Source organism: Primulina tabacum, chromosome 1 (assembly GCF_025594145.1).
Source record: "Primulina tabacum isolate GXHZ01 chromosome 1, ASM2559414v2, whole genome shotgun sequence".
Taxonomy (NCBI): Eukaryota; Viridiplantae; Streptophyta; class Magnoliopsida; order Lamiales; family Gesneriaceae; genus Primulina; species Primulina tabacum.
The window spans coordinates 3,005,575-3,118,259 of record NC_134550.1 but is presented as its reverse complement, the minus strand read 5'-3'; the positions used below and the strand labels follow the sequence as shown (position 1 = coordinate 3,118,259).

At 33.9% G+C, this 112,685-nt stretch overlaps 10 protein-coding genes, 1 long non-coding RNA gene, 1 other non-coding gene and 1 pseudogene across 17 annotated transcripts; 7 read left to right on the top strand and 6 right to left on the bottom strand.

Moving 5' to 3' along the window:
- Positions 1 to 10,242: 10,242 nt before the first annotated feature.
- LOC142520024 (sugar transporter ERD6-like 4) lies at positions 10,243 to 12,795 on the top strand (annotated as a pseudogene).
- A 4,202-nt stretch (positions 12,796 to 16,997) lies between these two features.
- Positions 16,998 to 20,209, bottom strand: LOC142517754 (uncharacterized). The gene is made up of 2 exons (XM_075620197.1): positions 18,901 to 20,209; positions 16,998 to 17,406 (listed from the first exon to the last, which is right to left on the bottom strand). Exons 1-2 carry the CDS (start codon positions 20,088 to 20,090, stop codon positions 17,385 to 17,387), a joined length of 1,212 nt encoding a protein of 403 aa, XP_075476312.1. The 5' UTR covers positions 20,091 to 20,209; the 3' UTR covers positions 16,998 to 17,384.
- A 19,995-nt stretch (positions 20,210 to 40,204) lies between these two features.
- LOC142516116 (GATA transcription factor 19-like) lies at positions 40,205 to 42,010 on the top strand. Its single transcript, XM_075619837.1, has 2 exons — positions 40,205 to 41,119; positions 41,416 to 42,010. The coding sequence occupies exons 1-2, from the start codon at positions 40,682 to 40,684 to the stop codon at positions 41,686 to 41,688; spliced, it is 711 nt and encodes a 236-aa protein (XP_075475952.1). The 5' UTR covers positions 40,205 to 40,681; the 3' UTR covers positions 41,689 to 42,010.
- Positions 42,011 to 44,023: 2,013 nt separating this feature from the next.
- On the top strand, positions 44,024 to 53,757 carry LOC142517636 (vacuolar sorting protein 39-like). Of its 2 annotated transcripts, none has more exons than XM_075620006.1 (12): positions 44,024 to 44,564; positions 45,240 to 45,451; positions 45,695 to 45,826; positions 45,910 to 46,053; positions 46,531 to 46,643; positions 48,695 to 49,130; positions 49,437 to 49,766; positions 50,511 to 50,732; positions 51,053 to 51,295; positions 52,093 to 52,539; positions 52,690 to 52,788; positions 53,159 to 53,757. In XM_075620006.1, the coding sequence occupies exons 1-12, from the start codon at positions 44,111 to 44,113 to the stop codon at positions 53,357 to 53,359; spliced, it is 3,033 nt and encodes a 1,010-aa protein (XP_075476121.1). In that variant the 5' UTR covers positions 44,024 to 44,110; the 3' UTR covers positions 53,360 to 53,757. The 2 variants fall into 2 exon arrangements, with proteins under 2 accessions (XP_075476121.1, XP_075476199.1); XM_075620084.1 differs by having other exon boundaries at positions 44,410 to 44,542.
- Positions 53,758 to 55,220: 1,463 nt separating this feature from the next.
- On the top strand, positions 55,221 to 60,562 carry LOC142517506 (type 2 DNA topoisomerase 6 subunit B-like). The gene is made up of 12 exons (XM_075619924.1): positions 55,221 to 55,351; positions 55,426 to 55,522; positions 55,909 to 55,992; positions 56,459 to 56,485; positions 56,810 to 56,918; positions 57,003 to 57,078; positions 57,184 to 57,204; positions 57,687 to 57,883; positions 58,258 to 58,405; positions 59,017 to 59,211; positions 59,332 to 59,454; positions 59,992 to 60,562. Exons 1-12 carry the CDS (start codon positions 55,298 to 55,300, stop codon positions 60,295 to 60,297), a joined length of 1,437 nt encoding a protein of 478 aa, XP_075476039.1. The 5' UTR covers positions 55,221 to 55,297; the 3' UTR covers positions 60,298 to 60,562.
- Positions 60,563 to 62,056: 1,494 nt separating this feature from the next.
- LOC142517344 (SCARECROW-LIKE protein 7-like) lies at positions 62,057 to 64,413 on the bottom strand. Its single transcript, XM_075619916.1, has one exon. It carries the CDS (start codon positions 64,247 to 64,249, stop codon positions 62,465 to 62,467), a length of 1,785 nt encoding a protein of 594 aa, XP_075476031.1. The 5' UTR covers positions 64,250 to 64,413; the 3' UTR covers positions 62,057 to 62,464.
- A 6,682-nt stretch (positions 64,414 to 71,095) lies between these two features.
- Positions 71,096 to 73,531, bottom strand: LOC142517236 (uncharacterized). The gene is made up of 2 exons (XR_012813043.1): positions 72,850 to 73,531; positions 71,096 to 71,892 (listed from the first exon to the last, which is right to left on the bottom strand). It is a non-coding gene; the product is annotated as an uncharacterized LOC142517236 (long non-coding RNA).
- TRNAE-UUC (transfer RNA glutamic acid (anticodon UUC)) lies at positions 73,255 to 73,326 on the top strand. The gene has a single exon. It is a non-coding gene; the product is annotated as a tRNA-Glu (tRNA).
- Positions 73,532 to 74,020: 489 nt separating the features above from the next.
- LOC142517076 (U1 small nuclear ribonucleoprotein 70 kDa-like) lies at positions 74,021 to 79,776 on the bottom strand. Its single transcript, XM_075619903.1, has 10 exons — positions 79,574 to 79,776; positions 79,031 to 79,145; positions 78,868 to 78,947; positions 78,556 to 78,631; positions 78,293 to 78,357; positions 78,143 to 78,205; positions 76,629 to 76,710; positions 76,385 to 76,547; positions 75,146 to 75,211; positions 74,021 to 74,895 (listed from the first exon to the last, which is right to left on the bottom strand). The coding sequence occupies exons 1-10, from the start codon at positions 79,670 to 79,672 to the stop codon at positions 74,271 to 74,273; spliced, it is 1,434 nt and encodes a 477-aa protein (XP_075476018.1). The 5' UTR covers positions 79,673 to 79,776; the 3' UTR covers positions 74,021 to 74,270.
- Positions 79,777 to 80,535: 759 nt separating this feature from the next.
- On the bottom strand, positions 80,536 to 83,959 carry LOC142516916 (proline-rich receptor-like protein kinase PERK15). Its single transcript, XM_075619894.1, has 8 exons — positions 83,895 to 83,959; positions 82,669 to 83,499; positions 82,021 to 82,578; positions 81,852 to 81,938; positions 81,699 to 81,769; positions 81,400 to 81,615; positions 81,080 to 81,241; positions 80,536 to 80,988 (listed from the first exon to the last, which is right to left on the bottom strand). Exons 2-8 carry the CDS (start codon positions 83,402 to 83,404, stop codon positions 80,707 to 80,709), a joined length of 2,112 nt encoding a protein of 703 aa, XP_075476009.1. The 5' UTR covers positions 83,405 to 83,499; positions 83,895 to 83,959; the 3' UTR covers positions 80,536 to 80,706.
- Positions 83,960 to 90,413: 6,454 nt separating this feature from the next.
- On the bottom strand, positions 90,414 to 93,547 carry LOC142516440 (F-box protein At5g07610-like). 4 transcript variants are annotated; one of them, XM_075619884.1, is made up of 3 exons: positions 93,399 to 93,541; positions 92,518 to 92,585; positions 90,414 to 91,765 (listed from the first exon to the last, which is right to left on the bottom strand). In XM_075619884.1, exon 3 carries the CDS (start codon positions 91,741 to 91,743, stop codon positions 90,667 to 90,669), a length of 1,077 nt encoding a protein of 358 aa, XP_075475999.1. In that variant the 5' UTR covers positions 91,744 to 91,765; positions 92,518 to 92,585; positions 93,399 to 93,541; the 3' UTR covers positions 90,414 to 90,666. The 4 variants fall into 4 exon arrangements, with proteins under 4 accessions (XP_075475999.1, XP_075475977.1, XP_075475984.1 ...); XM_075619862.1 differs by having other exon boundaries at positions 90,414 to 91,743; XM_075619869.1 differs by lacking the exon at positions 92,518 to 92,585 and having other exon boundaries at positions 93,399 to 93,547.
- Positions 93,548 to 97,658: 4,111 nt separating this feature from the next.
- LOC142516174 (uncharacterized) lies at positions 97,659 to 102,061 on the top strand. 2 transcript variants are annotated; one of them, XM_075619845.1, is made up of 5 exons: positions 97,660 to 98,147; positions 98,961 to 99,368; positions 99,614 to 99,706; positions 100,490 to 100,629; positions 101,406 to 102,061. In XM_075619845.1, exons 1-5 carry the CDS (start codon positions 97,704 to 97,706, stop codon positions 101,845 to 101,847), a joined length of 1,527 nt encoding a protein of 508 aa, XP_075475960.1. In that variant the 5' UTR covers positions 97,660 to 97,703; the 3' UTR covers positions 101,848 to 102,061. The 2 variants fall into 2 exon arrangements, with proteins under 2 accessions (XP_075475966.1, XP_075475960.1); XM_075619851.1 differs by lacking the exon at positions 99,614 to 99,706 and having other exon boundaries at positions 97,659 to 98,147.
- Positions 102,062 to 107,670: 5,609 nt separating this feature from the next.
- Positions 107,671 to 110,446, top strand: LOC142516016 (uncharacterized). Its single transcript, XM_075619833.1, has 3 exons — positions 107,671 to 108,117; positions 108,215 to 108,439; positions 110,119 to 110,446. Exons 1-3 carry the CDS (start codon positions 107,845 to 107,847, stop codon positions 110,164 to 110,166), a joined length of 546 nt encoding a protein of 181 aa, XP_075475948.1. The 5' UTR covers positions 107,671 to 107,844; the 3' UTR covers positions 110,167 to 110,446.
- The last annotated feature ends 2,239 nt before the right edge of the window (positions 110,447 to 112,685 follow it).

The window sequence follows — 112,685 nt, the reverse complement described above, 5'->3', positions numbered from 1 at the left end:
TGAGGGTTTATAAGATAATCACAATATTTGATATTATGTTTTGGTCAGAGCAGAAGATCCAAATCTCCGCACAACTGCCAAAACATCATTTCAACACTTTATAGTCCTGATTAATTCAAGAAAATGGATAGTTACATTAATTGAAAAAACTGAATACAGACAACACGCGAGAGAGGGAGAGAATACTCGACAAGTTTTGAAAGAAGATTGCTTGTCTCCCAACAGCCATCCAAGGATTCTAAGCCACAAAAAACTCCCACCTCCATTCAAGAAAAGCAGACGGGGAGGGGGGCACTGTTCTCTTTGTGTGTATTTGGGTGTTTTCTGTTAGTGCGCAGGTGCTCGTAATTTTTATAGGTGATAAAGTTGCTACCCAGTGTGTAAGATTGTGATGACACACACGAACTTTACTCCGCGAAAACAACCGGCAACTTCATGTTGGTTATCTTCCACAGCCTGCACACCGGTCCAGTCTTCCATTATTGCCTCCCAGTATGTGCAACGTATATTTTTTAAAAAGTTGATTCAATCAAACCCTATACGCGATATGCCTCCAAAAACATTTGCAGGTCTATATTCGGGAAAATAAATTTTTTGATCCATAGTTTGTCTCGTTTTGGATTTTATTGTTAGTCTATCAGTTTGTTAAACTTCAATCCAAGAAAACTAACTTTTAATTAGTCGAAATTTGGGTTCAATTGTTACATAACGTCAACATTTTCCGGCGTCGCTACCAACGTTGTCCGATACCAACATTTTCCAGACGCTTTTTTTCTTGTCATCAAAGAAGCTAAGTTTTTAGTTGTTTCCTGGTACACGTAAAATGACACTCTCTCTTTAGATTTCTAATATTTTAACGTACGAATATTTAACTAAAAATGCAAAGTTTTAGCCCAAAAAAACTCAGTTGGGTTCAATAATTGTTATTTTTTGGTAGAGGGATCGAACTCTGGTACTTGAGTTATTGTGCGGTTTAAAAGATTTGTGTTGCACTATTACCACCGGCTATAATTTTTGGTAAAGCGGTAAGCTATCTGTCATACTCTTAGTATCAGAGCCAAGGTCACGGGTTCGATTTCTATTGATTGTAAGAGTTCAATTATTGGGAGGGAGATTGTTGAGTGCAATAATTGTCCATGCTTGGTAGAGCGATCGAACTATGGTGTTTGAGCTGTTGTGCAATTTAAAACATTTAAGTTGCATCATTACCACCAGCTATAACTTTTGGTAAAATGGTAAGTATTCGATCTTACAAACTCCTTAATTAATTAAATAAAGGATTGAGAAATATTTGGTCTTGTAACTTGTAATTATTTCATTTTTGGCAGTTGACTAATTCACCATTTTTTGTAGTTGCTAATTAAATTTTTTATATTTAATCATTTTTAATAGAGTGGTGAGGTGAAATCGAACAGTTCAATAATATTCAATGTCACATCAGCATCTTTCAGTATTATATCGTCTTTTTGGGTATCAAATCATCATATTTCAGGCCAATCAATACTCTGATCAAAAAATACAAATTATTGTACTAAAATTGTGATTTATTCGATAACAGATAAAACTTGTCATTAAGTTGTAAATATATTATAAATATAAACGTGATTTTATTTTCATATAAATTTTAATGTATTTGAAATATCTACAAAAATCTTTATACAATTGATGTTACAAAGGGGAACACGTTTTTTTAGCAGTGTTACAGTACCATAGCTAAATAAAGGAAAACCACAAATTTTAAAGGATTTTTTGATGATTTTAGAAATGGGTCAAAAAACAAAACTCCTCCTCATTTTGCCACAAGTTGAGTTCCTGATTGTGTTTTCTTGCTTCATAGGTTTAAATAGTTCACATTTATTGATTCATTAATTATGTACATTTAATCGTCTTATAAACACTTTTCCTAATTCTTTATTTCATAACATCAGCATATAAATATGGTCGTAGTTTTAATTAATGAGGAAGTTAAATTCGAAAAATTAAAAAAAAATTAGTGTGTTTTATCTTTTCTTTATTTTTTCTATTTTTTATGTGAACCAGCAATTTAATTGTCTTCTTCTTATAATTATTTTTGGTATACGTCAATCAATCAAACCATCTTTATTTACCATTGCTAATACAAACTTGTGCATATATTATAATGCTTTATCTTATAATCAAAATTAACACTCGTGAAGTATACTTTTGTGTACTTTTGACCCAGTAAAAGTGTATGTATTGAAGTTCATCGTTATTCCAATAGTTTGATTCAAGTTCAACTCAGACATTTATTTTAAAATCTTCATTATTGTAAGATACAAAACTTCTAAGGCAATGTTTGGTTGGAGGGATTAGGTGTGTTTATGATTTTTTAACCTACTTAATCTCATGTTTGGTAGGATTTTTATTTAACCAAGTCAATCTCTCCTATGAATGATTAGGTTATATTAACTGTGATAAAATAATCACTCCTCACCTCCTAGGATTATTTATCTCACTCTTAATACATCTTATTTTTCAATTTTACCCTTATCCTAAATCCAAACTCACCATCACTTCCCTCTACTGACCGCCCCCGATGCCGACCAACCCCTCCTCCCGCCCGCCGGTCGACCACCACCCACCGCCGTCTCCGCCGCCGACCACCCTCCCGCCGGCCGTCGGCCGACCACCACCGTCGCGACGGTCGCCGCAAAAGTGAAAGGGCAATTTTGTCAATTCATCAAAAGATTATTAATTATCTCATTCTTAAAAATCATACCGAACATAATATTATTTTATTAATAATATTATTTTATCATTATATATTATATTTCTACTTCAATCATTATTTTTATCATTTATCTCTTAATTATTTCATAATTTTATACTCCAACCAACTGTAGCCTAAATGAAATCCACTAAAGAGATAATATTGACAGAGAATCAAAATTATAATACAAAACTTTACTTTCGAGTATTAAATTATTTCAGGAATTTATAAAAAAAACACTGGTTTTAAAAATTAAATTATTTCTCTATACCCGGTCAGCTATGTCATTGTTTACGGGAGGCCCTATACTCTAGGTACAGCCCCCTCCTCTTAAATGGCCTATGTTGAGAATTTCATCGAATCAATATTGTAGGGTTCGGATTAGATCATATTAAATAGTATAATTCAATCCGAAAACAAAACCGATGAAATAAAACATAATTTGAATCAAAGTAATAAAATATATTATTGGGCCGAATGGTTCTGAATTCGTTTTCGAGTAAACCTAATTCAATGCAATGTTGACAACGGATTCACTTCAATGATAAACCGATTAAATCGATTCTGAATTCAACAAGATTAAATAGGACCGGTTCGGAATTGATCATTCCAGAAGCATCCTCGGATTCATCCCATGCAACGACTATACATACTATATCCTTTTTGTTTCTTATCAAATTGAAAAATTTAAGTTTCGAGATCATTTGATTTTTACTTCAAAAGGGAACTGAATAAAGTTTGTAATCAAGTTATGATGCAAAAGTTTAAATTTTGCACTTGAAATGGAGACAACATTAGGGTTTACTCCCTATAAATTATGGATCAAAGCTCCAACCGTAATGGTTCCAGTAATATATATATAAACTGAAATGTCAATGATTAAATTAAATTTAAAAGAGGTGTTATATATAATTAATACACGTGGTAAAAACTCGGCTAGATCAATTCCGCCCCATCATTTCCAACTAACATAACCGCAAAAACTTCGAAATCGAACCATGCAATGTAAGAAAATATGACACATATTAAAAGAGGCGTAGCGTGTAGGAATTGACGACGGCCAAGAAGCCCACCATTTTTGACGAACAGCACATGCAGCCTCAAATTTTAGAAAATTGAGACGTGCACGCACCTCTTCCTTTGACGATTAAGCTCCCACAATAAACTCGTTGATGGTATGAGATGCCTATAAATAGCAGCGATTGAGGTCCCTAAACATACAATCTCATGCAGAATAATACACCATCTATAGAGAGATTGGAATGTTTAGAAGGCTTCAATCGGAGGAAAATCAGAATACTTAAAAATGATTCAATGGCTGGAGGTAACGCTCGATTTAGGTTCTGCATATTATATATCATGTTTATATATACGTAGAAACATGATTTTGAGAAAAATATCTAACATTTGGTATCAGAGCTGTGATATCTCTGCCTTGAAAATTTGAAAATTTTCTTTTTGAAATTTGCGTATAAAGCTTGAAGATCGGATATCATGAACTTTAAGAAATTGATTTCTGAAAGTTTACGTAAAAATGAAATTTTTGAATTTCTGAAAGTTTACGTAAAAATGAAAGATCAGATAAAACAATATTAAGAAACCTGTTGTGGGGACCCGGACGCTAATTATGTTCTTAATCATAATTGAGACTAATTAATCAATTATAAAACATGGTCTAAATTTTTTTTTTAAAATGCGGAACGTAGTGAAATAAAACATATATACATCTCAGTATAAAAGTACAAGTCCTGTACTATATACATTTATTCAACTAAGGTTTAACAGCTAATATCAAGTGTCCAACCCTATCTCTAATCCAAATCCGGAGCCTCCACTCTAATCACGATCTCTCTTCATCTTCTCAACCCTGAACCTGTCCCACCTGTTGTCATGCACACATACAAAACAAGACAACAGCCGGATAACTCCGGTGAGAATAAATCCCAGTATAAACAATGTAAACATGCAATCATATAAAAACATATACAAAAGCATATAACAAATAACATTCACATGTAGCGAATCAACAAACATGTATAATATCAAAACTGTAAATCAACTAGTCATCGCAGACTCGACTCAAACAACGCGTCGTCTCAGACTCGACTCAACTCTAACCTAGGGATCCCAATGTCTGGATATTGATACTTATATCGAATCTCAGTCGATAGGAATGAATCAACCCTAAACGGTATCGATATAATTCATATATCCAGTGTCTGGGCGAAATAGCCACAGAATTGACGAATCAGTCAAGAATTAAGCGAATCAGCCAATAATTAGACGAATCAGTCAGTAATTAAGCGAATCAGCCAAAGTTTAGACGAATCAGTCGATAACTAGACGAATCAGCCAATAACCAGACGAATCAGCCGGTGACTAGGCGAATCAGCCAATGACTAAACGAATCAATAGTCAATACATGCAGTGGCTATAAATCAATAGACTATAAACATCAATCTCATCAATTACAAATATCAATGTAATAAACTAAGTATGTGATTTAGGAAGACTCGAGTCAAATCTCACTCGAGTTGTGCAATCCCAACTCAACATTAATTTATACCTTTCTTTCTGATACTCTGACTCTATCGAAGTCTCGAACTCAAAGCCTGTCAATACTCAATCTGACAATAACAATATCGAGGGTACGGTATCAATACACCACTCAAAAAATACTGGATATAATCAGAATTCAATCAAATTCTGTTTCAACAACACAACGTCATAGTCTAAATATACCCAGCAATATCATCTCAGTCAGATATCAATTCTAACATCTCATATTTGATAACAATTCAATTCTGATATCAAATCGATTCCAAAATAACTCCGAAATCATAACAATTCCATATGGTATTTATTCTTCAGTCCGGTTTCGTTTATACGATGTCTAACATGACCAGAACATCATATAAGAATCGTATCAGATTCTGACAATACCATAATTTCAAATCATATTAAAACGTAGCAAAACTTACGTCCAGTTGTAGCCTACGTCGATAGGAACTCAATACCGAAGTCGGATTCAAAATCGGATAAACGGATTTCTCACAAAAGGCGTAAGGATTTCTTTCCCAATCCTTCGACTCTTTCTCTCTGAATTCCCGAGGATAATTGCAATTCATATATATATATATATATATATATATACATACCCGTACATGCAGCAAGGCAAATGGCACATCCTTCAAGCAACACGTCTCGCGTATATGCGCGACATCAACCAGCGCATATGCGCGAGACTTTAAGTCTCGGCGCGTGTCTTCCCAACTGGTGGCGCATATGCGCGACACATTTCCGCGCATATGCGCCCAACTCTCTGGACTCGGCATTCCTGAATACACCTGCTCGCGCATATGCGCGAGACTTACTGTCTCGGCAATCACCCCAAAAACTTGCCTCGCGCATATGCGCGAGGTGTTCTGTCCTCGCGAAGGATCTTTCGCGCATATGCGCGCCTTTCTCCGCGCATGTGCGTGATGCCTACTGGTTTTCAACCTTTGTTCATGCTATCCCATGTCCTCTTCCATGTCATATCATTTTCAATTCATAATTCAATCTTCTTTTCGGATATCCTAATCTGATCCGTTTCGTCTATACTCTCACAAATTAATTAACGAATCATTTTAGATTAACAACACCTCAAATCTCGGGCATTACACTTACTTTATAATTTTGTTCTCGATTGAAATCTTGAAAATCAAAGAAGGTTTCTGAAATTTTATACATGAGAGAAATTGCCGAAGGTTGAAGACGAATTATGTATGAAATGCATATGAATTCAATTATATCGTGCAAGAGGAATTATTGCAAATGGAGCCTACACGTTTAAATTGTCTTTCAATTATATATAGATATAAATTCAATATATCGTGAATCAGAAATTATTGCAAGCGGAATACTAATGATAATAAATAATAATAATTAATGCGGGACTCACAATTAATGTTGCTGGACCCATAACATTTGATAATTTAAAAATTGTCGTAAAGTTTTATTATTATTATTATTATTATTATTATTATTATTATTATTATGATTAATGTGTTATTTAGTTATATATATAATTCGGTATACATATAGCATTTAGTTAAATAATTTGTACACATTAAAATAATTTCAAGTTCGATGTAATTTTTAATACATGTTTAGAAATTATTTTTGCATGTTAGATATAATGTCAAATATTATGGATAAGTGTTTGATGTGTACATGCAAATTTAAAATTATGTTTGCATTTATTTTTGAAGGTTTTTTTTTAAATGCAAATTATATTGAAAATATATTTTGGTACATCAATATTCACATTGTGTTCATATTAAATTATATTGAGTTGTTTATAATTTGAAATTAACATATCAAGTAAGATGTGAATATAATATTATAAAATATTTCAAATGTTCACAAATGAACAAATAATCTCCACTTTATCACTACTCTGATAAAAGAGAAAAAGTGATGAGGAGCCCACATTTTCACGTAAATGTGATCCTCACTTTATCACTACTCTGATTGAAGAGAAAAACTGATGGGAATGTATTTGTTCATATCAAGTAAAAATGTGAATATAAAGTTATTTGATGAAATTTTTTGGCTTATAAAGATTCACATAAATGTGGATAATTAAATTGAATAATAATTATAAGGTGACATGAGAAAACATGATATGGGGGAGTTCTTCATAAATCGGTTTAAATTGCCTGGACTAGCCACTGCTCTGACTAGGAGTTAGTTATTTAAAGGGCCTTAGCACTACCTATCTTTCCTGGGAGCACTCTTGGAAAGTATTGATTGTGTTACTAAATATTATTATATAAAGATTTAAGTAAAGCCAAAATTTTTGTCTAGTGATCAGTATAATTTTAAATAATTAAGGTTTAGTCACAGTACCCTTAATTATGAGAAATTATACATTAAGTCAGATTTGGATCACATTAAGGGCATTTATTAAGTATAAAAATTAAAAATAAATAAATAAAATTGTCCAGTGATCCGTATAATTTTAAATAATTAAGGTTTAGCCACAACACCCTTAATTATGAGAAATTATACATTAAATCGGTTAAAGATCACATAAATGACATTTATAAAATCAAAATGTATGTCTAGTGAACCGTCTAATTTTAAATAATTAAAGTTTGGCCACAACACCCTTAATTATGCAAAATTATACATTAAGTGGGCTGAGGATCACAGGAAAGACATTTATTAAGAGCATAAATATTTTAAATTTTTTGATTTAATGTCTTAGTGATTCGTATAATTTTAATTTAGTAAAGAATATCTATAGCATCTTTAATTGAATTAAAATTATACATTAATTTTTAATCACATTTAGTTATAACAGACATAAATTACATAAAATTATTCATCATTTTGATAATACTTTGAGATGAATAATTATGAAGAATAAATTTTTATGCATAAAGAATTTAATAGCCTCGTGATTCGTATGATTTTAATTAATCGAAGAGTAGCCACAGTATCTTTGATGGAATTAAAATTATACATAAATTAAAGGATCACATTTGGTTATAACGGATATAAATTGTAATTAATTATATTTGAGCATTGAAATTTATCCCACAAGAAATTTCGTTATGTTAAATATAATTAATCAAGATACAATATTGAATTATTTTCTTAATTTATCCACATGGATTAAGAATTGAATATAATTCAATAGTTATATCATTAAGTTGTATGAATCTAATTGAATTAAAAATTCAGTCCACAGACAATTTTTATGTCAGTGATTCATATGTAGATCATGATTTACATGAGTAAAACATGATATATGGTTTATTGCTTCATTTAATAACATTAGCATGTATTCATTAATTTTGCAACATATTTCTATTACTCTAATTTTAATTTCTTGAAAATGACTTGATTAGTGGGAGCGATCAAATTCAGAATATTGATCATTATGATGCTCATCCACACAAGTTATACGTATTGATTGCTATTCACAACATCCTTCATTTAAAAAGTGTGTTGTGAAACCAATCATATAAATTCCATAAAAAGTTGGTTCAATTGCCATTAATTTTTAGATGAGTCTTCAAAACAAATAAAGTCTCATTAGGCAACATCTAACAACATAAAGAATTCTTCTCTAGTGATGATGAATATTTAATATTTCAAGATTAAGAAAACGATATGGATTGAAACATGTCTCACATTAGTGGTATTTCAGGTTTTACAATGTTATCTCTTCATTAAATTTTGTTGAGAATATAGTTGGCCATTATGAATACCAGAAGGTTAGTGTGAGCTTAATTATTATCAGAGTAATATAAATATTTGACCATTAAAAAGCTGCAAAATGTTTTGGGATACCTTTATGGTATTAAAGTTTTACATGCTTATGTGAGACGAATTGACAATTTGGAAAGTGATTTGCTACTTCCACTATTGAGTCAAAATTCGTCATTGAAGTACTATTGTGTGGTGTATTTTAAGGAATTTTATTATGGGCTTAGAATTATGGATTCTATGTCTAAGCCATTAAGATTATATTACTGCAATTCAGTTATGGCCTTTGTGACTAAAGCGGTGGTCGAATTAAGTATATCGACATAATGTATTTTAAACCGTTGGAGAACGTGTTAATAAAGTGGTCATTGAACATGTTAGCACTGAATTGATGATCTTTTAACATAAAGGCAGTGCAAATTTCAGATGTTAAAGGATCATATGGTAATTACTGATGGATTTGATTCCATAATAAATTTATGTTATATAAATTTGGTTTTGATAATGAAACGCATTCAGTTATGATATTTCTCATATTCAGTTATGTACATATTCAGTTATTTTGAGAAAAAATATCAATAAAATTGGACCTCGAATAAACATTGGATTTATTCATTAAGTTATACGGATTTGAGAGACATAATGCATTGTGATACATGGAAGATCATACTCGCTTTTGGAGAACCGGTCGCCATGATTCATGAAAATATGACACATATTAAAAGAGGCGTAGCGTGTAGGAATTGGCGACGGCCAAGAAGCCTACCATTTTTACGAACAGCACATGCAGCCTCAAATTTTAGAAAATTGAGACGTGCACGCAACTCTTCCTTTGACAATTAAGCTCCCACAATAAACTCGTTGATGGTATCAGATGTCTATAAATAGCAGCGATTGAGGTCCCTAAATATACAATCTCATGCAGAATAATACATCATCTATAGAGAGATTGGAGTGTTTAGAAGGCTTCAATCGGAGGAAAATCAGAATATTTAAATATGATTCAATGACTGGAGGTAACGCTCGATTTAGCTTCCGCATATTATATTCATGTTTATATATACGTAGAAACGTGATTTTGAGAAAAATATTAACATGCAATTCCAGCTTCTTTCCATTTTCTTGTCTAGGGAAAAAAAACCGGAAATTTTCTCATTTTATCGAGATCATTTCAAAGGGAATTCTCATCGTAATAAGTATCCCAGGAGGAGTGTAGTGATAATCTGTGTTGACATACATATTTACTGAGCATGAGTTCAGAAATCGCCGCCGAGGATGGGCCAGTATACATAGCCGAGATAGCGCCTCAAATATGAGAGGAAGTCTTGGAGCTGTAAATTAGGTTGGCTTCGTTATAAATTTGCTAAAGCAACAGTTTACCTGAGCTAATTGTTGGATTTTCGAGGTTTATGGAAATTTGAAGTTATTTGATGACTTGCAACGCAGCTTTCAGTAACAATTGGAATAATGTTTTCTTTCAGCAATTTTTACCTAATTGAGTCTCGTTGGTACTTAACTGTTGACACTTTGACTGTTGTTTTGATATATTATTTTAACTGCTTTTAACTGTTGTTTTGATCATTGTATTGATTAAACAAAAAATTATTTTTTCTTTTTCTTGCTATTGGATCTTGTAGAAAATAATGTGGGATTTCATGTATTATGCAGTAAAGTGATAGATGATACAAGTTTTGTTTGCAGGAACTCTACCATATCTAATCTTGATGCCTGGACTCTTTTTTATACCAGAGTCTCCTCGTTGGTTGGTATGAGACCTAAACTCGAGTAGTACGTTTTATCATGTTTTCGATTTATTTCTTCTGACTTGTTTTTAATTTTAAAAAAAGTATAGCGGCATGAATGAAGATTTTGAAACTTCTCTGCAAGTTTTACGTGGATTTGAAACAGATATCTCTATTGAAGTAAATGAGATCAAGGTATCAATTTTAATCTTTCTGACTCTTTTCATAGGTGAGATTGTTTGTCAGTAAGTTTATGCATTGTTATTATCTTCAGAGATCTGTGGCTTCATCAAGCAAGAGAACAGCTGCTATCAAGTTTTCGGAGTTCAAAAGAAAACGCTATTGGTATCCTTTGATAGTACATTTTAATCACGTTAAATTGTGTGTTTAACTACTCTATGAATGATTATATTTGTAATACTTTCCTCAGTAAAGAACTTTGTTTATTTGTTCCCAGGTGGGAATTGGATTACTAATGTTTCAGCAACTCAGTGGCATAAACGGTGTGATCCTTTTCTATTCAAGTAGCATATTTCTATCTGCAAGTTAACCCTATGCTATTTTCTTTGTGAGCATATAAAGTTAATCATCATAGTTCCATTGACTTTCATTTTATTCTGAGTTAACTATTAGAATTCGAACAGGAATTTCATCTAGGCAAAACTGCAACATTTGGTATCGGAACCATTCAGGTAAATATCATCAAGTTATAGACCTGGAAAAAAGTTGAAATTTTATGTTTCCTTGGATGATAAATGAATACCATCTTGATGTAGGTTATTGTCATGACCGGAATTGCAACTACTTTAGTTGACAAAGCTGGTCGCCGAATTCTTCTTCTCTTGCGTATCTCAACTCCTTCACTTGAAACATGTTTTGATTTACTTGAGTACGGTTAGGGAAAAAAATATCTAACATACGTCGACAGATATCCTCGTCGCTAATGACTGCCAGTAGCCTCCTAGTTGCGGTTGCATTCTTTTTAAAGATGTGTATTGTTTTTATTCTTTACATTTTCATCATCACGAGTATTGAAGAAATGTTATTATTTTCATGGAGAGCAGGATATTTTACCACAAAATTCTCATTCAGTGTTAGAAGTATTAGCACTAGTCGGGCTCGTGGTATGTCTGAACTCTTTTACATATATGAAAATATGTTTATTCTTCACATTTTCTGGCAGAATTTCCAAATGAACTAACTGGGATTTTTTCACTTTCTCTGTAGGACTTGGAGCTATACCGTGAGTTACAATGTCCGAGGTACGGTGAATTGTTTATATGAGTGACTACGTTTCTTCCCCATGTTTGTGGGATTCTAATTTTGATTGTTGCAGATTCTTCCGGTCAGCATTAAAAGTATGGCCGGTACCGTAGGAAAGCTGGCTAATTGGATGTCAGCTACGATTATAATAACACTGATAGCTAACTTGCTGTTAACTTGGAGCAGTGGAGGTTCTCTCTTGCCCTCTCTCGGTGTTTTTTTATACGCCATGAGTTTTTTAGTGCAGTTTTCTTCGCTCGAAAGTTCATCAATAGGCCACATTCTGAAAAAATATAAGGCTTTCGGTTTTGAGTTAACAATAGCACAACTGTCAACTGAATACTCTTCTAAATAACAAAACGTTCCACAAACTACAGAAACTTATTATGAAATTACGTGTTCGATTAACTTTGGAATTGATAATAGCGTGCGTGCGAACATTTTGCAGGGACTTTCACCACTTATGCATTGATGTCGGCTTTCACCGTGGCACTCATTGCTCTGTGGGTTCCGGAAACCAAAGGGAAAACTCTAGAAGAAATTCAATGGTCCTTCAGATGATGCCGGACACAATGTGATTTCAGACAATATTTGCAAGCATATTGCTTTCTCACCAATTTTTCAATGCATGGGGAGAAGATGTATACATCAATGGGTTTTCTACTCGTTCTTCTTTGACGGAACCGGGTGCGTTACGCGTACTACTATTATAAAAACCGAAAAACAAACATCCAAGGAAGGATGGCTTTTCTACTTGTATATATAGATGGCGTGCAACGAAGGAAGATATCATTTTAGAGAGAGGAGTTTGTTGCATTCAAAGAATCTTTTCTCCTCATTCTCAACTTGTGGAGCATTTTATGAATTAGTAGGTGTCTTGTGAGACGGTCTCATGAATCTTTATCTGTGATACGGGTAAACCCTACCGATATTCACAATAAAAGTCGTACTCTTAGCATAAAAAATAATAATTTTTCATGAATGAGCCAAATAAGAGATATGTCTCACAAAATACGACATGTGAGACCGTCTCACACAAGTTTTTGCATACAATTTGTTACAATATCCGGTGGCATTAAACGAATCATATATTTGACACTGTTCATGTTATTAGTTCTAAATATCATATAGTATATCATTCATTGTAACAATGGCCGAGTTTGATCAAAATTTATCCTATAGCATCATCCAGTCTATGGTTATCGCATAGCATAAATAATTGAAAATTTTGCAAATTTTGGCTATTCATGTTTGTCTTTTTATATTTTGATCATCTATATTATCGAATTTTTATTTTAGTCTATTAATTTATTAGTATCATTGTTGTTGTTGTTATTATTTCACTCTTTTTATACATATGCGGCTCTAATGTGTAATGTGTCATGTAATGTAAAGTTGACTAAAATTGCAATACAAATTACCAAAATTTGTCAAAAGAAAAAAAGGAACAGTAATAACTAAAAATCAATTATGTAAATATTACGGAGAAAAATCGCAAAACATAAAATATAGAGGTAAAAGAGAACTTAAAAATATAATTTTCCCAAATTCATTTTGTGGTCTATGTATCATTCAATCTATGGTTATGTTACTCATGAACCACATATAAAAAATTGTATATTATAAAATTTCCATCAAAATTATAGTTCATGCCAAAAATGCATTAATTAATGTGGGGATCCCGGACGCTAATCATCTTCTTAATCGTCATTGGGACTAATGTAATCAATTATAATAAACATGGTCTAAATTTTTTTTTTTTAACATGCGGAACGTAGTGAAATAAAACATATATATACATCTCAGTATTAAAAGTACAAGTCTTGCATTATATACAATCAGTCTCAACTAAGGGTTAACAACTATAGAGCAAGTGTTTAAACCCTATCTCTAGTCCAAGTCCGTAGCCACCACTCTAATCTCGATCTTTCTTCACCTCTGTGACCCTGAACATGTCCCACCCTGTTGCCATGCACACATACAAACACGACAACAGCCGGACAACTCCGGTGAGAATAAAATCCCAGTATAAACAATGTATCAATGCAATCATATAACACATATATAAAAGCATAAACAAACATTAACACATGTATCTAATCTGACTACATGAATCAATACCAATCTGTATTTAAATCAATGACTTATTATCTTATCTCAACTTATTTCTAACCTAGGGATCCCGATCTAATTTAGACTTTGGTATGCTGTATCGAATGTCTACAATAGACGTCGATCTACATCTAAGCTCATCGATACACCGTAAGTCTAGAGTCTTAGCTGTTCTGTCAAAGACTCGGCAGTTCTACCCTAGCTAGGCTGATCTGCCCTAGACTCGGACTCTTGCTCTGCTATAAATTCAATAGACTAAACATATCAATCTGATAATTTGCAAATATCAATGCAATAAAATAAAGTATGTGATTTTGAGAAACTCAAGTCGAACCTAACTCGAGTTGTGCAATCCCGAATCAACATTTATTTATACCTTTCTTTCTGTCGCTCTGATACAATCGAAGTCTCGACTCAAAGTCTGTCAATGTTCAATCTGGCAATGACAACATCAATATACTGTATCAATATTCTATTCAAATCAAGACATCTCTGTCTTATTAAATTCTGACGGTACAACAGTATAATTCTGCGATACCGGTGATACCACACCAGTATATACTAATTCCAATAACTTATAATCAACCACCGTACGAATCTGATATCACATCTCAGTCAATTTAACTCTGAAATTCATAACAATTCCATAATCAATCTGTTTCTTAATCTGACTTCGATTCTATGAAGTCTACTATGTCAAGAACACTATATATGAATCGTATCTGATTCTGGACATAGCATAATTTCAAATCTTAACAAAACGTAACAAAACTTACGTCCTGTAGTAGCTGTCGTTGCTATGAACTCGGTGTCGTACTCGGATTCAAATTTGGACAAGCGGATCGTTCGTAAATCGAATTGTGAAATTGAAAGCTAATTTTCTTCGGAGCTTCGCTTTTCCTTTCCTTTTTGCTGAAGACTCTCGGTTGTATATATATATATATATATATACATATACACACATGCAAATGGACGAGTGGCTCAATCTTTGTAGCACACGTCTCGCGCATATGCGCGACCCCAATCGACGCATATGCGCGAGACACTCGGTCTCCTCGCGTATCATGCACATCGCCTCGCGCATATGCGCGACTCATCTCCGCGCATATGCGCGAGACTCTCTGGAGTTCCTCGCATAGCTTCGCGCATATGCGCGACATCTTCCGCGCATATGCGCGAGGTCTTATGCCTGTTTGGCGCAATGTGCGCGCATCCGGTCGTGCATGTGCGCCGATGCTACTGTCCTCGCACATCAATTTTCACACGCGATCTCATTTCGTGTCCCGGTTAGTCCCTTTCATAATTATCTCGATTAAAAATCAATAATCGTAATTTAACACGGTATAAAATCTCGGGCATTACAATTAATGTTCGCAAGAACAGAAAAGCATGATATGGCAACATTAGACCATAATACTTAAGAAGTAGAATTTCTTGACAGAACATTAGATAATAGATGAATTCAAGCAACGCTCACTTTCCTATAATTTGTTTGTCATTCGTCAATAATACTCGGAAGTATTCTCGATATAATGATGGATATGCACTCTTTGCTCTCTTTTTTTTCCATCTCACATATATTTCTCCATTAAGATTAAAAAAAAATTTCTCATAAAAATAATATTTTCATGAATTGAGTCGGATTGCAAGTTCGTTTTAAATTAAATCGTGACAAAATTAACTTGTAAGACTGTCTCACATGAATTTTTGTGTAAACTAGAGACGATGTAATAAAAATCCCTAACATTCTAAAAATACAATATCAAGACACGCATACTCGTACAATTTTTCTGACTACATCGATAATTACATGGTCATGACTTTCATACATGAACACTTAAATTGAGCATGGTGCATATTAGAATGATTCATCACCCAATAAGGGGAATTGAATAATTACTTTAAAAAAGGAATATAATTTTTATCCAAGGTGATGCGTTTTGAGGGATATTTGAGAGAATAAGTTTGGTCAGACTTCAATTGTAAAAAATGGCTATCTGATACTTGATTGGTCACGCCGCCGTGTTATAAAACTCAGGCTAGACGGCCACCTAGGCGCCGCTTGACCGCATCGAAAAAGTTATAGGCGGCCAGCCTATGCGGCAAAGGTGCCGAGTCAAGACGGGCCTAAATGTTTAAAGTTTTTTTGACAAATTTTTTTCGGGCTTTTAATTTTTGAAAGCCGAATTAAAATAAAACATGACATAAAGAAAGAATTATAGACTTGTGCTTTTAATTTTTTGAGATTGAAAGCTCAATTAAAACCACGATTTGTTGGCTTGAACTTGCCCTAACACGTCACTCTCATATTTTTTTGTCTGTTTACTTCTGCACATACATGAAAATCGAACCAGAGCCTAAAAGTAATTTTTTTTTATTTATTTTGATTTCTTTTGCATTACTTATTAGTCTGATCATCTTTAAGAGGAAGAGGCACGAAAAATGAACCAGATGTCAATTGGATTTTAACAAAATTTGGGCTGAAATTTAGTCTAAAAATAATTACAATTCTCTTGATATCGTGGAATACGCCTAACGACGCCTAATCCCCGCCTAGGCTCTAGGCGCTAGTCTGACGACCGACTAGCACCTAGCGAATTTTAGAATCATGTATCGGAGTAAAGATAAAGAGGGAAAGTGACGAGTTTCTTTTGTGCAGAAGACTAGACCTCCTTATAGGAGACAATTGGAGTTTAAAGTAACCTTTATAAATACACAAAAGCTCAATCTCCAGCTCGACCAAGCACATCCAAAGCCACAGTTTCGTGGATATATCTGTCCCACGGCATAAAACTTGATCTTACATCTTAATGCCAAAATGAGTTTTCCGGTTCCAAAAATAAAAAACAAATTATACCGTGTAAGATGATTAAAGATGACAAAAAAAGTTGATCAAATCTGAGTCTTTTAGCAACTGTTCATCATAAAAACTGGAAAGTACGTCTGCAAATGCTTTACATTGGTTACGGAATGACATAAGATCTGAAACGCTATTCGTTCCGTTAAGACGAAAAGGGAGGAAGGAAAGAAAGAAAGAATCCTTAAATTCTACTAAAGCCATGGGAATACTCAGCTTATACCAAACCAAAAACACTTGCTGCTCCTAAGCACAAAAGCTAGTTGTTAATAAGTTAAAATACACAGTGCGGAACTACCTTGTATTTAGTAACATCAGGAACTCTTTGAGCAGGATTAATAGAAAATCTGAATTCAGGAAGAGAAACCAAAAAAGTATTTCTCTAATCATAAGTTAGCAGCAGGCTGTTATTTCCCAGTCATTGGTTCCAAATACACGCCCTGCATACAAGGAAAAAAATATCGATGTTTAGTTAGCTTAAGATAAGTATCACATCTGGTGGGTCAGAAAATCCTGGAAATACGGATATTTAATCAAAGAATATGGGGAAAGAGATGAGAAGGAAACAAATGGGAAGCAACAAAATATTAAAAACTTATACTTCAAATCCAGCGAAGACAACAGAAACATTAGCTTGGGCACATAATGCGTGTGCATTGTTTGAAAGGGCGTTGTGGACTAAAAGCTTTAATGTGTCCATTTCCACTGGTAAAAAAGACACATGAACTTAAGCAAGAAAATTCGAGTAGCTCAAATTAGTAGTAGTGCAATTCTAGATTTTATAATAACACTTTTTTTCTATCAAAGAATAAGATCGATGCTTTGATTAGTACGGAGAATTGGATTACCAGGCCACTGATGGGGAAGATTCATACAAACCCAATAACTAGAAAGACAAGCATAGAAAAACCAATATACGCTCTCCAAGAGTCATTTATCCATTCACTCTATCAGCAGATAATGCTTTGAGAATAAAAGGAGGATATTGAAGTAGATAAGTAATGTATATGATCTTTTCGTCACGGTTCAATCTGTATTATGAACTGTTTCATGTCCTCGTGCTTTCAGATAGTGACTCAGATCTGAGGACCAATATAGCTATTTCACTTTCCGCTTGTGTTTTAGAGGCTGGCCAGTAATTGCTGAACTTTAATATTGAGTTTGAAAAGAAGCCGTTAAGAGTGATTAAAGAGAGTAAATCTGTTCAAAGTAATACTGGTCGCTCATTTTTAAAAGGACAACGCAGGTTGAAATGTTCACCCATTTATTACCAACCATCCCCTTGATATGTTATCAATGCCAATCACTCAATTCTTTTGAGTGATGTATCAGTGGGAAACAGGGAAACAACTTTCTTGCGCTTGATTATTCCTTTGTGGTCAAACTGGTATGCAGCAAATGGAAGACAAATACATGAAGCAGTTTAAACTCATTCCCCCTTGTAACTCTGCACCACTTCTCGAGCCTCAGTCTACCTCTCCAAAAATTTATCTCACTTAATGGTCCACCTAATCAGAAGCAGGTTTATTCAATTTTATCTATCTATTTGGAACGAGTGACGTATTAAGGTTCTGAGTGAACAATTAGTTATTTAATACATCAGTTCAGCCGCTTCCGTATTTCTAGCTTATTGATATCTATTGCAAGCATCCTCGCCAGGCACCTTATGCAATCTATCTGAAAACTCGCAAGCATACTCATTGATGCTCTAACTTTACCTTATTTAGGCTGACATCTCCTGCTAAGGATGAAAACTAGTTAAACGAAGTTTAGAAATTCAAAGAATTATCAAAATCTCTTTCAGAGTTACCAAATATTATTAGACATAACATGCAATAAAAACAAATCTAGAATTACGAGCCTTCTGAAGCAAGGAAACTAACTTCATGCAACAATGAGTAAATTAAATAGTCGAAATATTTCCAGGATCCTACCCAAGATTTCCAATTCCATTATGTGGTTCAACATACTGCAGCTGAAGCTGATGTCCATAATGCGGGAGCCCAACTTGTTGCAGTGGTTGCACAACATTCTCCTCTAAAAACACTGCTGAACCAGCAGCTGGGGCACCTTTCCCATCCAAGAGCCTCCACATGTACCACGCCCCAATTGACCTATAAGGCCTCCACTTATCACACAATTGTTCTATCCTGGAAGGCCTAGGTAGCTCCTCCAAACCATACAGCAATTGCACACCTTTCCTAACACCTAAGTCACTTACGGGTAAAACATCGGGCCTATGCAGGGAGAATATCATAAACATATGAACTGACCATGAGCCTATTCCCTTCACCATTGAGAGCATCGTGAATAAAGACCTATCATCCATTTTCACAATTGTCTCATCAGACAAAATCCCTGATTTATACTTATTTGCAAGGTCATATAAATAACTGGCCTTCCGGCTGGACACCCCAATTTGCTTAAGTTGTTGGGGAGAAAGTGCACAGACAGAATCCGGGAAAACAGCATCCTCACCACCACAAAGGGAGACAAATCGGGTATATATAGAGGTTCCAGCTTTAAAAGCAAGCTGCTGGTATAGGATGCTCTTTGTGAGGGCGAGGAATGGGAGGTGGTGGGACTCAAACTGCGGCGGCTGGTGAATATCGATAAGGGAGGCAAGCAGGGGGTCTGCCACACGGAGGTGGCGGAGGCCTAATTCAATCTCTCCATCGGCAGATAAGGGTTTGATGATCTGTGGCAGAGCCCTGGAAGCTTGGGAGGCGCTCCGCCGCCTGCTTTTAACATTATTTGCATTAGTAGGTGGGATAGTCGTTGTTGAGATAGCTGCAGAGGAGCTAGAGTAAGAATCTTCCCCAGTGGTTTGAGGCGGCGACGTTTGGTCTTCCGCGGTGGCAGACGCGGAAAGTTTACGGATTTTGGGGGGCCGAATCGGAATTTTGGAAGGGTTTTGTGAATTTTGAGGGATTTCAGCGGGAGGGGAATGTGGAGATTCAGCCGCAGAGCTGGATTGAGGCGGAGGAAGAGGAATTTGAGAATTAGAGTCAACAGGTGTAAGGTACACAGGCTGATAAATACAGTCTGGTCGAGTTTCAGGGGTTTGGGATTCTGGTTTGGGATCGGACAGGGCTTTGATTTGCGTGAGCTTCTGCTCCGCCATGTGAACTCAACGCGAAGAACAAAAACTAACTCCGGGGGTGTCGGTGGCTGCTGCGGCGGCGGATATTAGGGATTTGTGAGCGGAGGGGGGGAATCGGGAGATACTGGTGGGCTTAGCTAAAGGGTAAAGTTCAAGTCAATGGACAACCCTTGGGCCCAATTCATTGGTTATTTTTCAATATATTTTAATTTTTGTTTTAAGATTTTATATATTATTAAGTATTTTAAAATAAAAAAAATTAAAATTTCATTATCCTTTCAAAAATAATTAAAATAACATATTCAAATTAAAAAATCATATATGCATACTATAGTATATTATAAAGATGAGTAGGTCTCTTGTGATATGGTCTCACGAATTTTTATCTGTGAGACAGGTCAATCCCTACCGATATTCACAATAAAAAGTAATACTTTTAGTATAAAAGTAATTTTTTTCATTGATGGCCCAAATAAGAGATCTGTCTCACAAAATATGACATGTGAGACCGTCTCACACAAGTTTTTGCATATGAAGATTTTCGGCCTCTTTGCTATGATTTTTTTTTTTTTACAAATATTATTTACACTCCACATTTTGTTAAATGCACTACATCTTAAATTTTTTAATCATAATTTTACGATAATACATTTTCTTTTTTTGTAAATTCATTAATAATGGTTTCAATTGCTAAAATAAGTTTTCAAAAACTTTAATTGCTAACATATTATTTATAGCTGAGTTTTTCTATATCCCAAAATATAGAAAATCGTAGAAAGAAAATATTGAACATTTTGTTCATCAAAACAATTGTTTCTTTAACTTTCATCTTAGACGTGTTTTTAATTCAATCTCCGAATCAAGTTATGTTTCAAATTTTATATTTTTAATATATTTTATTCAATATCATCTTGCTTTTTATATGATTTTATAAGATATTTTTTCAAAATTAATCACAGCACTTCATACAGAAGAAACAAATACTAAAAAAAATTTATTTTACAAAAAAATATTATTTATCAAATTTTTAGTTAATACATTTTGTTTATAAAGATTCTTCAAAATAAAAATAAGATCGAAATAAATTAATTTAATATTTAGTGTCTGCCTATATAAAAATAAATAAACTTCAAAATAATAATTTTATGTTATAAAACTGTGCAATTAATCAATATAGGATATATTATATTTTTAAAAAAAATAATATAAAATAACAGGAAAGTCTTACTTTTAAATATCGAATTTTAGTTTTATTGTTTTGTTATCTTGTATTTTATCGTAGCGTCTTTAGAAAAATTATGGTAAATCGAAAGCATTTTCTTAAAATTAGTCAAATTATTGGGAAATTTGTGTAAGGACCGTGTACCGTCTTATCGTAAATTTTATGTGATTATCGATAATTCATTAAATTGCCATGTGATTATGTATATGATGTATATCATGACAATGAAAATGAGAAAATAAGTGTTGATAATGAAATATCGTACTAGATATTGATTAACTAACAGAATTGAAGTTGTAAGAGCTCGAGTGGAGAAGCCGGATGCCAATATAATACAAAATCAATATTTTGGACAGAACATCTGGCGCCCGAGCGGTAGAAAATGACCGTCCGAGCGCCAGTGTACCAAAAGTTGGGTAATTGTACAGAACGTGTGGCGCCCGAGCGGTAGAAGATGACCGCCCGAGCGCTAGTGTAGAATATGTTAGTGCTCGGACAGAACATTCCGTGCCCGAGCGGTAGTTTTTGACCGCCCGAGCGCGGTGCAAGTGACACTCGGGGACAGAATGTCTCGCGCTCGGGCGCGAGAATTCTACCGCCCGAGCGCTTGAGCGCGATAACGGTGGAGATAAGAATAAGTTTTTCTTCTTTCCTTCTTCACTTCCTTTTCAGCAACTTCGAGAGAAAAGTTGGAAATTCAATTTCTTTCGTCCGAATCGACTTCGAAACGTTGTCCAAACGCGAAACAAATTATATATTCGGAATCTTCGCGTCGAAAGCTTCCTTTTGAGGTAAATTTCTTCTAGTTTCAGCAGCTCTAAATATGAAAGTACTGGAATAACATGTAATTGAAGTCGAGATTCCTATATGTGGTAGAATAACCGACAAGAAACTCATATTCGAAGTCGGAATTGAATTATTTTATGATTTCGATTTGATATGAATTTTCAAATATTCAAAATATATTTGAAACTTATATTGATGATTTTGAATGATGTTATTGATTGGAATGAATATGTTATTGATGTAGATAGATTATTATACTGATATCTTCAAGCTACATCAACTGGAACGAAGAATTGAGGTATATTGCTATCGAGTAACATATGACAGGTATCTGTATCATATGATATATGTTTGATTGAATTGATTGGAAAGATGTGTCTATATGCCTTATGTGATGACTTGATGTGGCATACATGACATTGTGATTGGAATATCGATGTATAAAATAAATATTTTGTTAGCACGCATCGTTTGATGCATACATCGATACATGACATGTACGTTGAGCTATGATCCTTGGATACCCTGATATGATTTGATTGGATTCTGGGGTTTGTGAACACAATGTTATGTTTGGTATTATATGACCCTTAAAGCATAGTCATTTGTGGCCCCGACGATTAATTCTGATTTGGGATTTGATGGCGCTTTGTCGACGCTATCATACGAGTATCCCTGATTGAGGCCGGTGTGCCAGCTCGAGCATTGATTTGATAGTGATTCGTTTGATTCTGACATGTGCTCAGTGGATGAGCATTTGACCTGATACCTCCACAACATATATGCATTGCATATCATATATCATCGTTTAGATATCTGTTGTATATATGATGGTTGTTTCATACGGAGCTTTGTTCACCCCCAATGGGGGCTGTTGTTGTCTTTGTGTATGGACAATGGCAGGTACTCCAGGATATCAGGAGGCCGGAGAGGTTACTTCTGGAGGGAGTCACAGTTTGAGCTGAGGTTTTATGCTTTGTTTCCCAGTAAATATGTATATGTATCTATATACCGGGGCATGTCCCGAGGATATGAGTTGTTTGTTTGTAGTTGGTCTTGATTACGTGTGGGCATGTTTTATGATGTGAGATGAAATACTATTTTTAGTATTCAAATAAGATGTTTTGGGCTCATCATAAAGAAAATTTAAACTCGTTTTCCGCTGTAATTATTTAACCCTAATCAAATTGCATTGTAATAACGATTAGGAGCTAAGGGACCCCACAATTTGACATTCAATTTTTTTTAAAATAAAATTATATACAATAAGCGGGGATGAAATAAAGAGTAATTTATTTAATTCAATACGTCATCTGATTGAGTTCAAGTTACCATAACTCTTAATCTAATTACTCATATTTTATCATATTAGCACTATGAACATTAATATTACCCAATGTGAGATATAGATCTTTAGACATATGATTGTCGTACTATCCTAAGGGTAACATCTCATTAACCTCCAATATCGATGACTTAATTTTTAATTATATTTATTTTAAAATTGTTGTAATGCTTCAAGTAAATATTTTTTATATTTTAAATTATTGTAAAGACGAAATACTAAAAATCAACAAAAATAATTTGAAAAGAACGAAACGTGCCACAAACTACAGAAAATTCTTATGAAATCACATGTTCGGTATTCTTTCTTTCAATTTGTTACAGTTTCATTCACGAATTATATATTTGACACTGTTCGTGATTAGGTATAATTATCATATAGTATCATTCATTGTAACCATGGTTGAGTTTGATCAAAATTTATCGTATAGCATATTTCGTTAAGAAAATTACAAATTTGATCATTTATTTTTGTCTTCTTGCGATTTTTGTCATCTTTATTATCGAATTTCAGTTTTAATCGATTTTTTTGGTTACGTGCTTTTTTACCGCAGGTATACTGTATACAGTGTCAAGTTTTAACACTTGAATAAGTATGAATATCATCTCTAGAAAATGAACAATTTAATATTAAACTAAGTAATATAATTAAATTAATCTTAATTTTATTTCGAAAATCATGTGCGAGATTTATAGTGTAAAATAAAATTGCATTAAATGAATGAATGATTAACAAGATTATAATGAGAAAATTCAACAGAGACAGATATTAGATATTCGGTTTCACTTCACTTTCCGAGATGTATAATTTTTATCAATATATATTATAAATTTTTCTGGTTTCTCGATCTTTTCTACTTATTTTCCTAAATGACAAGTAGAAATTTATTACTAATATCAATTCAAATATTCATATTAAAAATCAAATATCAAATAACATAAACAACACAATAATTCTTGTAACGACTTCAATGAAGTTATATGACTTTCGAATTCTATAAACACCAAAGATATATTTTTCTACGATCTTATTTAAATTATCCTTTCTCTAATGTCATATTTCTAACAAATATAATGATTCAATTCAATTGGTTGAATGCAATCAATTCAGAAAAACAAAAATAATCTGACAAAGATCCCAAATATCACTACAAGAATTTTGACATACAACAACACACCTACGACAACTATTATTCACTAAAACCGTTGTCGTATATTTTTTAACAACGGTTTTAGTGAAAAAACTGTTGTCTTATACTTTTTAACAACGATTTTAGTGAAAATCGTTGTGTTAGATGTGTTTTTTTAAGCAAAATACAACGATTTTCTAAAAATAATTGTCTTTTGGCGTTTTTTTTGGGGTTCAAAGACAACGGTTTTTGTTGTCTTTGAATGTTTTTTTAGGGTCAAAGACAACAGTTTTATAAATCATTGTCTTTATTAGCATGTTTTTTTGGACATTCGACAACGATTTTAGAAAATCGTTGTGGATTAGCGTGTTTTTTGGATAAACCACAACGGTTTTTGTAAACTGTTGCTATATTTAGCGACGATTTGCTATATTTAGCGACGATTTTGACACAACCGTCGCTAAATATAACGACGGTTTCATCAAAACCGTCGCATGTTTAAATTAGCGACGGTTTTAACAATAATCGTCGCTAGATTTAGCGACGGTTTTTAATGTTAAAATTGTCGCTAATTTAAAAATTGTCACGGCTTTAGCTTAACCATCGCTAACACCGACAGTTAAATATAGCGACGGTTTAATCAAAAACCGTCACAAATTGTCTATAAATATCCACAACCTCGGTCCAGTTTCTTCCCACCATAAATTTTTCTCTCTTAGACGATTTTAAATTCGAAATGAAATAAGTTTTTTCGCTTCAAATCTTGATAAATTTATAAGTGTTGGTTAAGATAATGAATATTATTATTTTAGTCAGATTGTAAGTTTTTTTTGGCAGAGTTATTAAATTATAAAAGTAATTTTTGTTTACGTAAAAAATTCACGACGGATTTAGTTAAAAACTGTCGCTAATTAGCGACGAGTTAATCAAAACTAGTCGCTAATTCGCGACAGTTTAATCATAACATGTCGCTAATTAGCGATGGTTTGGTAAAAAAAACCGTCGCTAATTTTAGCAACAATTTTTGACTAAATCCGTCGCTAAATCATATCATAAACCTGTCGCTAATTAGCAACGATTTTTCAAAAAAAAGCGTCGCAATATGATATATAGCTGCGACGATAGATGATGTTTCTCTGTCCCCGGATGTCGCTTCGCCCTTCCTTGATTCAAGTTTGTTCGCTCTTCAATCTATGTCGCACGTCTCTCAGTCGTCCTCTCTTGTTGCTCTAGAAAATCTGCCAAAAGTACCACAAAAACGAATAAAGTTTGTCTTTTAAACTTCTAGAGTCTGAAGTCTCCTTGTCATGTACTTCTTTCAGGCGCCGAGTCACCGGTGATAGGCGCTTAGGCACCTGATTAAAAGTTCCAAAAAATAATTTATGCAAGGCTTGGGCACTGAGGCGCCGGTGACAGGTGCTTAGGCGTCTTTGCTCTTGAAACAATGGCGCTGACCATAAATAAGGGTCGAGGCGCTCGTCTCTCGAATTTCAATCTTCTCTCGGCGTCAGTCGCTGAGGTGCCTGAAGGTAGGCGATTAGGCACCTAGCTCTTAAAAATATATTCCTTCACCGATTGCTCTTCATTCCATTCTTGTTCAATTTCACTTTTTTTGTTACCTGAAAATTGCATGTCACTTTGATTCTTGAACTACACAACAACAAATATGAAATGCATAATTCTGCTAAAAAAAACTAACGCGAGTCTAATTTTAAAATAGCGGAAATCAAAATGTAAAATCACACTTATTATTTTTTAAAATGTCAATCTTTTTCTACTTGTGCGGCTCTAATGTGTCACATGTCACGTAAAAAGTTTCATGTGAAAATGACTAAAATTGCAAAACAAATTACTAAAATTTGCCCCAAAAAAAAAAAGAAAAATTAATGAATAAAATTCAGTTATGATCAATATTCTAAAAGTCATCATCTAGGTGCTAGACGTTCGTACACCGCCCCGATTTTAGAAAGACGATGCTTCTGACCAGTATTTAAAAAATCGATCATCTAGATTGCCTAAGCGATTGCCTAATTTAATATATAGTTTTTTTAAAAAAAAATCAAAAAGATTGTTTGACACATTTTTCAATTTATATCAAATAAAGATGATGAATATGTAATTGATTTTTGAGTTTGAATCTTATATATAAGTATTACTTGATCAGAAATATGAAGATGAACATGAAGAACTAAATATTTAGTTAAAATAGAAAAATATCTTAAGTAGTGGGTGGCCACATGCCTATAGCTTAGTGTATTTAGAACACTGATCATGATAATATCGTAGATCAAAATCACATAACGTCAAATATAGAGAACACATAGAACTGAAAAAAATAATTTTTCCCGAATTCGTTCTATGGTGCATGCAAGTATAATTCAATCTATGATTATGTTACTTATGAACCACATTAATAAAAATTGATATATTATAAAATTTCAATCAAAATTATAAATCTCATTCCAAAAATGCATTAATTAATATGTTCGCAAGACACTAAAAAGGCATAATATGGCAACATTAAACCTTAATACTTGGAAGTACAATTTCTTGATAGAACATTAGATAATAGATCAATTTAAGCAACGGTCACTTTCCTATAATTTTGTTTGTCATGCATCAATAATACTTGGAAGTATTCTCGATATAATAATGGATATGCAACCCCCTTTTTTTTGTATCTTAAAGGATATTTCCCCAAGTGTCAAATACATTGAACAGATGTATTGTGAGTCGGTCTCACGAATCTATTTCTTTGAGACAGATCAATTCAATCCATAATTAATATAAAAATTAATATTTTTAGCATAAAAATAATTTTTTTCATTAATTAAGTGTGGTTTGAGATTCAGATCAAATTTCACCAGTGAGACCGTCTCACATAATTTTTTTATAAACGAGATAGAGTGCAATAAAAATCCCAACATTCTACGGATTCAATATCAAGACACACATATACTCGTAACATTTTTCGGATTACATCTATAATTACATGATCATGACTTTCATATATAAACACTTAAATAGAGCATGTAGCATATTAGAATGATCTATCACCCAATATGGGGAATTTTACACCACCTTCAAAAAAATGGAATATAATTTTGGTCCAAGTCCAAGTTGATATGTTTGAACAAAATGGAGCATGCTAAGTATAGCTTAGGTGACCTAAAAATACTTGAGATAATTGATTGGTCATTGAGAAAAGATAAAGAGGGAAAGTGGTGAGTTTCCTTTAGGCAGAAGACTAGACCTCCTTCTAGGAGACAATTGGAGTTTACAGTTACACCTTTATATGTCAATTATTATTTCAATTTTTTGACTCTTTTTTTTATCCTCCCCAATTCATGAACTTATAATCACATTATATTCAAAAAAAAATTTAAAAAAAAAAACCCACAATAACATATATATATATATATATAATATTTGTAATGTAATTATTTCAACCGAATCATATATTTTTTATATTTTGTAATGATAATATTTTTAAATTTTTATGTATTTAGTTTCTTTATCTTTACTCCATTCCCAAAACCCCTCAAAGGCATCAATTCTTTGACATTATACACTGCCAAAAGTAGATCCTGTCAACAACGACGTTACTTCAGCTGTAAACAATGTAGACCAATTCCAATCTCAAATTCTCCACTTCACCTCACATTATTATTCTCTTTTAATTCATTTTAAAATGACATTTTTAAAAAATATATATTTATATATGAATAAAAATATACCATTTCATTTGAAAATAGATCTTACAAAATCCGAGTCTCCCAAATACAAATTTATTTTTTTAAAAAAAATATTTTTCATCAAATTCAAGAAAAAAGAAAATATATTTGTGTGTGTGCGCCATATTATAAATTCAATTCAAATAAATACAAATATATAATAATTGAAAGGACAAAGAAAAGTTGGGAAGTGTGAATGAGTAATAATTCCCAGTCGTATCTCTCTCGCTCGTTGCTTTTGAGGAATGTTTTTTTTAGCAGTCCAACACAGTTTTGTTCTTGACTTGTAGTAGAAATCTAACATGTTTCTTTAGTAATGGCCACTGCACTCTCTTTTTGGTGCCTACTATAGAATTTTTTTAAAAAAACCATTACATCCCCATCCTAAGCTTTTTAATTCTAGACATTTAATCAAATTTAAAATGTATGTGTATATACTATATATTACTGTGTGCAACTTTATGTTTTTGCTGAAAAAATAATAAGAGAACGATTACATATGTTTTGTTGCCCGTTTGATACATGATATGAGATAGTTCAAAACGATAACATAAGACATTTTATAGTCGTGTTATGCTTATACATGCATAGTTGATTTCATAGTATGTACCAAACGATGTTTGTTTATGTACACACAGTTTACTCGTCCAAGATATTATTATTAACACATAGTCGATTATGTTGCGCGTGATGTTGTTGCTTGTAATAAATTATAAACTACAATAAAACAAAATTTCGAGTTCAAAACACGAGCATGTTTCTTAATTAATTTAATATTAAACAAAAAAATAGAGTATTTTGTGGATATGTTACTAATTAATATATATATGGGGAAATTATGTGACTCAGCATGCATGCATAGATTAGCCACGTGGTACGTGGGTTAATAACAATGATTAGGGACTTTTGGGGGATGAGAAGATTTGGTGTAATTATATCGCAATATTTGGAAGTTGGGCACATCTGTGGGCCCCAAAGAATCCTGCATGACGTCATCATCACCACCTGCATGATTCCAAGGAAATCCCCTCAAACCCCGGGAAGAAAACATTAATGGCGTCCGTGTGGAGTTTTGTGTCATTTCCTAAATACAACCAAATTTACATTGGTTAGCAAGCATAGCATAATATAATGGAGAGTTGTTCTCCTCTTTTATACGATTTTTCGGATTTATATTTGTGAATGAGTTGATGGTGTGGTGTTTTATGTTCCAAATATATGAGTCAATATCTATATTTAACATGAGTAGGTTTATTCTGAAACGGTCTCACGAATCTTTATCTGAGAGACATGTCAATCCTATTGATATTCACAATAAAAAAATAATACTCTTACCGTAAAAAATAATAAGTTTTCATAGATGACCCAAATAAAAGACCCGTGATAACGTCTCACACAAATTTTTGTTATTTAATATAATATTCTCTACTATTTTATTGGTCAACCTTTATTCATTAACTGTGTTAGTTACTTCCAACAATATCTTACATCATCTTAAAAATATTTATTAAATAAATGTAAAATGAAAAATTTTATTTGGAAATTTTTTTTCAAAATAAATTTCTTAATATGTGTACAAACATAAATAGATCTATGTATACGGAAAGAAATAAATATTATATTAATAATTTGGAATAAATGTTATGTTGTTTGTATTTAAAGTTTACATTATTATTCCGTATAAATTATTATATAAAATGTATATTTTTTAAAAAAAATCGCTTCGTTTTGTTTTTATAATTTAATCTAAAACGAAGAGGTTTTGTGTTTTCATTCTTTTTTTGAAAGTGAAGTTTACTTTTCTGTGTTTTAAATATTTATTTTTTGTTGTTTTCGAGATACTATTTTTGAGAATTAATTTCTTGCCAATTTGGTGATATTCATCCCATCATTATGACTCGTGAGATTAGCACAGTGACGAATACTTCGTAATTCGTATTTTCAAATTTTTGACAAAGGGAGTAATTAAGGACTTTAGAGATTATTTTTTTCTTATTTAAAATTTAATTATATATATATGGTGTATTAATTGTTTCAATACTTAATGAGGGTATTCCCTTTATATCGGTCACCAAAATTTGAGACTTTGATATCATATGAGTTATATAACAATCGAGAAATTGTAGAAAATTTAATAGAACTATTTGGTATTAGAGTAGGTCTCTTGTGAGACGGTCTTATGAATCTTTATCTGTGAGACGGGTCAACCATATCGATATTTACGATGCAAAATAATACTTTAGCATAAAAAGTAATATTTTTTCATTGATGACCCAAATAAGAGATCCGTCTCACAAAATACGACTCGTGAGACCGTCTCACACAAGTTTTTGCCTTGGTACTAATATAATAATTATTCTTATTTTCGGGAAATTTCAGAATTATTTTTTCCTTCCCAAGAAATATTTCTCTTATAAAATATAATAAAATGTGAAGAAATAGTAAAAAAACTGTTGTACTGTTAAAAACGAAATTTTATTTCTAAAATATATATCAGGTATTTAGAATAAAATTGGAAAATTTATATTAATAAATATGAGAATAAATTCGTTAATTATCCTACATTTTTCAGTTACTATAACGATAACATTTACAAAAGTTTTATGACATAGAGTGGATTCAAAGTCTTCTCCAAATTCTTTGAATATCTTTTTTGAAGAGATCTATTAGAGCCAAGTACAGTATATTTCATTTTATTACGAGTATTTTTGAATGAATTATACAAATTTGTTAATGTTAATTACTATATTCAAAGAGTCCCAAGAATAGATGGATCCCTATTTTTGTAAATTTGGGCAGCATTTCTAAATAAAATATCACACATTAAATGTAAAAGAGAGAGAAGTAAATCGCCTTGCAAACTGTATTATTTGAACCGAGTCGGTTTGTGAGACAGATTTTCATCGTGAGCATATCAATAAAAAATAATAATTTTTTTGAAATATGAACCGAATCAGTCAGTCTCATGAAAATAGATCCGTGAGACCCTCTCACATAAGACTTATTCTCAAGATATTGAAGCCATGTTTCTAAATTCATGATTTTAAGTCTATTTAATTCAATCAGTTTCATGAAAATAAATATGTGAGACCGACTCACATAAGACTTATTATTAAGATACTGAAACCATGTTTCTAAATTCATGATTTTAAGTCCATTTACTTCTTTGTTCGATATATTAATATTATGATTTCATGTTCAGATCGTCGAGAAATATTATATCTTTTGTAAAACGGTCTTACAGATTTATATATATAAGACAAGTCGATCTAATTTATAAATATCACGAAAAAAATACTTTTGATATAAAAAACTACAGTTTTTCATGATTTGGGTATGTTCACAAATCCGTCTCACAAAATACTTTTTTTGTGGCAAAAAAATTGTTGATAAACGTATAAAATTCATAAATCAGTTTTATCAGCAATCTGCCCAAATAATGACGAAAGATGTAATTATCCTACCACTACTCCTTTTTTGTTATATATATACACAATTATCGATTCCGCAAATATAAATAAATAATATAATGATAATCAATTAATGTCAGGTAGATTATATACTCGACCTTTGGTGTAGAAAGGGAAGCTGAAAAATCAAAGTTAAACCAAGGAAAACACATATAATTTATGATTAACAGTAAAACGGCATTGGATAATAAAATAATTAATTGTGAATAGTTTGAAAAAAGAGAATATATCGGAAAGTGGTGTTTGTCGAAGGGAGGGGACTCCAATCTCAAGACGATCCGATTCTCAATTTGTCTCTCTTTTTCTTTTGTTTTGTGCTGTTTACGTATTTGAATCTTTGGATCGATATTCCAGAGGCATTTGTTCCGCCTTCCCTATCATTACTCTATGTGCTCCCCCTCGCCTTTTCTTCTTTTATCCTTTCCTTTTAATTTGTCCCCATTTCGAACTCATCAAAATCTAAAACATTTTGACCCATTTTAATTATGGAATTCACGAGCAACTAAATTTTTTGAACAAAAAACGAAAACAAAGAAGAATCGGTACTTTCTTGGCGAATCGAAGTTGATCGTTAAGACATCGAATTCGAATATATTTATAATTAAAGTACTTAATCGATTTGGTCGAATTAGTTTATACCATTCGATGCTTATCCAGCATGTCTCAAGTGGGATTACTTCATAATGAACACCAACCAACACAAGCTTTGTTCACTTTTTGCATGTTTCCTTGCATCTTTGGGTCAAAGATTTCTCTAAACCCACAAAGCTTTGATGATTGCAGAGTATCTCTTTCACTTTTTCCTATTGTCCCCCCCAAAAAATAAGATAACTATCTAGGAATACATGTAGATTTGAGGAAAACTTTTTGAATTTATTATTTTAAAATATATTCTCAATTAAATACTATATCTTTTTAAAAAATAACAATAAAAATAAAATAAAATAAAATAAAATAAAATTCTTCTGTATTCGGGCATGAGGAGGGTATGATTGAGGAGACGACCAAATGGATTGTTTCCTTCCTCTTCACGTGATTCCTGGGGGCGCACCTACTGATTGTAATAGTAAGATTTAAGAATATCAAATATAAATTTATATTTTATTTATTATTAAAATTGGATTTTTATGATAAATTATTTTTCGGGAAATTAACTTCTTTTTCTTTTTCTTTTTTTATGGTTTTTGTATGCATAATTTCTAGGATCTTATTTATCAATAGTTATTATTAGAATTAAAAGTAATATATCATATTCCAATAAAATTTTAAAAATTGATTATTGTTGATAATAATTATATTAGAGTAATGAATTTATTACAATAATTATTTTTTTATAGTATTATATTTAAGCGTATACAATATTGTAACACAACGTATGTATTTTAAATATAGAATTTTTATGGAAAACATGGCTTTAGTTGGACGCGAGTTTTTTTTTAAAAAAATTATTATTATTTTAAGGATTACAATGTCCATCAATCATATCCTGTGTAGTCCGGCAATGGGATTGACGGACGGATTAGACAGTCTATAACAACAAATGGATGATGGTACTTGTTACAATGATAATTACCAAGTTGAATTCAAAACAAAGATAAAATTTCTGTTTTTATCATGATTTCATAAAACGATCCGATTCAACCGGTCTATTTTAAAAAAGATATTCAACCGGATTATCAAATCAGAATAACGTAATATCATATAAAATGATAATATGAAATAGTAAATAATATATTTAAAATTTGAAGATCTTAAATATGTATATAAATAATAATAATAATAATATATATTTATCAAAATTTAAAATTTTAAAAACATACATATAATCTAATATAATTTTATTTATATTTTTTGGCAAAAAATAATCAACAAAAATAATAATAAATTCAAAAGAAGAACCGATTGGATCGATTTTTAACTGGTTCATCGGTTCTGCATGATCGGTCAAACCAATGTTTTGACAATAAAAATGATTATTTAACTTGGTCCGAACTGGATCGATTCTCTGTTGAACTTGTCGGCAGGAACAAGAGTTTTCAAATGGGGCCAGTCAAAACATGTAATAAATGTGGGCATGCGGAAATTTCCAATGGCGGAAATTTCGTGGAAAGATGGAAGACGCGTTTTATACGCGTCCTCACACGGACAGGGGGCTCTATAAATAGAGCTCCCCCTTTCATTTTGAAATCATCACTTCTTCGAGTTTTCTCTCATCTTATAAGCATTTGAGTGCTTAGTTCTATAATATTTGTGAGGTGTTTTGTTCTCCTGTATTAAGAGAGTTTGTGTTCTCTTTGGAAACACAGTGATTGAGTTGTACACCACAAAATATTATAGTGGAAATCTTTTCATCTTGTCCGTAGTTTTTACCCTAATAATTTTTAGGGGTTTTCCACGTAAATCTCGGTGTCCATTTTATTCTTTATTTTCGGGTTTTATTATCTCAAATTCCGCACGTGGGACCAACAAGTGGTATCAGAGCCTTGGTTTAAAATTTCTTAAAATTCTGAGTATGCTCTGTGATTGCAGCCTAGACTGATCTTCCACATCAGAAAAGATTTTTTGAGATTTTTTATTTAAGGCGGGATTAATTTTATCGAGTCTACTAAATTGTTGTAGACATAATGGCGGGAAAGTATGAGATAACAAAGTTCAACGGAAGCAATTTTATGCTGTGGAAAATAAAGATACAAGCAGTTTTAAGAAATAAGAATTGCTTGGCGGCTATTGGAGATAGACCGATGGAGATTACAGATGATGGAAAGTGGAACGAGATGAATGATAATGCTGTTGCCAATTTACACTTGGCTATAGCCGACGAAGTTTTGTCAAGTATCTCTGAGATAAAAACAGCAAAAGTTATCTGGGATACTCTGACAAAGATGTACGAGGTCAAGTCGCTACACAACATGATTTTCCTAAAGAGAAGACTTTATACTCTTCGGATGGCGGAATCTTCATTGATGATCGATCATATCAACACACTCAATACTCTATTTGCCCAACTCACTTCCATGGGGCATAAAATAGGGGAAAATGAACGTGCGGAGCTTCTACTTCAAAGTCTACCAGATTCATATGATCAACTTATCATCAACATAACCAACAATATTCTTATGGGCTTTCTAAGATTCGACGATGTCTTAACTGCGGTTCTCGAAGAAGAAAGCTGGCGCAAGAATAAAGAAGATAGGTTGGTAACCTCGAAGCAGGCAGAGGCGTTACCGATGATAAGAGAAAGATTTATGGACCGTGATTCCAGTGGGAGTCAAAGGCGAGGTAGGTCAAAGTCGAGAAGTAAGAAGAAAAATATTTACTGCTTTAAATGTGGCGGTAAAGGGCACTTCAAGAAAGAGTGTACGAGTATCGATAAAAGCTCTCAAGGAAATGTGGCCAGTACTTCAGGCAGTAGTGAAATATTATTCAGCGAAGCGGCAACTGTTGCGGAAGGCAGACACAAATTTTGTGACACATGGATTATGGATTCAGGAGCGACGTGGCACATGACGTCTCGGAGAGAATGATTTGATCATTATGAACCAGTCTCAGGAGGATCTGTATTCATGGGAAATGATCATGCCTTGGAAATCGCTGGGGTCGGTACTATCAAAATTAAATTGTTTGATGGCACCATTCGCACCATACAGGAGGTACGGCATGTGAAAGGACTGACGAAAAATCTTTTGTCCTTGGGGCAATTGGATGATATCGGGTGCAAAACTCGGATCGAGAATGAGATCATGAAAATTGTGAAGGGAGCGCTTGTGGTTATGAAGGCGGAAAAAGTTGCTGCAAATCTGTATGTACTTTTGGGAGAAACACACAAAGAGGCAGAACTAGCTGTTGCATCAATTGGTTCAGGAGAAGAATTAACAGTGTTATGGCATAGAAAGCTCGGGCATATGTCAGAACGGGGGTTGAAAATTCTCTCAAAACGGAAGCTGCTGTCGGGACTTACAAAAGTGTCATTACCCTTTTGTGAGCACTGTGTTACCAGTAAACAACACAGATTAAAGTTTGGTACTTCTACTGCCAGGAGCAAAAGCATATTGGAGCTTATTCATTCGGATGTTTGGCAAGCACCGGTTGTATCCCTAGGAGGAGCGAGATACTTTGTCTCGTTCATTGATGATTTCTCTAGGAGATGTTGGGTGTATCCAATCAAGAAGAAATAAGATGTTTTCCAAATCTTCAAAGATTTCAAAGCGCGGGTTGAACTTGATTTTGAAAAGAAAATCAAGTGTCTGAGGACTGACAATGGAGGAGAATATACCAGTGACGAGTTTGATGCATTTTGTCAACATGAGGGCATCAAGAGACATTTCACGGCGGCTTACACACCTCAACAGAATGGAGTGGCGGAGCGGATGAACAGGACCTTGTTGGACAGAACAAGAGCTATGTTGAGGACTACGGATCTAGAAAAGTCATTTTGGGCGGAAGCAGTCAAAACCGCTTGTTATATTATCAATTGTTCTCCTTTAGTGGCGATTGATCTGAAGACTCCGATGGAAATGTGGACCGGGAAGCCGACATATTATTCTCATTTGCATACATTTGAAAGTCCTGTGTACGTTCTGTACAATGAGCAAGAAAGATCGAAGTTGGATTCGAAATCCAGAAAATGTATCTTCTTGGGTTATGCTGATGGAGTAAAAGGGTTTCGCTTGTGGGATCCTACTGTTCACAAGCTTGTCATCAGCAGATATGTTATCTTCGAGGAAGATAAAGTAAAGGGAGACAAAGGCACACCGAATTCAGAAACTACTATTTTTCAGGTGGAAAATAAGACGGACGAAGGTCAAGTTTTTTGTGAAGCAGTACCAGAGCACGAAGAACAAGAACATGTTGAGTCTGAGGTTTCCAATGTGAGGCAGTCAACTCGAGACAGAAGACCACAGGTTGTCTTTCAGATTATGTCACTGAAAGTAATATTGCATATTGTCTACTATCAGAGGATGGTGAGCCATCGAGTTTCCACGAGGCTACTCAAAGCTCGGATGTATCCTTGTGGATGATAGCAATGCAAGAAGAGTTGGAGGCATTAGACAGAAATAAAACTTGGGATCTTGTTACACTACCACGAGGGAGGAAAGCCATTGGAAACAGATGGGTCTATAAGATCAAGCGTGATGACAATAACCAAGTGGAACGATATCGTGCTAGATTGGTGGTAAAAGGGTATGCTCAAAAAGAAGGCATTGACTTCAATGAGATATTTTCTCCCGTGGTTCGACTTACAACAGTCAGAGTAGTGTTGGCATTGTGTGCGGTGTTTGACCTACATCTAGAACAGCTAGATGTGAAAACTGGCGTTTCTTCATGGAGATCTTGAAGAAGAAATCTATATGCTTCAGCCATAAGGTTTTGCTGAAAAAGGCAAAGAGAACTTGGTTTGCAGGTTGAAGAAATCTCTGTACGGTCTCAAACAGGCGCCGAGGTGTTGGTGCAAGAGATTTGATTCCCATATCATGAGCCTTGGATACAACAGACTGAGTGCAGACCCTTGTACGTATTTCAAGAGGTCTGGTGATGATTATATTATTTTGTTGTTGTATGTGGACGACATGTTGGTAGCAGGCCCCAAAAAAAAGATCAGGTCCAAGGATTGAAGGCACAGTTGGCTAGGGAATTTGATATGAAGGACTTGGGACCAGCAAACAAGATTCTAGGGATGCAACCGAGACAGAAGTAACAGAAAGATTTGGCTTTTCCAGAAAAATTATTTGAAGAAAGTCTTGCAACGCTTTAACATGCAAGATAGTAAGCCAATTTCGACCCCTCTTCCTGTTAACTTCAAGTTATCCTTCGAGATGTGTCCTAGCAGTGAAGCAGAGAGGATGGAGATGTCTCGAGTACCGTATGCATCAGCAGTGGGAAGTTTGATGTTCGCCATGATATGTACAAGACCGGACATTGCTCAAGCAGTTGGAGCAGTTAGTCGGTATATGGCGAATCCTGGACGAGAGCATTGGAGCACTGTTAAGAGGATCCTTAGCTACATTAAGGGTACCTCGAATGCTGCATTATGTTATGGAGGATCGGATTTTACACTCAGGGGCTTTGTCGATTCAGATTATGCAGGTGATCCTGATAAGAGAAAATCTACTACTGCTTATGTGTTTACACTTGCAGGAGGAGCAGTAAGCTGGGTTTCAAAACTGCAGACAGTTGTGGCGTTATCTACAACAGAGGCAGAATACATGGCAGCTACTCAAGCTTGCAAGGAAGCAATATGGACTAAAAGGTTATTGGAGGAGATTGGGCACAAACAAGAGAATGTTCCTTTGTTTTGTGACAGTCAGAGTGCCTTGCACATCACAAGAAATCCAGCCTTTCATTCCAGGACGAAACACATTGGAGTACAATTTCACTTTGTGCGGGAAGTAGTAGAAGAAGGAAGCGTGGATATGCAGAAGATCCATACGAAGGATAACATAGCTGATTTTCTGACCAAGCCAATGAACACTGATAAGTTTGAGTGGTGTAGATCCTCAAGTGGTCTAGCGGAAACATAAGCAGCAGGAAATGACAAGATTGAAAGGATGTGTGGAAATGTGTTTGATTCTCAATCAAATCTCCAAGTGGGAGAAATGTCGGCAGGAACAAGAGTTTTCAAATGGGGCTAGTCAAAACATGTAATAAATGTGGGCAGGCGGAAATTTCCAATGGCGGAAATTTCGTGGAGGTGTTTTGTTCTCCTGTATTAAGAGAGTGTGTGTTCTTTTTGGAAACACAGTGAGTGAGTTGTACACCACAAAATATTATAGTGGAAATCTTTTCATCTTACCCGTGGTTTTTACCCTAATAATTTTTAGGGGTTTTCCACGTAAATCTCGGTGTCCATTTTATTCTTTATTTTCGAATTTTATTATCTCAAATTCCGCACGTGGGACCAACAGAACTGAGTTTTTTTCGTTTTTGTTTTTTTATCGTAATATTGACTTGACGTCAGATAATGATATGACGATATTGAAATTTGATGATTTGATATTAAAAATCGATATGAAGAACCGTGATGATTTGCTTAAATCACTGATCTAGGGAAGTAAATTACTTTAATTCAAAACAGTCGAGTTCGTCTAGTAAAGTGTAAACTCATGTCGTATAGAAAACACAATATCGTCCAAACTTGCTAAAAAGACTTAAAAAAAATCATTTAAATAATATAGAATTAAGCCGGATCAAGGCACTTAGTCCCCAATTAAGTTATTCACAACACGACATCCTAAATACTATGTAGAGAAATGAAATCAAATATTACTTTATTTTTCTCAAATTTCAGGGTAACCTATTGTCACTTACTGAAACTTAGAAAAGTGGGACTTATTGACCAGTTATCATCCTTTTGTCACTTACGGTGAGGGCAGTGTGAGTTGAAAATAAATAATCTGTACGTTTTCGTCTCATATATTTAGATTTGAAAAATTAGTCTTCACCACACGACCTTATAGTTATGTGTGTGAGTTTTTCTCGTGATCTATATCTGTATCTGTGAGGTGAAATAATTTTGACATAAAAATATTAATTTCAATGAGTCGAGTCGAGTATGATATTAATATAATACGATTGACTCGTAAGATAGTTTCATATGAGTTTTTGTGAATACTAATAGTCATATTTCAATAGCATAACACATCATTAAATACGTCGGTGTTTTGTTTTTGTTACGAATCATTATGTGTCCCAAAATTAGCATTAAACTACAATAACTGAAATTTTATTAGACATGATTTCTTTCACAGAAAATTCAACCAATAAATTTCTTTTTATTTTACAAACCACCAGTGAATATGATATTTTACCAATATTTTATTAAAATTTTGATCAACTCAAGCACATAAATATAAGATCGACGACAAAATATAATACCAAAATCATATAAAAACAAAAGTAGGTTTCTTTTGAGACGGTTTCACGAATCTTTATCTTTGAAACGTGTCAACCCTACCGATATTCACAATAAAAAGTAATATTTTTTCATGAATGACACAAATAAGAGATCCGTCTCACAAAAAGACATACTCTTGTTTTTATATGATTTTGGTGTTCTATATTGTCGTCGATCTTATATTTACGACAATATAAAAGACCAAAATCATATAGAAACAAATAAAAAAACAAAAATTACAATTTTTGTTGTATATTTTATTAAGATTGATTAAAAATTTTCGAGCAAATTCAATTTTCTTGGGGGAGTAGCAATGCCAGTGGAGAGATTCGTATGCGGACACAAGTTTGATGTATTGGGTTTGAGACTACTGCCTCGTGATCGGAGAAGGCAGATCCATGGAAGACTGTTCCCGCTAGTCACGTGGGCTCTTTTGACTGCCCAATGACCACACCCACCCCCCACCCCCTCTCCTTGTATCTATATGTGTACGTACATACCAGCTGAGCTCTATAAATACTCACACAATAACCCTTCAATCTCCATAGCTTAACCCCATTTCGTGCATCATTCTTGAATCATACACACTGCACAGTGTAATCTTTGTTCTTTTCTCTGCAAACGTAGTTTTTTCTGATATTACTATTAGTATTAGTTCTGCTTATGTATCCAAACGTCACTTATTGGCGATCAAACTGAACATGGATCCTGCAGATGATTACTGATATTTCGCCATTTTAATAGCTCTGTGTAGCTAACGGACAACGCTGATCCCTGCTATTTCGTACACTCAAAGAACAGCTCTCTTTCCCGAGTGGTAGTTGTTCAAATTAATATTTTATTATTGTCATTACAAGTCGCTGTCAGATAACTATTTGCTCCCACCTCTTTTGTTCTCTCTCTGTCAAATTTATGTTCTTTGTCCCCTTCACCAGCATCTGCCCTAGTCTTGATCAATTTTTTCAATATTATTGGAGTTTAGAAGAGAACCCTTTTGTTAAAAGATTGGATTTTTGAGTGTGGAAATCTCGAAGAATGATGCACAGATGCAGTAGCTCGAACATGGTGGGGGGTTGCACCTGTGGGATGTACCACACGCAGAGCTGTAATTCGTTTTCAATGCTTTTCTCAATGAACAATGGGTATAGAGGATACGAAGAAGGAGGGGAGATGTACTCTTTCTCGAATTCTCCTTCGTCTTCTGTGGATTGCACGCTTTCTTTGGGCACGCCTTCCACTCGTCTGACGAGTGACGACGGCAATCATGGTGAGAAGAAACGTTCTTCTCGTATATCTGCTTTTGGGTGGAACATCCTGCCTTCGAAGCAGACGCCGGCGCCGCCGTCCAGCTCCAAAAGCCACCGTGGAGGAAGTAGTGGGAACTCCGGCGGCGACCCTCTCCTCGCCCGCCGCTGTGCTAATTGCGACACCACCTCCACTCCATTGTGGAGGAACGGTCCAAGGGGTCCTAAGGTCAGTCTTAATTAATCAACAAGTTTCATTTACTTTACAAGGATTTTCCCCACAAATTTTACCCAAAAATACATTAAATTGTGGTTGATTTTGAGTCTAATTTCTCACAAATTTCATTTAAATAAATTTAAAGAGTGTCCATCTACTAGATTCTTGGGTCCCTTTAGCAATGGATGGCATCTGGAATATAGCCTTCAAACTTAAATTTGTTACCTTCCTGAAAAGATATACACACAACAAAAACGTAACATTTCAAGAAAAGAGTCCTAATCTGGAAATCAAATGAATTGCTGCAGTCACTGTGCAATGCATGTGGGATTCGCTTCAAGAAAGAAGAGAGACGGGCCACAGCCGCCGCCGCCGCCACCAGCAACGGCGGAGGCGGCAGCCACGGAGACATGGAAGCTCAACAGATGATGAACAACAACACATGGGCAGCATCTCAATCCCACAAAACACCCTATTACTACGGGAACGAGTACCAGTTCCTGCAAGAAGACAACCACCTCAATTCATGGCGCTTCAACGTCACAGACAGGCCAAGCTTCGTCCACGATTTCACCAGATGATCATCAATCAAATTAATTCCCAGAAAAAGGAAAAAAAGAAGAAAAGAATCCCATTAATCATTTGTCATCTGGAATCAATATAATTCATTCATTAATCAATCAGAATCTGAAAAAGCTACACATAATATTCTCTCTGCGCAGTTCGATGGCGATGGTAGTCTGATAGCTCAGTGTCACAGAGGAAATCTGATGTTTTCACATAGGTGGAGTGAAAAATGAGTTAATTCGATGTCACTTAGATCGCTTTTGGTTTTTTCATGTCTTCTTTTCTTTTTTTTGTAAGAGCTTTCGCTTTTTCTTAAATACTAATGGTCCCTTTTTCTGTTGGTCTGTTTCATACACTTTTCTTTAATTTGACAAGTTTGAAACAAGCAGCTTTGCTTTATAAGCATATTATATTTGTTGTTTTCTATGTAAACAGATGTTCCTTTCTGTACTATCTATTTTGTATATTTTGAATTTTTTTATACATCTTGTTCAGTTGTTCAACTGGTACATATAATAGTATATTATATATATGTATATATATATGTATATATGTATCTGTCTGCGTGTGAGTGTGATCTGATTATAAATTTATGATGATGATAAACAATACACAAATTTTAACTGAGAAAATGTGATGATCAGTAGATAACTTAGCAATTGTTCTTGCTTGAAAAATATTCATCTTATGAAACTTTTTATGGAAATTTGCAAAACTATGTTACTCAATATGTATTTGTTAAAACTCTTGTATTAATATCAGATAAATATATTAATATATGTAAATGGTTTTCTTAAAACAAAAAACACATATTCTTTGATAAATTATGATTTAGTAATGGTGTAATTTCAACCTGACAATACCTGCTGTGTTCATAATTTATTCAAATAAAAATGTATCTATGATATGGTGAAAATTGGAAGTAATAGTCAGTGATTGAAAAAAATATTTGAGTGAAAATTAATTATTATTTGAAGAAAATGGATCATATATAGTAAAGACACGCAGGGGGATACATCTATAAATTTAAAAAAATTCAAGGACTGTGTTTTTACAGAGATATAAATACAAGTCGTCCTAATAAACACAATAGCCATTCCCTTTGTATCAATATTTGTTAGTGCATAAAGTAAAAATGGTTGGAAGAATTTGACATACGGGAAAATTTGCATTTTTTGTTTTTATAATTTTATCATTTTGTGATTTTGGTAATCTATTTTATGAAATTTTAGTTTTATTTACAAGTATTTGGATTTTCGGTAATATCAGTCATTTTTTTATGTGGAGTACTGATATATCACTACGCACATCATCATGACATCAACGCTGCATAGATGCCACAACAACGTCACGTAAAAAATGACTAAAATAGCAAAAAAAGAAGAAAAATGATGACATGCTAATATTGAAATTTGACAATATATGAAACTAAAATATCAAAGAGACAAATATAGAGAGGAGAAAAACCACAATCCACTCTAAGCAAATTCGTGTTTAAAAGATGATCTCCCTATTTTTGTCCCACAGTTGAGACTATCTTCTTATATCTAACTTTCTTAGATTTAAATATTATTTCATGATTTTTGTGAATGAGGGAATCATGATTTTGTTGGAATATTTTTTGTTATGGATTGATCGATTGATATCCTCTTCACACTGTTGCGAAATTACTCAGCTTATTGGCAGGTATTGGGTCAAGGAGGTCAGCGAAGAACAGTACCGAAGTAATTTAAGTGGGCCCATTGAATGAGCCCAAATTGTCACCCATAAATTAAGGCCAATAAACGGCCCATTTCAGCCCATGCCCATCCTTCCCCTAGGCATTGTTTTACAACTATTTTTCTAGAAAAGTTCGAAAATTATATCTTGTCTTGAGTATAAATTTCAAAATTTACCGTATAGCATAAAAAATGAATTGGATAGATGGTATTTTCTTGAAGAAAGTAGGAGAACATGAATGATTATACAAACTTATGCGATCCCGTTAATTGATCTCTGTTTGTTTTTGTATCAAGCTCGATCTACATACGAAAAAAGATAGCTCACTTCTAATTCTTAGATTTTCAACAATATATCCTAATTTCTTGATTTTTTCATCGTATATCATTACAGAATCCGTAAAGATATGTTACTTAACTATTATTCATGTAAAATAATAATAAAAAAATTCATATCACAATTATTATTATTAATAATTAACAATAAAATGTGGACAAATCACACACAAGTAGTGTTGTGTTTAAACCCCAAACGACCCGACCAAAATAGAAAGTTAAAAAGCGCGGGATGAGGTCTCCCATCAGACCACTGTAACAACTGTCCCCCAAATAAAGCATCCATTGTACGACGTCGTTTCGCCGATCCCACCCTTTACAGATAAAAAAAAAAAGCATTTGAAAAAAGACAGCTCCAGCAAGAGAAATTGATTCCAGAAAAATGGTGCACAGCGCCTACGATTCATTCCAGCTAATCCCAAATTCCGCATCAAGAATCGACGCCATCGAGTCTTGCGGCTCCACCCTCATCCTCTCCTGCTCCGACGGCTCCCTCCGTATCTACGGCCCCGAGTCCTCTGCTGGGGAGGATCGATCCCCGCTGTCTACCGTTTCCGAATTCTATCATCACACGCTAGAGCTGAAAAAGGAGCCCTATGTGCTCGAGCGGACGATTAATGGCTTCTCCAAGAAGCCGATGCTCGCGATGGAAGTTATTAAGTCGAGGGAGCTCCTGCTCTCGCTCTCGGAGTCGATCGCCTTCCATAGGCTGCCCAATTTGGAGACTTTGGCTGTGATTACGAAGGCGAAGGGAGCGAACGCTTATTCTTGGGATGAGAAGAGGGGGTTCCTCTGCTTCGCGCGGCAGAAGAGGGTCTGTATTTTTAGGCACGACGGTAATTAATTGCTCGTGCTTTTTTAGATGAGTTATAGTTTTTTGTTGGAATTTTTTTTATCTTCTGTTTTGAGAATTGAACTATAATGTTTTGCTGACGGTATGATGGGGTAAAAGCAAGAATAGTCACGAGGATAATACTATTTGGCTGTTTCTTCATTGAGTTTTAATGATTGAATTTATGCCTGAGGCTTGATGGTAAACACTGCCTTATATACGAAAGTTACTTGGCTTTGTAGTTATTTTTTCAGTTTGATTTAGGTTCTGGGATGCTGTTACATTGCCATTAGTATCTAGGAAGGCTTAAACTTTAGATTGCCAAAATAACTATGTCGTCTTTTGATTCTCCAGAAATCATGAAATCTGCGTTACAAATTAAACTAATCATCATGCATCTGTTTTAGTACATAATTAGGAAATAAAAGTGAATTTGGTATTATTTTGGTCCGTCGATCATCGGAAGCAATTTTCACCTAATTGTTTTATTTGTTTACTTCTCACATTCATAGCCTTCCTGACTTGATGCTACTTCTTGCTTATAGTGGGAGTTCTTTCACTTTTTGGGCCATGGTATTCATTGACTTGGCATGATAAAATATTAATTCTCTCGATTAGGCATCTCAACATGCTTTACCTTGGAAGTCCATAGTATGATTTATGATTTATGATTTCTTAGGCGGGCGTGGTTTTGTGGAGGTGAAAGAATTTGGTGTTCCAGACCATGTGAAGTCAATGTCATGGTGTGGTGAAAATATATGTTTGGGGATTCGAAGAGAATATGTCATACTGAATTCAACAAATGGTGCATTGTCAGAGGTTTTTCCTTCAGGGAGAACTGCCCCGCCATTGGTTGTGTCTCTTCCGTCTGGAGAGCTTCTTCTGGGAAAGGTAACATATTTCTTATTTATCATTGTCTACGTGATGCCAGCAACCATGTTTTACACCAATAGGTATGTTTAAATGGTGATTAGGTCTATCAATTACTCGTGTCCCAAAGTTTACGGATTAAAGTACAAATTTTGAGCAAGTCTTACATAAGCCCTATTCAAGCTTGACGCATAATGCAATTATGTCTTGTTGCCTAAGTTTCTAGATGTATTATGTGATGAAATTTACCTGTGTTTTCTCCAGGATAATATTGGAGTATTTGTCGATCAAAATGGTAAACTTCTTCAGGAAGGTAGGATTTGCTGGTCGGAGGCTCCCACATCAGTTGTTATTGAGATGCCATATGCAGTAGGTCTTTTACCAAGACATATTGAGGTATTTGACATAAACTACCTCTCACCTGAATAGAGAATGGTCTTGGGAAATTTTGCAATTAACAATTCTTTTTGGATACACAGATACGGTCTCTTCGAAATCCTTATCCACTGATTCAAACTGTTGTTCTTCGTAATGCTCGCCGGCTCCTTCAGAGCACCCATGCTATGATTGTAGCACTAGAGACTTCTGTTTATGGGTTTTTTCCAGTTCCCCTTGGTGCTCAGGTGCATTTCTTTTTTTCCCCCACAATCTCTGGCTCTTCCATTTGATTATGACTTTGTTAATTGTGCCTGTACCAAAAAATAATTGTAAACCGTACATCTCTTATGGGTTAGTCTTGTTAATATTGGCCATTCTTTCGTCCTAACATTAATTATATGGTATAGTACCTGTTGGATTCAAGAAGTTGTACGCCTGTTCAATTATATGGAGTCATAAACTCGTAATGTATTCATATAGAGCAAGGGATAAAATTATGCTTTGATTTTCTTCGTGACATTTTATTATTATTATTTTACTTACTGCTGATTTAATATTTATGTGGATTTTGTGATGAAAAACTTAATTGCGGTGAGAAAGTTGATGTTAGAATTACTAAAAGAAGGCTCCAACGGTCATGTTTAACTTGAATTTTTACCCAACGGAAAAGATCACCACGACCTTATAAAATTCAATGTATATGTTGTATTCCATTTATCCAGATTGTTCAGCTAACAGCTTCAGGCAATTTTGAGGAAGCACTGGCTTTGTGCAAGTTACTTCCGCCAGAAGATTCAAGTCTTCGAGCCACTAGGGAGCAGTCAATTCATATAAGGTGGTTATTTTTCTTTGTTCTTAGTGTGTTTTGTTAGGTTTTATTTTAGCTCATTTCGTAAAAAGAAAACAGAAAGAAGACAAGGTCGGAGTTATTCTACTGATACAAGGAAGATGCTCACAACCAAACTCTTAAACTATAAAAACTTCTTATCTAGTTTATTGGAGTCAACTTTAATCGACTCTCCATATCTTTGAATGGTTATGTTTAATCAGCATACATGTAAATTAATATTTATTTGTGCATAATCATGTTATCTTTTTTTTATCCTCAACTTTTATAACCGCTTTATACTTTTTAAATCTCACAGTCCAATTATTCGTAACTGAATTTAATTAGATTTAACCGCATTAAATCACTATAGAACTTCGGTTTTTCAACCTGAAGTCGCATTGAGAAATCGAATCTATTATTAGTCAGTTTAACTATATGTTAATTGATATAGTGAAGCAAATATTAATATATCGTTTTCCGATTTTTTAATAACCAACATCAATTTAATTGGCTATATTAAAAGCACACGTGATAAACGACACCGGACAATGAGTCAAAATAAACAAATGAAATCAAATTGAAAAACATAAAAATAACTTGTCTCGGCTCTATCGTGGTGTTGATCTACAAACATCTACTCCATAAACTCAAAACAAAAACAAAACTCGTGTTCAAATTCATAGGGGAAAACATGATAAAAAAGATTGAAAGAAATATCAGCACTTTAGGCACGTTTTATTGAGAATATTGAAATCTTCCTCTCAACTTTTCAACCCTAGCCTTCCTTCTTCTCAGAGAAAACTTTATGCCTCCTCTGATGTTCTGTTGAGTAAAACTCCTTGTCAAAATCTTCTTCTCTCTCCAATTTGTATATCCTGTTAATGGGTCTAAGAGAGGTGATAAGTCTCAATCTTTTAAAATTCCAAAATTCCCTTATCTCACGAGGTGAACTCCACGTGGATGTGGTAAGATTTTCCCAAATTATCTTTATAAATTGAAAATCCCACCTGAATGGGAAGGAGTTTTATTTTCTTCTTTTATTTACTTATTATTAAAAATCATCTTGGAAAATAAGACAAAACTTTCCATCAATTATTTCCTTAATTATCGAGATATCACAGTGTTTTCTACTTCCATCTTTCTCTGGGTTTTTCCTACATGACATTAAATTGTTTGACTTTATCTCCAAAATTAAGCTTTTTTCACATTTTGGTCAAATCTATAAATGATATAAAATTAAATAAAATAAACATAAAATATGGAATAAAATGTCAGAAAAGCATGAATATGACAAAATAAAATCCCTTATCTATAAGATTTTGGCTTATCAAGGTGCTTTTAGGTGTTCAACATAGTTTGTCCTAGAAATTTTTTCCACAACTGATAATTTTGTAAATCCGTCTATAAGACATGAACAAGAGATGGTTAATACCAGAGATTTGGGAAGCAGAAAGAGAGAAAATAATCTTTTGAAGTTGGATCTATAACTCATTTCCTTTTGAAATGAAGGGATTACAACTTATAAATGGGAACAAGGAGCACATAACTTGATTTGTATCTTGTTATAAGTTATTGACTGACTAAAATTGTTAAAAGCATCATAGTCCCGAGCTAAAACTCAAGGAAATCTGATGAAATTTTTAATTCCGAGTATAAGATACTTGAGTCGACATTGGATATCCCTCCATTGAAATTTGGCTCATAGTATATTTAGAGAAGGAGTCTGTCTGGTCATCTTTCTTATCTGTTTTGATTTCCAATCATGATGCCATGGCCACAGCTGGGCTATTTATGAATTAAATTTCAACCGGTCCAACTTCAATTTGCTGTAACATTGTTAAATATACACATTCAAAGTCATGTTTTTTTTTAGAAAAAATATGATTTACTATTGCATTGCAATATTAGTGACTATAACTGGTAAAATGAAAATAATTTGATCAAAAGTTTCACAGTCAAAATGATGTTTGATTTAACAATCCAACATGCGGTATGTAATGGCATGAGTTACTCTTACATGCGGAAAATTGTGATGTCAAACCTGTACATGGATGCAGATATGCTCACTATTTGTTTGAAAACGGTAACTATGAGGAGGCCATGGAACATTTTTGGGCATCTCAGGTGGAAATCACTTACGTGCTTTCCCTGTACCCATCAATCATTCTTCCCAAATCATCTGTTGTACCTGAACCCGAGAAATATATGGATAGCAGTGGAGATGCTCTAGATCTCTCAAGAGGTTCCTCGAGCTTGTCAGATGATATGGAATCTTCAATTCATCCTCATGCATTGGATTCTGATGAGAGAGTAGATCTTGAATCCAGGAAGATGAACCACAATACTCTGATGGCCCTGATTAAGTTCTTGCAGAGAAAGAGATTCAATATTGTTGAAAAAGCTGCCGCTGAAGGAACTGACGAAGCTGTTTCAGATGCTGTCGGAAATAGTTTTGTTTCATATGGATACAATCGGCCCAAGAAACCAATTAAGGTGAGGTTTTTGCTATCTTTCACAGTTGTAAATTTAGATATGCCAAATTCTTGTTTTATAGATAAAGGTCTCAACTGTAACAGAATTTAAGCTTGCGTTCATCATGGTTAACTGTAGCAGAATTCAAGCTTGCCTTCATTGTGGTGACTCGTGACAATAAGTATTGTTTACCTTAAATAAATTTTTTGATTTGTCACCGTTGATTATCATTAGATTCCATTTCATGCCTAGTAGCACCTGTTGGACTGATTATTGTTTTATGTATTTCATTTTTGTGTGATTGTAATCTTTTTTGGGTTCTCATAGGGTCGAGCAAATGCGCCCATCAACTCTGTTGCTCGTGAAATTGCTGCTATACTTGACACAGCGTTACTTCAGGCCCTTCTATTGACTGGACAACCTTCAGCTGCTCTGGAACTATTAAAGGGTCTTAATTATTGTAGTGTAAAAATATGTGAAGAGTTTTTGCAGGAAAGAAATCAGCATGTTTGCCTGTTGGAACTTTATAAATGTAATGCAATGCACCGTGAGGCACTCAAGCTGCTTCATAAATTAGTTGAAGAGTCAAACTCAAACAATCCACCAGCCGAGCTCTCCCAGAAGTTCAAACCTGAAATGATTATCGAGTATCTGAAAGTAGGTATCTTTTACCATTGTGACACTATACTTGATTCACAAAGAAATACTTTGGCATTTATTTAAGCTGAAAGTGTTTCCCTGGGTCAGCAGAATCTATCATAATGCAAGTACACTTTCATACATTATAGACAACTGTCCGATTTACTTAAAAACAAAGGACACTAGGAAAAGTTTACTTACTGTTCTAGCTTTTGTTATACTTTTATTAATTGCTTTTCCTTTCGATTATTTCTCAATTGTGTATTTATCAGCAAGTTTTCTCTTACCAAAGCATATTGAGTGCACAAATATAAACAGTTTTGTGTAGATGGTGTATTGTTCGAATGCATCTAATTCATTATATCAATGAATGTAAAAGATTGCAAGTTCCGAACAACTTGAAACTCCAAATTAATTGGTCCAGCATCCAGATAACCCTGAATCATCTCCAGCCTCGACTGTTTTAGGGAATTTGCCAGAAATACATTGATTGCAAATGAATAATGTTTGTGCCCTATTTCTTGATTTTGACTCGTGAGATCCATATTTGTTCATAAAACTTCATGTCAAGCCTCTTTGCCAATATTAAGTACGTCAAAGTTCTTTACATAGCGGTAATGACAATAGTTCATATTCGAGATAAATTTCGCGAAGGTAGCATCAAGCAGGATATTACTGCTATAGATATAGTTTTGTGCCTGCTATTGTCTGACACCAATGACCTACTTCAACTATTTTTGAAAAATCTGCCTATTTTTTCAGCCTCTCTGTGGCACAGATCCGATGCTAGTCCTAGAGTTCTCAATGCTAGTTCTTGAAAGCTGCCCCACACAAACTATCGAACTCTTCTTGTCTGGAAATATTCCAGCCGACCTGGTAAACTCTTATCTAAAAAAACATGCTCCAAGCATGCAGGCTACATATTTGGAACTTATGCTTGCAATGAATGAAAACAGCATCTCAGGAAATCTCCAAAATGAAATGGTAAGGAATTACACATTCTGTGGCTGCTTAAGACTAAACCTTTACGGCTTTAATGATCATGAAGTTTGTCAGGTAGAGATCTCAGTTATCAAAGTGCTAGTTTTTTTTTAAAATACTTGAGGAAAATGAGTTACTTTTAATTGGTGGTGTTGTGCGCATATGACCTCCTCTCGAAAACATTTGTAAACTTATTTTCTGTCAAATAAAGACGGTATCATAACCAGATGACTTTGGTGAAATGTTCTTTTGTATTGCTAATATTACTCATAATTTGTTAGTCTAATATGAACTAATCTTCTGAAATCAATTGGTTCATCCAGATACAAATATATATGTCAGAAGTACTCGACTGGTATGCAGATCTTAATTCTCAGGGAAAGTGGGATGAGAAAATTTATTCTCCTACAAGGAAAAAACTGTTGTCTGCTTTGGATAGCATCTCTAGGTACAACCCGGAGATAATATTGAAGCGTCTTCCACCAGATGCCCTGTATGAAGAACGTGCGATTCTATTGGGCAAGATGAACCAACATGAGCTAGCTCTGTCCATTTATGTTCACAAGGTAACTATGTCCCCTGATTCCATATTTTCCGAGGATCATGTGTTTGATACCAAATAAATGTGTCATTAACTTTTGGTGTTATATGGATGTGTCTTTTATGCCTTTGTCAAATTTTTTTGAATTTTACTGGAACCCTTCTCTAGGAAGTTCTCCATATGAACTAGATAGACGTTGTAGCAGATCTACTTGCCTGCCTATTCACTAGCTTCGGACATTTGCTGCTGTCTTAATTTGTAACACATATAAGTACTACTCCAGGGATGTTTACTTGTGCATTGTAGTGTTGAGAAGTGCACAAGGTCCTGTGCACAAACCAATGTGCATCACATCACTTTCATGAAGTGCGTGAATTGGCCGTGGAGAACAGCATTACAACAAAGGGTCAAGGCATGCTTCAAGTATTATCCTTGTACATTAATGGATATTTGTTTTTTAATTATTCAATATATGTAAATACATATTGGATTTATGATACTATTTTTTCGCATATCTAGAGTGTAAAATAACATCATTTGGATTGTCCATATACCTAAAATTACTGTGGTATGTTTAATATGTTGACGAGCTTTGTTATTGGTGCATAGAAATAGGGTGTCAATATATTAGCCTTGCGTGTAAAAGGAAGGAACAGCGTTTAATGTGACATGTTTTATGTGTTTCGCCAGTAAAATGTCCTGCTCATGTTTTCTGTATGTCCTCTCTTCTTTTCTTTCTTTCTTTTTACCCCTTGAAGCAACTCATCTTCATTTTCACGCATTCTAACCCTCTCTTCTTTGGTGTGTGGATAAATTGTATAGCTTAACGTTCCTGAACTGGCACTGTCATATTGCGATCGGGTTTATGAGTCCGCAGTTGGTCAACATGCAGCAAAATCTCATGGCAACATATATCTTACTCTGCTGCAAATATATTTGAATCCTCGGAAGACAACAAAAAACTTTGAAAAGAGAATTGCCAATTTGATTTCTTCTCAGAGCTTTGCTATTCCTAAGGTTGGTCCTGGAACAGGTAAAACCAAAGGTCGTTTAAATAAGAAAATTGCGGAAATTGAGGTTGCGGAGGAGACTCGCTTCAACACTAGTGGCACTGACAGTGGAAAGAGTGATGGTGATACCGATGATGCAATTGAGTTAGGAGCTTCTACCATCATGCTTGATAAGGTCATTGATTTATTGGGCCAAAGATGGGATCGAATAAATGGAGCACAGGCCTTAAAGCTGCTACCTAGAGAAACTAAGCTAAAGGTAATTTCCTTGTTGGACAGAGTATATATGAATATAAGAAGCGGGAAATGCCTGCGTGTTGGATTCTTCTGGTGTTCCTTGAGATGAATTACCTGTGATGCAATATGTCTAGACTGCTCTCTTACTCTTTTTTTTATTGGCTCACTGCAGAATCTACTTCCTTTTCTTGGTCCACTTTTGAGAAAATCCGGTGAAGCATACCGAAATTTTTCTGTGATAAAGAGCTTGAGAGAGAGTGAAAGCCTACAGGTATGTTTCTTTCAAAATGTTTCGGGATAAATTGGAATTTGTACACTTACAAAGGCCTGAATGTCAATTAATACACTCATTTCTAGCATGTACATATGTCAAATGTAAACAGACGTTACCTTATGACTTGCTAATGAATGAGGCAAATGAGAAACCAATCACGCCAATCATAGTTTTCATGTACTCTTTATCCGAGCATTAACTGTGTAAATAATCTGTTGATCGTCAAGTTCCGCCATTTTCTATGTAAAGATTGACCTTCTGGATTTGACAGCACCTCATAAAGATTCCAATAAAACAATTTTAACTAATTTCCATGATTGCATTATGTTTTAGTTTCTCTAAATTATTATTTTTTTCTGAATCACAGGTAAAAGATGAATTATATAGCCATAGGAAAAGTGTTGTGAGGATTACTGGAGACAGTATGTGCTCTCTTTGCAACAAAAAGATAGGAACTAGTGTCTTTGCAATTTATCCCAATGGTAAGACGATTGTGCACTTTGTTTGCTTCAAAGATTCACAGAATATGAAAGCTGTGGCAAAAGGCTCACCGTTGCGCAAGAGGTGACAGTGCATCGATAAATAGTAGCAGCAGGTGACAATATTCCCTCCATTGCAGTGGCAACTTTCCATGTCATTTGGGAGGTCGAAAATGAATTACAATGCGCTTTTTGTCTTCTTTATATCTTCCTTTTCAACAAGGACCAGTTCTCGACTCGCAAAGCTGCTTGCCTTTTTTCTGTTTCTTGCTCTTTTGACTGAGAAACTGCAGCACACGAGAAATAATAGAACGGTGTCATCAACTTGTTGTATATCTTATTTATGATGTGCCAGGCTTGAAGTGTTCTGTTGTCGAAGGGTTTCATTTTTTTGGAAATTGCTTTTGTTGTAAATCAGTACCACACGTGATTGTGAAATGATAATTTTCTAATTTAATGGAAGAGCAACTCATTCCGTTGGTTGTCACTTGTATTACTTCCTCTTTTTATCTAGTTTATGTTGACTTCCTACATCAATTTCACTAACAATTGTGGAAGTGGGGTTGGTAAGTTTGAGTGGCATTCCCACCTATTAATGACCAGATGCATGAAAGTCAGTCAAAAATCGCCAAGACAGGTGAGTGTACCACTGCGAACGTCGTGCACAATGGGTTGTTTGATGCAAAATTGTGTTTAGTTTAAATTCTATCTGATTGAATAGAACCATAGGCGCAAATGTGAATTTTGGATATTGAGGAGTTGAGGGATGTCGTTGATTTTCTTTATCTTTTCTTCAAGCAATTCTTATAAATTTGAATCCATAATCGTTGGGTAACTTGCAGGACAAAAAAAAAAAGATTAAAACTTGCTGAGTTTCAGCAGATGAAAAAATAGGTCAATCTCACCTGTTAATTTATGGAATGTTAGAAAAAATAGGTAACCTTTGGGCTGATTGACGAAACAAGAACGTTGCAATTTATGGAATGTTAGTAAATGGTGGATAATTAGTCTTATTCCTATGGTTTCAGTGTATTGCTATTAATGTTTCTTTATGTTTATTAAAGTGAAACTATATTTATTTTTGTTTTTGAATGGAATTATTTGATTTTTTTGGAACATATGTGTGTATTCGGAATTTCGAATGTGAGGATATAAATTTTAAACTCATTAATTAAATTAAATTTACCTAAACAACTAGAATAAATTTGAAATTGTTGATTTGAATTCATCAGTATAATCTCGTAATTTTAAATTACTCAATCCAAATAACTCGACAATGTTCAAAATTTTATATCGATTGATGTAGATCCAAATAGTATATATATTTCATTAATTAAATTCTGTTAGTAAAGTTTCCATGCCATAAGATTGGACAAAGTTCTGAATAGAAATATATGTATTAACCATTTTTTAAATATTATAATCTCGTATGAGATTATATAATAAATTTAAGCGAAAATAATTTTTATAGTTCACTAATTTGTTATATTTTGGGTTTTGGTTGACCAGATATGCAAAATTTGGTTTAGGTGAAGCGACTTAAAAAAATTTTGGTTTTCAGAATCTGCTACTCCAGATATTGACGTGAAACCCAAAAATAATGACGAGATGCTGAAAATTGCTAAAATATTCAGCATCATGTCTACAATTGAACCAAAATTGTCGAAAATTAGAAGTTAATGCACTCAAATCAAACTTTAACAAGTTAATGGATCGAAAAATTTATTTCCACTAATATTATATGTGAAATAAAAATCTAAAAACATAAAATTTCTTTAAAATATTAATAGATTAATACTTTTTATTTTATTTTTTTAAAAAAAACACATTTCGCATATATATTTTATAAATCACATTTAACCTTTTTTAATACCTCTTTTTTAAAATATGACATCTAAAATGCTATTAATTTTATAAAATAATTTTTTTTCCTGGAGATTTGATGCAATTATCCCGTTAAATTACAAGTAATAATAAAATAAAACTGCGCGGGCTTTTCATTATATCTGTTGTTTTCTGGAACACTGATGCTTCTGGTCGTCCAAATGGAAATAGATTCTGTGGAAAAGCTGTGTAAATTTGTGAGTTACGAAATCTCGTTTTTCTCGCTTTTTTTAGCATTAAGCTAACTGGATTGCTGATTGGATTTTCACAGTTGATATCTTCTGCGTTTCAAAGATGCCGCCAGTTGGATTATATTTGCAGATTATCTGTTTTCCTCAAGCCCGAACCTCCTTCAGTTCGAATCTCAGGTATATGTTGCAAATTTATGATTTATTTCTTGATTGGATTGCAGAAATTTTGAACTCAATTCAACGTGATTGTAGCTTGAATTGACCAAATTCTGTTGTCTCCATCAGTCAAGGGATGCAAATAGACAATTTGTGGCTAAATCCATGTGGTCTTTGTCATATTATGTAAAAAAAATTAGTGCATTCGAAAGAGAGAGAATTCTGGCGGGGAGAAGTTCGCACGGTTGGGAGAACTATTAAAATGTGTTTAGAAATTCTTCTGCAGAATTGAGTAGTGTGGATAATTTTATGTTTCTGTTGAGTTGCTAGAAATTTGAGTTTGTGGATCATTTTCAAAAGTCTGAAACTCGGATGACTTGCATTAGTAATGTCTTCCCTTTCAACAGTTTCTGACACAGGTGTTGGAAGCACTTTGGAGGAATTTCATGAACTGAAAGTTCGAAATGATCCCATTTTGACTGGGAAATGGGGTAAGTGAATCAGTTATTCCATTCTATCCTGATCATTTTGGTAAGAACCATCTTTTTGTCCGTGAGGATTGTGCTGTTCTAATTGAACTTGCATTTATACTTATATGGGTATAAGTCTGCATAGTTTTCCCATGAATCAAGTTTCTTGTTATTTATTTCACATTCACGACGTAACTCTGGTCATATAATGTTGCTGTTTTCTGATTTCCTATCCCCTCTATCATTGTAATTTTTTCCCCATATAACCCAACCAGGAAAATTAATTAGCTGTCATCGAATGCTTTCTGTTAAAATGCTGTAATGATTACTTTTAACATTCATATTTTTAATCATCCAAATTGTACCTTGTCAATAATATATTGATCCTGACATATTTAAAATATTTTGTACTCTTTATGCCCGGCAATTCTCTTAATTCATGTTATATCAATTCATATTCCCTTACTATTTGTATGTTTTATTGCAGATGGAGTTCTTAGCATTGCTACTACAGGTAAGGTCTCTCTCGAAGTAAATTGTCTTTGCTCAATTGTTGGGTGTTGTGTAATAATTAAGCTTCGATTGTGGATGCCATCTGGACCAGGAACAAAATAAAGAATGTGAGGCTATTGTTAAAAGTCTCAGAACTAACTATTGAACCTATTACTTAACCAGTGGAACCTAAATCTAAATTCTTTCTCTAGTTCGTTTTGACCCAAACTAATCTGATCGAAATGGCACAAACTTGAGAAGTGGTATGCTTAAGAGTCATAAAGATTTTCCAGAAAATAAATGTGATGCCTGGCTGCTATTTTCATCGTTAGATCCACTTGACCAGGCATCACTGATACTGAGATTCATCACATGAAACTCGACTTGAAAGAAAATACTTCGTCAAGAAGGCTTGTGAGATTACCATCAGCGGCAAAGAATGGCCCAAAATTCAGGCAATGTGTTTCCTCTTTTCTGTCATAAATGTGGAAACTTCTCTATAGAAAATATTCTGGATCTGTTCTGTTATTCTTTTGCAGTGGAACTGAAGTATCATTGTCAATATCTGAAAAAATTGATGTTCTACTGGCAATGATGACAATCTTCATTAGGAAGGTTGATTTCTGATGACTGATTCATTTTCTAGATTTAAATGAGTGTTGGGATGATTAATTAACTACACTGCTGATGCCCAATTCATTTGCTCACAATCTTTTGCAGATGCTTGTTCTGAGATCTCCAGTGAGTTCTGATTGCCTCTGTTGATGTGCAATTTTTTCCGCAGCATATATGTGTTTGTTCCTTTTGGTTTTACCTTTCCTTACCTTAGAAGGACCTCTACATTCAAGAGTTACCAGAGAGACCAAACTCCATTCAAGATGGTTAACAATTGATATGACATGTACTTGATCATTAGTTAATATGTTGGATCAAAATCATCAAATTGATTCCCCCATCTTCTGATTGATTCCCCATTTCAACGCACAAATGAAAGTGCATCTTTTTTCCTTGGGTGATGGTAATGATCCTCTAAATCTACGAAGTGTTTGTCTAGACTGTAGTGCCTTTCGAAATTTTAAAATTATGTGTGTTCAGCAATTAATATAATCTCGTGATCTTTTGAAAAATGCACTTTGTGATTTTAGTACATTGAGTTATAATTTCTGGAATAACTCTGATGTAAGGTTATCTCACTTGTTGCTCATCTGCGCTGATATCTCCAGAAGATTGCAATTGAAGTCTCTGTTGATTCTGGGGATATCACAGGATCACAACATAAAAGAATTGTACTGGAAAATGCATGCAGTGTCTTGCCTGTGGATGCAGCAAATATTGACTTTCTGAAGTTGGGATTTGAAGACTATGTCTCTAAGCATGGAAAGAGACTGGTTGAAGCGTGCCAGTCTTGCTCCTCAACTGGGTGTGTCATAGAATTTCAGTTTTCTTTATATGAATAGATTTATAACTACCGAATCTTTTAACAGTAATCACATGGATGAACATCTGTAGATACTGTCGAATTTTTAGTATGCTCTCACAGTATCGAAAACATAGACCAGCCCTGCCGGTAAGGCCAGACAAATCTTGAACAATGGCATGGCACAGAAGCTATGGTGTCAGAATGGATTATTAACCTTGATTCATTATGTTTTCACGCAGAATAAAAAAATCATCATTGAGAAGGCTCTCACTTAGTCTTTCAGCATCACCTTCTGCGGACTGTGATAGTTATAATAATCATAACTCTGGCTTGACTGTGTCATAATTCTATTTTTATTTTGATAATGTTCACAGAAAGATTCTCAAAGTTGGCACTGGGGTCGCGTGCAGCTCTGGAAACCAACAAGGTGGTGGACAGGTGATGGACGCTGTTATCATCATCAGTGAAACAACAGTGCCAGCTCAAACTTCCTGCTGCTGTTTGTATGGCAGAAAAACAGAGGTTTGTTCTGGGTTATATATTCTTTATATTATGAAGCAAAACTTATTGGTGGTAATTCTCGTTCAAATATCTCCCATGGAATTTTGTACCGTTTGGATCTGATAGCGTATTCTATTGAAGAAATAGTTTCTGCAAGAGCACATGCTCAGCGTGTTGCCAAAGCCTCCCATAGTATAGCATAATCATTCGCTGACCTATTATTGAAGTCTATGATGATGTCCTAAACTTCTTATGCTACGTAAAGGTTTAAACATATTTTTCATACTGTTTCTTCTGATGGATTTACAGAGATTAAAAAAGAATAAACAAGGACCTGGTGAATGCGATTATATTTTTAAATACAATATCAACAAATGATCTCAAACTGATATTATTATTTGAACTAACTTATACCACCAGGTCCCTCTGAACCCATTATATTACGTGGAAAAAAAAAAGCACAAAAATGGTCAAAAGAAAACTGTGGACGATTCTTGCTTTTTGCCCTTTCAGCCTTTGTCATCCTGAAACATGGGGTTCTTCCTTCTTAGCGCTGATAAAGAAAAGATTTCCTATATGCAAAATTTTTTCCTATGGGATTATATTTAAAGAATCTGCATTTCTGCATCTAGGTCTTGTATAACAGAGATTTCTCACCCAGTTCAATGCCGCAATCATCTCTTGACGCACTGACAAGCATTGAATGGAAAAAGTATGGATTGACTCTAAGAAGTCTTGCAGATCAAGATGGTCTTGTCTTACTAGAGTGGGAGAACCTGCCACCATGTGTCCACATCGACATTGTTCTCCATAGATACAATAGACAATATCCTTGAGTGCTGTTACAAAATTACTATAATATCCATCATATTCCTCTGAACTTTTGGTGTGCCCTACTACTTGGTGTTACGTTTTCTTCCTTGTTTTCTTAACTTGCGGCAAGAACAAAGATGTCTAGCTCAGAAAATAGTCGAGTTGATCGAACTCTAACTAGAAAATCTGTCAAGCTTGCGCTGAAGGAAATGAAGGAAAAGAATATGGGGGTCTTGCTCAGTGAGCGTGCACTTAAGGTTAGAATTTGTAGTCTCTCACCTCTGTTAATAAACACCTTAATATCAAGATAGAAAGTTTATGTACAGTAAGAAGATATTTCCCTTCTTTTTCCCTATTTCCTTTTATGGTGTTCTTTATATTTTAGGTACTAACAACAGAATTCAACTTAGAAACCATCACGATATAAATGGGAAAGCATCCGAAAATTGGGAATCACTCCAAAATTTCTTGCTATTCTGTAGTCTCAATAAATGTACAGTATACCTAATTTAGCTTGACATAGGTCAGCATTATCGATACGAAACTTACAGTTACAGTTGCCTAAGAACCAGCATTTTGTCTTATGCTATGATAAGGTATCCAAGCAGAAATTCCAACTCAAGTGGAATAGTTTCTTGAACTTACGTACCACTTCACATTTTCTTACTGATCAAGCGTGGATGTAGAAGTACTTGTGGTTACATTGATGAAGATTTGTTGAAGTATGAGTGCATCATACAGCTAATTTTTTCCCACTAGTTTTCGTTTGGAAGGTTGAAATTCATTCTTTGCAGATCTCCAACTATGCACCTGATCTTGCCAAGACAATTACTGGTCTAATATTGTCCTCAAACGACTTAAACTTCCAAGGACAATGCCTTTCTCTTCTTGGTTTGCAGTGCCAAGAAAGTAATAGGGAGACTGTTGAGAAGTGCATCAAGGATAAATTAATCTCTGTTATATCGAAACATGATAGCAAATCTTGGGAATCCAGAGAAGCTTCGTCTCTTTTTGTAGATGACTATTCTCAACAGAAGCGAATTGGCGCAGACGAGGAACGTGAAGAAGGTGATGAAGTATTTCCCTATCCTGATTTCTAAAGAGAGATGGATTTCTGCAATAAAAACATATTTACTTTGAAATTATCTTTCTATGTCTTGAACTAGAGGTGCAATTCACCTGCTTTTAAGCTGTGGGTTTCTTACAATTATAGGGGCAGACCTAATTTTGATAACTGCATTGATATTATTGGGAAAAGGATATGTCAAATTGAGTGTGCCGGAATCAAATAGCAAACTTAAGATGGTGCATAGATCGAATGATTTGAAACGAGTGGATTTCAGATTTCTCAGTCGAATCGATAGTTTATGTTTTGAGTAAAAAATTAGAGCATATATTTCAAGTTCCTCCTTTTTTTGATGTCTTTCCTATAAATTTTGAAAGATTTTAAAATTACAACCAACGATATAAATCATACAAGCTTATATTCTTTAAATTAAATCATTTCATCCTAGATTAAAACATCAATTAAAACACTTGAAGGGCGTCTATCGAGTAAATGGGCTACCTCACTGTGGAATTCGGGCTCAGCTACACGAATATCAAGCTCATCACATAGAGTCCATCACCTACCTTTACATTCTCTGTTTCGACACTGGCCACAGTGGCTTTTCGTTATATTGTCTATTATATAAATTTTTAAAGTTTAAAATATATTATTTATTATACTATGTTAATATTTTACATAATGTAATAATATTTTGGTCCGACCGTCTAAATAAACCGATATAATTGAGTGGACATTTCAACCGACAAAATTGAGTGGACATTTTTTTTTAAGATAACTGTTTCCACCTAGGTAAAAACATAACATATTTGGCAAAAATTTGTGTGAGACGGTTTCATGGGTCGTATTTTATTAGACAGATCTCTTATTTAGGTTATCCATTAAAAAATATTACTTTTATGCTAAAAGTATTATTTTTTATTGTGAATATCGGTAGAGTTGACATGTCTCACAGATAAAAACTCGTGAGATCGTGTCACAAGAAACCTACTCTGCATATTTTGATTAAAAAGGTTCACCTTATATTTTCTAAATAATTTTCCTAGCAAGATAACTTTTATAAGTGTACTATTAAGTATTGAGGACTTGGAACTGGAAGACTGATTTCGAAGTGTCAATTTATACACACACAACAGCGTGTACATGTTTTTCAGTCAACAGGAGAATTGTACAGTCCTTGTTGCTTCCTCAATCTAAGACAATAATAAGTGCTTTTTCACCTCAACCAGTAATCTACACGCTATCCAAATGCCTCTACTCTAGCAACCAACAATAAATACAAAAGCCAATTATCATAAGATTTATGTATTACTTAATGGGCGTGGATAAAATGGCAACTCAAAGGAACCACCACCGTGTAACCCTTGGATCTTTTCCCGGCCTCTAACTTCGATGAACCCAAACCTTCCAGCAAAGGTCGCGCCTGTTTATGATTCCCTAACGCCGATTAAACTCTTCGGCAAGCTATACTCGATTGATGGTCGGCTCCATACTGGATACAACTATCAGAAAAGTTCGGAAAAGTGGTCTATAAGCCCTTTTTCCCTCCATTCTGAAATTATATACACATATCATGTGGTGCGAGTTTCACTAGACAAGCAAGTGACTTGAAAGAAATGCCCATGTCAAGAAAATAGACTACACAAACATAACACGGAAATGCCATTATGCTTTCCACACATTGGTTTTCTTCTTCGAATATGGAATTAGATTCTTCAATTGGTTGGCCATAACACGGGACGTAACTCATGCAATTTTTCCAGTTCTTCAAATATTAAAAAGCAGGAGACCGATTAGTGCGAAACACCAATAATTCAGATTCATATACACAGTTACAGTTGGTCTTCAACTAGTCATGTTACAGAACAAACAATTACGCCATGAGTTAAAACTGTAAAATAGAGGATAAAACAACCCTCAAACACTAATCATTTCGGTAAATTAACCATACATTCGTACTGAAACCAGTGGAAAAATGAGTTGGCCACCAAAAGCTTCAAAACTATTACTCTGTCCCTATTAGTAAGATGCATTTCATCTATACTCTTGCAACTGATGCATCGCTAGGATAAACACACAAACACAGTACAGTTCATCCAAACTGACATCATTAACAATCTCTCTTTACTGATTCCACGCCAAGGAAGCAAAAACATTAACCAAGGGGGTGAAAAACACCGATAAAATTCAGCCTGATTCAATTAACACCAGGAAGAAACAGTGAGTAGTGGAACATCATTCCAAGCTAAAGTAAGAAACCCCGGTGGAGAAGATTCAATAATCTTGTAAAATGAGCTGTAACTGTAATTCCAAAGAAGTATTTTAGCCTGGCTTAATGCATAGTGGCTGAAGACTAATGGCTGAAAACCGGCACCCTCCATCAAAATCCTCCATCTTTCTTTATCTTCCATGCGCTCTCTTCTTTGTTCTTCCGGCCCAGCTACTCCAACTATTCTGTGGCCAAGCACCAATCTTTCAACCTGGATGCGCTCGGGTGAGTCTCGAGCCATATTCTGGTCTAGGGATTGAAACACAGCGGTGTAGTACTTGAGGGCGTTCTTGAAACGAGGCAAGAACCCGACCCGATTCAAGCTCACTTCATACTCACCTAAAGTTACAACCTTGGGATTCAATGACTTTGCAAGCTTTAGGGCTGTCTCTACGCCCTCATCACTATCGTCAAGTAAATTATACAATTGAAGCATGAAGTTCACAGCAGTCACCTCATCCGGCTCAACCCGGAAACTCGAGTCCTTCAGCTCCCGAACCGGTGTCAAAACGGGTTCAAACTCAAAATTCAAAGCCAAACGCTTGGCGAAGTCTCGCAATCGCTTCCCGGTAGCCAAAAGTGAAGCCGCCTGAGTATGCCCAAGAGCAACGGCCGGTATTCCCGAAAGTCGGATCCTTTCAGGCTTCCCAGCCGGTCTTGTGGCCAAAGCCTGCAGAAAGGCAGCCCATTGAACTCCCTGAACAATCCCGAAATCCACTACATGGATTTTCTTGGCTTTCTCAGTGGCTTCTAAAATTGCTTGGTTTGCAGTGAAATGGGCGAATTTAGAGTTAGGGCAGGCATCATTAAGGGCTTTGTACGACGAAGTGAACTCTTCACAGGTAGTATCACTAACTGTGGCAGCTTTTACACGTCGAGGCGAAATTCTACTATAAAGGGCCCCGGAGAAATAGTACGATACTCGCTCGAGAGGATCTCCGTGCTGGAAAACCGAATCCCTGAGTCGTACAAGTGATTTCATCGCCTTTTCTGGGTCTGAATCAGAGAGACGAGCGCAGTCTAATAAAGCTTTAAGATATGGCTTCCCTTTGAGGAAGATTTCAGGGGAACTAGTGGAAGCAACAGTGTTACAATCACCAGCCACTACGACGTCTTCTTCAGGGATTACTGGTTTCTTTTCTTTCACGGCGGAAGAATGCGGGACCAAGGCAGAGGTGGGTCCGGAGAAGGTAACTCGGCCAGGATCGGGCGGCGGAGATGAGTTAGAGCCGAGTCGTCTCGGGAACGTATCAGGATCATATATGTGAGCGGTAAAGTCAGAAACGGGCCGCCACGTGTCGCAATCCGTCCGAAGATTAGAGCTCTCCGTCGAATCCCCGACGCCAATCAAGCTCTCCATCCACTCTTCCGATTCAAAATCGCCCCCCGGACCGTCACACAAATCCGAAAACCTGAACCCTGTTGTGGAGTGGTGTTCCAAGCTGGGAAACTGAAACCCAGATTCGGTCGTCTCCGGCTCTCCACCCGAGACACCAAACGGGTCAAGAAACCCATAGCTGAGAGATGCTGAAGCCTGAGCCTGGTGTTGAACTGCGACGGCGGAACTGGTCCCTGGCCATGGGCTGAGGCAGAAAGGGTTGAGGAACTGCTGCTGTTGCTGCTGTTCCACTTGCTGCTGCTCCTGCTGTTGCTTCTGCTGAATCACTTGCTGCGCAATCGCCATCAGATTCCCGCTGTCCGTACACATGTATGCCATAGTAAAGCCCTTCTTCACCGAAATATTGGAGCAGCCGCAGATTACTAGAAGAAAAGTGCAAGAAAATTTAGGAGACGAGTATGAAAATACAATGAAATTTGAAGGGATGGAGAGGGAGGGAGGAGTGCTGAAGGGAAGTAGAAGGGGGACTGTGAACAAATAATCTAAGGAATTCCTCACTCTCGTAAGCCTTAAATTATATTATTTAGGAATTCTCGTAAGCATTAAATTAAATTATATTATATTATATTATTAAAATATCTCACATTTAAATATTTAAAATTAAAAATCAGATCAATGTCAAATTTAAATTGGAAAGCACTTCCCCATTGACCATGTTAGACTTCCCTATAAGATAAAAAAGAAAAAGAGTGATATATATTAATTTTAGTCTTTATACAATTTAATTAACTATTATATCGTGTTTGATGTATAGTATGATATTTGGTTGAATAGTTCAATTTTATCTTATCAATTCATCAATTAGTTTGTTTACTTGGATATGATTATATAGATAAAAGAAAATTTATATTTGTATTTATATAATTAACATATTTTTATTTTTGGTCATATTAAAGTGAATTTGAATTTTTAGTTATGTAATTTGTATTTTTTTATTTTAATCATGTTAACAGTAAATATGTATTTTTAGTCATGTAAATTATATGTTTGTTTTTCGTTTTTGGTTTTTTTTTATTAGAGTGCGTCATGTCTACAAATTGTTCATGAAGCCAACTTGGATGCTGACATGAATTTTTGGAAGTAAACTTGCATAAACGTCGTGATTTTTTCAGAATATCATTTGAAATAAAACACGACTGATTTCGATAAAAAAAATGAAAAAACATATAAATTACAAGACTAAAAATGCAAATTCATCATTAACATGACAAAAAATGAAAGAAAACGTGCAAGTTATAAGACGAAAAATTAAAATTCATCGTTAACATCACAAAAAATATAATAAAATGTAAGTTACATGACTAAAATAACAAAATTATTTTTAATAGGGCTAAATATAAAAAAAAATTACATGATAAAAAATGTAATTATCCATATATATTAATAATGTTGTGATGGTAAAAAGATTTGGTAGGATGTGAAATTGTATTGAATAAATAATATTTTGAGTAGGATATGAAATTGTATTGAATAAATAATATGTTTGGTTATCATAATTAAATTTGAGATTAGATGACATATCACAATTTTTTTCCCAATTAAAATAAATGAAAGAAAGGTATACATGATAATATTTTAAATTTAATTCAATGATTTGATTAAATCAATATAAATAATCAATACACAAAATTACAATCAAACATGAGATTTGATTAGATTATCAATTATATCAAGCCAACCAAACACAAGATAAGAAAATAAATTTTACTGATTCTCTTACAACATTTTTTCAAACGAATTTATCGTATATAATTTGTATGTACATTATAATTGGCTAACATCGTTTATTACAAGTTTTAATTCAAAAATTTATTCAATTCACAACGAAAGACAACGACGACATGTTTCTATCATCATAAAAAAATTATAATTTATTTCTTTTTTAATATATTAAATTTATTCATAAAATATGATAGGTTGTACAAATAACATCACCCATAATATGATGTGACAGTACATTCGGAGTTACTTTATAATATATATGTTAATTCAAGTTCATGCTACTCAATAATTCAATCTTATAAAATAGATAATTTTGACAACATGATATGTTTTGTTTGATTTTTTACTCAATCTCATAGTGGAAACAATTTTTTTTTAGGTATTTACATATTTTCAAAGAGTATCACTCTTATTGTACGGTTTCAAATATCTTTATTAATGAGATGAGTCAACATTACTCATATTTGTAATAAAATTTATTATTTTTAATGAATGACCAAAATTGAATACAAAATTGACGCATGACACAATTGTGTATTTTAAAATAATATTTTCAAATTCAAAAGAAAATGGCAAACTTTAGTTGAGATTTAGAGCCACTTATTCCATTAATTTTTATCACTAAAGATGTTCAAAATCATATACAAAAGTCCTAAATTTACAACCATATTTCATATCAGAGAACCGATTTAACAAATTTCTCTCTCAACTCACATTTTTTCGAACTACTTTCTCGTACATGATTCGCTATATATTTTTATTGGATTATAGTTTACAAGTTATTGTATTAGTCATCGAGTTAATATAATATAAGATGAAAAATTTAAAATATAAATATATGTTTATGTATATATCGTACATCTTACAATTTGGATGTGTGGTCAGCGATGGATTTCTTAGCACCGTCAAAGACGACTGACGATGACGTGGCTCTCATTCAGTGTTCGTCCCAGAGGGAACGATCTTCTCTCCCGGCCCGAACGGGGGACACAGTGCTTCAGTGCAGTAACTGCGTCGCGGGGCCCACCGCTGCGTCAACCGTACGTGTAATGACGTCATCAGTGTGATTTTATCTTTTTGATTGAAAATTTATCGAGGTTTGAAAATTTTTGATCTTGGCCGTTGGTCGGGATCTAACGGTGAGATCTGCCTGCTTCGTTTTCCGTTGGAAGGGGAAGCGTGCCAGAGGAATAGTAGATCGACACGTAGACAAAGTGGAGCTCAGTGGGCCCCGATGGGTCGGGTCAAAAATGTCACAGAAATGAGGTGAAAAGCGTTAATTGGGAAAAAGGTAACCTGACCCGATACCTATTTCACACTCTGTGCCCTGTACGCAATTTATCCTATTAATTATAATATGGTTGGTTTTATCATGTTTAGATTTTAGTATAAGCTACTCGATACATAAAAAAAAAATTAGAAACTGTATTTTAAAAAATGTAAGTTATATGGTATTTCATATTTTTTTGTAGTTATACAAATAATCGAATGTGTACTGAGTAAACGCGGAATGTGCATTAGCTTGTAAACTATGCACATCATGTAGATATTTTATGTCGAGTAAAAAATATTATTTTTTTAGGTATTTTAACTTCATTCCTTATTTACAATAATTATTGACTTCATTCGAGATTTTTATTCAATCACTGATGGAAATGAACAAGTTAATAATAATAATATAAGAGTATGTCTATTGTGAGACGACCTCACTAATCTTTATTTGTGAGACGGGTCAACCCTATCGACATTTACAATAAAAAGTAATACTCTTAGCATAAAAAGTAATATTTTTTCATGGATGACCCAAATAAGATATCCGTCTCACAAAATACGACCCGTGAGACCATCTCACAAAAGTTTTTGCCATAATATAAAAAGTTAGAAAGAAAAAGATTTTTTACAAGTGGTTTATCATATATTTATTGTAATTATTGCAGAATAATTAAACAATATTCTTATTCACACATTTAAATTACCAATATTACTTATTTTAAATAATATAGAATTTTATGTGTGTGTGTATATAGGCTGTTTATATAAACAAAATGTAAGCAATATCAATTGTCAAACAAAAAGTAAATGAGTCAAATTGAAGCGAAGTTTGTAGAAGATGACTTGTTAAAAGGAGGAAGGTGGTTGGGCCCAGGTTACCTAGATTAAGGGCCATTTTATTTTGGCTGGTTTGGGCTTAGTGGGCCACATCGAGCCTCTATGGCCCACATTAAGAAGATTGAAAGGATAAAGGCCAAACTTTAGGGCCCGCTGTTAAAAATATAAGTAATAAAGCAAAAAAGAAATAAAAGCAATCTGAAAACAATTTTGGCATAAGCCCAAAGCGGCGGTAAAGACTTTTTACACCTAAATAAATTAACATGGTTTTTTACTCATTTGAGAAAAATCATATAAATAAATAATAATCAATAATTTTCACTTCCATTATGAGGAAACATATAAAAACCTTATTTGTCAAAATAATAATAAATCGTGTACGACGACATAACATCGAGATTATTCTATGGTCGTTCGATATCGATATTTTTTGTAATTAAAACGGATTTTGTTAGGATTATTTGTGCAATTTTTGTTGTATTACTTTAATTAAATCGTACTCGCACCATTAAAGCCTAACTTTCCTCTTTTCTTTTCATTGAAAAAATAAAATAATCAGAGGTGTATGTATATATATATGATAATTAAAAGATTTTTGTATGGAAAAAATAAATATGAAATTTGTAATAAATGATATGTTGAGTGTAATAATTATAAATGTGATGTAAAATAATCGAAAAGTGGTATTTGAATGGCTATATATGTTAAAAAAATTTAGCTGTACTGTTATTATCGATTATAACTTTTTGGTATAATAACAAATATTTAATACTAGAAAACAATAAAGCAAACGTCTTTCCTTTGAGGGTTATCTTTGGAAAATGAAGATTGATCTTATCTGATCGAATTAAAAAATATATATTAATATTGTCTTCTTTTATTAAAATTCTAGTAACATCTTTTCAAATAAAGATGTACTGAAAATTATATATGTTTCTTTTATTTATATATTAATAAAAAGTAAGTCTCTTATGACACGATCTCACGAATCTTTATCTGTGAGACGGATCTGTGAGACGGGTCAATCCTACCAATATTCACAATAAAAAGTAATAATTTTTAATGGATGACCTAAATAAGATATATTTCTCACAAAATACGACATGTGAATCCGTCTCACATAAGTTTTTGTCATTAATAAATTAAGTTTTTAAAGGGTTTATATTTGTTTTTTTAAGCCGCAGTTTTTGGCCCCCATGCATTTCCTTTCACATAATTGTCACGCCAATTAGGTTTGTCTGAAAATGAAACCTTATCATCATCATTATTATTATGACGTTTTTAAATATTTTAAATAATATCTAATAGTTCAATATGACCTATAATTATTTGATAAGAAAATTAAATTTAATTAAAATCAACCCTTTAAATTATTCAATATGAAGATTTTATTACAGATACATGAACCAGCCTTTTAAATAATATTAGGAAAAATTAATTAAAAATACTATTGTACAAATGTTTATATCAGAAGAACCATAAGATAAAAATATGTTATCTTAGAAATCCATTCTCTGCTACATTTCACAACATAAAAATTATTTGTTCACTTAATAGCCAGTGTGAGACGGTCTCACGGGTCGTATTTTGTGAGACAGATATCTAATTTGAGTCATCCATGAAAAATATTATTTTTTGGCAAAAACTTGTGTGAGACGGTCTCACGGATCGTATTTTGTGAAACGAATATCTTATTTGGGTCATCCATAAATAAGTATTATTTTTTATGCTAAGCATATTACTTTTTATTGTGAATATCAGTTGGGTTGATCCATCTCACATATAAAGATTCGTGAGACCGTATCACAAGAGACCTTCTCTTATTTTTTATGCTAAGAGTGTTACTTTTTATTGTGAATATCGATAGGTTGACCCGTCTCACAGATAAAGATTCGTGAGACCGTCTCATAAAAGATCTACTCCAATTTTTAATAGTTATATACATTGTTTAACTTGTGTGTGTCAATGAATTAAAAAATATTTATCTGGATATCATTTCCTTACCCGACAGAATCCCGAACATTCGGATTTCAACACTTGTCGGGTGCAATTTCAAGAGAAAAAAATTCTCAATTCTAATCGTGAAGTGGATTGGGTAGATGATTCAGGCCATCTCCAACCCATAAATCTATTTTAGTGCAGTTTCTGCACCAAATATAACATTCATCTCCAACTCATTTACTTCAAATCTTACACTATTTATTTTATCAATTATATATTTACGAGAGTTATAAATGTCAAAAATAAAATAAAAAACTAGAAATATTTTTATAAATTTTCGAATATAATTATAATTATTTTTGTGTGTTTTAATTTTTATTATGAATTATATTTTATATCAACACGAGTTAATTTTACTCATCAATTATATAATATTATTATTAAAAATATTTAATACATATTTAAATTAATTAAAAAACATTAAAAAAATTAAAAAAAATTAAAAACGAATTAGTTTTTATTAATAATTAACATAAATAAATAAATATTTTAAAAATCAATAATTATATTTTTTTAAATTTTTAGGATTAAATATCTAATTATTAAAATAAATATTATACTATTATTTTATAATATTTACAATTTTAATATAAATATTTATAATAAATACACATTAAAAAAATTTAAAAAAATTTAAAAAAATGACCCACAGCGCTATTTTGGTGAAATAGCGCAGCCCCATTGGAGCATTGAAAGCTGTGCTAAAATAAAACACCATTTTAGCGCAGCGTTGGAGTTGCCCTCACGAGTCGGATCCCGTCACGGGGCCCACCCCTATAAAATATGAGTCGTCCAAATATGCAAATATCAAATTAAAGAAATACACATTGTCACTCAATTTTTACTTTCTCCGTCACATGTATTTAAGGTAATGTTCGTTTTCACATATACTGAGAAAATTATCGAATAAATAAATTTTATAAAATAATTCTCATTTTACTCTTATTAAATGAATGTTTTAATATTATAAAAATTTATTGGAAGTAGTTATTATATTTAATGATGGGGTAGATTGGTAAAAGAATAAAGAAAATAATTATGTATTAGAAACTCATGAAAAATGAAACGCAACTTTTATATCTGAGACGAAGAAAGTGCTTTTGTACCTTTTATAAGAGACCTCACTTTGAGACGTACACCACCACAATTTATCTTCGGTATCAAAACCATTCTATAGTCCCTATTTGTGAACACATTGAAACTTCAGTAAACCTGTATTTGTATTTTCAGTAGAGTAAAAAAAAACCAGGAAACTATGAAATTAAACAATATATCAACTCATCTCTTCGGTAAAAACTAAAAAATCAACTCATTGGATTGATCCAAAATAACTACTGAAAAAATTACGTGTATATATGTAATCACATAATCTGAATAGAAACTACATCAATATAAATTAAAAGTCGAACACCTACGAGAAACTAACTAGTTTTTTCAGGACATAAAATCGAACAGATCTGCTCTTCAGCCCGACTTTTAGCTAAACATTGGAATACAAAAATAGTTTTTCTCTCGGCAGAACCCAAAGGCTCTTCTTTACCATATCAGATGCTTGGTAACTTGGTATTTCCCTACGTTCATGTTGAGTTCATCTGGAGTAAAAAAGTGTCTTGTTCAGTCAATATTTACAATCAGGAGATGGTGAAGCAATGAACAACTCAATTGGGGGGTAGTTATTCCCACTACTGGAAAATGAGTACAAGAGGGTTTCTAATCACTTGAGCGACAGTGCAAGCTTGTTGTTGTGTTTTTCTCCAGCAACTCTAGATTGCTCTGGTATAAAATCAACGAGAAAAGGGTCGGAAAGAGCCCTACCAATATTAGAAGTCAGCAAATCAATAATAATGAGCTTGCAGAGTGGGCTTGAAACCTCTGTTTACAGCAGGTAAATAAGTGTCTATTGCCCAGTAATAGTTGAGAACATTCACATGGATAAAGGTAGCAACAATCTTCTATCCCTTTTTCTTGCAAGCGACTGCCGCAAAATTCTCAAACGTATAGGAATAAGGATGCCAAGGCACATGATAATGAAGGAAATCCAGTAACATTTCAACCAGAGGGTACTATACGAGGAAACTAGAAGTACAATAAAGAGCAAGGCCCAAAATATAGACACCGCAACATCAGTCCTGAGAAAGTGTAAAAACAACAGAGTGAAATAACTGAAGAAATATTTGATGGCATTATGAACTAAATAGAAACAAGGAAAGAAGGGAGTAAAACATAAAGGATAAAGATGGAAAAGAGCTAGTGTCTTTACACGGTTACAGAGCTTGTTATATTACTGAAACATTGTTCACCATGAACTGAAAGAAAGTCACACAGATCAAGCAAATCCACTATTTGAATAATTGAATCTATGCATTTGGTCTCTCAAACCCAACAGCAAGCATACACTAGATATTTCCTTTTCCACACATATACAACTGTTTAAGTTTAAAGCGATCAAAAATTAACCAGGAGGCCGAGTGCCGACCAGTATAGCAACTTGATTGCTGGAAGAAACAATTCAGATAGATAAACCAAAAGTAATGACAAATAGTTGCAACTTTTAATGCACCATTCACCATAGGCTGCATCGACAATTTCATTACATTATAAAGTCTTCAAATGATTCTTTGAGATATGGCTGAGCATTAGAATCTTTATGTATTTTCAAAAGTGAGACGGAGACCAAAATTTTACAATATTCAGACAAGTAGCCTGTTTACATTATGCATGAGAAATCGCATTGAGTTCTAGCTCCCAACCATTGTTTCTCTCAATAAAAGCAGTGATCCTAAATGTAATTCAAAACCATGTGCACAGTCAAATCAAGATTCCCATTCTGAACAAAGAAAAACTTGCATCTTTTCGCATATAATCTTGAATGTCGCTTCAATTCAGGAATTTAACAAAATTCCAGTCATTTCGAATTTAATGTTAATGATACGGAAATACTACCAGTAAACCCCCATGGATAAAATTGCAATTGTATGAACGAATACAGAACATAAAAAATTCACAAATAAAATCACCAATTTACCAAAATATAATATATGCAGGTTAATTATGAAACACAACAAAGAGCAAAAGCATGAAATTACCTGGTGGAGAGAATGGGTTTGGGAGAGAAGACAGTGAGAGCCGGCCACTTGTGCTGAGATCGGATCTGGTAATCTCTCAGTTGCTCCACCAGCTTCGACCGAGTTATCATCGAGTTGATCCACCTAACAAGATCCCAATCCTGCCCGATAACAGTGTCCAATCGAACTGAAATGGGATCACAGAAAACAGATTCCGCAGGTTAATAATCCTCAATCGACTTGTGATTTTTGCGGAAACGATGATTTCCAGATTGGAATTAGGTTTTTTCTTTGCCAATTAGGAGTGGGGTTTTGGGAAACCGCTCATTTCTGTTCGGCCTGCCAAAAAAATGGAACCTTAGAAGGGAAAGGTATGGAAGTGTTAATTAGTTTAATAAATAAGTTTTATTAAAATCAGCACGACAATCCATTGTCGTCCAGCGGTTAGGATATCTGGCTTTCACCCAGGAGACCCGGGTTCGATTCCCGGCAATGGAACCATTTTTGGATTAATTTATTTATTATGTGTTTAACCTCAACCAGTGTATCGACAGGCATACAAATTGAACCAGGAATGGCAAGATTTGGCGGCAGTGGCAGCCCACAAACGAAATACTACGGCTACGCGGCTCTAATGTTGAGTACTACTGCAGCTACTAGCACTTGTGCTTCTAGGGCCACCACCTTCTATAGAAACCTGAAATCTCCCACAGATTTTACACACAAAAACAACTACCAAGGTCCCACCAGGATCAAGAACTTTCTAATTGGTCCACCAATGGCACCAAATCCACTCACCGCAACCGCATTATTCCTCTCAATTTGCCTCGTACTGCCACATTCCCATGCCTGAAAAATCAAGGACAGAACGGAAACAAAGATGATGATACAAAATATTATAAATATTATATTGTATATTTTTTATTCTAATTAAATTAATTATTAAAAATTATAATAATAAATAATAATAATATATTCGAATTAAATTAATTATCAAAAATAATAATAATAATAATAATAATAATAATAATAATAATAATATATAACGCTTACATAAACGAACGTCCACGCTTTGTAAATGCAAATTAAATATTTTTGCAAAATAATTTATTTTTGAAATATTTTTTTATTTTTAAATTAATTATAAAAAAAACCCTAACCAGTTGTCTTTTATAAAGTATCAGCTACTTGATTTGCTGATGGCAAAAAACAAACCATATTATTACCGACAAGATGTAATGGAACAGTGAAAAGACAACAACAACGTTATCATATCCAAAATAAGAAATGTAGTAGCAAGGGTCACGCATCAGAAGCCATAAAAACGAGTTTCAACGAACCCAGCCCCAAATACAGGAGAGAAAGAAACCAGCATCCACAGTAGAGAAACAGTCTGCTTTAAAACATTTAACACACCAACTCGAATAGAAACCCACAAAATCTCAACGCCTGTAATCCCTTTCTTGAGGTTCAGATGCAGAACGATCATAACCGTAACCATCCTCGTCCATGCGATCATAACGGTCATCACCACGATCAGTTTCCCTATAGCGGTCATAAACACCCTGACCATCTGGATCCTCGTATGAACCTCGACCTTGGCGTTCATGATAGTTGTGGCGCCCATGTTCGCGTTCAGGCTGATTGGACCACCCATGATCGTCTTCTGCATCTGTATTGTTATGATCTCTGTCTCTAGTACCTCGGTCTCGTTCATGCTTAGAATTGACACGATCGTAGTCATACTCACGGTCATGGGAATGTCCACGATCATTGCCGTCCTCAGCTTCATAATCCTTTTCTTTTTCCCTTTCCCTGTCACGGTTACGATCTCTGCCACGTTCCCTGTCACGATCATCATGATCACGACCTCGATCACGGTCGCGAGGCCGATCCCTCTCACGGTCTCGACCATGATCTCTCTCCTTGTCCCTGTCTTTATTTCTATCACGATCCCGGTGGTGCCTATCTTCTCTTCGGTCACGATCCCTTGGTCTTTCGCGCGATAGCTCACGAGATTTTTCCCGTTCTTTCTCTTTGTCTCTTCCCCTTTCACGAGATTTCTCCCTATACCAGAAAATTTGTCAGTTATAAGTTTTAGTTTCATAAGATGCCAGGAGGCAATCATTGATAAATTGACAACCGATATAACTCATCCTGGATTTTAATATGCGATGGTACAGATGAGTCGATGACTGTTCTCAAAATAGACAGACTCATGATCCGTTATTGAACCCAGCTTCAACAAGTTCAGTAGTATATAGGCCATAATTTGTACAAAGTAGATACAGGACTCTAATATTGTCAGGGGCTTTACCTATCTCGTTCATCTCGAACCCTTGGTTCCTCAGACACAGATTTTCCTCCAGACTGTCCTTGTTCTCTACAATACAAAAAAGAATATTATCCTTTTGTAAATTCTAACAGGTCGATGCTGCAACATCATACTAACATGCAAGCCAAAGAGTGTTTACTGTGGTTAGTAGTCAAAATCATGATAATCACTTGAAGTAAAGAAAACCCATGAAATGTAGTTCGGAAAAATAAGCACAAGTACAAATTAATTATCAGCTGTCGTGCACATAAAGTGGGTTAAAAAAGAGCAAAAGGGTAGGTGCTGATAAACGGAGAGCTTTTTTACCAAAGATGCTTCAAATTTACAAAATACAGTACCAAATAATTTATACCACACAAATTATTAATTGGAAGTAAACATGAATTGTGGCTAAAAACACAGCTGATCAAATAGAAGAAAAAAACATGAACATTGCAATCATATTTTAAATAAATTGCTCCAATGCATAAAAGTTATAAGTAAATAATTTCCACTGTATGTAGCGAGGATCAAAAGCACCATAAGGTGACAATGAAATCAGCAAGTTTTAAAATATCATTATAAAGACAACTAACACTAGCGATGTAAACAAATTGAGCATGTAAGCGGACTTCCGAGCCGGCTCGATAAATATTTGATTCGTATTCGAATTTATCGAACTCAAGCCGAACTCGAACACGTTCGAACTTTTTTCGAACCGAACTCGAACACGTTCGAACTTTTTTCGAACCGATCTCGAGCCCAAATTATTTTGTTCGATAGTTGGCGAGCAGCTCGCAATCATTAATATTTTATTTATATAATATAATCATATTATATATATATATATATATATATACACATTTCGAGCTTTCAGACGTTTCGAGCTCTTAAACTTTCATTCTCGAATTTTACTATCCGGACAATAATTCATAGAGCTCACAAATAGGTTCGAAGATTTCGAGCCGAATTCGAGCATCCTTTCAAGCCGAACTCGAAACAACAAATTAAAAAAAATTAAGCTTCGAATCGAGCTCGAACTCGAATATATTTAATTCGAGCCTTAAATATTTACTGATATTCGGCTCGATTCGGTTCGTTTACAACTAGGCTTCAAATTTCAAACATCACACAAAATTCTACAGCATCCTCGATTTTTCAACAGGAAAACCGTTTTTTACAGCCTTGATTCAAAAAGGAAGACTTGTATGCAGCTATCATGCATGTTCACACAAGACTTACCTTCCTGCATACTTCTGATTAACTTCTTCACCACCAACCCGACTTGTTCCAAGTCCACCACCAAGCCTGCGAGGCCGCCAGTTTGGAACGGTTCTGCCTCGCTCAACATCCACAAGCACCCTCCTGTTATCAATTTTTTTGCCATCGGCTTGTTTGTATGCCGCTGCATGAAATATAACCACCCATTAATAAGCATAAAATTACAGGAGAATAAATAGAAGTAAAGTCATGAGTGTGAACAAACCTTTCATATCCCGTGTATGCATAAACTCGATAAAAGCATAGCCTCTAGGCTTCTTTGTATCTTTATTTGTGACCAAGCGAACCTGAAAAGTCAAAAAGATACATCTAGGAAACAATATCTACAAAATTTTGAAGATATGCTCAAAAAAGACAAGTCTTCTAGTTATGTCTTGATTTTGTACAATGCCTACGGTAAAAAAATGCCTAAGGGCACGGCAGACAGGCACTATGCCTAATTAGCCGTGCTCACCTTTCAATCATAGAGCTCCCAAGCCAGACGCATCACCATCACTGCTAGAGTTGCCATAAAACGGTGGCCAATATACCAGTTGACATTACACACTAACTTCCCCTTACCAGGGATATTTCTTAGTATAAAAAAATGACTACAAGTAATATATCGAAGACGATATATCATCATAGTCATTGAAGCTTTTTAATACCTCTAAATAGAAAGATAGTGCGTACTTAATTAAAAGGAAGAGAGAGATGCTATTACTCCCAAAGCGATTTACCCATTGCAGGAAAAAGTTGCTTCCCCATGTTGCTTGAAATAATTACCAAAAGGCACAAGGAATCATAGCTCTTAAAAGATTAAAAATTTTACCTTTGTAGTTATGAGGTTCCGTTTCTCACTTTGAATGGTCACATGGGAAAAAGTTCATGCAGATAAGAGCCAATGTAGGAAATTTTACCCTCTTAACAAGTTTGAAACTTACATTTAAAAATGAAGCATGACTAGAAAATAAACCACCACCTTTAAAAATGAAGCATGACTAGAAACTAAACCACCACCTAGTTCTGAAATATATTAGCCCCAAAAAAAGGGGGAGTAAAAGGAAGTAGCAGCCTAACTACAACTTCAACCAAATAATACCTGGGTGCTACAACTTCAGAAGGCATGAAATGCAAATTATTCTAACTAGCAAATAAGAGGTAAGGTTACAAGTCAAATTTCATGCATCCTCAAATAGAATCCCGAAACATATGATCAAGACACCTGACTAACTACATACCAAGTATAGATCATCATTTGAAGTGATGAAATGAGAATTATTCTAAAGTTTAAGTAGAACAGTCGCAAATCAAATTTGATCTACTCTTGAAGAAAAAATAGAAACAGTTCCATGATCTATAAACTATACATCCGATCACATACAAATTGCAACCCAAGCATAGTTAGAATGGTTAAGATATCCATTCCTGGTATGACAGAGTGTTTATAAAATCATTTGATCATCAGCACAGAAAAGACACTCCCAAAATTTCTTATATTTTACTAACGCATGCCGCACCGTTTCAATCGTACTAGATTAAATTATAATACCCATAATTCCTTCGCTTCCCTTCTTTCCCCAGTTCTGGTGGAGTGGTACAGTTGAGGGGAGATTCTTTGAGCCAAAAAAAAGGTTTTCTTAGACATGAATAACAAAAGGACAGTGTAACAGTGAATGTACACTCTTACCAACCCAAAAGATAACCTGAGCCCCGCTTGGGGCGTCCTACAATACCTACCCTCTTGATTGGCCCATAAGCCTCGAACTCCCTTTTGATCCTGTTCTCAGATGTCTCATAGTTCTGGAAAAAGGAAAAAAAACATCATATAAGAACATGAAAATATTCAACAGTAGCAACAAAATGAAAACTAAGAAAAGGAGAACTCACAATCCTAGCAACGAACAATGTTTTGTATGGATCGCCAGATATATTTGGGTCCTTACTTGGATCATCTGTGAAGAAAAACACAGGAACAAGATTAACAAACATTTGAATCCAAGTTCATCTGGCACTAGTTAACTACAGACTTGTATTGTATGGAAGGGAGAGATTTCGAGAGTATATGAAATATCAAATGCCACTAAAAGCTGAATGAAAGCTGTAGCTATTAGCTATCTTAAGATTTAAGAAGTTAGTGAAGCTATAATCACATTTCTCGAATTCTTCAGCAACTTTTTTTGCTCCCTCCACCAGCCGAATTTGGTGAATCCTGGCCTTCCTTTGTGCCTTCATACAAGAAGAGAATTAATAAATATGTATCGTATGCCCAAAACCAGGTCTTCTAATATCAGGGAGTGGGTTCAAGCGCTGTGATTATGAACTTTAACTAAAACAGCAATACATAAAAAATGGAAACTAACTACATCACCAAAAAATAAACTTGCAAGTGCCAAAAAGTATCAAAGAAAAGAATGTCAAAGTTCTAATCATATACAGTAGATTTTGAGATGGAAAAATCTTACCGGAGTCTCACCCTCATCGACAGGGGGGGCATACTCAGGATCACTAGGGTTCGCAAACTTACTAACCAGTTGTGCAATACCTGTGAAATCAAATAAGACCATAGAAGCAAAAGTCAGGCCATATAAATTGGTGAGTGTGAAGCTAAATAAATGCAGAACAGACCTGTATATGACAGGCATTTCCTCTTCTCTGGAGGTGGTTTGTATTCCAGAGGCGGGCGTGGTTCGAACAACTTCAAAAGATTTGTGGTTAAACCAGTGGGGTGACTTTGACCAATCTACAAGAGCAATCATAGAAAAGCATTCAACACCGAGGGATTATTATTTGGTGAAGACAATGAAACAGTCCAAATCACAAACTAGTTATTATGAAATTCAGAAAAACTAACGAAGCGATTTAGCGAGTCCCTTCCTACAACTTAAAAAATCTACCCACCTGAAAAAACAAAAGAACCTTGCTTCATTTCTCAAACAAAATAATTATCAAACCCAAAAGAATTCAACCAAGCAGCTAAAATTGGGAGGGAGCAAAACACTAATCCCTACACTACGTCCGTAAACCCAAACCTTGAAGGAATTAAATTTCCAAAATAAATCAAACTTCTACATACCGGATAGACATTAAATCTAGCGTATCCAACAAAAAGAAAATTCATATGAGCCAGCGTCGACGTAAATCCCGAATCGAAGCAAATGATAAGAGTACCATTTTGAGTTGCATGAGATTGGCGCGGTTCTGAGCCTTGGTTCTCGCCTGCACGGCGGCGTTCTGGTCGCGCATCATTGCATCGCCGTAGTCCCCCATCGGACTCACCTTTAGGGTTTTCGACTAAAGACCCAACGGAGTTGACTAACTCGCAATTTCAATTTTGGGGAACACCACCCCGACTGCTAGATAGATAATCACAATGCAACATGGAACTACCAAAATATATACTATCGTAGAAAAAGATATTTTTTAAATTAAAATATAATTATAAAAAATAATAAAAAAATTACATTGTAATTTTGAATTATGAATTATAAACTAAATATAAAAAAAATAAACTAACATATAATTTGATGTTTAGAAAACAAAAATTATGTGATTTGCATTAAAACTTTAACAATTTATTAATATATATATATATATATAATTATTAAAACAGACTATGTCACCAAAAGTTTGTTACTTTAATGATCTCAAATTTAATAATATAATATATATATATATAAAATCAATAATATTAATATTAAATAAATATTTTTTAGAATATAAAAAATCATTAAACATATTTTGATATATTAATTTTATTGTATTTCAAATTGAAAATATAATCAAGCAAATATTAAATTTACTCGATATCTTTCTTTCACAAATTTTTAAAAATGAAAAATATTGAAAATGATATTTTAAACATTTTATATCTTAAATGAGTTTTTTTAAAAACACGGTGATTTCATACAAGTTTTTGTTGTTTTTCTGATGTGTTCTCCACGTTATCTCCTAATATGACATATCCGACATGTATCATTGTTTTAAAAAATATAGTGCATGATCTGATTAACTTTGAAATAAAATTTATTATAAAAAGTATTTTAAAACGTTCTTTAGATTCCAATACTAAAATGAATTCACCTGTTACAACCAATGGTTAAGGTTGTGAAAAATAAGTCAATTAGAAGTTCATAAATATGATTAATTCTCTAGCTATGCATGCACATTGTGAAGATCATCGATCATCTTTGACATAGAACTTGGCCAAGAATAAACCAGAAAATGAATTTTTTTACATTACATGTGATTTTTGAGGCAATGCTCACTCAGTTCTATGCCATATATCTTCTTCAATGACATTTCTACCGCCTTTGCTCATCGGAGCTCGGTTTAACGGTCTCTCTCGAATCACTGCTCGACGAAGATGGGTTCAATCCGTACTCGCTCGTTGCTCCATACTCACTGCTATTGAATTCATGGCTAGACATCACCATCTTCTTGAATTTCATCATGTCAGCATTATAGGCACGTGTATCGTATGTCTCTGCTTTCCGGTTGGAGCTCATGTAACTCATGCTCTGGCCTGGATTTACGCCCTCGTTTAGGTCCTCCAGTGAAGCATCTCCATCCAGTGCTCGAACAATCTGAGACACACAAGGTTTCACACACATTAATCAAGGAAATTGAAAAGTTTGATTTATCAAGAATTTTTGCTAGGTGGCATTATCTTCATACCTGGCTCATCTTTGGGCGTCTTCTGGCAGAATGGCGTATACATGCTGCAGCACAGGAAACCATAAGAGCTATTTCGTGTGGGATGTACTTATCTTCCAGACGAGGGTCGACTAGTGGATCATAATTGCCATCTTCCAATGATTTGGACAGAAGGGGCCTAGCCTGTTTTGTAACCAAATGAAGTCAGAGTAAACGAAATATATAAGATTGAAAACTTGTAAACTTTATAATTATTCGTTATCCAAACATCATATTCCAATCGTTCTAATGTTGTGCCATACAGATAGCAAATATATCAAAGAGAAGAGTTTGTAACAAACCCAATCTACTAAGCTGTCTTCCATGTTCTTATTCACAGGCCGGCGCCCGGTTATCAGTTCCAAGAGCATGACTCCAAATGAAAAAACATCAGATTTTTCTGTTAGCTTGCCGCTAGAGGCATACTCTGGAGCCAAGTACCCGAAAGTTCCCATTACGCGCGTAGATACGTGAGTGAAATTGTCAGAAGTAAGCTTAGCTAATCCGAAATCAGCCACCTAGATGATAAGGATTGGACATGTTACTAGAAAACATCGCCATCGATGATCTTCTTAGGTTACTTTGCTTTTCTAATACTTACCATGGCTTCGAAGTTAAAGTCGAGAAGAATGTTTGCTGCTTTTATATCCCGGTGGATGATTCGAGGATGGCCTAAAATCACAAGGAAAACTTTTAAAATTCTGCCATTTTAACACACGAACAGATGATTATAAGAAGGTAAGAATTTTCATACAATCTTCATGGAGATAAGCAAGTCCCTTAGCTGATCCAACCGCGATTCGAAGCCTGGTTGTCCAATCCATTACTGGTTGGCCTTTTCCTGCACACAAAATTTACCCTTTTGAGGGGTAAGAATCAACACATCGAATTCAAATAGGAAGATCTCAAGTAACTAAGCTTACCATGGAGATGAAACTGCAGTGTCTTATTCGGAACAAATTCATAAACAAGCATTCTTTGTCCATCAGCAATGCAGTATCCAACGAGGGACACAAGATGGCGATGATGGACACGACTAATAATCTCGACCTCGACTTGAAATTCACGCTCCCCTTGCCCACTGCCGGACTTGAGGCTTTTCACCGCCACCTCCTTTCCATCAGGTAAAACACCCTTGTGTACGAGCCCGAAACCACCTTGGCCCAACAGATTGGATTGAGAGAATCCATTAGTTGCAGAGTTTAGCTCTTCATAGGTGAATTGGCTCTTGGAACCAATGCCTCCCATGTTTGGAGATTGAGGTTGTTGCATAGGTGTAAGATGATGGCCCGAGTAACCCGAGCTGAAATCGCTGCTAGTGTTGGCCGCCGGAGGAGTTGAAGTAATTGGTGCACCCCAGCCCCCGCCAACTACGACAACAGGTGTGCCCACGACTCCCGGAGGCGGCTCAAGATTCACTATGTGGTCCATTGGAACTGGACTATGCCAATGTGTTGAAGGGTTGTAGTATAGATCACCTCCTGAAATGAAAATCAATGACCCGTAAAGATTATTAGGTTCAAGTTGGATCTAATATCTTAAATTTATTAAATTGTAGAAAACTTGAGCACCTGTGGGGGGGAATCCTGGATCAATGTAATAAGATGGTTTTTTCTTCCTCCTGGACAATATCAGGCAGGCAATAATAAGGGCAAGAAGCACTACTCCTCCAACGATGATTCCGGCGATGATAGCTGAATTTACAGTTGCATCAGGCGGTGGAGGGACAAGGTCTGTTGAGGAACCAGCTGGGTGACTTGAGGACCTATTGGTGGCGGCCGAGCGTGGAAGATGAGGAGGTGACAAAGATGGTGATGGAGGTGTTGGTGAAGCGGTGGCTCTTGGTGGTGGTGGAAGGATTACAGGTGCGGGAGGAGCTCCAGGTGCGGGAGGAGCTCCAGGGGCTGGAGGGGGGTTCAATATTGGAGGTGGAGATGAGGAGGGAATGGTGGATGGCAGTGGCGCCGAGGAAGTCGGTGGAGGAGGTGAGGCTGAGTCATCAGGCGGAGGGGCTTGAGGAGGTGGTGGTGATGGAGGGAGCGGAGGTGGGAGAGATTCTTCTGGAGGCGGTGTTGAGGCTTCTGGTGGAGATGGTGAGGCTTTAGGTGGAGGAGAAGAAGGTGGGGGAGGAGGAGATGTTGGAGGTGCTGGTGGCGATAATTCTGGTGGCGCAGATGTAGATGGAGGATGTGATGACGACGATGTCTTGTCTGGATGTCCCGGATTTATTGGGAAAGAATCCGTAGTAATAACATTGTCTCTTAGCGATGGAGAAGTCTGGGGAGATTGCTGAGGCGATGAATCCATTTTAACAATGAATTTCAGGCGAAGATATGAGCCAAAACTTACACCGGAAATTGAATTCTCCGGCGAAAACTCCTCTTCTCGACAATCCAATGCACCTGATTTCATTCATTACCATTTACCAATATTGCAAACTTGCATTAATGGTCATTCCATGCAGATAAAAATGATGGATTAGCAAACATGCATTAATGGTCATATATTGGCTCAATATTCGTGAACTTGATCCTTAATTCTTTTTGGTTCCCATTCATATATGTACAAACCGGAAACAAGATTTCTACTGAGTCAAAGGCAAGATTTTTGCATTTACAGGAAACCAAAGAACAATTTTTTTTTCAAAATTTTAACATACACATACGTGCAAAAAAATGGTGGGTTTTGTCCCATTTCATGCATTGAATCCTTAAAAATGTTTCTTGCATGGGATAATTCCTAAACAAATGAAGATGGATTCCCATGTTGTTTATACAGTTCAGAGAAAAAATGGTACCTGAATGAAGAAGATTGAAGGACCCTCAAAAGGCAAGAAAGAGAGCCCTTGGCGTTGTGTATTTTGCAATTTTCAAAGGCCACACCCTTTCTGTCTTCCGACAAAAAAGGGTTCCTTTAATTGTCTCTTTTTAAATCTTATCATTATGATGGATTTATTAGTTTCTTCTAAAATAATAGAATTATTATAATTCAAAAATAATAATAATTAGAAATCTAATAGCGAATACTAACATTTCTTGCATTATATATACCAGTGACTACGTATGCACACACAATGCAAAATATATTATTAGAGAAAATGTTTTTGGTGTGAGAGGAGAGAATGGAAAATTACTTAAATAACACCAAAACAGTATTTATGTGACTCTCTTGCTTCTAGGATAGTAATATACTAATATATATAAAGCATCTTCTATTATACTATATAAAAATATACATAAAAAATAATTTAATAAATAAAACATATTTATTTTGAAATAGTCAGATTCAAATACGAAATTATAGAGTTAAATGTGTGTGGGTGTAATTTTGGAATTAAGAAAAAAAATTCAACAAGACTCTTGCTTAATTTATAGTATAGATAGATGTAATATCTATTTGTACACTATATATTACCGAATAATTTTAGCATAAAAATATAAGGATTAAAAACTTTATAAAACTATTTTTATAAGATTTCTAATAATTTATTAGAATAATTATTTAATATTTTTGTTGTTTTTAGATTTATGTTTTCTTATAATATTAATAATTTATTTTATTAGAATAATTATTTAAATAGAAAAAATTCGCTATTTTTAAATTTATGATATTTTATGAGTAATATAATCAATTAAAAATAAAAATGATAGGTAAATTTTTTTTAACAAAATTATTAATTTTTAGAATTTTGATAAGTAGATCAATGAGATGTGGAAGTTATATGACAAAATTACTAGAATAGATTTTTATGATAATTTTCATTAAATTAAAATAATAAAATAGTAATTTGATCAGAATATTTTTTACATTTTGAAAATTTAACCAATGAACCAAAATATATTAGCTGTACGCCCCTCATATTTTTATAATATAGATAAAATATAAAAAAATAATTTTTCATTAAGGTGTGCTTAGGTCTCTTGTGAAACAGTCTCACGAATCTTTATCTGTGAGACTGATCAACTCTACTGATATTCACAATAAAAAGTAACACTCTTAACATAAAAATAATATTTTTTCATGGATAACCCAAATAAAAGATCCGTATAACAAAATACGACCTGTTAAACCATCTCACACTAGTTTTTGTCCTTTGAAGAAATGGATTTCATGTACATGATTCCAATATCTTTGAATTATTTCAATAAATTTATATTAGGTGGATTTCTTATGTTAATTTTTTTAATTATAAAGATAATTACAATAAATTTGAAATGATCCATAAACATGAGATAAAGTTGAGCTAAAATATCGCGATTCGAGATAAATTCGACGGAAGCGGTTTATCTTTAAAGATCAACTCCAATGTTTAAAAATTGATTAGTATGTAAAGATACATTTACATGATGTCCATGTTGGGATATCAGGGAAATAAACGAGGTAACATCGTAGCGGAACATCATAAGTGATATCAACAATGAATAAGATGAACACCAATATTTATAGTGGTTCACCCCAAGATTGGGCTACGTCCACTCTAAAGCTCTCAAGGAGATCACTTCTTTATTAATGACAAAGAAGACAAGAGAATTGAGAATACAAAGTATTTCACTCAGAACACTCTGATTTTAATACTCACTTTCTATCCACTAATCCTATTCCTTCCAAGGATAAACACTCCTTAAGAAATCTCACACTAAATCCTTTGTCTCACTTCTACACTTATGATTGTAGATGAGAGGATTTTGTGTTTTGGTGTGTTTTTGAAATGAAGAATGGATGGGTATTTATAGGTGAAGTTTAGGGAAGAAAACAAAATTAAAACATCATGGCTTACCTCATAATTTTTGACTAATCAACACATGTGCTTATAATTCAAAAATGGTGTTCTTTGAATTCAAATTTAGATGGCTTTGAATTCAAAGATTGCTTGCTTGATTACATAGCAATTCTCCCCATCAAGCCCATTTTGTGAATTCGATCAAACCTGCAACAGCTCTACAGTATTCCAACTTCCATTTCGGCAATGTCTTGGTCATCATATCAGATCCATTTTCATCAGTGTGAATCTTTTCAAGCTTTAACAATTTCTTATCCAATACATCCCGTATCCAATGATAGCGAACATCAATATTCTTTGATCTTGAATACATTGAAGGATTCTTTCCAAGATGAATTGCACTTTGACTGTCACAGAACAACTTGTATTGATCTTGCACAAAACTGAATTCCTCCAAAAACCTTTTCATCCATAACATTTCCTTGCATGCCTCAGTTGCTGCAATGAACTCTGCTTCAGTTGTTGATAATGCTACACACTTTTGCAACTTTGACTGAATGAGCTAAATCCGGCCGAGTACATACCATGGCATACATCAGACTTCCAACAGCTGAAGCATATGGAACACCTTTCATTTCTTCTTCCTCATCCTATGTAATAGGACTCTGTTTTGAGTTCAACTTGAAGTGGTTGGCAATAGGACATCCAACCGCTTTGGCCTGGTCCATGTTGAATCCCTGAAGTACCTTCTCAATATACTTTTCCTGCGACAACCAGGTCTTCTTGGCATACCTGTCTCGATGGATTTCCATGCCAATAATTTTTTTTGCTGGCCCCAAGTCTTTCATAGAAAAAGTCTTGCTTAGTTGCTTCTTTAGGCATTTGATTTCAGAAGCATCTTTGCCAACAATCAATATGTCATCTACATAGAGCAGAAGCATCATCAAATCATCATCAGAGGTATCTTTGACAAACACACAATGGTCTGCAGTGGTTTTCTTGAATCCCTGTTGAGTTACCACCGATTCAAACTTCTTGTACCACTGTCTTGGTGCCTGCTTGAGACCGTACAAACTCTTGTTTAATCTGCATATGAGGTTCTCTTTCCCCTTCTCTGCAAACCTCTCTGGTTGCTCCATGTAGATTTCTTCCTCCAAATCCCCGTGAAGGAATGCGGTCTTGACATCCATTTGTTCCACCTCCAGATCAAGCTCTGCTGCTAACCCTAGCACAATCCGTATGGATGTCATCTTCACCACAGGTGAAAATATTTCGTCAAAGTCGACCCCATGTTTCTGTCCGAAACCTTTGACGACAATCCTAGCTTTGAATCTTGGTTGAATACTGTGTTCTTCGTGCTTCAATCTGAACACTCACTTATTCTTCAAAGCTTTCTTACCTTTCGGCAACTTCACCAGCTCAAATGTCTCATTATCATGCAATGATTGCATTTCTTCTTGCATAGCCTCCATCTACTTATCCTTGTGTTCACCGGTAATAGCTTCCTCGAAGGTCTCTGGTTCTCCCCCGTCAGTTAGCATGATATATTCATTTGAGGAATATCTGGTTGAAGGTCGCACTTCTCTTCCAGAACGTGTGGTTATTGTACCACGAGAACTTTCTGCTGGTGGTTCACTGTGAACATGGATCTCATCATCATCCTCATGATCGTTCTGCAATTCTTACCGGTTGTGGATTTACCGTTGAAGGCCACCATTCCAGATCTTGTTCAGATCCAGAATTCTCTTTTTCTGCAGTCTCCAAGAATTCATTCTCCTGAAATATGGCATCACGACTTCTTATAGGCTTTTTGAGATCTATATTATAAAACTTGTAACCAAGTTGATCCTCGTCATAGCCTATAAATATGCACTTTCTTGTTTTGACATCCAACTTCTGTCTTTCATCCTTTGGTATATGAACATAAGCAACACAGCCAAATACCCGCAAATGATTATAGGAAACTTCTTTGCCTTGCCACACCTGCTCCGGGACATCATAATTGAGAGGAACACAAGGTGAGCAATTCAATATATATGCAGCAGCAACCACGGCCTCACCCCAAAATTCCTTAGTCAACTTTGCATGTGAGAGCATGCTTCTGACCCTTTCTGCCAAAGTTCTATTCATCCTCTCAGCTTATCCATTGAGTTGTGGTGTCTTTGGTGGTGTTATTTGATGTCTGATTCCGTTTCTTTTGCATATCTCATCAAAGATTCCAATGTATTCTCCTCTATTATCTGTTCGAATACATTTGAGTTTAATGCATGTTTGCCGTTCAACCAAGTTTAGAAAATTGTTGAACATTTCCGCAACTTGGTCCTTGGTTTTGAGTGTCCACACCCAAATTTTCCGAGAATGATCATCGATAAAAGTTACCCAGTACCTCGCTCCTCCGAGCGACAATGGCATCGGACCACAGATCTGAGTGCACCAGATCTAGAATTTTATCGGCTCTGCTAGGAGGTGAACTTTTGAATGATATTCTGTTTTGTTTTCCGGCTAAGCAGTTTGTGCATTGTTTCATATGAACCTGCTTTATACCGGGCAGAACTTGCTTGCTCACAAAGCGTGTAAGATTCTTTTCACTTATGTGACCAAGACGTCGGTGCCACAACTCTATTGAGTTTTCTTCCCCTGCGTAGTTCACTCCTTCAGAATGATTTTCCTGAACTACATATAGCTTTGACATCTTTAATCCCTTTGCCACCACAAGTGATCCTCTTGAAATCTTACATACCCCATTTCGGAAGGTTGTACAGAAACCTTTTTCATCGAGTCTTTCGACCGATATCAGACTCAGGCGCATATCTGTTACATGCCTGACGTCTTTCAGGATCAGGGTAGAGTCATCCATGGTAGTCAAGCTCACATCTCCTTTTCCCATGACTCTGGATAAGTCGTTATTCCTCATCCTCACCACACCAAAGTCCCCTTGTGTGTAGGATGTAAAGCATTCTCTTCGAGATGTGACGTGGACTGTTGCTTCACTATCGATCACCCAACTAATCACTTGAGTTGCCAAATTTACGGACTCCTGCTCTAGCTCGTGAACAACATTGATCTTGCTTCTACCCCTTGACTCAGCAGCCAAAACATCTGACTGTGAGGTAGAGGAACCTTGAGATCTCCGCCTCATCTCTTCATTCAAGATGCCACTCTTGATGAAGTTCATACTCACGACTCCTCCTGGTGCTGTGTTCGTGGGTGATACTTTCAGAGTCTTCCAAGACTCTGGCAATGAAGCTAGCACAATCAGAGCTATCACCTCGTCATCAAGTTTTATGCTCATACTTGATAACTGCTCCACGAATCCTTGAATCTCGTTCAGATGATCTGCAACCAAAGTTCCTTCTTTGTATCGAACCTAGACAAGCTTGCTCAAATAGAACAATTTGTTGTTGCCACTTTTGGAGGCATATAGTGTCTCCAACTTTGTTTAAAGCGTACGAGCATGTATCTCGTTAGAGATGTGATTATACACGTTGTCATCGACAAATTGTCGGATGTACCCACAGACTTGCTCGTGCTCGAAGTTCCATTTGGCATCTGATTTATCATCTGGTTTAGACTCGCTGAACACCGGTAGGTGCATCTTGGTGACAAATAGAATATCTTTCATCTTACTTTTCCAAAGTTGATAATTAGAGCCATTAAGGCTAATCATCTTGCTTGTGCGTACATCCATCTTTTGTGACTGCTACCAACGAATTAATCGTCAAAGCTTGAACACAAAAGAACCACTTCCCTAATACTGTCTAGAAAACCTTTTCTGATGTGGAAGTTCAGACTAAGCTGCAACCACAGAGCATACGAGGACTTCCTATAGTATTTGAGAATCTAGCTCTGATACCAGTTGTTGGGATATCAGGGAAATAAACGAGGTAACATCGCAGCGGAACATCATAAGTGATATCAACAATGAATAAGATGAACACCAATATTTATAGTGGTTCACCCCAAGATTGGGCTACATCCACTCTAAAACTCTCAAGGAGATCACTTCTTTATTAATGACAAAAAAGACAAGAGAATTGAGAATACAAAGTATTTCACTCAGAACACTCTGATTTTAACACTCACTTTCTCTCCACTAATCATATTTCTTCCAAGGATAAACACTCCTTAAGAAATCTCACACTAAATTTTTTGTCTCACTTCTACACTTATGATTGTAGATGAGAGGATTTTGTGTTTTGGTGTGTTTTTGAAGTGAAGAATGGATGGGAATTTTAGGTGAAGTTTAGGGAAGAAAACAAAATTAAAACATCATGGCTTACCTCATAATTTTTGACTAATCAACACATGTGTTTATAATTCAAAAATGGTGTTCTTTGAATTCAAATTTAGGTGGCTTTGAATTCAAAGATTGCTTGCTTGATTACATAGCAGTCCCGTCCAAGAGAGAGACCCAAATCTAATAATTAATTATCATTTCAAATTTATTCTTTCATTGCACATCACTTTAAATCAAATCATTTTATCAAGTGCAGTCTTATTTACATGGCATTATTATTATGCATACCTCAACCAAAATCCCATCCCACCACTAAATAAAACTGAAAAACAAGACATCAAAATCCTTCACACCCCCACTTGACGTCAAAATAGAATTTAAACACTACGAATGTTAAATTATCATAAACACCGTTTAGCTCAGAAAGCTCGGCTATAAATCATCATAAACAACGTGTGGTTGAGAAAGCTCGCTATAACAAAATAGTTAAAAATCAAGAAAGTCTACATAACTAGATTGAAAACCCCCAGAACGGTATGTACCTGAAATCCCTCAAACAAGAGCACTCCTCTGCTTCCATTTCCAGGACGAAACAAGCCGGCGGCAATTCGATTAAAGGGACGCAAAGCTATTCACGTAAGGCAAACATATCATTTCTGTACGATGATAAGATGCCTCACCCATGGCTTTTAATTCTTTTATCCGCCAGTCGTAAGAAAACAGTTCTCCTCCACTTCTAATCAGCAGTAAATTGCTTCGAGCAAAAAGTATACTCTGGTTGGAACTCCCATTGAGCAGTCCCTTATCAAGAATAACTTTTTCTGTCGCTTTCCACATCCGGGTTCGGCTGGACATTTCCATGGTATTAGAGTAAGCGTTGTTCAATACATTCATCGTCAACGTCTGGGAATTGATACTGACCACACAGAGCTTTCCATCAATTGTTCCCAGAATCCCGTGCATGAAACTATTGCGAACCTGCGATCTATCTTTTGTCACATCAAAACAAAGGAGACTTTTACCTTTCCAGTAAACAACACCATCAGCATATACACCAGATCTTGGGTCGATATGCACAGCAGCAAAACAAATTTCCCCAGAGACTTTCCATGAACCTTCTTTGGAAGAATATACCTCAAACTCAATGGCATCACCAAAGTCAGCAGAAGGAAAGGCACAAACAAGCTTGTAATCAGCCTCAAAGTTAAGAAGGGATGGTTCGAATATGAGCACAATAGCTGGCTGATACCCATGATCAGCGATTGGCTTTGGGAGCTTCTTCCACTGCTGTGTGACAGGATTGCAAATGTAGTAGGGTTTATCCCCAGCTTGACCCTGGCAACAGAGCAGTCCGTTGGATGAGGACCTGATGTCAACTGGTTCGGGCAAAAATCTTAGCAACGGATCTGGAACACCACAGGTTATTGGGTCTGCAGAAACAAATGTAGGTGGTCCTCCAGGTATCTGATGAATGCAACCTGAAACATCATGACATGAAAGCGACTGGTTGTGGGCAAAGAACGGAGTCGATATCTGAAGTTTCCAGTCCCTACAAACACACTGGAACCTTACAAGTGATTTGGCTGGAAGAAATGGAAGAGCATTTTCTCGTATAATGCCCTTGAGATCCAAGTGCAACTTACTGTTCCAGGTCCCCAAAAAATTACCAGGTCTCTTTCCACGATCCATCTGTCGAAATCAATGGGTCATTCTGCTTGATACAGCAAAAAGATAGCAAATTTTCTCATTATGGCCAAAGAAATACATACTTTATAATCACATTATGACAGTAAAATAGATCAAGTCCTAAGTCCATCCTAGCACTTATGTACAATTGTGTGTGTGAGGATGTGTGCTGCCCTGCTCCCGAAGACCCAACAAGGCCAAGTTCTAAAATTCGATAAATAAACTTAAGATTTTAAATCTAGTTAAACAACTTGAAAACTTCAATGAAAACATTCAGTTACGGTCCTATCAACGGAAGTCTTACAATGAAATTTAACAGAATTCTTCAAGACTCAATATAGAACAAAAATCTCTCCAATTCTGGAAATATAAATTAGAATAATAACATAAGCTCAATCACTGAAATCCTTAACATTAAACAACACTGGATCCACACCCTCTGCCAGCCCCAAAAAATTCCATTCCCTTCGACATCAGCTTGTTCAGCTAGAAAAATATACTGGAATAAGATTGCTTAAAACTGTAGCCTACCCTGGATTCTAATTTTTCAAGCCTAATTTTGTTCTTCACCTTCTACCAAAATCAAATCGAAAATAAAATAGAAGGGAAGACGGTAGAAAACATGTAAGGCTCGGATTGCCTTACAAAAAACGCATACGGAAAACATTAAATTATCGAGTTTTTACAAAAATTTATCCATGTCTTTCTGCATGAGCCCGTCCTAATTTGTTAATTTATGAATGAAAATCTTCTCTAAAATACTAAATAACCAATTACATCGTTCTCATCCTTGACCATCTCCTCCACAATATATATTGATTCATCTCCTTCGTTTAGATCATTTCCTGAAAACCAAAATAATTCAGCACACTCCAGACATTCTTACCATTAAATAGACCTCAAGGCTAACAAGAAAAGATACTGTAACGATAAATAATTACTGCATGTACATGCAGAAAGCCAGAATTCCAAAGAAAATATCATAGCAAAATAAATTCCATCCTGTGGCACCATTGACCATAGGGAAATATTTAGTCTTACAATTCCATTTTTTACTGAATCAATTAAATGGAAATATTAAGTCTTACAATTGAGAGTCCAAAATCAAGTAAACAAATCGCAATCAGTACCTTGAATTTATACAAATGAAATATTTAGTCTCACAATTCCATTTTTTTTAACTGAAAAATGGAAATTATTTTAAATTGCTAATAATAAATTAAAAGATCACACGGAAAATCTTTAAATAAGTAAGTATTAAGATTCAAAATCAACAAATAAGTTGCTGAATCAATCCAACGGTTTTATTTTGAAAGCTATGGCTTAATTAACAAAATTTATCACACACAAAATTCGGCTTTAAAAATCTATTTCTTTTTCCAACTTCATAAAACCCTATAACTGCACTTAAATTAAATTGTGAAAAATTTAGATATGAGGATATAAATTTCATACTATTTTTCAACATGGTTGAATTTGACTCTATAATTAAAACTTCATTAAAAAAAACCAATAAACTAATTTGGGATCGAAACAGTTCAAGATAAAATATATCGTAAATTTCCAGATTCATTTTCAACATCACAATATTTAATACCTAATGCTAATAACTTCTTACACTCCAAAGTAGATCTAAATAATAGAGTTCTTAGTTATACCTCAAAGCTGAAACACGGATAGCATGATTTGCCCGAGGATAAACGTGAGCAAATGGTTTTCCCCGTGCTGATTTTCTGTAGAATCCCAAGTATGTAATTTTGAGGGCAACTACCGGGAAGGGATAGACAAAGGCTTTAGTTTTAGGCGATACTGTAATTTAACCCGTGCTAAAAATAATATAATTATAAAAACTATTTTTTCGCTTATTTTAAAAACTTTCTTAAATACATTGCATTTCGATTAATTTTTTTGGCTAATAATTACTATCATATATCAAAATTTTATATTGTGTTAGCCTAAGAGAATGACATGATGTTTATCGTGTTTAGTTTATTGATGTCGACCATCAACCTTAATACATATTTAATTCTTTAATTTTTGAGAAGTTATATATTACTATTTTTTAACATGTGATAAAAAATTATTTTTAAATCGAATTTAAAAAAATTAATGAGAAATATTTTTTTTAAATTCAATAATTTCATCTAAATTCACATTCACAAACAATTTTGTGACATGACACGTGTTTGACACATTTGAATGATAACAATAATTGTTTCATCAATATCTTTATCCAAATGAGTTGTGATTTTATCTACAAAATCTCTTCATAATATACACAACAGCCTATTATTCCTAAAAAAATGAAATATGCTATTATAATAAATTATGTATAAACCAAAAAAGTTATTTTATTAACATTTACTTTGTGTATTCCAAAATAATGCCAATAAATTTTATAAGGTAACTCCTAATAAAATGCGTACTTTCTTTAGAATTGGTTTAATCATTTCCATTACGGGACATTTTATATTATCATGTATCCGTGAACTTTGTAATATAGAAAAAATTACCACATTAGTAAATACGTAATAATTAAAATTTTGTACAAATAAAAGAATAATATTTTTTTTTACTTTTCGATCATGAAAGTCAGTTTTCAAACTTAATATCTCGTTGTTTCCATAAGTAGGTAGTTCATAACAACGAAAAAATCTAAATTTAAACGAACATTACATCTTGGAAGGATTCAACTTAGATATGGTGCTGAAAAGATGAGTCATTTCAGAATTCAATTTTAGAGTATATAAATTTAGTAAGATAAATAGAATAAAACTGGTTTCTAATATAATATGCAGTATTGCATTATTTATAATTTAAAATTCAAATAAGACATCCCAAGAGACAAAAATTATACATTGAATGCGTTTAGTAGAATTATATCATACATTAACTCTTTGAAATTATGGAAATCTCGAATTGCATGCACGCTATTTGAATTTTTAAGAAGACAATTTAAGATATACAATATACATATGGTTTTGAAAGAAAAATACAATACATTAATTCTTTCAAATTAATGTAATCTCCAAATAATATGCATTTGGAATAAAAAAATTTATGATTATTAAATGGTAATTTAATGTCCATTGGAAAACCTTGTTGTAGTGGTAATTTTTAATACTCAACCAATTTTATTTTTAGAAAAATTAAATAAACTATTAAATCATTCAAATGTGTTTTTGAATGATTTATCTCATGAATGATACTGAACATTGCAATCATTTGTATTTTAAATTTATTTATACAGTTTTTAATTAAATTGATTGATATAATCAATGCAAAAATTTTAATATAGTTTATTTTTTTAATAGAGTTTAGTTTCAGTTTGAATAAAAAAAATAAAAACATATAATACATAAATTACATTTGAATTAATATAAAAATAATTAAATTCAAAATTGAATTAAATGATTTGATATAATCAATACAATCAATAATTATATATATATATATATATATATATATATATATATATATATATATAAAAGTGATGTTGAACATTACAATCATTTGTATTTAAAATTTATTTAGACAGTTTGTAATAAAATTAAATATGTCATAGTAATACAAAATCATATCACAAATTAAATTAATTGATATAATCAATGCAAAAATTTTAATGTAATTTATATTTTCAATAGAGATTAGTTTCAATTTAAATAAAAAAACAAAAAACATATAATACATTAATTATATTTGAATTAATATAAAAATAAATTAAATTCAAATTTAAACTAAATGAATTGATATAATCAATGCAAGCAATAATTGAAGTCATCATTTATTGCAGTACACATATTTCAATATTCATGATATATATTTTCTTTTTTTAGAAATGACATTTTGACGGAAAATGCTAAAAAGAATTTTAAAAATTATGATTGTTGCGAGGATATTCAATTATTAAGAATTAAGCGACATTTTTTGGATCATATTTTATTATTATTGAATGTTATATTAATTTGTATAAATCATAATTTAAACTCACAAAATCAATTCTAGAATTCAAAATTTTATGTGATATTAAAATAAAAAATTATTAAATGAACAACCACCAAAAAATTAAAAATTTGAAAATGAAATATGAAAATTTCTATAGAGATACACTTCGAAAATTCGAGAGAGTGATATAGATAGACGAAAAGAGAGAAGATAAGAAGAGAGTGATGTGAAGCGAAAATCCATCCAAATCTTTTGAACCAAATACAATTTTTGACGATTTATAATTGTACTTAATGAATAACATGAAGTTATTAAAAATCTATTGAAAATTTGAATATCTCTAGACTTTTATAGATTTTTTAAAAGTCAATTTTGAAAATCACTTGACTTTTTAAAACTCTGTGAAAATATATTTTGAATATCACGAGACTTTTATAGAGTATGTAAAAGTCTTAATTGAATACTTATAGACTTTTAAAATCTACAAAAGTCATTAAAAATTAATAAATCTCATACGTTGAATACACGCGCCTTATTTTCCAAGACATGAAGAGTTTCGGGAAAGCTGAATCTTCTTCTAAAATTCTGAAAATATATTTTGAGAATTATGGGAAACTGATATTATTATATGAATAATTATCTTATCTAATAAATATGGAAATATTATCAAAGTCTATCGTATAATCTTTATTCGTGAGATATGATAATTATATATACATATTTACAATAAAAAATTAATATTTTTAGCAAAAAACACCACAAAATCATTGAGAACGTAAATCGTTGTCTGAGCATATCATCAACAAACAAAGTGAAAGATCAAGCAAAGTTTCAAGAAAAAAATGCGTACATATTTTGATTGCAGCCAGGTTTCCAGAGGCAGAAGAGTCGAGCTCCGATTTTTATAATTATCGTGGTACTCTGTCTGATCTTGTCCATTATACTATTTGTACGGACAAGGATCATGACATATATCATTTTTTAACACATGACGTGATTCTGCTCAGCATTGAGATTCTGTGCTCGATCAAAATTATGACATGTGTCAAAAAATTACACATATCATCGTTATCATGACTAGTGCAGGCACATGGGTAAGAATATCGAACAAACCCGTTTGAATATGGACTCATAAAAAGCGATCCATTTATAATGGGCCTAATTATTTTCAAATAAAATATTAATTAGGAGAAATCCCATCAAAATTATGCCTGATATTTTCCTTGGTACTTGGTTTTTCAAAAGAAAAACTATTATAAAAAAATTATTTACAGAAACGTAGCTTGAGAGGGGAGGGGGTTTGATTGATATGTAAATTTGGATTTGGTGTCTTCACTGATCCAAACTGCCTTAAAAAGATGAGTTGAGATATGTACACATGTTTGTTTACTTTCTCACACATGGGAAATATAAATGAATCAAACTGTTTATGAGCTATTCGAAGCTCGATTCGATAAAAGCTCGTTTGAGCTCGTTTAATGAGGCTCGTTAAGATAAACGAACCAAGTTCAAGCTCTACAATATTCGGCTCGTTAGCTCGTGAACATGTGCGTTAGTAAATTCATAAGTAATATCTTAGATGAAAAATAATAATTTTGATATTTAATTTATTGATTTAACATATTAATTATGAAGTATATAAAAAAATTTATTAAATTTATTTATTATAATAAATTGACAAATTTTAATAAGAATATTATATTTTTTTCTAAATGTATAATTTATCTTTTAATGAATTTAATGAATATTTAAATGTATAATTCATATTTATTGAGCTCGTTTAGGTTCGATAAAAGCTTGAATAAGCTCGTGAGCCATGAATATATTTTTTAAATAAAGCTCGAGCTCCGCTCAATTATAAATAAGTCAAACTCAAATATTCAAGAGCTTGGCTCGACTCGACTCGGCTCGGTTACACTCACACATGTGAAAAAATAATAATTTTTTCAAATTTTACGAATCCACCTATTTAAAGTCACCTCGAGTGAACCAACGAGCTCGCCCTGCAGCAGATAACTATGGCGGATGTGGTATGCAATCCAAAGCCCTCCAATAGAGCTATGCAGTCGCCATTTGTTGGCGCCTTCAGTACCATTCATCATCTGCAATTGCTTGGAACTTGCACAAAATCCTCTTCCTCGCGTCGTAGGTACCGTGCATATCCCTGTCTTTCTTGCAATTACAATGACCAGAGTAGTGTTTGGAGTGAGGATTTATGGACTCGGCTGAGACCTCGTGGGGAATTTAAGGTTGGTTGCAAAAGGGAGAAGGTGAACACGAAGGGGAAGGAGAATGTGTGGAGTGTCGATAATGAGATGGCAAAAGTCGAGAAAGGTAAGGAGAGGTCAAGGAGGAGGAAAAGTAAAGAAGGGAAGAGGGTGAGGAATGTGAATAGGAAAGGTGATAGAGTTATGGTGTCTGCTTCTATGTTAATGGAAGTAGAAACAATTTTGCAAACACAGGTAATATCCGGTGATGCTTTGAAGAGTCCTGTTCTTTCATTTTACCAATCTGAAAATTTTCTTTTTTATGCTATGTGGTGATGTTATCTCAATTGGGTGATGTGTCTGATTTTTCAACTTCGAATGGTCTTTTCCTTATGCTGTCAGTCGGACCATGGATATTATAATTGTTCGGATTGTGTTGTATTATGCCCTTATTTATCCTATGAGACATCGCAAAATGATTCTGAAAAGTAAAGTTTGGGTCACTATGGGAGATATGATATTTAACAATTACAGTATTAGGTTATTGTGCATATTAAAATTCTATTAGCTTTGAATAAATTGGTAACTGCAATCCTATCATAATCAAAGAGAAGTTCTTTATTTATCGTTTTGTAGATTAGCCTCTAGTCATTGTTCAATGGGTCCATTTGCTGTTGCATTACCTTTAAGCTGATGGAGATTCAAGAAATCAGTTCTATCAGAAACCCTGTATGTTTCTCAGTTATATGAACATGCTTTGAAAATGGATGTTCAACTTTATCATTGATTTCTTTAGCATATCCGTAACAGTGACAAAAATTATGAAAACTGGCGAAGTTATTTTCTCATGTGAATTTGGAGACAGTTGTCCTCTTTCATGTAACTTAACAAAGTGATTGAGAAACATATGAATCTGGAACCCCAATCTGCTTTTGGTCAGTCGGTCAATTGCTGCTGAATGAAATGCACTTTTAACTTGTGGTTCAGTTCGAAGGGGCTTCCTACATTCCCACCCCTCCTCCACACACATTTACCTAATTTAATCCATGTACAGTATCATTGTTTCAGGAACCAGTTATTCTTCCTGCATGGAACACATTTACAAGTAGTGTCAGTGGAATATGGAAGGGTGTGGGAGCTGTTTTTTCTCCTATCACTGCCAAGATGGAGCCAATTGATATTGGGAGAAGGAATGAGAACCTATTTGACTGCTATACCATGTCTCGTCTCGACGTCGTTCCATCTACTTCTGGGACTCGAAAGTCTCATATTCAGAGGAAAATAAATTGGGTTACATTGAATCCTTTTGGTGAAGCTCAACAAAGCGGAAGTGGTGTTGGATACAAAGACGAAGATGCATCTGTTGGAAAATTGAATGTTTGCTTTTTGCCGAAATTTGATTCCTTTGACCTTGGAAGTAGTGATGTCATGGAAGAAGATGTAATGGGAATGGAACCTGGTCTTGTATTCTTCGAGGTAGTACCAGATACTGTGTATCTGTGCCTTATGTTGATCCCCTAAATTTTATTTATTGGCAGCTAACATGCGCCTTGGTTATTTCTTGGAGAGAACTAATAAATCTGTTGACCAAAACTAAAAGAAAATAATTGGTTTAAGGTACTTTGAGTGAATGATTGACGAAAGCTTATGATGTTTGTGGACGAATAAAGTCATGTAAGCTTGGTCATGGATTTGTTCTTTTTTTTCAAAACGAATTGCAGGATGGATCTTATTCAAGAGGTCCAGTGGATATTCCGATTGGCGGATTAGATGAGTCCAACTATTACCTTTCCCCAACTTTCAAATTTGAACAAGTATGTTAATTTCCTTGAGTTTCTTTTTGTTGCTTTTGTCTCGTGGGTAGGTCGTCCTTTCTTGTTTAATCACATTATAAAATGTGTTGTAGTGATCTTGGCTACATTTGATTTCCCCAAGTATGAGATAAAGTACCCAAATGCCAAGATTTAGTGCAGTAGGATGCTCATAGTTAGATAGTTTGACCTTGTATCATAAAAGGATGGAGTATTTGAAAATGTTGAAGTGTTTGCCGAGTTGAAATTTTAATATGTCGATAACTGAAGGTGTGCATTACATTTTTTTTCTCTATCTTCGATTCTCCATGGCCACTCCTAACCTTACTTCTGAAGTCAGTCAATTCTATTTTTTTAAATGAATTTGTTGCATGGAAGCTGCAAAGGAATCTGTTACTGTTGTTTTGATCCAAAGGTTTTAACTATAATTTATAAGACCTTCCGGCGAATCTTGAGAACCATTTAGTGCCTTTGTCCCATCTGTCTCCATGCTTTGGCTCTGTCTTTTACCACTTGTATCGATGGTCGTCACTATCTGTTTTGTTTCTGTTGTCAATTTGGAGTATTATGTTTCGAGTTCAAAACATTTGTTTTTTTATTACCATTACCCCTTCTCTTCCTCTTTTTATTTCTCTGCGTGTTTTGGTTCTTAACCACTAAATGTGTGAACGGCATGAATTGCACATATGATCTGATTTTCGGTAAACTTGTTTATGATGGAAACATTTATTCTCTCGTTTCCTTGAATAAAAAAGATATGATTAATCTTCCATGTTTTCGTTCAAGTGTTTGGTTAAAGGTTGCCACAATAGGTTGCGTGTTGTGCATACTATAGAATTCAGTGATTCAGGTTCAGATATCCAAATTATGAGGGTTGCCGTTTATGAAGAGAAATGGGTTAGTCCAGCCAACATTTCTGACTCCAGGTATGGTAGGTCGTCACGTTATTTTTCCCGTTTTAATGCATTTCAAGTTTTATCGATATGTTGCAAACTTCCTTTTACCCCTTCCATTGGCTAATATGTAACAATCAGTCAAGGAACAGGATTTTATTTATTGCTAGGGAGCTTCGTCAAAATTACCTTATGTATACATTATGGATCCTGAAAGTTTTTGTATTTTCTTAAAATTTATTCCACCAGGGCTGATTTTGTTGGCCATGGTTAAAACTTGTGTAGTTTATGAAAACATGTGGCAAATGGCAGGAAACGGTTTGTAAACTCTTGGAAACTAGTTACTTAATTTGGGGACACCGGGTTAAGCAACCTGGAAAGATTTCAGTTTCATGATGCTACTTTTCTATGCAGCGGATTTCTCTACTACCAAAATACACAAATATAATCTATGTTAGCTTAATGCCCATCTAGATTTTTTTAGTTCATATTTTTCCTCATTATACGATATTGTGACAATCCTGTGCCTAGTCACTATTGACTGGCTTGATTTGCTCTTTAATCAAATGGATGGATTTTCATAACTGGAAAATGTCTTATTTTGAGGATAGCTGGAAAATGTGTTGGCGTGTTTTAAAACTTAATGCAAAAGTTGGTTCTTCAGCTCAACAGATGTGTATGATTCTTGCATTATTTTCATAAATAATTTTGAAATTCAGGATTTCTCAATATCTTTTGGTAATGAATAATTCGATCCTCTGCCTGTCTGACATCTATTTAGCTCATATTTTCAATTTTTGTCACAACAGTGGGCCCGAGCTAGACCTGATGCCATTTTCCCAAAGGAAAAGAGTCCACCCCTCACAACTGACCGGATCGTGGAAAGTATTTGAAATAAGTGCCACACCTATATACAATGAGGAGATACCAATACAAGAAACCAACGACATGCCTTACGTGTATCTCTGCATGGAAAACCTAAAAAATAGAACCTCCCCGGAAAACCTCGTGTACTTTGGTGAAGAAGAAATGATGGACATGCAGGATGTTGCTGTCCTATGGCTGCCGGGAGGCATTACCGCCTATGTCGATGTAAAGGAAGATGGAATTCTGTGTATTGGCGTTGGTTGGTATTCAGACGAAGGGATCAACCTTGTCATGGAAAGGGATTATGGGATGGATGGAAAATTCAAGGAAGTTAGATGGAAATCTGAAATGAAGAGAAGATGGTCTAATCTTCCCCTTACGTGATTTGTGAAATCGACCTATTTTTTTTGGGATTTTTTTCTTTGTTCATAGTTTCATGGAAATGAAAATTTGATCGCTTAATGTATTGTAATTGTGTCTGTCGGCACACTTTTGTTTATATATTTTACTCCAGTTTGCTCTGTGAAGCAATATCTGGTTGGGGCGGTTTTAACAATATGGAAACATGAATTATGGTTATGCACACAATTATTATGAATTTTGAGGGTTGCTTTTATTCTATTGGGTAGTACTCCCAGATAAATCCAAATTGATTGTTTTTTCGTCATATATGTAGTTATGTTTAAGATAATACAAATGGATGTGGTTATATGTTCGTTTAATTCGAGATTGCGACGTGGGTAGTTGTTTGAGTAGTTGAACATAACGAGCTTTTCTTGTGCATTTTTTAAACGATAAGCAATGATACAAGTACAACAATGATGGAAGATGTTAGTGATGCCGACTATGATAAATTCATGAGTTTTTGTGCATATGATTAGGGATCCTTTTGATCCGTCTCTACGAAAGATACCAAAACTCTTAATCATTATATAGCTATTTAAAACTTTATATATCATCATATTTATTGAAAAGGATGCTATCAAATTTATATTATATTTGATTTTTTTTTTTTTACATTTGACGAATGCAATCCAATTATAGCGACTACTGACTATATCATTGATCGACTAAGCACGTGTTATTTTAAATATTTTTCATGGCCTGATTGTGATTTATGTCCTCTAATTTGTGAAATTTTAATTTTTAGTTCGATTGACAATATTAGTTTTTTTGGATCCAAGTATTAGTGTCGCATCAACTGTACAGATGAGAACCAGCTTAAATGGTAAAAAGATGCCGAATTAGCGAACAAAATTAGACTAAAATTTAACTAGTTAAATGACATTCAATACCTAGTCATAATTTTTTAGAAATCAGTACCTGACAAATCTATGCTTTTAGTTTTAACTTCTCACAAAGCAAAAGTTACATTTTTACCCTTTATTATTTAAATAAATATATTATTTTAGTCACAAAAATTACATGAATCTTCTTCATTTAAAATATAATTTTATAAAAAATTTGTTTCTCAATTATCATGGAATAAAAATAAATACTTATTTTGATATATAAAGTACCTTATGGGGTTTCAGATACTTGATTTCGCTCTTTGAATACTCCAAATAAATAGGAAAATACTATATTTTCGAGCATTCACCATAAATTCTGTCATTGTTAGTCTTTTCATGAAAAATGCATTATGATGACTTATTCATGTCATTTCATTTTTTTAGAAAAAACATAGGTCATCACTCATCTTGAAATAAAATTAAGTATTTATTTTGACCTACAAAATACCTATTTTGGAGTTTCAAATGCTTGATTTGACTATTTTAATAATCCAAATGTGTAAGAAAATACTGGATCTTCGAGCTATCACAATAAATTCAATAATTGTTGGTCTTTTCATTGAAAATACATTAAGATTACTTATTCATGTCATCTAATTTTTTAAAAAATATAGTTTATCACTAATTGTTGAATTAGAAAAAGTACTTATTTTGGGGTTCCAAATATTTGATTTGGCTATTTGAATACTTCAAATGTGCAAGAAAATACTTAAGTTTCAAGTAATATTAAGTAACTTTTGATGGTGTCATTTGTGAAGTTAAAATGTGATACTTAAATTGGTACCAAGAGTATATAATTAGAATCTATAAATACATGATTTTACCCCGTAAATACTCATATACAATAATTTGAGGATGCCAAAATATAATTTGAAGTTAATATTAATTGACACCGATGATGATATTCGTGAAGTAAAAATGTGATACTTAAATTAATACAAATAATACATAATTCGAGTCCACAAATACTTGATTTTACCGTTTAAATAGTCAAATTCGATTGAGTATGTAAAAATATATAGTTTTAAGATAATATTAAATGTTCTTTGACGATAATATTTGTGAATAAAAAACGTGCTACCTAAATTGATACAAATAGTACCTAATTTGATTTCACATATACTTGATTTTGTCTTTTTAATACTCAAATTTGATTATTTTGGTATATAAAAGAATATAGTTTCAAGTAATATTGAGTGACTTTTGATGTGTCATTTTTGAAATTAAAATGTGATACCTAAATTAGTACAAAAAGTATCTATTCGAGTCTGCCAATACGTGAAGTACTTAATTTGGGCAAATACTTGATTTCGTAAATGAGATACTCACAATATGTACTAAAATACTGGATAATCTAATAAACAACGTAGGTTCACCAAGTGTTGGTATTTTTATGGAATATACATTTGGATGACATATTAATCTCATTTAATATTTTTTTTATAAAAAAACAAATTTTCAACTAAGCATGAATATTTTAAAGTACTTATTTTTACTTAAGAAGTACCTAATTTGAGTTTGCAAATACTTGATTTCGTAAATGAGATACTCACACTATGTATTAAAATATTGAATATTCGAATAGGAAAACGTAAGTTCAACAAATATTGATATTTCCATATAATAAGTATTTGGATGACATATTCATCTCATTTAAAAAAAATTGTAAAAGAAAAAACAAATTCCCAACTAAGCATGGAAATTCTAAAGTACATATTTTTATTTGAGAAGTGCCTAATTTGATTTAGTATATGAGATACTCATAATATGTAATAGAATACTGGATATTCGAATATGGAACGTAAGCTCACCAAGTGTTTATTGTTTCTTGAAAGATGCATTTGGATGACATATCCATCTCATTTAATTTTTTTTGTAAAAACAAAAAACAAAAACAAAAACAAAAACAAATTCTCAACTAAGTATTGAAATTTTAAAATACTTAGTTTTATTTGAGAAATATCTAATTTGAGTTTGCAAATACTTTATATCTTGAATAAGATACTCACAATATGTGTTAAAATACTGGGTATTCGAATAGGCAACGTAAGATCACCAAGTGTTGATCTTTCCATGGAAGATGCATTGATACGAATAGTATATAAATTGGTGAAGTTAAAATATGGTAGCTAAATTGGTACAAATAGTATCTAATGCGAGTTCACAAATACTTGATTTTACTCCCTAGATTCTTATATCCAACTATTTGAGGATGTCAAATTATATAGTTTGAAGTTAATATTGAGTGGTCTTTGATGATGACATTCGTGAAGTAAAAATGTGATACCTAAATTAATACAAATAATACCAAATACGAATCCACAAATACTTGATTTTACTATTTAAATACTCAAATTCGATTATTTGATGATGTCAAAATATATAATTTGAAGTCAATATTGTGTGGCCTTTGATGATGAGATCCGTGAAATAAAAATGTGATACCTAAATTGTTACAAGTATTACATAATTAGATTCCACTGATAATTGATTTTTTACCATTTTAAAACTCACATTTGATAATAAGTATAACGAAAGAATATTGATACATATAATGAATGATTACCAATAAATATTATGAATGAATACTAATGAAGATGATATACAACGAAGTATTGTCTTGTCATTTAATGAATACCAACAAGTATTGTGAATGAATATTAATGTTACTATAAATTAATACTCATAAGTATAAAGAAAAACATACTAATAAGTATAATGAATAATTACCAATAAGTATTATGTCAAATAAGTATAATTGTCAAATAAGTCATTCAATGGATATCAAAAAGTATTGTAAATTAATATTGATGAGTATTTTATAAATAATTAATCTTAGAATCGATAGCTATACTTAAAGTGCAAACTTCAAGCTCATTTATGAATTATGTTCATAATATATATCTCCCAATTAGTTCATGATGAACAATGAACTATGTTTATTTATTTAAATGACATGAATAAGTATCCTAATGAATTTTTCATGGAAATATTGCATATTCGAATATCCAGTATTTTAATACATATTGTGATTATCTCATTTACGAAATCAAGTATTTGCAAACTCAAATTAGATACTTCTCAGGTAAAACTAAGTACTTTAAAATTTTCATGCTTATTTGAGAATATTTTTTACCAAAAAAATATTAAATAAAATGAATATGTAATCCAAATGTATCTTCCATGGAAAGACCAATACTTGGTGAACTTACGTTGCATATTCGAATATCCAGTAGTCTATTATATATTATGAGTATCTCGTGTACCAAATCAAGTATTTGCAATATGAAATTAGGTACTTCTCAAGTAAAATTAAGTATTTTTAAATATTCATACTTATTTGATAATTTGGTTTTTTTTTACAAAAAAATATTAAATGAGATAAATATGTCATCCAAATGCATTTTTCACAGAAATACCAACACTTGGTGAACTTACGTTGCATATTCGAATATCAAATATTCTATTACATATTATGAGTATCTCATCTACTAAATCAAGTATTTGAAATATGAAATTATGTACTTCTCAAGTAAACTAAGTATTTTAAAATTTTCATGCTTATTTGAGATTTTTTTTTACAGAAAATATATTAAATGAGATAAATATGTCATCCAAACGAATCTTCAATGAAAAGCCAGCACTTGGTAAACTTACGTTGCATATTTGAATATCTAATACTCCATTAAATATTATGAGTATCTCTTGTACCAAATCGAGTATTTGCAAACTCAAATTAGGTACTTCTCATCCAAATGCATGTATATTTCATGAAAATACCAACACTTGGAGAACTTACGTTGCTTATTCGAATATCCATATTTTAATACATATCGTGAGTATCTCATTTACGAAATCAAGTATTTGCGAACTCAAATTAGGTACTTCTCATGTAAAACTAAGTACTTTAAAATTTGCATACTTATTTGAGAATTTGGTTTTTTAACAAAAATTATTAAATGAGATTAATATGTCATCCAAATGCATTTTTCATTGAAATACCAATATTTGATGAATTTACGTTGTCTATTCGAATATCCAGTATTTTAATACATATTATGAGTATCTCATTTACGAAATCAAGTATTTGCAAACTGAAAATAGACATTTCTCAAGTAAAATTAAGTATTTTAAAATTTACATGCTCAGTTGAGAATTTGATTTTTTTTTACAAAAAAATATTAAATGAGATGAATATGTCATTCAAATACACATTTCATGAAAAGACAAACAGTGACTGAATTTATGGTGATCGTTCAAGATCCAGTATTTTCTTACATATTTAGAGTATTTAAAGAGCCAAATCAAGTATCTGAAACTTAAAAATAGATATTTTTTATGTCAAAATAAGTACTTAATCTTATTTTAATGATGATTGATGAACTATATTTTTTTTAAAATAAAATGACATGAATAAGTCATCATAATGTATTTTTAATGAAAAACCAACGACGACTGAATTTATGGTGATTGTTAGAAAATATAGTATTTTTTTATACATTTGAAGTATTCAAATAACAAAATAAAGTATCTGAAACCACAGAAGAGGTGCTAATATTTTGGTAGATAGAAAACACACAATTAATTTGGTGAATAAATTTATATATTTATTTAAATAGTAAAAGGGCAAAAATGTAAAATTATCTTTGTAGGTAGTTAAAATTAAGTTTGTAGTGTTGTCAGGTATTAATTTGTAAAAAAAATATTCTAAGTACTGAATTTTAAATGAAAGATGTGCAGATGTATTTTTTTCAAATTTACCCATGATTTAACTGCATAAAGTTTTTTTTAAAAAAAAAAACCATGAATTTTTTTAATTATTTACAAGTAGCTTTTTAAGGCCCTGATGGGAAGAATAATGTCTGAATCGGGTAATATCAAGTGGCCCAAAAGTCTTAACGAAAAAGATCCATTTTCATGGCGTTGGCCCACTGCATTACTTAAAATCCCCTACCGGATCTATCCATTCTTCCCGACTCAAGAAATCATTCAATCGCTGCAAAATCCAACGATCTTCGCATGAATCTTCATTTTCTGCATTCGTAATCTCTGTCGTGGACCCCTTTTCCTTGGATTTGATCGGGAAGATATGAGGGATGATGACGCGTTGCCAATTTCAACGCCCACATCTTCATCGATTGTATCGTCATCGTCCTCGGGGATTCCGAAGCAGGACCATCCGCCGAGTTCCGTCGGCATTTTCGGCCGCGGACGATACAAGTTTTGGGCTCTCGCAGCAATTATATTGTTAGCATTATGGTCAATGGTCACCGGGACCGTCTCTCTTCGGTGGTCCGCCGGGAATCTCAATCATGTTGCCGATGATTACCATTTCCCTTCCACTGATGATCTCGATGTCCTTGTATGGTCGATTTTCCCGTTTCATATGTTTGTAGATGCCTTAGTTGCGATTGAGGGTTTAAGTTAAGTGTGGTTTTTTATTTGTTCCTGTGTTTTAGGATTTGGAGGAGAGGGAGAAAATGGTGAAGCGCATGTGGGATGAGTACACCAACAGTCAACGGATCAGATTGGCTGGATTTTGGCAAGAGGCCTTCGTGGCCGCTTACGAGGATTTGACTAGCGAGGTGCCTGAAGTTCGACATGCTGCCGTTTCGGAGATCGCTAGGATGTCCGCGCTCTACATCAAGCTTGACCCTCCTCCTCTAGAATCTTCTATATCTTTGGTCAGTTAATCTCCTTAGCTTGGATTTAATTTACTTTGGGTCTTTTTATAATGTCTGATTTTAATATGGCTAGCTAGCTTCAAATCAAATACGGTAGTGTTTGCGGAATGGAGGGTTTGCATTTATTGAACTTCATTATGGAGTGAGTGAAATTTTACCAATATCACCTACTTATTCAGGCTCCTTAGCAGCATCCTAAGGTTCAATATTGATATGCCTGATTGTGGGGGAAGAGCGAGGTTCTAGGAGCTTTATTACTGCGTGCAAACTGGTTGTTTTTCATTAATTAGGTTGTTTTTCATTAATTAATTTCTCATGAGCTTGATGTTACCTCGAAGAACCATTGGTTTATATATGAATCTTTGACTGCATGTTGTTGAGAAAACCTTGTGAGTTGGTGAGTGTTTTTAAGGAAATTGATTGCCTTCATAAGACCAAGAACTCCCCGTGGGCTGATGAGTAAGTTCCAAATATTGGTTTTTAACATCCATGGCTTGCCTAACCTTGAAGGACACAACCATGTCATCTCCGATGTCTCCAACTTTTTTAAAACTGGCTTTAACTGTGTCTAGTTTGGCATGGCTCAAAATCTGGAACATAAGACACGAGCTCCATACCATTATATCATATCCATCCTCGTGTCTACTTTGCCAGCTCAGCATATAAGGTGCGACTTAAGCTTTTGTCTTTCGGTCTTTATGCGGGGAAGGAAAAAGAATAAAAACGAGCATATGAGGCGGGAACTTCATCTTTTGCCATATAAGGCTTAATATCTGTATATAATGATGGAATATTTTTTCCTTTCTCCCAATGTTATCTAGAGTTAACATGGTAACTGTTAATCTGATTATGTTCTCCGTAGTGCTGAGTAGCAAACCTTAAATTATGCTCTAGTGGTGTGCCAAATGACTTAGTACCTAACCAGGAAATTTGGGCTGTCAGAATGAAATTACCTTCTGCCGCCTCAAATGTCCAAAATCTGGCCACGTAGCCAGATCGATAATTGACTTGTACCGTCAATGCTAGCAGAATCCTTCTGCCGGCATCAGCAGAGCTGCACCTAAGACCTCAGATTCAGAAACAAGGTAATGGTGTATTTCCTTTGGTTCAGAAAAATGGCTACTGTGGACCTAATCGTTTCTATACCCAAAAGATAATTCTAACTCTGTGTTAGAAGCCTGTCATTTCCATTATCGTGTCATCTACATAGACAAAAAGTACCGCAGTTTGAGAATCCTGCTGCTTGACGTACAAGGAATGATAATGACCTGGCAACTTACCTTCATCTCTTTAATGGCATTGAAAACTACAAATCCGCCACACTACTACCATTGTGAGGAAACCAACCAGACCATGATATCATTAAGAGATAATCTTTCTTTCATCATGCTCGATGGTGAGTTTTGGTTGTTGCTCAAGGTCAGAGCACTCTTCACCACATGAATATGCGAACTATTTTAAAAGTTGCTTTACTATGACGTGGATTTTCTTCTATAACTTGTCGAAATATTATCCTATAAAAAATATCATTTCATTACTTAAGCAGTTTATAATACCTATGGAAAGAACAGGTGGTAAAATGAGATTAAAATAAATCGTGAGATACGCTGCTTCGATATTCATTAACATACTTTATGTTCATACTCCTTACATAGACCATTTTCTCTTTACATTTTCAGAAATTGCGAAATTTGAATCGAAAGGAAGCTGAGCACACATCTGCATAACGTAACTCGTGACTTGGAAAACATGGAAGATCAGAGCCTGATAGTTGTTTCTTTGCATATACAATCAGCCTTGTTCAACAGTCTGTTACATACCCAATTTGAGGAAATATGGTTCTTAGTTCTCATTATTTTTTTTACACAGATAGTTTTTCTTTTAGTTAGGCATCGTTTTGTGTTTTTTTCTTTTGATCATTTTGTGATCACCATGTTACTATATGGTTTAAGAGTAAACAACCCATCATTCTTTTGATTTATGTAAAAGTTTTGTTACCATTTCTTTTGCTTCGGTCCAGAGATTTTAGTATCGTAATTATTACTATAGTTGCGGTAACGACTGTTCTGCTCATCTCAGTTGAGTTTTAGCCTGCGGAATGAGTGTAATCTATGGATAAACACCATCCCATACTGTCATTCTTGAAGAATGAATGGAGAAATTTGAAGGAAATTGGAGATCGTGGGCATGGGTGGGTGTTGGCGGGGGGGTGGGTGGGTGTTGGCGGGGGGGTGGGGTTGTTATTTATTTAATTTAATTATTAAGATTGTGTTGGTCAAGTGATTTTAATGAATTTTTGAAAATCTTTCTGTGGTCCCATTATTAGATACAAATACAATTGCATTTACAGCGAGTATGTTTCCCTGGATTCCCCCTTTTGTACCTATGCTACTTCACTATGGAACTGAATCTAGTGTTGTATGTCAGTTCAAAATATTACTCTAATGATTTGTTTGAAATAGAACTCAGTAGATTTATTCTTGATGGAGACACAAGCATTATTCTACCATTTAAACAGTAATACAGAAATTTAAATATGGTAGGACCAAGTACAAAATACAAATGACAAAAATGATATTTTTTAAAATAAACAAATTTAGAAATTTTCCGAACATCCTCTATGAATCAATAGATTAATACATTACTACTATACGCAAAAGATTCATTTTGTTGTTTATTTTTTATTTGAACTCAATTATTCGATTTTTGCTTTATCTGTAAGTGATTATTTTCTTTTACTTTAAATGACACTTTAACAATATATTAAGTTATTATACTTTCATTAGTTTGCATCATGTTTCAAAATTTAATGTGTTGTAACATAAAATATAGTGGAGTGTAATTTTCACTCAATATTTTGATAAATATACCCTACCATTAGTTTTCGTAGTATACATTTTGTTGATAGCTTTTATATATACATATATATATATATATATATATTATGAGTACATTTATATTTCAAAAATAAGTTATTTTTAAAAAAAATTACTTAAAAATTAATAATTGAATTGATTAATGGACTCCGTACCGAAAAATTTAGAAAAACCAATTTGCTAAAAAGTGATAAGTGGGTGGTCTCACGCGCCATATAGCGCCTAGACACCCAGACAGTAGCTTAGGCGGAGTCTATGCAGTTTTTTGTTTTAAAGTTAAATGTTCAGTTCTTCAAGTTACATTTATATATTTGTCCAACACTTTCTCTTCTGTTTCAGTATCAGATTCAAACTCAAAATCTATTACAAAATGGACAAGTGATGATGGACATATACATAGTCACATGCTAACCCGCCTAGGCGGCTTATTAATGTCAGTCCAAACGAGTCACCATTTCAAAAATCAGGGTGGTAGATGACTATCGGATATTATTTCAGTATCAGAACGAGGTCATAAATTCAGTTCTATATTATTTACAAAGAAAGTGATCCACATGACCAATATATTAGCAACAAGTTAAAAATAATAATAAAAGTAATATTCTATTAATATTTTTTGGAGTTTAAATAATATTTTTTATATGATATAAAGTAATAAAATATTGTTAACATTAAAAATAAATTAATTAAAAATAATAATTATGTCTCAAGACATGTAAAATAAAGAAAATAATATTTTTGACAAGAAAAACGATAATATTTAGTTTTATTTTTATTCTCGAAAAATGCCCCCAACCAAAATTTTATAATTTTAAGAAGACGGCAAAATGAAAATGTCACAGCCCCATATGTTTCCTCCAAATGTAGTCCCAATTCGAGCCCACCAACCTGTAAATTGTAGTGATTCTGTTCATGCGCAGCTGTTGCCTTTCGCAACTTCGTAAAGCTCCAACGCATTAATTCCATAATTATAGTTTCTGAAAGGTTGTTTTTTTTTTTTTTTTTTATCATTTCGATCATCTATACATGAATTTACACCCAAACTAAATAAATAGATATTTTGTGAGACGATGTTACGAATATTTTATTTGTGAGACGAATCAACACTACCGGTATTCTTGGCATAAAAAATAATATTTTTTTCATGGATAACTCAAATAAGAGATCTGTATCACAAAATACGATCCGTGAACCCGTCTCACACAAGTTGTTGTCAAATTAAAATTCTTAAAATAAAAAGAATGATATAGAAAAATATACACATTTTAGCCGAAGGGACTTTCAAAACAAAATCAGCATCCTATGAAATGTTTCCCTCGCATATAATTTGTCGACCAGCACATCATGTGTGCTCCATTTACGTAATCCTA

What these genes read in the sequence shown, in the direction of transcription:
- LOC142517754 (XM_075620197.1), bottom strand. Translation starts at nt 20,090, where the DNA reads ATGGCGGAGCAGAAGCTCACGCAAATCAAAGCCCTGTCCGATCCCAAA. An exon ending in AATGGAATTGGAAATCTTGG is followed by an intron (nt 17,407 to 18,900) that starts GTAGGATCCTGG and finishes CCTTGTATGCAG; the next exon opens with GGCGTGTATTTGGAACCAAT.
- LOC142517344 (XM_075619916.1), bottom strand. Translation starts at nt 64,249, where the DNA reads ATGGCATACATGTGTACGGACAGCGGGAATCTGATGGCGATTGCGCAG.
- LOC142516174 (XM_075619845.1), top strand. Translation starts at nt 97,704, where the DNA reads ATGGCGGATGTGGTATGCAATCCAAAGCCCTCCAATAGAGCTATGCAG. An exon ending in AAACAATTTTGCAAACACAG is followed by an intron (nt 98,148 to 98,960) that starts GTAATATCCGGT and finishes TCATTGTTTCAG; the next exon opens with GAACCAGTTATTCTTCCTGC. An exon ending in CAACTTTCAAATTTGAACAA is followed by an intron (nt 99,707 to 100,489) that starts GTATGTTAATTT and finishes TTTTCGTTCAAG; the next exon opens with TGTTTGGTTAAAGGTTGCCA.
- LOC142516916 (XM_075619894.1), bottom strand. Translation starts at nt 83,404, where the DNA reads ATGGATTCATCGCCTCAGCAATCTCCCCAGACTTCTCCATCGCTAAGA. An exon ending in ACTGCAGTTTCATCTCCATG is followed by an intron (nt 81,939 to 82,020) that starts GTAAGCTTAGTT and finishes TTTTGTGTGCAG; the next exon opens with GAAAAGGCCAACCAGTAATG. An exon ending in AAGACAGCTTAGTAGATTGG is followed by an intron (nt 81,242 to 81,399) that starts GTTTGTTACAAA and finishes GTTACAAAACAG; the next exon opens with GCTAGGCCCCTTCTGTCCAA.
- LOC142517506 (XM_075619924.1), top strand. Translation starts at nt 55,298, where the DNA reads ATGCTTCTGGTCGTCCAAATGGAAATAGATTCTGTGGAAAAGCTGTGT. An exon ending in TCCTTCAGTTCGAATCTCAG is followed by an intron (nt 55,523 to 55,908) that starts GTATATGTTGCA and finishes CCCTTTCAACAG; the next exon opens with TTTCTGACACAGGTGTTGGA. An exon ending in TGTATGGCAGAAAAACAGAG is followed by an intron (nt 58,406 to 59,016) that starts GTTTGTTCTGGG and finishes TTCTGCATCTAG; the next exon opens with GTCTTGTATAACAGAGATTT.
- LOC142517076 (XM_075619903.1), bottom strand. Translation starts at nt 79,672, where the DNA reads ATGGGGGACTACGGCGATGCAATGATGCGCGACCAGAACGCCGCCGTG. An exon ending in ATCTCATGCAACTCAAAATG is followed by an intron (nt 79,146 to 79,573) that starts GTACTCTTATCA and finishes TTGCTCTTGTAG; the next exon opens with ATTGGTCAAAGTCACCCCAC. An exon ending in TGCTGAAGAATTCGAGAAAT is followed by an intron (nt 78,358 to 78,555) that starts GTGATTATAGCT and finishes TTTTCTTCACAG; the next exon opens with ATGATCCAAGTAAGGACCCA.
- LOC142516440 (XM_075619862.1), bottom strand. Translation starts at nt 92,538, where the DNA reads ATGGTCAAGGATGAGAACGAT. An exon ending in TGGTCAAGGATGAGAACGAT is followed by an intron (nt 91,744 to 92,517) that starts GTAATTGGTTAT and finishes TGATTTCGACAG; the next exon opens with ATGGATCGTGGAAAGAGACC.
- LOC142516116 (XM_075619837.1), top strand. Translation starts at nt 40,682, where the DNA reads ATGATGCACAGATGCAGTAGCTCGAACATGGTGGGGGGTTGCACCTGT. An exon ending in ACGGTCCAAGGGGTCCTAAG is followed by an intron (nt 41,120 to 41,415) that starts GTCAGTCTTAAT and finishes GAATTGCTGCAG; the next exon opens with TCACTGTGCAATGCATGTGG.
- LOC142517636 (XM_075620006.1), top strand. Translation starts at nt 44,111, where the DNA reads ATGGTGCACAGCGCCTACGATTCATTCCAGCTAATCCCAAATTCCGCA. An exon ending in CAGTTCCCCTTGGTGCTCAG is followed by an intron (nt 46,054 to 46,530) that starts GTGCATTTCTTT and finishes CCATTTATCCAG; the next exon opens with ATTGTTCAGCTAACAGCTTC. An exon ending in GAGCAGTCAATTCATATAAG is followed by an intron (nt 46,644 to 48,694) that starts GTGGTTATTTTT and finishes ACATGGATGCAG; the next exon opens with ATATGCTCACTATTTGTTTG.
- LOC142516016 (XM_075619833.1), top strand. Translation starts at nt 107,845, where the DNA reads ATGAGGGATGATGACGCGTTGCCAATTTCAACGCCCACATCTTCATCG. An exon ending in CTGATGATCTCGATGTCCTT is followed by an intron (nt 108,118 to 108,214) that starts GTATGGTCGATT and finishes CCTGTGTTTTAG; the next exon opens with GATTTGGAGGAGAGGGAGAA. An exon ending in TAGAATCTTCTATATCTTTG is followed by an intron (nt 108,440 to 110,118) that starts GTCAGTTAATCT and finishes TTACATTTTCAG; the next exon opens with AAATTGCGAAATTTGAATCG.